General features: G+C 35.2%; 1 protein-coding gene across 1 annotated transcript; it reads left to right on the forward strand.

The window, feature by feature from the left end:
• Positions 1-24845: 24845 nt before the first annotated feature.
• LOC149565601 (squalene monooxygenase SE1-like) lies at positions 24846-104597 on the forward strand. Its single transcript, XM_089816357.1, has 8 exons — positions 24846-24917; positions 94125-94271; positions 94683-94859; positions 96148-96318; positions 100489-100707; positions 100891-101166; positions 101436-101714; positions 104171-104597. Exons 1-8 carry the CDS (start codon positions 24846-24848, stop codon positions 104300-104302), a joined length of 1473 nt encoding a protein of 490 aa, XP_089672483.1. The 3' UTR covers positions 104303-104597.
• Positions 104598-144179: the final 39582 nt, after the last annotated feature.

Here is a 144179-nt window from a genome sequence, read left to right on the forward strand (position 1 = left end):
GATCTGTAAAGATGGTTCATGATAGAAGAAATGTTGATGATGCTATATCGAATCAATTGAGAAAAATTGTAGTGAGATTAGATACTGTGGAGATAGAACAAAGGAGAGGAGCACATCTTGATTATGTAAGTGATGATAAAGTAGCAACACCAAACCATAATCCAAAACCTGAAGAAGATCAAGATGAAGAAAGATTGTTGCGAGTGTTTTCTAGGGCAAATTTAGAGCCTGCTATAGAAGTTGTTCTGTATGATGAAAAATTGGATACCAATGTTGTGTTGGATTGGATCTCTGATATAGAGAAGTTCTTTGAGTATGAAAACACTCCTAATAATAGAAAAGTGAAGATTTCAGTCACTAGGTTGAAAGGTCATGCATCACTATCGTGGGAGCACTTGCAAACTAATAGAAAAAGGAGAGGAAAGGAGAAGATATGAGCTTAGCCAAAGATGGTGAACAAGGTAAAGAAAAAATTCCTCCCTACTAATTACCAAGTTAACCTATTGAGAAACATGAAAATTTTGAAATAAAAAGACATGACTATGAAAGAATATATCAAGGAATTCAATCGATTGGACATCTAGACATCAAATCTAGACATGTGGATGATGATGTTGAGAAAATTACAAGGTACATTATTGGATTGAGATCTAGAATTCAAGATGAAATAAGTTTTGTGAAGTTGGAAAGTGTAGAAGAAGCATACCAATATGCCTTGAAAGCTGAGGATATCTTGACAAAGAAGCATGAACAAAGACAAAGAGGTAGAGGTAGAGGCAGAGGTAGATCTTATAGAGAAAGTGGTAGATCTGATAGTTCTATGTAGGATAAAGGAAAATCTAAATGGAAGAATGATGAAAAAGGCAAGACCGAATGGAAAAGTGGTAATTCTTATCAAGAAGGCACTAATTCTTACCGAGGAAGAGGTAATTCCTATTCTAGAGGTGAATTTCATGGTAATTGTTTTAGATGTGATAAAGAGGGACATAGATCTTTTGAATGTAAATCTTTTGAAAGTAGGCAAGGTATTGGAAATGTTGTGATTCAAGAAGATGATGAGGGTTCACCAAATAGACCTGAGGCTAGAGAAAATTTGATGGTGAGAAAAACCTTATGTAATAATGGAAGTGATGAGAAACCTATTTTAAGGAGAAGTCTTTTGAAGACAAGATGTAAGATGGCCAAAAAATGCTGCAAAGTGATCATTGATAGTGGAAGTTCAACAAATCTAACATCAAAAGAGCTAGTTACCAAGTTACAGTTGCAGAGGCTGAAACATCCCAAACCTTATCATGTTTCATGGATCAAAGATGAGCATAAGATATTGGTAAGTGAGCAATGCTTTGTGAAGTTCAAAATTGGACATTACTTTGATGAAGTTTTGTGTGATATTATGCACATAGATTGTTGTCATATTTTGTTAGGTAGATCTTGACAATATGATAGATATGTTGTACATGATGGAAGATTGAATCAATATACTCTTTCAGTAAATGGGAAGAAACAAACATTGCTACCTTTGATTGAAAGTCCATATGAGGTTAATTGTACTGCTGTAAAAATTTACATGGTTAATGGGAAAGAATTTGAAAAGGAAATGAAAAAGAATCAAGTCTATTTTTCCATAGTTCCTAGAGGACCGAGTGTTGGTAATAATGACTGAGCAATAGAAGCTAGTAATGACTAAGTGACAACGGATAGTGATAGTCGAGTACTAATAAAAATCACAAAATTGCTAAATGAGTATAAAGATATTATTGCTAATGATATTCTTGATGGTTTAGCTCTAGTAAAAGTATAAGTCATTGTATGGATCTGATTCCTAGAGCTAGTTTTCCAAACAAAGTGCCATATAGATTGACACCTACAGAGAATGAAGAACTTAACAAAAAAGTCATGAGTTGTTGCAGAAAGGTTTTCTCAGAGAAAGTTTGAGTCCATGTGCTATACCTATTGTATTAGCACCTAAAAAGAATGGAGAATGGAGAATGTGTACTGATTCCAAAGCCATTAACAAGATAATAGTGAAATATAGGTTTCCTATGTCGAGGATGGATGACATAATGGATTTTTTGAGTGAAGTAAAGTGTTTTACCAAGATTGATTTGAAGAGTGGCTATGATTAGATCAAAATTAGAGAAGGTGATGAGTAGAAGACTACTTTCAAGACAAAAGATGGTTTGTATGAATGGTTGGTTATGCCTTTTGGTTTGACTAATGCACCTAGTACTTTCATGAGGTTAATGAATAAAGTTCTGAAAAGATTTTTGGGCAAGTTTGTGATTATTTATTTGAATGATATTTTGATATTTAGTAAGACTAAGGAAGAACATCTTGACCATATTAGACAAGTATTGCAGAGGTTGAAAGAGGAAAAGTTGTTGATTAATCTGAAAAAGTGCTCTTTTATGCAAGAGGAGATTATATATTTGGAATTTGTGATTTCAGCTAATGGATTGAAGATGGATCTTGAGAAGGTTAAAGAAATTTTGAAATGGCCTACACCTGAGAATGTGGGTGAGGTAAGATCATTTCATGGTTTGGCGAGTTTTTATAGAAATTTTAGAAAGAATTTCAGTGTTATTTGTAATGCTATGACTGAGAAAATGAGGGGAGATAAAAAGGAATTCAAGTGGACACATGGAGTTGATAAGAGTTTTGAAACTTTGAAACAAAAGGTTGTTGGATTACCTATATTAGATTTACCTAATTTTAACAAAGTATTTCAAGTTGAATGTGATGCAAGTGGTAATGCAATAGGAGTTGTATTAAGTCAAGAAGGTAAGGCTGTTTCTTTCTTTAGTAAAAAGTTGAATGATGCTAAAAGGAAGTATTCTATGTATGATCAAGAATTTTATGTCATTGTTCAAGCATTGAACAAGTGGAGACATGATTTGATTCCTAAGGAGTTTGTGCTATATACTAATCATAAAGCTTTACAATACTTGGGAAGTCAACATAAATTGAATCAGAGACATATGAAGTGGGTTGATTACTTGCAGAGTTTCATATTTGTTATTAAGCATAAGAGTGGACTTACTTATAGAGTTGTTGATGAATTGAGAAGAAGACATTTTTTGTTGACTAAAATGAAGGTTGAAGTTGTTGGTTTTGATGAAATGAAAGAGTTGTATGATGCTGATCTTGATTTTTCTGAGGCATGGAGAGAGTGTAGAGCACCAAATCTAATAGATCACATATGTGAGTATGATGAGTATTTCATTAAAGAAGGTATGTTGTTCAAAGGCATTTGGTTGTGTATTCCCAGAAGTTCTATGAGGTTGAATATGATTATGGAAAAACATAGTGGTGGATTGGCTGGACATTTTGGAATTGATAAGACAATGAGTTTACTAAAAGAGAAGTATTATTGGCCACAAATGTATAAGGATGTTGAAAATTTTGTAAAGAGTTGTGGAGTTTGTCAAGTTGGGAGTGAGTCAAAATACTGGTTATACCTTCTTGAATGAAATACTCATCATACTCACATATGTGATCTATTAGATTTGGTGCTCTACACTCTCTCCATGCCTCAGAAAAATCAAGATCAGCATCATACAACTCTTTCATTACTATTCTTGAGAAACCTTGGAGTGACATCAGTATGGATTTTGTTCTTGGATTGCCTAAAACAATGAAAAGGTATGATTTCATATTTGTTGTAGTGGAAAATGTTTCTAAGATGGCTCATTTCATACCATGTAAGAAGACATTAGACATTGAGAATATTGCTAAAAATTTTTTAAAGAGATTGTGAGATTGCATGGACTACCAAGAAGTATTATTTCAGACAGAGATAGTAAGTTTGTTGGTTATTTTTGGAAAACTTTGTGGAAGAAGATGGTTACTGAGCTAAAGTTTAGTTCTACATTCCATTCACGAATAGATGGATAGAAAAAGGTTGTGAATAGAAGCTTGGGAAATTTGCTAACATGTTTAGTTGGGAATAAGCCAAGTAATTGGGAGATGGTATTGGCACAAATTGAATTTGCATATAATAATTATGTGAATAGGAGTATAGGGAAGACACTTTTTGAGATTGTTATTGGAATGCATCCTCGAGGTATATCAAATTTGAGAGATGTTTTTGGTGAAGAAAAGAGAAGCGCTACAAGAGAAGAATTTTCTGATTTTATGGAGTCTTTGCATAAGGAAGTGAAGTTGAGGTTGGAACAAAGTAATCAAAAGTATAAGGAGAATGCTGATCAGTCTAGAAGACACCATGATTTTCAAGTTGGTGATGAAGTGATGGTTCATCTGAAGAAAGGAAGATTCTTAGTTGGAACATATAGTAAGCTGAAGATGAAGAAATTTGGACATTGTAAGGTTTTGAAGAGGTTTGACAGTGGTAATGCTTATGAAGTTGAGTTACCTAATGACATGGATATATCTCCTATATTCAATATTGCTAATTTGTATAAGTATCATGAATCAAAGGATGAAGTTGTTGTGTCAAATAATTATCCTAAGAAGTAGATTGAAGAAGTTGAATAGATATTGGATCAGAGAGTTGACAAGAGCACAAGAGAAAAAGATTACTATTAATATTTGGTGAAGTGGAAGAATAGATCTATTGAAGATGCTTCATGGATTTCTCAATTTGAGTTCAATGATTTAGGAGAACCATTTCTTTCAACTGTAGTTGTCTAATGTAGGAGCATCCTAGGTTGCCTTGTTATCTTGCTCATTTTTGTTCATTCTACAAGTTGGTGCCTAGAAACTCCTTCATGTGCCTAGCAGTTCCTTCATGTGCCTAGCAGTCCTTCATGTTCCTAGTAGTTCCTTCATGTGCATAGCAATTCTTTCATGTGCTTGGTGGTCCTTCATGTGCCTAACAGTCCTTCATGTGCCTAGCATTCCTTCATTTGCCAAGTTACTATAGCAATTCCATCATGTGTTGAGTTACGTAGTGTATGTCAATTGACTCTTCATGTGTCAAGTTACCTAGTGTACGCTGAGTGTTTCTTCATGTGTTGAGTTATGTAGTGTATGATGAGTGTTAGCATTTGGATGTGATTCTTGTAAGCTAACTTGCAAGATTTATTTTTTATTGTGACAGTTATGTTAAGATCTTTTCTTAGGATGTGTCTAGAACATTGTTGGGTTGGCCCTCCTCTTATGTAATGTTCTAGAATAATCTATAAGCCATTTTTGCAAATATATATAGAGTGTTTAGGCTTAGAGTTAGGTAAATTTTTGAAAAGAAGATTGGAGAATAGAATTGAAAGTGCAAATTTGTAGTTGGATCTTCAAATGTGAATGTATTTGTAATTGGCCATAACCTAGAAGGCCTTACAACTGGGCATGTATGAAGATGTTTTGATGAATCAATAAAAGTATTTCACCTCCTTTGGTTGTTGTCCCTTGTGTTTGTTTCCATCATGTTAACTCTTGCAGGGTGGTTTGGATAGCTGGGTGAGCCTTTGGCCCTAGTTATTCATCCTTTGCCTGTGTCAAAGAGGTCATAGGATAATGACCCATTTTGACTCATTAGATCATATTATCTTTTTTTTTTATGGGTCTAAGGACCCTAAGCACACATAATGTGATCCAATGGGTCAAAAAGGGTCATAGGGTACCCTATGATCCCTTATGACCTATAGAAACATATCATTTATGTCTTTAGGGATCCAACAACCCCTAAGCATACATAATGTGATTGAGTGTGTAAAAAGAGGTCATAGGGTCCCTATAAAACCCTATGACCTATTCAAACACATTATCTATGTTATTAAGGGTCCTAAGACCAATACATACAAATAATATGATCTAATGGGTCAAAAGGGGTCATAAGATAACTTGTGACCCATTTTGACCCATTGGAACACATGATATATGTCTGTAGGGGTTTGAGAACCCTTACGCATACATAATGTGATCAAATGGATCAAATTGGGTCCCATGGTAACCTATGACCATTAGTTCCAACTGAGGATGTAATTGAGAATGCTAGGAAAGTATATAAAAGATTCATATCAATTATTATGTTGTCATTGATGTCAAATATTAGTTGATTAGACATTATAGTAATTTAGTAGAGTGTCATACCATTTGATTGATGAAGAGGATTCGAAGAAAGTATGATGATGAAAAAGTTGATAAATATGGTATTCAATGGGAATTTGAATGATTTGGACATTGATAATGTAATGTTGGTTCAATTATTTTACAATCATGTAATATTGTAATGTAATGAACTGTACAAGCTATATTGAGTGCCAAGGTGAAAGAAGGAAGACAATGTTCACCAAGTGACTATAGTTGTCACCGAGCAGTTGGCAAAGCAAATAGTAAGTTCAATGTTAACCAAGTAAGTTTAGTATTGCCCGAGTGATGTATTACCCAAAAGAAATGTTATGTTCATTGAGTAACAACAAGAAAAACAAGTTCATAAAGATGGAATCTAAGTTAGACTCTTGGTGGAAATAAAGAATGTTCAAGAAGTTTAGAGGCACAATTCAAATGTTGTTACAAAGATCTACATTTGGAAAAATACAATGAACATATTATGATGGAGATTAAAGAAGGATAAGGATGAGCACAAAGTTCTATGAAAGTTCTATTTTTTAAGAGACTAAATAAATTAAATCTAAAGATTGATGATTATGGTTAAGTGATAAAATTTGGATGAAAAGAGACTACTATTTAAGGAGGAGGTGGAACATGTTTTGGTTGTTTGTTGAATAATGATCTATGTTATAAGTTGGTGATTTGTGCGGAGCAAGGAGAAGGAAAGAAACAAGGTGAACTAAGAAAAGTAGAGAGAAGATTAAGTAGAGTAAATGAACAAGTGGAAGTGAGAAGAAGTGAATTAGTCTGTAAGAGATCAGAAAGAGATTGAGTAGAACAAAGATCCAAATAAGAAAGGAAGTGATAAACCTAACATATCATTTGTACTATTTGTTTGTTACCATTGTAGCAGATAAATCTCTTAACCAGGTAGACCTAACAAGTCTATGAAATCCTATATGGTAACATTGATTAGTAGTGTTTATAAGTCCTTTAGAGTAGTTTACTCTTTAGGATGAATCAAGGAGTGATAAGGTCTAAATGATATTTTGGTATAAATCCTCTAACCAAGTCACATTAGCAATGTGTATGTAAACCTTTAACAAGGTTGTCTCTTAACAGAGCTCACTTTAGAAGAGTGAAAATTTTGGGTTGTTTGTCCTAGGTCATTTTTCCTTTTACAAGGTTTCCATGTTAAAAATATTGGTGTCAAAAGTGTGAATGTTTTTATCTTGCAAGTTTATTTTCATGATATTTACTTTTTACTACAACTTGGTAAATGGATGGTAACATCTAGATAATATTAATTTTTTATTACTAATATTCGGTAATTTTTGGAAATATAAGAGGAGTAATTGAGAGGGGAGGGGTGAATCAGTTACTACTAAAATAAATCCCAAATCCCTTAGATGTTAGTACAAAAATACAAGCTGAAAAATTGAATATTGCTAAAGCTTGACAAACACACACAGAATGTTGTAACTTGGTAATAACTAAATTAGCTCAATAAATGCTTAACATATAAACCTTTTTATATGTTGTTTGTGATTAACATTACTTTAACTAAGTTACAAACACATAATAGAAAATTTCATGGACACAATAGGCACCAGGATTTAACATGGAAACCCAATTTGGGAAAAACCACCAATTGTAACTAGTTACTATTTTTTACTCTTTTGAAGTAAGCCCTGTTAGGAGCCAACCCTATTACAGGTTACAAAACACACTATTAGGTGTGACCCTGTTAAAGGATTTAATCACCCTATTAGGAGTGGCTTCGTTAGAGGTCTTGAGACAATTCAATAGAATTGCCACCTCGTTAGAGGGTTTGCAAATGGTTGTTAAGACAACTCTATTAAGAGATTTAAATAACTACTACAATGGTTAGAGAGTAACAACAAGATGACCTAATTTGAATGCAGCTAATTTTTTGATTATAGATCTCTATTCTGGCTTGTACTGGATCCTTCCTAATTGAATATATCTTTGTCGCTCCACAAGGATATTTTGCTTATTCTTCAAATTTGCTTCCTGTTCTCATCACTAGCTCTTTAATCATCATCATGAATTACATACTCTAAAATCACAACTTGACCTTATACTTATATCTTCTAATTTGTTGAGTTAGCTCAAATACAATTTAGAATAGTCAATATTTATCACCTTAGTCAGTTGGAATCAATAGATAAATCAATTAAGCTAAGTATGTCAAAATAATAAAATCCTTCGTTATTCAACCCAGCTCGATAAAAATTGACTCAAAAATAATTTCCTTTGTTAACCAACAAAAGATCGATTAACATTGCAAACTCATGAAAATCCTTTGGCAACTGAGTGAGCTTAGTTAGCACTGGTTCCATCCAACTTTCCTTCATTAATCGATTGAGCACAGTTAACACTCACTTTCTACAACTTCTCCTTTGACACCTGAGTGAACTCAGTAGACACTGCCTTCTGAACTAGGCAAACACAGGAATGCTCAGTAGACACTGAGAACTGTCTTCACTTCCTAAACAAGCTCAGCATATATTGACTGATAATGATATAAAATTTGTGTAACATCAAAGACAACACATAATTAATCAATTATATCCAATAGGTAATAAAAAAAATAGTGAGTTAACAACTTGGAGTAAAATGATTATGTGAGTTAATTATGAATTTGAATGAGATTAGCAAGTAAATACTTTTGATGTTTATGAAGTTTTATTTGGTACTAAGGTGTTTGAAGGGACTATAGGATAACTAAATATAATCACCCCCTTTTCAGTTATCTAACAACTCGTATCAAAGCACAATGCTTGGAGAAATAAGTTTAAAGGAACTTGAGCCAAATATCTGAAGATGTATAAGAGAGAGGTACTAGAGTTGAATAAGGTTCTCATCATGGAAAGATAGAATGAGGTTGTACCTATCTAGAATTAGAGATAATATAGCATAGTAGTTGGACAATGAATACATTTCACTTGTTACTCCTATGATGGTGGAACAAATGAAAAAGAAAAGGAATCACAATAGCCTAATGATTGAAATGGCATATGCCCTTAATGATGTTGAGTTTGATGATATCAAGAACTATAAAAGTGCTAAACAAATGTGGAACAAATTGGCAGTTGTACACTATGGAGATCCAAATGTACTGAGAGCTAAAGCAAAAAGTCTTAGAGGTAATTATAATGAAATGAGAATGAAGGAAGGTGAGAATGTTGCACAATATGTGAACCAAATCAAAGAAGTTATAAGTGCAATTAGAGTTGTTGGAGCTATTATCAGTGATATTGAAATTTTAAGTAAAGTTCTTAGAACTCTTCTACCTTTTTATGCTATCAAAGTTCATGCAATTCAAGAAGTAGGAGCTATGAATGGTAATGTTTTGACACTTGACAATTTAGTTGGTCAGCCGACTGCATTTGTAGTGAGCAATTATGATAACAATATGGTAACACCTGGGAATGCTTTTAAGTATTCACTAACCATTGGAAGTTCAAAGAAAGAGAAGAAAAGTAAGGAAGAAAGTGTCAAAATTTGAAGTTGATCTGGATGAACTTGAAGCACTATTTCTAAGAAGGTTATCAAGAGGTAAAGGTAAATTCAAAGGTAAACTACCCTTGATTTGTTTCAAGTGCAATGAAGTTGGTCATTTTTCTACTAAGTATCCTAACAAAAGTAAGAGTGATATAAATGACAAGAAAGACTACAAGTGCATGAAGAACAAGGATTACAAAAACAAAGGGAAGAATCATGTTACATTGTTGAAGAAGAGCACACCAAGTCCAATACTAATGAAGAGAAGGAATTTTTTGAAATGGAAAATGTTTCTATCAAAGAATATCCCAATAGAGAAAGGTATGAAAGTGAAACTACACTTGTTTCATATGTTAGCAAGATTTAATCATTGATAATAGATAGTGGATGTTCACATCACATGACTGGCGATTTATGTAAGTTAGACAAATTTGAAGAAATATGTGATAGTCGAACTATTAAGTTAGGTAATGATGTTCCATGTCCAGTGAAAGGTAGAGGATCACTAATGTTGAATTATAAGATCACACATGACGATGCTTACTAGGTATAAGGACTAAATTATAATCTTTTGAGTATTTCTTAGTTGAATAATTTAGGTCACAAGATGAAATTTCAAAATAGAAAATTCAAGATCTATGATGATGAAGGAAATATGATTAGAATTGGGATACAAAGAAAAGGTAACTTATTTGATCTTGTTCCTAATGTTGAAGCATGCTTTGCTAAAGTTGAGGATGTATGGTTATGTCATACAAACTTTGAGAGCATGGTGAAGGTTGGTAGAAAGAAAAGAGTAAGAGTCTTACTAAATCTAAAAAAACCTAAGAATGCTATGTGTAAAGAATTTCATCTCACTAAGATAAAAAAAAATCAAGTTTCTCAAGAAAAATACACACAAGTAAGTGCACCAATATGGTTTACAAAAAGGGGGTATAATTGGACACCTTTTTTTTTTCTAAAATCAGGTAAACCTAATCTTGGAAGACACATTTGAGGGTCATGGACTAAAAATGAGAAAATGTGTAAAACAAAAAAACTATAGTACTCTTAATCTAGTTTCTAAAGTATTATTTTAAAAATGGACAAGATTAAGAAGGTCAAACCCCATGCGCACGAAAAATAGTTCCTATTTTTGGTGAAAAAAATAACATGGCTATTTCTGTGTGCTCAAGAAAACATATAGTTATATTTGGTATTTTGAAAAACCCTTTTAGGATGATAGATAAGAGTGAGATCTAGAATTTTTGTATTTTTTCATAATTTTCTAACAAGTAATTTTTGGTAATATTTCTATTTTACCACTAAAGAGGTAATATAAAAGGTAATATAAAAGGACAATGAGGTCTAGTTGGGAAAAAGATTCAAAATTGACATGACATCAACTCAGGTGAGATATCTAAGATTATTGTAGATCCAATTGGTGTATCTCCTCTATTGAAAAATATAAGTGCTTATAGATGTATACACTAATCTAATATGCTCAAAACACTAATTTAATGAAAACAAAAGCATTTACACATTAAACTACTATAACATATAAGAGAGACTAAGACAAGCCCTCAATTGAGAATATGAACCATTAAGAGGTTCTCTCAATGAAGCCTTTCTTGTTTTGGGGATGAGTCTATTTGATAGATTTAAGATGTATGCTCAAGGTACTCAAGCTAGCTTCAATGGATTCTTTGAATTTGGGTGTGGATGTATGCAAAAGCTATGGAGTTTGTTCTCAAAATGGCATGGTAACTTTAGCTTAAAGGTTGTGATGATATGGCTTGGGAGGGGATCCAATTTCTAGGCAAGAGGCTTGAGGGATGGAGGGCTAAGATGGAAGGAAAGGAAAAAGTTTATGGAGGGCTTAGATTGCATGAGAGGTGAGCACATGAATTGTGCTTCTTTACAACCAATCAGAAAGTGACACATGTCATAGGGAGAGTGGATGGAGGAAAGGGCAAGGATGAGTCAACAAAGGAGGCTCAAGGCCTTAAAGACCCTCATAAATGGCTTGTAAGGGAAATGAATGGGCTTGTAAGAGTCTTTATGGCTGAGTGGTTGGGATATTTTGGAGGGAGTTGAGATTGTTGACTTTGCTTGGCTTAGGAAAGTCTCAAGCTTGCTTAGGAAATGTGACAAGGTTAGGGGGGGATTAGGCTTGGGTTTAGGATTAGATTAGGGATGTTAGAGATATGCAAGTGGATGGCATTCAATGAGGGTGGGTGAGTTAGTAGCTAATCTTGGTTAGTATGGGTGGATGGGGTGGATTAGGCTAAAATGGAGGTTTAGAGATAGGCTTAGGAAGAGGATAAAGTCCTTCTAGAAGAGTGTAGAACTTCATAAGGTTTTGAGGATAAATAAAATTTATTTATCTCAAGGGTTTGGGTTGAGGAAATATTTATTAAAACATTTTTAATAAACATGAGGATTAATATTTAACCTTAGTTAAATATTTTGAGTCGGGATTAGGGGTAGAAAATGATGGGATTAGCCTTTAATCGAAATTAAAGAAGGATTAGAAGATTTTGGAAGAGGTTAGTTGTCTTAAAGAAATTGGCCAAGTTTTGGGTAAAAAATAAATAAATAATTTATTTTCAGATTTTTGGTCAATTTATTAATTAAATAATTAATAAATAAGGAAAAAATGTTTAAATAAGATTTAAACATTTAGGGAGGGATTCCTTAATTAAATATTTTTAATTAAGACAAGGGGATTTAATGGCATAAAAAATAAATAAATTAATTAAATAATTAATTAATTAATAAATGATGATGTCATCAGGGACTTTTCAAAAAATAAAAAAAACTTTATTTTCTAAGAGATTTTAGGTGTCTACATGTTGCCCCTCTTTGATGTGATGCCGCAAGTGGCATGGCATCAAAGATAAGAAAATAAGATGCCCAAGGCTAGAGCAGAAGAGGAGAGAATGGACTATGAGATGCCCCCTCAAGAAGGCGACGAGGAGAGAAAGCAAGGCTTGACAGCTTCTTGAAAAAATCAAGAATTTGGGATGAGCAAGAAGACTCAAACTGGCAAAGAGAAGGGGTTGAATTAGCTCAAACTCTCACTATGGGAGAATGATAAAGGGAGGTCAGAGGCACAAGAGGAAGCAAGCTTAAGACTTTAGGGGAAAGTGGATGATGAAGGAGCGGAGTGCTATAAAAAGGAATCTAGGATAGGGAGATGGATGATGGGATGATAAAGCTGATGCAACAAGATTTCAAAGAGTCAGAATGGCAAAAGATGGATTTCGGAGATCCCTAGGACTAGGATTGTGGATCTCGAAAGATGAGGCTTGGTGATTGATTTGATGGGTGGATCCCTAAGACTAGGATTGTGGATCCCTAAATCTAAGAGTGATGATTGATTCTAAGAGATATGGTTGCACAAGCTGGGATAGGAGAGACAGATGTGGGATATGGATGGGGGATAATGGAGATGAAGGGAATCCATTGAAGCTTATTGAGCAGGGGGATACTTCAAAGAGAAGTACCACCATGTAGTTGAGCACTAGATTTTCTATAGGACTGTTGGTTAATTGCCAAGGTTACCAAGAACGTCAAGGCCGTGTCACCAACTATCTAGAGGACTAATGAATTGACTCAAAAAAACACGCAAGGGTTGCCCCAAAATCACACATGAATCTCGAAAGAATCAAAGTGGAACCGACATTGGGTAACCCACAAGTAGAAAAGAAAAACAAAAAAAAGACCTGATCAAGACGTTACACTCAGATTTGCCCCATTCACAGTATACCATGATATGGAAGATTGTGGCAACCTTGAGGTGGGAACAAAAAGATTGCTTGGAAAAGATACTTCAAGACCCAAAAGGGAAGATTCCAAATTAAAAGAAAGTGAAAATCCAAAAGAGGACCATTTTCCAATGAGATGGGTAGGACAAGGTACTAACGGACCAAGATCAGACATGAAGAAAGCTATATCCTACAAGGATCTATTAGAGAGCACCTAAGCTGATGGATCTGGATGAGTGATGCGTCTAAAAAGCTTAACTAAGAAGGATACCACTTTGGTGATAGGAGATCTAGCTAAAGGATGCATTGGAATAGCTAACCGAGGTTTTTGCAATGTGGGCAGGATGCTGATCAAGGAGGAACTGGCACAAAAGCTGGATAGATACAATGGTACTAAGCTAAAGAGGATGTACAAGCTAACAGACCAAGATATGTTACAAATGTACAAGGTTGTTTTTGTTTTGTTTTTGTGAGATGGAAATGTTTGTGAAGGGTGGGATGTCTACAATAGTTGATAGGCAGATAGGTAGATGGTTTGCGAAAAGCTTAAGGAAAATGGGATCTTTATGTGCATGTGATAGGATACAAGCTAGGATACAAGCTTTGGTATATAATACAAGCTGAAATATGGTATAAGCTTTGGACAAGATTTGGATATACAAGGTATGGTACAAGATTTACAAGGTATAATACAAGCTTTGGTACAAGATTTACAAGCTGAGGTACAAGATTTACAAGCTATACAGGAGGTATTTACAAGCTTCATCAGATTTTGGATATTTGGTTGGAACACCAAGGGAACAAGCAGGCGTTTTATGGGATGGTGGGTGAATGGATGAGGGATAGGATAGTGATAGATAACGGATTAGTCTTAGTACACAAAGTGACTAAATTACTAGGTTTTCACCAAAGTACCTATCCAAGGTGCTTGAATTGCCAAGTTTTTACCATTGGACGCTTATTTCTCTTTACTATTTTTTTGGATTTTTCAAAAGATACGTATACCAAGGATCTTTAAGCATAGAACTTCTTGAGATGAATGATGTTAGTAGGATCATTCAAGAGTTCTCCTTCTAGTGTAGATAGCTGATAGGCTCCAGAGCCAAAGGATGCAGTGACAATATAAGGACCAAGCCATGTAGGTTCAAACTTGCCTTTCTTTTCTCAATCTACTTGGACTTTCATATTTTCTTTGAGGACCATGTCACCTAGCTGAAAGTTTCATGGAAGTACCTTTTTGTTGAAATTCCTTTTGAGATGAGTTTGATAGCCTATGAGATAATCATAGGCTTGTTGTCGCTTCTCATCTAAGAGATCTAGTTGGGTGAGTCTAGCTACTTTATATTCTTCATCTGATATTTGCCCTTGCAAAGATATGCGCAAGGAGGGAAGTTCAACCTCTATGGGTAGTATTGCTTCAACACCATAGACTAAGGAGTATGGAGTTGTGCCTATGGATGTATGGAAGGAAGTTCAATAGGCCCATAAGGCTGGATTTATTTGTAGGTGCCAATCGCGGCCGGAATCATTGACAACTTTCTTTAGGATTTTGAGAAGGGTTTTGTTAGTTGCATCTGCCAGGCTGTTACCTTGTGGGAAATATGGGCTAGAAAAGTAGTGATGGATGTGGAGGGAAGTTCATAATTCTTCTATGTTTAGATTTTCAAAGTTACCTCCATGGTCGGTGAAGATGGTGAATGGGATACCAAAGCGGCAAACAATGTGGTACAAGATGAACTTGGAGACCTGAACTCCTATAGCTGAGACTAGGGGGACTACTTCCACCCACTTAGTGAAATAGTCTATAGCTGTTATTATCCATTTATGTCCATCAAATGAGAGAGGTGTGATAGTTCCAACTAGATCAAGGACCCAACAAGTGAAAGGCCAAGGTGGTGCACTAGGTTGTAGATCCTGTGTTGGAGCGTACATGAGATTTACATGCTATTGACATGGAAGACACTTTTTGACAAAGTCACATGAGTCTTATTCAATGATAGGCCAATAGTAGCCTACTCTAAGGATTTGTCATGCTAGGAAAATACCACTCGTGTGGGCACCGCAAAGTTTGAAGAGTAGTTCTTTTAACACCATCGTGGCCTTATTTTGGTCTAAACACCTAGAGAGAGTATTGTGATAACCCCAACAATACAGGGTATTGGCTATGAGAACATAGTGGGATGATTTTTAGATGAGGTTTTGGCATTGGGTATGTATGAGGTGAGGGGAGATGATACCATTGTTAAGGTAAGCATGAATCTCATGGTACCAAGGGGATTGGGGACCAACCAAGATACAAACATAGTTTGAATCCTCACTCACATAGGCGGGCGTGAGGAGTTGCTCAACTAAGAACTTATACTACATAGCCACTTGGGGAATTTCCAAGAACAAGCCGACAGTAGTCATAGCACCTGCTACTTTGTCCTCTATTCGAGGCACTTGTGTAAACTAAAGCTTTGTAAAATGTTGGGTTAGCTGATCAACTAGCTCTTTGTAGGGTAGTAGCTTTTCATCTTTGGTTTGATATTCATTTAGGGCTTGCTTGATGATGAGCTGAGAATTTCCAAAGATTTGTAACTCAATGATGTTCCATTCTATAGCTATCTTTAATCCTACTATGAGAGCCTCATATTCAACTATATTGTTGGTGCTAGGGAATTGTAGCTTGAAGGCTTTTGGAATGTAATCTCCTTGAGGTGTGACCAACAATATTCCTACCCCTGATCCATGAAATGTGTGTGAGCCATCAAAATAAAGTTTCCATGGGGGTTGTTCTTCAATTAGATAGATATGCTCATCTAGGAATTCTATGATCAAAGGATATGTATCTACTAGAGGCATATCAGCTAGGTGATCTGCTATAGCTTGCCCTTTGATTGCCTTTCTGTCCACATACTGGATGTCAAATTCACTAAGGAGCATAACCCATTTGGCCAAACGACCTGTAAGTGCTATTCTGGAGAGCATATACTTGAGAGGGTTGATCTTGGAGACTAGTTGGATGGTATGACTTAGCATGTAGTGGCGAAGCTTTTGAGTTAAGAAAACAACTGCCAAACAAGCTTTTTCCATAAGAGTGTAATTGAGTTCATAACCAACTAGGGTTCTACTGATATAGTAGATGGCTAATTCTCTGCTGTAGTCATCATGTTGTACTAGAAGTTCCCCTAGAGTAGTAAGCATTGCTGATATGTACAAGATCAAGGGATGACCAGGAACTAGTGGAACCAAGATAGGGGGATTGGCAAGATACTGCTTGAGCTGATCGAAGTTGTGCTGACATAAAGGATCCCACTTGAAGTTCTCATCCTTCTTTAGTAAATGTGCAAATGGTGTACACTTATCTGCAAGCTGGGAGATGAAGCATCAAACAGATTGAAGCTTTCCCTGAAGAGAGTGAAGCTATCGCAGTGTCTGGGGAGGAGGCATGTCTAAGATAGCCTTGACCTTCTTTGGGTCGATCTCTATACCTCGTTTAGAAACTATAAAGCCTAGAAGCTTGCCAGATGTGACCCAAAGACACACTTCTTGGGATTCAAAATGAGATGATATTTGGCTAACCTATCAAAGACTTTCTCCAGGTCAACAAGATGGTCCATGAAAGTATGAGATTTGACCAAGATATCATCCACAAATCCTCCAAAATGCTATGGATAAGATCATGGAAAATGGCTATTATAGCTCTTTGATAGGTAGCCCCAGAATTCTTTAATAGGTCAAAAGGCATCATGTTGTAACAAAAGGTTCCCTAAGGGGTAGCAAATGTTGTCTTATACTAATCCTCTTCTGCAATCTTGATTTGATTGTACCCAGAAAATCCATCCATGAGGAACAAAATTTCATGTCCAGCTATAAGATCTACAATCATATCTATGTTGGGCAAGGGAAAATCATCTTTTGGACAAGCTTTGTTAAGATCTCTGAAATCAGTGCAGATTCTGATGTCATCAGAAGGTTTAGTGATGAGGACCATGTTGGAGATCCACTCTGAGTAGTCGATAGGTCAAATAACCTTAGCAACTAACATTCTTTCTAATTAGCTTTGACCAGTAATGCCACCTTGGGGTACATTTTTCTAAGCTTTTGTCTGACGGGCTTGATCTTTGGATCGACTGCAAGATGATGAACTACAAGCTTTGGATCAAGTCTTGGCATGTCCTGATATGACCATGCAAATTGGCCAATGTTCTCTCATAAGACCTCAAAGAGGAGATCAGCTTGGTCTTGTGATAGAGATGCAACAATGTGAACAAGTCGAGGGATCTCTGAAGAATCGATGTTGACTTCTCTAGTATCCTCAATTAGAATAGAAGACACCTCTAGTTGATTATCTTGAGGAGGAAATGCTAAATCCTCATGTTCTACTTGTGACTCTAGATTTTCTTGCTGAGGGGCTCTCCTCACTATCTTAGCTAGTCTCGGATTCACCTTAGTTCCAGTTTTGGGTGTATCAGAACTAGGTTGGGGATTTTCTCCAAAATACCCCTTGGGATCTAGCTTATAGATATAGGTAGAATCTGGCTTTGTTTTCTTGTGAGGTGTTTCAACTCCCATGAACCTTAGAAGTGCTTCCTTTGATGTGAACTCATCAATGTGTATGATGCTTGGTTGGTCCCAATCTATGAGTTGTGGATGGGCGAGTGGTAGGTCAATGAGGTGGATGGATAGTTCTTGGAGAATAGAGTCTCCCAAGTAGATTTGGTCTGGGATATCGGCGTAGGCTCTCTTTTCAACTTCCTCAGGAATGTCTTCAATTTTGACAAGGTCATGGTGAATGTTCAAAAAGGCATGATTGTTCTCATTGGTGCCCCCAATTGTGGGTATGCCAAAGCCAAGACCTGACTTCATTTCCCACTGGTGTGCTTCGATGGGGCACTACATGCCTCTTTCTTCTAGTCCTAGACCACCACCTTGATAGTTCCATTTTTTAGTGATGAGCTTATGTTCTTGGGGATACTTCTGGCTGAAGTGATCAAGGCGTGCTTGATTTCTTGGAGGTGCATCCTTATGTAACCAATTGTTGATATCTAGAGTGAGCTCCTCATGAAGAGGGATTTTTGAAGATACAAAGGTTGTTGGGCCAAACTGTTTGTATCAAGGAGGTGGAATCTCCTTAGCTTTGTGATATTTCGGTCGTCCATGGGTGTGTGGATCAAGTGGGAGTGCATGACAACAAATGCATCTAACAGACTATACTTTCCACAACCTTTTTTATTGATCTTCATGGTAGATAGGGTGGAGGCGAGGATGGTTTTTGGGTCATTACAAGTGTGGGATGAACTGGCGATGGATGTACCAATATCAATTCTAGGGAAATAGTTTGCATATGAAGCTTCAACTGCATTGCAGTAAGTAAAGGGTTCTGGATTAGCGTGGATGGTTACCTTAGTGCCCTGATGCAAAAATTTGATGCACTGATGGTAAGTGGATGGAATGGCTTTCATGGCATGAATCCATGGGTGGCCAAGGAGGATGTTGAATGGTAGGTTTAGATCAATAACATGGCAGAGTGTTTCTTGGATGATTGGCCCAACCTTGATTGGTAGCAAAATAGTTCCTTCTGTGGTTCTTTCCAAGTTGTCATAAGCTTTGATGGTGATAACTTCACTGATGATGTCTGCCTCAGTATACCCAGCTTATTTTATGAATTTTAGGGTGCAGATATTCAAAGCTGATCCATTATCTATCATTACTCTTTTTATGGCCAAATTGGATACCATGATGGCTATGCAAAGTGGAAGGGTGTGATCTGGCTCGACCATGGGTATGTCGGTGGGTTTGAAAGATAGGGCACATGAGGATGAAAGGTGTCCAATGAGATTACAAAAATCAGTAGCATTGATATCTGAAGGGACACAGGATTCTATGAGAGCACTGTCAAGGATGTTCTTGTACATAGGACTAGTGCAGAGAAGGTCTAAAATGGAGATTTGGGCTAGCATGTTCCCAAGGTGTTCCAAGATATTGTACTGGCTTTTTGATGGAGCTAATGATACTACTAGGGTTGATAGTGCTGATGGGACTGATGGGGCTGCGATGTTAAATCACGCTCTTCTAATGGTGACTGCACACTCATTGTTTGGTCCTTGGATATTGATAACATTGACAGAAGGCTCTTTCTTGGATAAACAACCTATGATGCTACCATAGTTTATATAGGATGAAGTGTGGTCATTGTTCTTTCCATGCTGTTGGTTTGGCTGGCGGTTGTTGGTGTTGTTGTTGGTTTGGATAGGTGATTTTTCAAGATTTTGGTTGTTGTGAGGAGGAAAAGCATTTTGATAGATCTATAAGCCTACATTGGGAGAGGTTTGGGCACCAACGGTGATTTCTTTCCAATCAATGAGGTCCTGCACATAATCTTTTAGTTTCATGCATCTGAGGGTAGTGTGACCTTTTACCCTATGAAATTTGTAGTACTCATTATCTTTGTACCATGTAGCTTTGGATTGGCTTGGGTCAATTTGCTGGATAGGAGGAAATTTGATGAGATTTTCCTTGACTAATTTCTCAAAAATGACATCCAATGGCTCACCAAGGCATGTATAGTTTCTAGGTGCAGGTTGGAATATGGGCTTTTTCCCTGCAGCTACATTGATGGCATTAGCTTGATTACTAGACCCTTGAAATTTGGGTCTTGGATTGTGGTTTTGATAGCTTTGGTTATTCTGCTATTGGTAGTTGATAGCTTGTTGATTGTTTGGTTGATATGGTGGTTGGACTGGTGTTGGGAAGGACCAACAGTATTCACATGTCTGGTGTCAGTGATGCCATTTGTTGCAACATGCTTGTTTTTGTTCCAATACCTAGACTTTTCATTGGAATGTGATTGATTTTGGTGGGCTTCCTTGTAAATCTTGACCACACCATCTTTAATGAGTCCTTGCTCAAGGATCATTCCTTTCTCTTTGATATCTTTGTAGGTCTGCAAATAGTTCATGGTCATGTGGTGAGCCAAGCTAGGATGGGCATTATCAATAAACATTTTCACCGAATGGCACTCTCACAAGGTGCAAGATATGTGGGTGGTAAGGGTTTTCCATCTTTGTAGATATTCAGGAAGGCTTTCTTCACCTTTTTGCTTAGTGTGGACAAGATCAACTACTAATAGCTCTATTTCAACAAGATGGACATATTGGGCTACAAATTCCTTAGATAATTCGACAAAATTTTTAATTGTACCATAAGGGATTCTATAAAACCATTCAAGAGCTGGTCCGACCAAGCTTTTGGGAAAGAGATGCAAGAGGAAGACGCCATTGTATGCCACTTCTTGGTAGTGCATGTAAATTTTTTTGATATGTGTGATAGGGTCTCCTTTTCCTCTGAATTTGTCAAATTTGGGTGTCTCAAAATGCTTGGGAAATGGTGTCATGGTAATGGCTCTGTCAAATGGGTAACGACACACATTCTCAAACTTGAAGGGTTTTTGGATCGTTTACCTCCTGAATGTTCTTCAAAGTTGTCTTCATGGCTTCCCATTCTAAATTAATGGGTGATGGCTGGGGTGCCCCCAATGTAGGAGTGCCATGAGGTAGGTATGTGCTAGATGGGGCAATGGAATATGGATGGCTTTGAGGTATGGGCTAGTAGGGATTGTACATGGCTTAGGCAACTGAATGTTGGATGATGGGTTGCTAAGGTGGAGGTGGCACATATTGTTGCATGTGTTGTGAGGCTTGTTGTTGTATGGGATTTGGGGTAGTGATTGAGGAACATAAGCTGGCTATGGGATAAATGGATTGCTTTGTGGAGGTAAGGTATAAAATGGTTGCGAAGCTTGGGGGAAGGATTGGGGAGCTTGTGGAACTTGACTTTGGATTTGAGGAGTTTGACCAATATATGTGGGTTGTGCTCCCATTTGGGAAGGTATATACATGGCAAAGGAGGCCAAGTAATTATTGGTTGGGGGTGGTGGATTTCCTCCTAGAAGTGGCATAGAAAAATAGTTGGTGATAGGAGGTAATGGATTAGTTGGTGGTGGAGGTGGTGGAAATTGAAAGCTTGGGAATGGAATTGATGGGGTTTGATAGCTTGGTGGCTGGATTTGAAAGCTTGGTAGAGTGGTGGTAGGATCTTGGGTCACTTGAGAGCTTGGCAGAACATTGGTAGTAGCTTGTGGGGTTTGATAGCTTTGTGGAGTGCAGATAGTAGCTTGTGGATTTGTGGCTGATGGCACTAAGCTCCAAGGACCTAGTGGAAATGATGGAATTGTGTTTTGAGCTGAGGTAAACAAGTTGTGGGTGATGAAAGGTTGATTATTTGGCCCCATGGGTGGCATCCCAATTGTATATTGCTGAGGTTGGCCAAAGATACTAGCACTGATTTGGGATATGGGTGGATTTGGAAGGCTAGGTTGGAGAGCAGCAGAAGCAATAGTGAAGGGAGTGAATGATGAGGTGTTTTGGGTGAAGGGGGTTCGGGATGGAGTGGTATGGACCAATGGTGGAGTGGTGGTGGCTGGATTAGCTTGCAGAATGGAGATTTCAACTTGGCTGGAGGATGGTATGTTTGGGTCAGTTGGATCATATGGATTGGCTTGAGGCTCTTCTTTTGGCACATATTGAGGATAATTCAAATCATAAGAGCCTATGGCTTGTGGGAGTTGCTCAAACAAGGGGTGAGATGTATCTGATAAGGGAGGAGGTCTTCCAAAGTCGAAGGCTCCGATGTTGTCCCTTCAAAAGTTAGCCATGATTGTTTCTTTGTTCTTGTCTATAATGGCGTTCACCAATATTGCATTTCCTGGTTGGTTCATGAAAGCTTCAATGTCAGTAGGTGATGGTATAGCTTTCTCTAGGCTAAAGGATGGTTGAGTGCTCAAGGGGAGTGATGATGTTTGATCCAAATGATAGGGCTCTATTTTTTTCTTCTTCTTCTTGCCTAAGCAAGTGACAGGTGACATGAAAATGCAGAATGTTTCCTAGGGATGAGATGCAACAATGCTGATGGATGCAAAAGAGGAAGGGTTTTCTATGCAAATTATTTCCTAGGTTGAGGCAAAGCTATATGAAAAAACCTAAGGAGGATTGGGTTGGGAATTCTAACTTCAAAGATATGTTGTCAAAGCACAAAAGGTTTGCTTTCCTATGTGCAAGCTTGGTGGTGATTGTATCGACTTAAGGATAGACTGATGATCCTTTAGGAAGAACACGAGATTGACCACTTGTGGATCCCAACCTTTAGCTCAAGGTGATGAGGGATAACAAGTGACAAAGCTAGATTACCTTAGACAAAGCTCTGTCAAAGATATAACCTTGGTGAGATTGGTGGATTTGGAATATGTTAGTAATTGCAAACTTTTGGCAAGGTGACAACAATTTTGAAGGCTTGGATGTGAAGTTTTTGGATTGCTGGCTAGATGGTTTGGTTCTAAATGAGATGGATGAGCTAAAATGCTTAAAGGGAGGACTAAAGATGGCTGGCTTTCCTACAAAGATGACTCTAAAGTGAAGCTTATGAAAGAAGATGTGGAGAAACAACGGGGTCTAATCATAGAAATCATGCCTAGTTGTTAAGGCATAAGCAAGGTTAACTCCTAGATGTTGGTTAAGTTGGATAGTGCTATCTAACCAAACATCTTGAAGGGCTTCATCGACAGCTTTTTCCTCTACTTTGTGGAGTTTGGCAATTCGAGGGCTTGGTGTTATTTCCTTTCTCTTGGCTAAAAATTCTTGGTATGCCTAAGATGGCTTGAGTTTGGCTTTGTGAAACTTTTGTTTGGGTTTGGGTTGTTTTGACATAAATTCTTAAATTTTCTTGGCTTTGAGAGATCTCAATTGTTTTGCTTCAACTTGTTCAACTTTAGAAATAGGCAGTGACTACGCTAAGTATGCCCTAAGCTAGGATTGATCAAGTTTGGCAAACATTCATTCAAGAAATAAAAAATCAAGCAATAGATAGGAACAACCAAATAGAAGTTTTTGATTCTTATAATGTGATACTTGCACCAAAGAGTGTGTATGTTTTACAAATGTTTTGATCAGTCACTTCAAACACATTAACACCCTAGATGGTTGTCTACAAGGCTGACAGTTGGTTTAGCTAGGGAGTCCTCGATATACCCAAGGTACATGAGGCCCAAGTTCATAGATGAAACCAAAAAGATGTCACACAACCGAGAGGAGTGGTAACCCACTTCTCCTCTTTCACTTCTCAAGGGTATAAAGTTCCTTGAGGCTTAGCCCGAGTGAAAAAATCTTGATTTCAAGAGAGGTGTCTTTGGATTCACCTCTCAACTTTTATACTCCATCGAAACACTAGAGTTGAGGTCATCCTAAGGGGTGATGAAATCTCCAAGAAGGCCTCCTAAAAAGAGAAACAAAGTTTTGGATCCTAATCTTATGCACCCAAGATGGCCTTGAAAGACAACAAGGGGAGAGAAGACTTGGATGACCTTGGGCACAAAAACACATTTGTTCTTTTTCCAATAGACACTTAAGTTTGCTAATCTAGACTTTGAAAACACACATGTTTAGGATGCAATGTTTATTCCAACTTTGAAGTGTTTGACAAAAGTAAAATCGATCGAAGAATGAATATAAGAAGAAGAGTTAGGGTCAACAAAAAAGTAAACCCATGCACTTGGAGGCCCTCCTCGTCAAGTATCGATTTTTTTTTTTTAAGACATTCAAGAGTTGGTGTGATTATGTTTTAAGCCCAAAACAAAGATGTGTGAAATTCAATTTCAAGCACGCGCCCGGAGGCCCTCCACGTCAAGATTTGTTCAAATTTTAATGCCCAAATGAAGTGTTAGCGAGCCTAATATGCATTCAAGGAATTTTCTAAGTTAGAAAAACTAATAAAAACACAAGTGAAGTTTGATCTTTGTGGAGAACTTAACACCCTCTTAGGTGGACCCATCCCCATAGATGACACTGAGATTGCAACCAATAGTTAAATTGATGGGTGATTAAAGAGGGTGAGTCCAACTACAAACTCACTTAGAGCGTCCTTATTTGGTTTTTATAATTTAGAAAGTTTCTAGAATGTAGATTCTTTTTATGCCCCAAAAGATGATTATTTGATCTATGGCATTCAAGATTAGATTTGTTGTTTTAATCATGCATTCCAAAAAAAATTTGATTTTAATCCATGGCATTCAAGATTGTGTTTGAGCGACATTCATTCAATGAAAAATGTTTAAACATTCAAGTTCATTTTCCAAAAGCATTAAACCATGTAAGGAGAACCTAAAAAAAACATGGTTAGTGGTGTCATATATGCTCCAACCTGCAATAGCTACAAAAAGCCAAACTGCAGAGACGCTGAACTGCAGAGATGCCAATCAACAGAGACGAAAGAGAAAGAAGCAGAGACGACAGGTCAGTTTGGTGGTACAAAAAATAGGAGACAAGTAGAGATGCTAATTTGCAGAGATGATGGTTAGGTTGGCAACGACAGGAAACTAGAGGCCGCGGTGAAGACGAAAGAGTACTAGAGGTGGCAGCGGAGACAACAGAGTATGTTGCAGGGGCGCTGGACTGCAGAGATGTCAGATAAGATTACAAAGACAACAATTTGGTGGTAGTGCCGATAGTAGAAGACCAGGCAGAGATGCCAAATTACGAAGATGTTAGTTTGGTTACGGAGATGACAGAGTATCTGGCGAAGACGACAGTTTGCCAGGTGCAGACGCCAATCTGCAAAGACAACATTGCGTAAAAAGAACTAAAATGCATAGGTTTTTTCCTAAAAAAATTTTATATTTTTGATTATTTTTGAATTTTAAAGGGTATGTCTTCTTCCCAAGTGTGCCCTTCAACCTACAAAAATAAGTGAAACACCCTACAACTCACTCAAACAACAAGAAACATTAGATTATTAAAAAAAATAACATATAGATAGAAATGGATGATTAAATGACCCATAGTGGGGTCCCACTGGACGTGCCAAAATGTATACACTAATCTAATATGCTCAAAACACTAATTTAATGAAAACAAAAGTATTTACACATTAAAATACTATAACATATAAGAGAGACTAAGACAAGCCCTCAATTGAGAATATGAACCACTAAGAGTTTCTCTCAATGAAGCCTTTCTTGTTTTGGGGATGAGTCTATTTGATAGATTTAAGATGTATGCTCAAGGTACTTAAGCTAGCTTCAATGGATTCTTGGAATTTGGGTGTGGATGTATGCAAAAGCTATGGAGTTTGTTCTCAAAATGGCATGGTAACTTTAGCTTAAAGGTTGTGATGATATGGCTTGGGAGGGGATCCAATTTGTAAGCAAGAGGCTTAAGGGATGGAGGGCTCAGATAGAAGGAAAGGAAAAAGTTTATGGAGGGCTTAGATTGCATGAGAGGAGAGCACATGGATTATGCTTCCTTACAACCAATTAGGGAGTGTCACAGGGTGAGTGGATGAAAGAAAGAGCAAGGATGAGTCAACAAAGGAGGCTCAAGGTCTTAAAGACCCTCATAAATAGCTTGTAAGAGCAATGAATGGGCTTGTAAGAGTCTTTATGGCTGAATGGTTGGAATATTTTGGAGGGAGTTGAGATTGTTGACTTTGCTTGGCTTAGGAAAGTCTTAAGCTTGCTTAGGAAATGTGACAAGGTTAGGGGGGGATTAGGCTTGGGTTTAGGATTAGATTAGGGATGTTAGAGATATGCAAGTGGATGGCATTCAATGAGGGTGGGTGAGTTAGTAGCTAAGCTTGGTTAGTATGGGTGGATGAGTTGGATTAGGCTAAAATGGAAGTTTAGAGATTGGCTTAGGAAGAGGATAAAGTCCTTCTAGAAGAGTGTAGAACTTCATAAGGTTTTGAGGATAAATAATATTTATTTATCTCAAGGGTTTGGGTTGAGAAAATATTTATTAAAACATTTTTAATAAACATGAGGATTAATATTTAACCTTAGTTAAATATTTTGAGTTGGGATTAGGGTTAGAAAATGATGGTATTAGCCTTTAATCGAAATTAAAGAAGGATTAGAAGATTTTGGAAGAGGTTAGTGGTCTTAAGGAAATTGGCCAAGTTTTGAGAAAAAAATAAATTAAATATTTATTTTGGAATTTTTGGTCAATTTATTAATTAAATAATTAATAAATAAGGAAAAAAATGTTTAAATAGGATTTAAACATTTAGGGAGGGATTCCTTAATTAAATATTTTTAATTAAGACAAGGGGATTTAATGGCATAAAAAATTAATTAATTAATTAGTTAATGATGATGTCATCAGGGACTTTTTAGAAAATAAAAATACTTTATTTTCTAAGGAATTTTAGGTGTCTACAATAGAGGCTTGGTGGCTCTAATGTATCAAAAGGGTTCATGAGGGGTCCTAGTGTGTTGAAAGAGACATTAGGTCTGATAATGTTATGTGATGGATTAAATGCTATAGTTATTTACTTCATTCTTGTTTCATTATGATATATGCGAATGTGAGTGATGTAAATAGATTATTTTAGTATAATTGAATAAATGGTCAAATTGGGTTATTTAATGCATTTATTACTTCAACTATGTTCTTATATGCAATTTCACTTGATTGTTTTGTTTACTATGAAAGATTTATATCCATGGTAGTGGCATATGAAGTTAGTGATTCGGCTATTCATATTTTACCTCATCTTTGTATGGTCAACATATCCTTATTTTAAGTATTTAATTAATCCTTTTAGTGATTATTAAATCTGAACTCATTTGCATTATGTGATTAAAAAAATAAGCGTGTCTGTTCATTTAGAGGTTCGCATTGTCATGAAAGTTGTTAAGAAAATTCTATGATTTTGGAGTTTTTAGGCTTTAGTTAATGTTATTTTAATTTATGGCATCTTTTCCATAGATGAATTCCTATTACTAGGAATAGCTTGTTTTCATTTGGGTCAATTTAGGATTTAATTAGGTTGGCTAGTTATTTTTCCTAATCAATTATTCACTCAAAAAGTGAATAAGTATTGAAAAAGGAATTTAATTACTCACTTTTCACTTTTGAATTAGAAAGTTTAAGAGTAAAACCCAAAATCCTCTTCATGAGGATTTATTATTTTTTTCGTTGTGGGAGCTATAGGCATGGGATCATTACAAGGATGGTCTCATTGGATCCAGCTTTGGGGAGACCTTGGATTGTTGTGATTTTTGACTCCTTCTACGGGATTTTTATTTTATGGTTCAGTTTCCCATTTTTCTCTTTTGGTTGTGAGGTAGGGCTCTCCCGTTTTATTATTTCTACTCCATTTCAGCTTCTATTTTTGACATCCATTTGTTAGGAGGCTAAGAACTAGTGTTCCCCTTGGTTTATGTTTATTGATTTTGTCTGGTTGGTCAATATGAACATTTTTCCTATTTTTGCGATGGGGGTTCAGGGTTTTGCATTGTTATGCTAGTCATTTTTGCATATGGTGTCCAAACTCAAATATTATTGGATTTTTGAGGGTTTTGTAACCATAGACCAAATGGGTTTTAATTTTGAAACTTTCTAATTTTTGGTGTTTTTACTTCATTTTGTGTGCCACGCTATTTTCTTGGGTTTTCTTGGCATGAGTTTGATCGTAGACATGAATCATCCATTTGGATGTTAGTCAAACCATTGTTGCACTTTTATGTTTGCATTGGGGTGCTTGTTGCATCCATACTCCTGACTTTGTGTTTAGTTAAGTGATTTTCACCTGGTGTTATGGTTTCTTTTGGACCTTTGATATTGTTTTGTGGACACTAGGATCCATACTCTCATATTGAGGTCAATTGAGTGAGTTCATGATGTTTGGTCTTGTTGCATCATTAGCATTTGTGTAGAATCCATACTCCCAAATTGAGGCCAGTTGAGTGAGTTCATGATGTATGGTTTTATTATTTATTGGAATTCATGTAGAATCTGTTCTCCTAAGTCTATTTTTGGTTGAATGATTTTTGTATTATGTTCTCATCTAGTCCTTGTGTTATGATCTTCCTGATGGTGGTGCACCACACACAAGTACGTATGTGTACATTTTTTGGGTGACTGGAGAGGCTTGATCTTTCATGGTACTTCTAGAAGTTATGATCATTAGGGTTGGGTTGAGAATTTGCATGCCTATAGGTACTCATCATCAGATGAGCATGTGTAGGATAGATTAACATATGGAGGGAGCTTCTATCTCGTAACCTAGTGTTTGTTTCCCAATTTGCAAAGGAAGTTTTATATAAATGATAACTAAATAAAAATACTAGGTGGTAATAAATTTAAGATAATTAAAATTGGATTGTGTGCCTTCCATTGGGGAGAGCAACTACCAATACTAGCTTGGGCTTGTCAATGTTAAGTGACTCTCCATGATGTCAGCAGCTACTTAGTAGTACTTTGAGTGTCTAACTAGGATGTGTAATTTATGCTAAGTCTATGATCTTGGTTTTAGTCACCATACTATATGGCATGAGTGTTAGCCATTGACATTGTGCTTTATATGTGTTTGTGGTTAGATCATTATCCCCATTAGCACAATGGGAGTGGACCTATGGGTTCCATGTGGTTGGGAGGCATAGATACCTTAGTGTACAAAGATAATCTTTTTTCTTAGTGCCCCCATTGCTAGATATTTTCACTTGGTACTTCAGGTTCTAAAGTATGATTTTTTGTGATTTATGCTTTCATTGGAATGCTTGTATATCATGTTTAGATGATGCTAGCTTATTGACACATTCCTATTCATATGATGTTTAGTATATGTTACAGGATGAGTTTGATTTGTAGGATTATCTTATGCTTTACTTCTAACATGTTAGATTTTCTTATTCTTATGTTGTAGCATGTTTTAGTAGTGATGTCCTTATAAGATAGCACTGACGATCTGGTCAGTAGTTTGGGATGTTACTCATGGAGGATGGCTAGGGCCCATGATGGTCTTATGATGCTATTATGGTTGGGAGGAATTGTGTACTTAGTTTGATTGTTTAGTTATTGTGAGGTTATTTTTGTACAATGTGATGTTGCTTTTGTATATTGTAATGTTGATTTTAGTTATTTCCCTTCACTACTATGTTAGATGGTTAGATGTAGTTCTATTTTGTATCTATTGTTTTGAGTGTCCTTGCCTTGACTATAGATCTAGTACTCCCCAATGTGGAGGTTTGATTTTTCATTGTATCCCTTGTTTTGGTCCTTAGGGTAATACTTGCTTTCACCAGGTGACCATGTATCAACATTGGATGATACATTAAAGTATCACACTCTCAAAGGAGAAGAATCATATGATATTGGAAAGTATCACATGCCCATGTAAGCTCTATCGTGTGATACTTTTTTGTATCACATGTCTCTTGGAGAAAGGTCATATGATATTGGTAAAGTGTCACACACCTTCATGAGAAGTGTCATCCAAACCCTGATTATATTGCACACCTTCTTAGAAAGGTTGTATGATACTAGAAAGTATCATACCATGCTTATTGAAAGTATCACCTGGATTTTAAGAAAAACCTGTCTTGGCAGACAATAGACACTTTTTGATTTGACTAGAAAATTTTGGGAGGTGTTTTGGTTACCCTTTATGGTGTTCTTGAATACATTGGAATTGTATTTTGAATTTAGCATGTTTTTAGATTCATATTTTTTTACATCCTTCTATGGTTAGTTTTTTTGGTTAGTAGTGGCATTTGGAGATCCGTTGGAATTTGGATGTTGTCTAGTCTTCCATTGTGATTTTTGTGATCCCCATATGATGTTGACATGTGCATTCATACTTGTTCAAAAAAAAATCTTAGCTTGAATGGAATCCTTGTTCCAAGGATCTCTAGGTGAGGCATTATTTTTGGTATCAGAGACCATGTTCAAACATTGGGATCTCTGTGTATATGTTTCCCATATGGTTGACGTTGTATTTGTGAGTGTGAGTGTCTCAGTGAGAGCTCATGACCTTTGTTGCTTTGGTATCTACTTGGGATGGATTTGCTTGTCCAATAGATTTGACTAGAGTATTGTGAGAGGAAGGAAATGAGTCTTTCCTTGTTTGGTTGGTTGCTTGTGTGACCCTTTTGGATGGAACCACTGATTGGTGTCCATGTGTTGGCCTTGAGTGCCTCTTTTTTCTTCTTCTTGTGGAGTAAGGTGCATTGTATCACTATTTTATCCTATTTGTAAGTAAATAAATGAATCTTAATTGTGATTGTATGTTATGTCAATATAGTAATGAAATGGTTCCTTTCTTAGAGAAATGAGTGTTTATTGTGAATCATTGCAAAGGAATAGTTTTACATTAGATCCTTTGGGTTAATGACTTAAGTACCCAAATAGATTGCTTCTTAAGATTATGGAAATTGTATTAAAACTGATGGATATTTAAATGTTGCATTGCATGGAACATAATTAAGAAAATTATTGTAGTCTGCATATGCATGGTGATATTGATTGTATACTGCTTGATGTGTGTGAATGTGTTCTCTAACACTGCTAGGATGATGTATTCCTTGGCATTGTGTGGTGATTTATCCCTCTTGTGTGACTATTCTTAGTCATCACATGTAATATGATTTTTTTGATGCCTTATTTTACTTGGTTGGAGGTATTTTCCTCATATTGTTCAGCTAGCATTAGTTATCATTATTTTCCTTTCTTGGACTAGTCATCAAATTTTATCTATCGCTTTCTTTGTGACAGTTGTCACATTCAACTTATTGTTGAATTGATACCTTTTGTGATTTACTATTGGACTTGACAATTCCCCGATTTGGATTTTTATTTTATTTCATGATGACTATTTTGAATGTGTTTTAAACTGCTATCTAGTTGTGTGTTTTGACTCTACCATGTTCATCTCGAACCTTTGGTAGTATGTATAAGGGATAATATCATAGAGAACATACTAGTGTGGTTTTCATAGATGTAAAGCTTTTAATATAATTAGATGGTTTGAATGTTGATTAAATGTAATATTATTATAAAAAGAAAATTGAAAAGATATGTACTTGTTTTATGGTAAGTGACTCTTGAATGCTTGCTTTGAAAACCTTTCAGTTTCATTGTGCATTAGTGCTTGTGTTATGTTTAACTAATGAAATTATGAAATAGAATTAATGATGGTCTTAGTGTGAAAATTACCTTTCAATTCATTTCTTATTTCATTTTGGGCATGTGTTGTCTTTGGTTATTTTGGACATTTTGTCCATTGCTTGTCTTGATGATTGAGACAGTTTGAGTTGCCTATGATGTTTTATCTTGAGTAGTGATTCAAACTATTAGATCTTAGGACTCTCTAAGATCCATTATGTTGTGGGTCTCATCAATATCTTTTTGAAACTTTTCAAATGGAGTCAGTCAAACTTTGGACATGAAAGTTATGGCCTCCGAAGTAAAGGCAATTTTTGTGTTGTTTTGAAAATTTGGGTGAGAATCAAGTAGTCATGCACTTTCTCGCCTAGCTCATTGCATTTTCTCACCTAATTTAGTGATAAAATTCACATGAGACTATGCTTATGCAATTTTTTTCCTGGGGAACAAAAAGCAACTCTTTCACACTTCTAAAGATGCAGATTGATGTTTTGAGTACCATTTATTGAGTAAAGGCCAATTCAATCATGATGCATCACATTTATGGCTGTTGGAGAAGTTTAACCCTTCATGTTATTCTTAGCGAGGTGTTAAAAAAACTTTATAATCTACTAGGAACTTGTTGGGATTCTTACTTGGGTTTGTGTGTTTCTTATAACATTGTCCCACCTTGGTGAGAAAAATTGTGGACTGTGAGCATTCCTTGCTTGAGGTGGATGTTGCCTTGTCATTTGATAGTGAATTAGTCTTTTGGTGATTATAGATCCTCCTTTTGGATGTTAACTTTGGTGCATCTCTATATCCTTTTCTCTCTTGAGAAAGTAGGCTAGCATGGTTATGCTCATAGCTTAGTTAGTGTTGGATGAGTATTTTGATGGTTGGTGGAGTTGTGAGATTCCATAATGCATCTTGGGCTGATGTAGTGTAGAGGTTAAGAGTAACTCCCTCTCAATCCTAATACTCTATAGTTTCTTTCTTCCTAAGCTTATATCTTCATGAGGATTGTCTCAGTCAGGGTTCTCTTTGACTATTGACTTAAGGCTGGAGATTGAGTTTAGTGGTAGGTTGGGTGTGGTTTTCCTAGCATGTTGCTGGAGGGGCATGATATCATTGGATACATGTTACCATCTTATGAGCTGGTATATAGATATTACATAGTTTTTTCCACTATTGAATCCTTTTCAACCTTGTGGAAAGGAGATATGTTTTCCAGTTGGGTTATGTAACCCGAGTTCCTAGTGATAGCTGAGCTTGTTGTATTATAGAGACTATGTGCTCCTATGCTTGGTGGTTAGTTGTGCATAGTATCCTTTGGAGTGTGAAATTTTGTTAATAAATCATCATCTACTTTGTTCAAATGGTGAGTTTACATGGATTCAAGGACACTCATGTGTGACATGATAGTATTCTTTGGAATTTGGGATGGTTATTCCCCATGATTCAAACTCTTGTTGAAAGTTTGTAGTGTTTTGATATGGTTTTGTGGTCATGTGGTAGGTGTGTGTCATGGTTGGGCACCTATTGAAAAGGTAGAGTGGGTCTTTCCTTACCCTATATTGTTGACTTTATGGCTAGATTAGTTTTCCTAGCACATAGGAGGTTCCTTATTAGAGGACCTTGTGTCAGTGTGACACCTATTCTCTTGTGGTTAACCTATCTGGGGGTTGATGTGATGGTTTGAGAATGTTGGAGTGATTTGGTTGGACTTGTAAAGGAGTCAGTGAGTCATCCCTATTGCTTGGTTTTGATTTTTCTCTTGGTATGTTTAGTTTCTATTCTTGGATTGTATGCTTCTAGGAGTAAGCCTAGTCTTTGGGGGTGATGATGTAGTACCTCACCCATTTGAATTCTATAAACCATCCTGATGGATGCAACTTTTTTGATCTCTCATTGAGAAGGGATCATGATTGGGACCATGAGAGGTCTACACCCTTGAGGTGATTGGATTTATGTTATTGTATCAGTTGCTTTGTTTACATTTATGGTTGATTTATGAGATTATGATGTAATTTATGGTTCACTAATGTTTGTACCAGTGGTTAACAGGATCAATGTGGTATCATGATGTTGTTTCATGATTGTTGTGAGATCTATGCAAAGATTGCACTGTGGACTATTACCGTGCTACACCTGACTAGGTTCTTGTAGTAGTGGTTAGTCATGTTTATGAATGTGTTTGCTTATGTGTTTTAAGTGCCTTTTCATGTTTTTTAAACAACCATTATTAAATACTTAAATAATTAGAAATGGATTTCCCATGTTGGATTCATTGGTGTTGTGTTGTGGATATTTACCTTGTTATATATTTATGGATCCAAGAGATACTTGTTACTCGTGTTATGTTTTACATTTTAGATGACCATGGGTCAAATGTTATACTTTGATTTTAGTATCATAGATATTAGACTACTATGCTTTTCAGTTGATCATATTGCATGATGATGCCATTTTTAGATAACAGTGTGTTTTATGATGATATTTGGTTATCCGCTATTTGGACATATCTCTGATTATGTTATTTGATGGATTTAATGCTATGGTTATTTACTTCATTCTTGTTTCATTATGCTATATGTGAACATGATTTATGTAAATAGATTATTTTGGTATAATTGAATAAATGGTTAAATTAGGTTATTTAATGTATTTATTGCTTTGACTATGTTGTTATATGCAATTGCACTTAATCGTGTTGTTTAGTGTGTAGGATTTATATCCCTGGCAGTGGTATATGGAGTTAGTGATTCAATTGTTCATATTTTACCAATGTCATCCCTATATGGTTGACGTATCCTTATTTTAATTGTTTAATTAATCCTTCTGATGATTATTAAATTTGAACTCATTTGCATTATGTGGTTAGACTAGTGAGCATGTCTATGCATTTAGAGATTCACATTGTAACGAAAGTTATTAAGAAAATTCTGTGATTTTGGGGGTTTCAAGATTTAGTTTATGTTATTTTAATTTTTGGTTTCTTTTCCATAGATGAATTCCTATTACTAGGAATAGCTTGTTTCTCTTTGGGTCAATTCAGGATTTAAATAAGTTGGCTAGTTATTTGCCCTAATTGATTATTCACTTGAAAAGTGAATAAGTATTGAATAAGGAATTTAATTACTTGCTTCTCACTTTTGAATTAGAAAGTTTGAGAGTAAAACCCAAAATCCTCTTCATGAGAATTTACTATTTTGTTCATTGTGGGAGCTATGGGTGTGGTATTGTCGCGAGGATGGTCTCATCAGATCTAGCTCGAGGAGACCTTGGATTGCTGTGATCCTCAGCTACTTCTACAAGATTTTTTATTTTATGGTTTAGTTTCTCATTTTTCCCTTTTGGTTATGAGGTAGGACTCTCCCATTTTATTATTTCTACTCCATTTCAAATTTTATTTTTGGTAGTCATTTGTTACGAGGCTAAGAACTAGTGTTCCCCTCTATTTATGTTTGTTGGTTCTATCTAGTTGGTCGGGTATGAACATTTTCCCTATTTTTGGGATGGGGCTTTGGGGCTTCACACCATTATGCTAGCCATTTTTGCATATAGTGTCCAAACCTAAATATTATTAGATTTTTGAGGGTTTTGTAACCATAGACCAAATGGGTTTTAATTTTGAATTTTTCTAGTTTTGGGGGTTTTTACCTCGTTTTGTGTGCCACCCTATTATTTTGGGTTTTCTTGGCATGAGTTTGGTTATGGACCTAGATCATCCATTTGGATGTCAGTCAGGCCATTGTTTCACTTTTATGCTTGCATTGGGATGTGTGTTGCATCTATACTCCTAGCTTTGTGTTCGGTTGAGTAATTTTTACCTGGTGTTATGGTTTCTTTTGCACCTTTGATATTATTTTGTAGATACTAGGATTCAAGTAGAATCCATACTCCTAGATTGAGGTCGATTGAATGAGTTCATGATGTTTGGTCTTGTTACATCATTGGGATTTTTGTACAAGCCATACTCTCAGATTGAGGCCAATTGAGAGAGTTCATGATGTATGGTTTTATTGTTTATTGGGATTTATGTAGAATTCATCCTCTCGAGTTTGTTTTGGTTGAGTGATTTCTACATTGTGTTCTCATCCAGTCCTTTTGTTATGATCTTTGTGATGGTGGTGTGCCACACACAATTACATATTTGTACATTTGGCAAGTGACTTGAGAGGCCTGATCTTCTATGGTACTTTTGGAAGTTATGATCATTAGGGTTGGGTTGGGAATTTACATGCCTATGGGCACTCATCATTGGATGAGCATGGGTAGGGTAGGGTAGCAAATGGAGAGGGCTTCTATCTTGTAGCATGCTGTCCATTTCCTAGTTGGTAGAGGAATTTTTATATAATTAAAAACTAAATCAAAATATTGGGTGGTAATAAATTTAAGATAATTAAAACTAGATTGTGCACCCAATTGGGGAGAGCAGCTACCTATACTAGCTTGGGCTTATCAATGCTAAGCGACTCTCCATTATGTCAGCCTCTACTTAGTAGCCCATTGAGTATTTGACAAAGACCTATAGTTTATACAATAACTATGATCTTTTTTTCAATCATCATAGTATTTGGCATGAGTGTTAGCCATGGACATTGTGCTTTATGTATGTTTGTGGCTAGATCATTAGCTCCATCAATAGGACAGGAGTGGACCTATGGGTTCCACATGGTTAGGAGGCATAGCTACCTTCACCGCTACTAGGGACCATTGTATAGAGATAGTCTTTTGTCCTAATGTACCAATTGTTGGATGTTTTCACTTGGTACTTCAGGTTCCATAGTATGCTTTCATTGGAATGCTTGTATATCATGTTTAGATGATGCTAGTTTATTGACACATTCCTATTTGTATGATGTTTAGCATATGTTAGATGATGAGTTTGATTTGTAAGATTATCTTATGCTTTACTTCTAGCATGTTATATTTCTTTATTCTTATGTTGTAGCACATTTTAGTAGTGATGTCATCATAAGATAATATCGACAATCTGGTTGGTAGTTTGGGATTTTACGTGCATGGGATGACTAGGGCCCACAATGGTCTTAGGATGTTATTATGCTTGGGAGGAATTATGTACTTAGTTTGGTTATTTAGTTATTGAGAGGTTATTTCTATACATTGTGATGTTTCTTCTGTACACTGCGATGTTGCTTTCAGTTATTTCTCTTCACTACTATGTTAGATGGTTAGATGCAGTTCCATTTTGTAGCTATTGTTTTGAGTGTCCTTTCCTTGAATGTGGATCTAGTACTCCCTAGTGTGGAGGTTTTATTTCCCATTTTATCCCTTATTTTGGTGCCTAGATTAATTCTTATTTTCACTAGGTGACCATGTATCAGTATTGGGTGATACATTAAAGTATCGCATGCTCAAAGGAGAAGAATTGTATAATATTGGAATGTATCGCACACCCATGTAAGCTCTATCATGTGATACTTTGTCATATTGCATGCCTCTTAGAGAAAGGTCATATGATACTAGTAAAGTATCACACACCTTCATGAGAAGTGTTTCCCAAACCCTAATTGTATCGAATGCCTTCTTTAGAAAGGTTGTACGATGCTAGAAAGTATCATCCCATGCTAATGTAAAGTATCACCTAGGTTTTGGAAAAAACATTGTCTGAGTAGATAGTGAGCACTTTTTAGTTTAACCAAAAGTTTTTTAGAGGTGTTTTAGTTACCCTTTATGGTGTTCTTGAATACCTTAGAATTGCATTTTGGATTCAATATGTTTTTGGATTTGTATTTGTTTGTGTCCTTCCATGGTTAGCCATTTTGGTGAGTAGTAGCATTTGGGTGTTGTTTAGTTTTCTGTTGTGATCTTTTTGATCCGTGTATGATGTTGACATGTGCATTCATACTTATTCAAAACAAATATCTGTGCTTGAATTAAATCTTTTTTCCAAGGATCTCCAGGTGGGGCATTACAACATTAACATAACAATTAGAGATTCAAGTTGAGAAGTTGTGAAATAGTCAACGTAGCCATTTTCATGTGGCCGCAACCAAAAACAAGGAAAAGTAAGAAAACATGGAGAAGTAGAGATAAAATGGAATCACTTCTTCGCAACTAATATTTTTAAAAGCATAAAATAGAGTTAAAGTCAGTGTCTGATCTAGAAAAGAGATGTTGAGCTGGAGGTACGAGTAGTAAAAAAGTGCAGACAACACAATGTTTCAAGGATTCAAAGGATTTAAACCATGCTAGTTTTCATGACATTAATGGTACTCTCCCATTTGTAGAAATGGATAAATTCTAAAAGGAATGAGGATTTTCATCACTATTTGCATAGTGTTTGAAGTTTTAAAATGAATTTTGAGTTGCTGAGAAAATTTTAGCATACATAATTTAGAATTGTTGTGATACTTTGGAGCCATGGTGCAAAAAAAAGGATAAATGATAGCATAGGAATAGATTAAGGAATCTACATCAAAGGGAAAATTCCCTATCCCTTTCATAGATGAATGGTTACATGTTCTACCAATGTCCTCCAATCTTCAATCATCTAATGATCATGCATTCAAAGACCCTTACAATTTTTGTAGAGACACAGAGGTACCTTACAAAAATGGAAGTGAGCTCTTATGTTACTTTTACAAGAATAGGGAGGAGAAGGTTCCTATTTCCAACCCTTGGAATAGGAATTTGGGAAATTTGATGATGCAGGAGCATCTTGGTTTTACTCAGTGACTATTTTGGAGTTCATGGGAGGAGGCTCTAAGAGTTTAGGGTTAGAGTTTAGGGTTTGGAAATTTGGTTCCTGTTTCAAGTCACATAATTAATTTTTTGTAATGAGTTATAGGTTGAAAATTTTAGGGATTGAAGAGAACCTAGATTTATACCTATGGTATGAAGCATGAGTTCTAATTCATCTGGATCTAGGAGATATCATGATTTTCCTAAGACATCAATTTTAGGGATTTAATTATTGTTTTTGGCCAACGTGTGGCATTTAATTTGTGTAAATGTATTTAATTTGTGTTCTAGGCCAACTTGTGGCTTAGATTTGTATAAGTAGGGGTTGTGAGGGACTATTTTTTTTTTGCAGCTATGGCTTAGAAAACAAGGAGATTTCTTGGTGGGCTTGTGAGCACAAGTTGAGATCTTCCTTGGGTGTTTCTACCAGAGTGAGGTTCTGAACTAGCTAGGGTTTGGGATTGAATCTTGAGGGATCTTGCATAACTATTACTTTCTTTGTATTTGGCTATAACCAGGAAGGCCTTATAGCCTGACACATTGCATGTAATTAGTTATATTTTATGAATATATTATTATGATTTGGTATCAAATCTTGCATTATTGCTCCTTGTCCTTGTGTTGTTTCCACTACATGGTTGTATAGCTGGGGGCTAGGACATCTTCTTTGGGGATTCTCCTACCTTGCACTGTGTTAGTTGATCATGTCTAAGGCATTTGTTGATGTAATTTGGTGAAGGCATTGATAAAATCATACAACCCAGTCAGCATAGCATTCTACAAAAGGAATACATTGTACAAAGAAACATTTTAGGGGCTATAACTGAAAGAATACCTAGGAGTGTTAGGAAATTGGTGAAGCCCAATCTATGTTATGATGAGGGAAAGAAATTAGGGAATGACTTGGGAAATGTACTTATTTTTTAAGATTATATAGTAATTAGGGTTTATGGATGCCCTCATCCACCCCATCTTCTCCTAAAATATATTTCAGAAAGATTAGGGATTGTGGAGTTTTTCTGGCAATTAATCTCTTTAAATGGAGAATACTTACCTAGGAATGTTAGGAAGGGTAGATTTTTGTGTAGATGTACCAAAATTTGAGATTTTGAGATAGGAAAAAATGCAATTGAAGAGACTTGTGCCTTCTTAAAAGGTTATAAATTACCAACTGCCCTTGCTAGAACATATGACCCTTATAGGGTGGTTAGGAATGCATTGAAGAAAATGTAGGGTTACAACATATCTCCAACCAAGGGTTTATGGGAGGAGGATATAATTACTTATTTTATGGATGAGAATGTTTGTAGAGAAAGGATGATCAAATTCAAGAATGTAGTGAGTTTTGAAACAGAGATGAAAAATATTGATCCATACTTCAAAGGATTTTATCATAAGGTGGATTAATGGTCTAGATTCAACAAATGTATGGAACATTTTGATTAAATTTCATCTCAAGTCCCTAAGGATATAAAAAAGAAAGTAGATCCCAAATATATTAATTATGATATTATTGTTGAAGTTAGTGATGATGAGGACTAATTGAAAAGCTCAGAATGGGCTCATTAGAAGAGAAAAAAGAAGAAGATGGTAGAGATTCCACACAAGGCCAAAGAAAAAGTCTTGAAGATTCTACCAAGGAGTAGTCAATATTTTGATAATGCAAGGAGAAGCTACTTGATAGCTCAAGCAACTAAATATGAGAAAAGAGCTAAGAAGTTGGAACTTCAAGCTTAGATGATTGATGATAGAATCATTGAAGAAAATGAGCTTATGAATGATGAAAGTTTCATCAAAATAGAAAAATTTAAAAGCTTCCTATTTAAGTTAAAGCAAAATTAATTGTCATCATAGATGAAGCTAGGTGCCTCTAAAGAGGTAGTAGCTGAAATGGTTAAAAAACTACAAGAGTATGATCTTGTAAGTGAGACTCAAAGTGTAAAAGAGGCAAGGAAGATGATATAGAGGAGTGGAATGATTATCTTCCCAAGATGGGATATTATTTCTTCATTCTTATTAGATCAAATGAGGAGACAAGAAAGGGCAATCTCATTTGAAGATGAGAATCAGTTGGGGTAGTTGAGAGGATCTTGGATATAACATTGATGCCCAAACCATGGAAATATGGAGTTTAGCTCTAGAAATCTAGAAACCAAGCCTTGGGGATATTAAGGAGTCCCCTAGGAGAAATGTGATATTTTGGAATGTCCATTCTACCTCAAGCATCTAGATTTATGGGTTGAAAACTTCTACATCACTATTAGGGAAGAATAAAATTGATGTCCTAGAAGAGAAGTTGGAAGGAGCCTATGAGAGGTACATAAAAACTAGGAGGCACTATGAGGAGGAAATGAAGAAAACCTATGTCCTAGAATGAAAGAATCTCCAACTAGAAAATGAGATAGTGGTTTTGAAGAATACTATCAGATCTACCACTGAGATTGAAGATAGGGGTGTACAAATAGATGGCTATGCACCTAAAACTAAAGCTGTGATGAGCCAAGCCATGGAATTGATGAAGAGGAATTGGAGTCTAGAAAAGAGATAGAAATAAGAATATTAAAGAATTTTCTGATTCACAACATAAAATCCTTAAAATTTAATTCACAAAATGTGCACAATAATTACATTATCTTGTAGGGGGTAGGGTATCATTGCTCTAAGGAAATTTCCTTATTGTCTCCTTTGTTCAATACATGGGGCCCCTATACCCAATTTTTTGGTAAACTTATACCCATGTTAACACAAAAGAAGGATTTACCAAAATTGGTGATCATTTCTATTAGAAAATTGATTAATAAGGTAAAGGAATTGAATGGATTCTTTGTGGGAAAGTCACAATTAATTTAGAGTAAAATGAAAACAATCACTACAGAAACCCAAATTTTTGTGCCTAACATATTGGATAGTGATGGAGTAGTGAAGGATTGGCAGGAATGGTCATCTTCTTTTGATGACATTTTAAATCACTCCAGGTTTATGGCATACTGCTATGGTGAGGAAGATATTGTAGTTTTCTATGATTTAATTTATATGCTATACAAACTAGAGTTAGGGATGGGTAAAGTAACTACAAAGGTCAAGGCTATAATAGATACTAAATGGAAAAAATACCTTGAATATTTAAATGGAATCAAAGATGCTACCTAGTCAGATGTGGAAACTGACATAAGCATTTGGGAGGTTATAGTAAGAAATAAAGGCTTGGCCATCTAGGGACAATGACTAAATAGTTAAAGTCACATTTAAAAGCATAAGAGACAAAGTGAAGAAAAGGAAATGAAAAAGATACATAATTAAAGTACAAATGGATTCATGATAGAGATACCTCAAGAAAGTGCCACCTACCAATTTTGTAACTACATCCCCAAATTTTATCTGGATACAAAGCATATTTTGTAAAATTGGAATGCAAAAAATATCTCTGTATTTGCTTTCAAATCATTTTTTGACATGTGTCATCACATCTAAAGCTTGTTTAAATCCTTATCTATAAAAGGATTTCCAAGATGTGGAGTGAGGGTCCAAGTCTTGTATAATTTTTTAGAAGTCTATACTATTGGCAGTTAGTCCAGTCTTTTGTGTTAATTATCTATTGCCTCAAGTTTTGTACTCCAAGAATACAGTAAATGTTGAATGATAGAATTTTCAATGTCTTGAGTTGTATTCTAAGTCTCATATCAATGATGTTTTATTTTCAAGGAAGATTAGTACAAAGAGGAAGTTCTGATTATTTGTGTCTTTGATTTCTGTCTCCATTTTCATGTGTTTGATTATTTTGAGATTGAATGAGCAAAGTTATTTCAATTTAATGCAATTGGGATAGGTTTTATGTCATTTCATTATTGCCTTTAATTCAAGCAATTAAATAAATTCTTCTAAGAATTGATAGGTTTCTAGGCATATGGGAGGGATATCATAAGAATGGATATTAGGGTTAACAACTAATAAATTTAATTACAAGTCAATTAAAATATACCAAGATTTATTCATGTGACTCTATATAACAATGGATAAGACATTGATCATAAATTGTGATGCAAATTGATGTAGTCATTTGGTTGCACAATACACATATAAATAAAAATCAATTATTTAATTTCTATAACAAAAAACTATATTCTTGGTCATTCACTTATGTGTAGTAACTTTCCTCTAAATTATTGTTGGTTGTTGTAAACCAGGGAGTTAATTACAAATTCAAGAATATTATTGATCATGTTTCTACTTTAAGGGATAGATATAAGAAGAAGAATATTAGTGAGTAAGTAGTAGAGAGGAGAATCAAAGAATAATCTATCAAATCCCTAGGTGCTCCTGCCTTGGTCCTAGAGAGCCTAAAGAGTAGAAAGGCCTTGTGTGATTTGTTGAAGTTGGTCCAAATCTAAGTAAATTCATGTTGAATATGGGAAATAGATGACCCCTAGGAATCCACCTTCATTTTGTATCCTGGTACTGGGTTTTTGTGTTGGCAATATGGTGTGATATATCTCCTAATGGTTGTCATTTATGGCAACATGTATTTAGCATTTCATTTATGCATTTTGAGTTAGAAAATTGTCTAGGTGTTAGATGGTTTATAGTAGCACAGAGAACAGATGTGATGAGTACAAATGATGCATTGAGAGCTAGTCTATGCATTGTTGAGGAAAGTTCCTTGATAGTGTCATGATTACATATTCTAGTGCACAAGTTTGTAGAGACAATATGGTGTGAGATATGATTGAAATAACAGTACAAGAATTTAACAAAGTAGAATAGAGCACATCAAAGAATTGGATAGTATGACTTGAGGAATTATTTTGGTAAAAAAATAATTACTAAGTCATGATAAGCCAACTATGTGGATACTATTCCATAACTTATTTCATATTATGCCAAGCATGTGAAATCATGAAGGCCGATTGAGCAGCAAATTATAAATATGAAAGGTATAAGTAAAGATTTGCATAGGTAAGTGTGTGATATATGATGAACTATGTGACATATATGATCTATGTGAGATTTGTGATTGACGATATGCCAACTACATATAATGTATGATTAGAGAAAGTGCAAAATACAATAGACAAAATGTATTGTATATATATATCTATTCTTGTGAAGAACTAAATTGTATAATTACATATTAGGGCAGTGGGTTCTTCTTGCATACATTGTATTTGATTTACCAACTCCTAATAGGTTTGAGGCTTCTAACAAGGCCTAGTCCTCTAACAAGGATTCAAGACACTATATGTATGTACTTCATAGACTCCTAACAGGGTCAATATCCTTAACATGATCCTATTATTTAGTGAATGATCTAGTGCGTATCATCCCCACCTAGGTTTTTGCTTGGATAGGGTTTACCTAGTTAACAAATAATGGTGTTATGAGTTCTCTATGTGCATGGTTATATTTATTGTTCAACATTTTTATTTTACTTTCATATGCACATTATATAGTAATTAACAAAATTTAGTTGTGGGAAAAAGTTTGTAGAATACTAATTCAACAACCCCCCCCCACCCTTCCCCCCCCCCAAACCTCTTAGTATTATCTACTTCTAACAATTGGTATTAGAGCTTAGTTACTCATAAGAAGTTTAACAGCTTGAGTAAGATCCCTATACATATGGTACAATTGAAGAAAAACCTTGAAGAATCTCTTGAGCAGATTGAGCTTCTTACTAAAGAAAGAGATAACCAGAAAGATAAATATAAAGATGCAAAAGTTTTCATTGGTAAACTGAAAGACAAGATTGATGGCTTGCAATCTAGCAAGGAATTAATTGTGCAGACTAGTGATCATGATGAAGTAGCAAATCTTTAGAAAGAAAATGAGATTTTGAAACATGAACTGAAAATCATTGAACTTAAGTTGAGTCTTAAGAAAAATGGTGGCAAAAATGAACTGAAACTAAAAACTCAGAATGCAGATTTTAGAACCCAATTAAGTCAAGTTACAATTGAACTAGATACTATCAAGATTGAGCATGTAGAATTAGAAAAGTAAAATATCATTGTGAACAAAGAATTGACACAAGCTAAGAAATAGTTAGAGAAACTTTATTCCAGTAGTGAGAAGATAGATCAACAGATATTTCACCAGAGACCTTCTTATGACAAGACATGACTTGGATATCCACTTGGAGAGAAATATACCAAGAAAGTTAAAATTATAAGAGAACTAGATCTAGTTATTGAATCCCCTAAGGTATCTGATATAATTAAGGTTCAATCAAACACATCTACTAAAGTATCAAAGAAAGTAGAATTAATTAATTTATCATAGAAACATGATGAACCTAAGATAATAAAGCAAGTTGATAAATCTAAACAACATGACCACCCAAGGAAGTAAGACATGAGCTCAAAGGTAGATTATTCATATGTAATGTAGTTGGACATATGAAAAGAGATTGCATAGGTAAGTCTTTTGAAACCATTACTAATTTCTATTGTTATATTTGTCATGGTTATGGATATAAAGCAATAGAATGTAAGAAACCTAAGTTTGATGGTAATAATGAAAGTAATAGAATGTTTATGAATACTAACCCTGTAGGTAATGAAAGAGGAAGATCACAAAACAAATCCAACGATGGAGAGAAATCTAATGTAGAGAAGAACTAGTTTACGTGTTACAAGTGTAACAATCCTAGACACATTACAAGGAATTGTTAGATTGTGGTGACTGGTTAAGAAATTACTGTACATACTTCATAAATTCTTTGGAGCTTGGGGAATTGTCCCAAAAAATAAAAACTGGGCCCTATTTTATCAGGATTCTGGGCCAACATGTAATTATTAATTATAACCCTAAAGTAGTAAAAATATTTGTATGAAAGAGCTTAGGGTTAGGGATTGTTTCATAGTTGTGATGCAAAATTGGTTCTTGCGGCAGTATTGAGCTATAAGGGATTACAGATTGTAATCAGGTTATAATCACTAGATCGTAATAATACTAGACTTTTTGTTTGGTGGACATTTCCCAGGGTTTGGGTGAACCATGTTAAATCTTTGTGTCTTGTGTTCTTTTCTGCGTGATCTATTATTTTTTATTATTGGTTATATTTGCATGTAATTGTTATTTATGTTTGTGGTTTAATCCTAACAAGTGGTATAAGAGCCACGTTTTTTTTAAGTTATCCTCTATAGGAAAGTCCATGGTTGAGTGGGAGTCTCATGGTTGATTGGGAGTGATGGAAGATGAGGATAAGTTGAGAGTTGACAGGTTTAATGGGCAGAACTTCTAGTTATGGAAGATTTGAATGACTATCTTTATCATAAGGATTTATGGAAGTTGTTAGAAGACAAGGCCAAGAATCAGGGATCTATGTCAAATGATGAATAGGATCTTTTCAATAGAAAGGCACTTGAAAGCATTCGATTATGCCTAGCACCATCGGTGGTCTTTAATATTACAAAAGTGAAGACAACAAAAGAATTGATACAAACCCTAGCAAAATTATATGAAAAGCCCTTTGTTTCAAACAATCTCATGAAGCATTTATTTAATATGGAAATGGCAGAAGATGGATCCATTGCAGATCATTTAAATGAGTTTAACACTATTATTAGTTAGTTTCCTTCTGTGGGTATCAATTTTAAAGAAGAAATTAGGGCTCTCTTGATTTTGTGTTCTTTTCCTGAAAGGTGGAATGGCTTGGTAATGGCTATGAGTAATTATGTTCCTAGATCTAGTACCCTAAAATATGACGATGTGATCAGTGTTATTTTGAGTGAGGAAACTCATAGGAAATCCTCAGGTGGATCTACATTAGGAAGTGCTTTGAATACACAAAGCAAGGGCAAAATGAGTGGGAGAGGAAGTAATTCTAGAAATCATGGGAAATCAAGAGGAAAGTCGAAGGGGTGGAGGTCTCAATTGAGAGGATGAAACGCCTACTAGTACTATGGGAAACTAGGTCATAAAAAAGAAAGATTGCTAGAATTGAAGGAAAAATGAAGGAGATAAACCAGATGGAGGCAAGGAGGCAAATGTGGTAAGTAAAAAATTTGAAGAGGATGCTTTGCTTTTGTCTTTATAAAGTGTTGATGATTCATGGGTTTTAGATTCTGGTGCTTCATTTCATACTACACCTCATACAAGTTATTTTATTGATTATGTCCAAGGGGATTTTGGGCTTGTTTATTTGGGGAATAATGAACCCTGTCAAATTGTTGGAAAGGGAAAAATTAAGATTAAGTTGCAAAATTGGAATCATTGGCTACTACATGAGGTAAGACATGTTCTAAGGTTGAGTAGGAATTTAATTTCAACAGGGCAACTTAGTGATGAGGGTTGTGTATTTACTTCTAATGATAAAAATTGGAAAGTTTCAAAAGGTTCCCTTGTATATAAAATAGTGTGAAAGTAGGAACTTGATATCTTTGTATAGTTCATATTGTTCCTTCTACTTTAATTTTTTCAGAGAAAAATGAATGTTCAGGAACAATTATTGTAGTTTAGCAGGGAGAAAAAATAGTTGTTGTAGATTCTGATACAACACTGTGGTACAACAAACTTGGGCACATGAGAGAGAAAGGTATGAAAATACTTCATTCAAATAAAGTTTTACCAGGTCTAAAATATGTTAACATGGATTTTTGTGAAAGTTGTGTGTATGGAAAATAAAAGAGAGTGAGTTATCTAAAGACTGGGAAGGAAAAAAAAGAGAGGAGAAATTAGAGCTTGTGCATACAGATGTATAGGGACTAGCTCAGGTATCTTCCCTTGGTGGCTCTCATTATTATGTTACATTTATTGATGACACAACTAGAAAGGTATGGATTTATTTCCTCAGATAGAAAGTTGATGTATTTCAAACTTTTAAGAAATGGAAATGCTTGGTTGAAGATGAGATTGGTAAGAAATTAAAATGTCTTATATTTGACAATGGTGGTGAGTATTACAGTCATGAATTTGAATATTATTGCTCCACTAATGGTATTCATAGACAAAAAACTATTCGAAGGACTCCACAGGAAAATGGAGTGGCTAAATGCATGAACAGGACTATAATGGAGTGCGCAAGGAGCATGAGGTTGCATGCTAGGTTTCCCTTACACATGTGGGTGGAGGCTATCAATACTATTATATATTTGATTAATAAAGGTCCCTCTACTCCTTTGGGATGTGGTATTCTAGAGGAAGCATGGACTGGTAAGAAGGTGAGTTATTCTTTTCTCAAAACCTTTGGCTGTAAAGCATTTGCTCAGATAGATTCTGAAAAATAGAACCAAGCTGGAAGCTAAGTCAAAGAAATCTGTATTTGTTGGATATGGCATTAATGAATTTGGTTACAAGCTTTGAGATTTTGAAAATCATAAAATTTTAAGAAGCAAGGATGTCATATTCAATGAGAAAGTGTTGTACAAAGATTTGTTGTAGCAACATGAGAAGAAAGAAGATGATTATGTAGTGTTGGATGATACTCCAAAAGCTAATGTTCTATCCATTTCTCATGATGTGCAACAACTACAACAAAAAATACCATACACACCGGTGAATGTTAGATGATTAATAAGGCAAATTAGACCTCTAGAAAGATTCTATCCCTCTTTATATTTAATTTTACTTACTAATGATGGCGAACCTAACTGTTATGATGAAGCTATGCAGGTGGATACTAAGATTCAATGGGAGTCTACAATGAAAGATGAAATGGACTCTTTGTTGAAGAATAAGACATGGGATTTATGAACATTGCCCACAAGTAAAAGAGCTTTATAGAATAAGTGGGTTAATAGGTTGAAAGAAGAGGAAGGAGGTAAGAAAAGATTTAAAGCCAAGTTAGTTGTGAAAGGATTTGCATAGAAAAAGGGCATTGATTTTGATGAGATATTTTCTCCTATTGTTAAGATGACTTCTATCTGTACTATTTTAAGTCTTGTGGCTACTAAAGATTTGAATTTAGAGTATCTTGATGTTAAAACAACCTTCCTTCATGGTGATTTGGATGAAGAGATATATATGGCTCAACCATAGAGATTTGCGGTCAAAGGTAAGGAAAACTTAGTGTGCAAATTGAAGGAAAGTTTATATGGCTTGAAGCAAGCACCTTGGCAATGGTATCTAAAATTTGATAGTTTTATGCATGAGCATAGATACAATACATGTCATTCAGATCATTGTGTTTATTTTAAGAGGTCAAATGATGATAGCTACATTATTTTATGTTTATATGTTGATGATATGCTTGTAGCTCGGTCTAACATGGATCATATTAACAGGTTGAAATGCCAATTAGCACATGCATTTTCTATGAAGTATTTGGGGGCAAAAAAACAAATCCTTGGTATGAAAATTTGTAGAGATAGGAAGAACAAAACATTGATGCTATCTCAGGTTGATTATGTTGAGAAGGTGTTGCAACATTTCTCTATGGAGAATGCTAAAGCTATTAGCACACCTTTACCTAGTCATTTGAAGTTGACTAAGGAGATGTGTCCTTAGACACAAGGAGAGGAGGATAAGATGTCCAAGGTGCCCTATGCTTCAGCTATAGGAAGCTTGATGTATGCTATGGTATGTACTAGGCTAGATATTGCACATGCAGTTGGAGTCATTAGTAGGTATATGAGTCATCCAAGAATTGAGCATTGGAATGTGGTCAAATGGATTCTCATATATTTGAGAGGAATATCTAATAAGTGTTTACACTTTGGGGGCTCTACTACTAATTTATAAAGCTATGTTGACTCAAATTTGGCAAAGGATATTGATACTAGGTAGAGTACTACAGGTTATGTCTTTACTATTGGTGGGGTAGCTATGAGCTGGGTTTCTCAGTTAAAAAAGGTTAATTCTTTATCCACTATAGAGGTAGAGTATGTAGCTACTATAGAGGTAGCCAAGGAGATGATATGGTTTTAATTCTTCTTGGAAGAATTAGGACACCCACAAAAGTATAATTATTTGTTTATAGATAGTCAAAGTGCCATTCATTTTGCAAAGAATTCAAAACTGCATTCAAAGACCAAATGCATACAGTTGTGGTACCATTTCATTCAATCAATTTTGGAGGATGGATAGTTAAAGCTAGAGAAGATACATACAAATGAAAATCCAGCATATATGTTGACAAAGGTAGTAATAAGGGAGAAGCTAAACTCCTCTTCAACTTTGGTTGGTCTTCTAGACTAAACATGACTAAAAGAATAGTAGAGTCTAGGGTGGTTTGATCTAGTGGGAACCTCATGGAGTAGTGGTATAGCTATAAGATCAGTCTCCAAGTGGGATATTTTTGTTTAGTGTGGAGCTTGAGTAGTCCCAAAGTGGGAGATTGTTAGATTGTGGTGACTAGTCAAGAAAGTATTGTACATGTAATTATTAATTATAACCCTAAAGTAGTAAAAATACTTTTATAAAAGAGCTTAGGATTAGGGATTATTTCATATTTGTGATGTGAAATTGGTTCTTGTAGTAGTATTGAGCTATAAGGGATTATGGTTTGTAATCAAGTTATAATCATTAGACTGTAATAATATCAGACTTGTTGTTTGGTGGACATAGCAGATGCAGTTGATATTATCACCTATGGAGGGCTGACACTCAACATTTGTGTATCTTGTACACTCTGATTGTTGAAAAATGAAGATGGGGTAACTGAGAGGGGAGGGGTGAATCAGTTACCACAAAAACAAATTCAACAGTCCCAATGATGCCTTAAACTTAGTTGCTGCTGCTATTCGGTAAACACATAAATTACTTCTTAAAACTTGATAGATGTTTAGTTAATTTATTAAGCATTTACTGAAATAAGAGACCATGCAAAAAGAAAGTAATCATGAACACAGTAGACACCAGATTTACGTGAAAACCCAATATGGGAAAAACCACCAGCAACTAGTCACCAATTTTCACTCTTCTGAAGTGAGCCCTGTTAGGAGCCAACCCTGTTAAAGGTTACAAAACACACTATTAGGTGTGACCCTGTTAGAGGATTTAATCACCCTGTTAGGAGTGGCCTTGTAAGAGGTCTTTAGAACAATTCAACTGAATTGCCACCCTGTTAAAGGATTTATGGAATGGCTGTTAAACCAACTCTGTTAGGAGATTTTGGAATCACTGTTACAATGGTTAGAAAGAAACAATGAATGATCTGAAAATACATGCAACTTATCTTGCTGAATACAGATCTCAGTTTAGCTCCAAAAGATCCTTACTGATTAAATATATCTTTGCAGCTCCAAGATTTCCCTCTGCTCAACTCTGCTTAGGCATACGCAAGTCTCTTCCTTGCACTTCCTTGCACTATCCGTATACACTCTCTATTCCACACTTTTCCACATCTTGAGCACCTCTTTATATACTATACATAATACTAGGTCGGCCCAACCAACTTGACAAAACATATTCCAAAGTCGGCTTGAACTAACAATTAAAAGAAAAATTCTTCATTGGCCGACGTTGTTCGGTCAATACAGAACAAAAAAACTGCTTCCTGTGTTAACCGGCAGAACTCGGTAAAAACTACAATTATCGAGGAATTCGGTAAACCTGCCACTTCCTTTGGAAACTGACTAGACTCGGTAAAAGCTGTCTTCGATTACCGAGTGAGCTCGGTGAAAACTAAGCTTTCCTTAGCTTACCGTGCAAACTCGGTTAACACTAACCATCCGCTACAAAATCCTTTGATACCCGAGTGATCTCGGTAAGAACTAAACTTTCCTTAGCTTACCGTGCGAACTCGGTTAACACTAATTCACCATGTGACATATAGGAATGCTCGGTATACACTGCAAAAGGCTTTACTGACTGACTGAGCTTGGTAGACTCTGTAAACTGATAACTGATATGGCATTTTGTGTAACATCAAAGACAATACACAATTACTTAATTGTATCCAACACTGATATGGTTGTTTTTCTTCCTCAACTATTGCTTGATAATCAATATTTAGATTAGTGCCTCCCTCTGTTAGAAATCTGATTGAAAAGATCATTGTGAGAAGAAGATTGATTAAAATAGGGAGATTTTTGATAAAGAATGTTTTCAATCATTGTTTTATCAATGATGTCAAACCTACTATTTGTAGGAATGAAAATTGCTTATAAGATCCAAGTACTATTAATTAGTTGACTGATGAAGAGGATTTAATCAACAAGATGTAACAATAACACCTAAGGGAAAGGTTGAGTTATGGTTTTGTAATGAAGTGCAAGGATCAACAAAGACAATGGTTAAATGATGTACTTGAAGATATAAAGGTTGGTCACACGTAGAAACTTTGGATGAATAGGTTGGAATAAGGTTGACTACAAAGCTTAAACTAAGTTCATTAGTAAGTGCCAAGCAAGCTAGTTTAAGCCGAGTAAATTTTTAGTTAGAGTTGAGCAAATGCAAAATCTAGTGTGTGCCGAGTAAACTTCAAGTGTCGAGTGAAGTTCAAGTGCTGAGTAATATAGAAGGAGCCAAGAAAATAGAAAACTTAGTGAATGTCAAGTGAATCCACAATAGGTGTTGAGCATTAGTAAAACATAGTTGATGCTAAGTAACACAATATGTGCCAAGCACTACAATTTCAATAGTGTTGAACTGTTGCATTATTTGAAAAGTCAAAGATTCACCAAATCTAAGCCGACAAGTTGGTTACCTTGAATTTTGTGAACTAGTTGAAGGTTAAGGATGATGATCTAGTGGTGCAGAATTCTATGTAAACCATTTTTGAGAAAATTCAAGAGGATTTTTCATGATGTTTCTAGAATAAACAAAATGTGGGTTAGATTAAATGAATCCTACCTAACCCATTCAAATAGAAATTAAAGGAGGGAAGAATCGAGTGGGAAATAAATTTTAGACTTCTATTTAAGGAGTCATAGACCACGAATCAAGAGTTTCTAGAGTGCCAAATTGTGAAGTGGTTGAAGGGTGTCAAGCAAAAGACATCTAGGAGCAGGAAGAACAGAGCACAAAGACTCTGCTTTAATAAGTGGTTAGAAAGAGAGGATTGCACTAGTACATTGAGCATGGAGACTCAAGGAAACAAAGCTTAAAAAGAGAGAAAGTTGTCAAAGCTGCAAAAATTGAAAGCTAGGAAAATTATGAAGAACTAAAGAAGTGATCTAAAATTTGCAAGTTAAGTTGTATGTTATAATTAGGTCAAAACCCCTTATTATTACTCTCTAGAAATTGTATTAGTTAGGGTAAAACAAAATCCTATGGACTTAGGTTGATTTAATAGCTATTTGTAAATCCTTTAATAGGGTGGCATTCCAAGTGAATGTTCTAAAGTCCTCTAGCTAGGCCCAATTCTAATAGGGTGGTTAAATCATTTAACCAAGTCACATTCAATAGTGTGTTGTAGCCTTTAATAGGGCAAGCCTTTTGTAGGGCATCACTTTAGAAGAGTGAGAATTGAGTAGCATGTTACTAATGGTTTTTTCCAAATTGGGTTTCCATGTAAATCTATGTTATGTGTTGGTCTTTTCATGTGTCTTGATTTGAATGTTGATTTAAAGTAACTTGCTAAATAGGAAAGTTTAAGCCTTGATGAATAGATAGTTAGATGGGCACACTTTACTTGATGAAAAGTATGAATTGGACATGTGAACCTTGAATAACTAATTCACCACCCCCCCTCCCCTCTTAGTTATTCTATATCATTTCTAACAATTGGTATCAAAGCCATCTACTAATTCAGTTTCAAGGTACTAGAAGCAAGAAGATCAAGATGTCCAAGAGAGAAGTTCCCAAGCTCAACAAAGATAACTTTGTTGCATGGTAGAGTCTAATGAAATTACACCTTGGATCAATAGGTGATTATGAAAAAACCTCAATTGGAGTGGAGCATGTAGACCCAGCCAAACCCCCATCTACAGAAGATTTGAACAAAAGGAAGGAGCAGAATCATGCAATGCTGGAGATGGCCTCTGCACTTAGTTATGTTAAATTTGATGACATCAAAGGATCTGACACTACATTCAAGATGTGGAAAGCCTTGTCAGATATCTATGGAGGAGATTAGAATGTTTAGAGAGCAAAAAGGGAAAGCCTTAGAAGAAATTTTGATGACATGAAAATGAAGGAAGGTGAGAATGCTAGTCAATATGGCTCTAGAATGAAAGAAGTGGTAATTGCAATAAGAAGTTTAGGTGGTAAATTGGAAGAAGAAACTATCAATATAAAATACTTGATAATCCTACTCCCTATCTATCCTATTAGAATTTCATCCATCCAAGAGCTAAGGTGTGTACAAGGAAACACACTAACCTTTGAAGGAATAGTGGGAAGACTTACTACATTTGAACTATTCAACTTTGACAACTACAAGCTTGAGAACCTTGAATTTTCTTTCAAGGCCAAGCTAACATTGAAAGATACTGAGGAGGTGAAATCAAAGAAGAAGAGTAGAAAAGGAAAACATGCATCCGGTGACAATAGTACAGATGAAGAAGATGTGGAATAGTTGGAAGCACTACTGGCTAGAAAATTCCATAGAGGCAAAGGTAAATTCAAAGGTAAAATGCCTATCATTTTTTTTAATTGCAATGAAGTAGGTCATATTGGTGCAAGGTGTACAGAGAACAGGAACTACAAAGAAGGAAACAAGTACAAGAACAAGAGAGAAGATGATAACATAGATTACAAGGACAAAGGCAAAATATGCTACATTGTTGAAGAAGATTCATATAAGAATGATGATGTAGTCTATGTAGCCATGAAGGATGAATTAGATGAAGAAGAATCAATAACACAAGTAACCTGTGTGAACAAAAATGACAAGTGGATCATAGATAGTGGGTGCTCACATCACATGACAAGAGATAAAAGTAAGTTTATTACCTTTACTTAGTATGATGGAAATAGTGTTAGATTTAGAAATGATGCTCAATGTCAAATCAAGGGAAAAAGGATCAATTAAACTTACAGAGAAAATTTCATGTGATAATGCATACTATGTTGAAGGATTGAAGTACAATTTGTTGAGTGTATCACAATTAGGCAATAGAGGTTGCAAAGTAGAATTTGGAAACAAAACTGCAAAAATCTATGATACTGATGGAAATTTGATAGGAAAAGGTGAACAAACCAAAAGTAATCTATTTTACCTAGACATGGAAGATGCAACTTGTCTTGTTGTTAAATTTGATGATGTGTAGCTACGGCATAAAAGACTATTTCATGTTAACTTTGACAATTTGATTAACATTAGCAAAAAGAAGAAAGTCAAAGGTTTGCCTAAGTTGAAGAAACTTAAAAACACAATGTGAAAACAATGTCAACTAGGAAAGATGACTAAATCTAGTTTGAAAAGCAAAACATACACTTCCAAAGAAGTACTAGAACTAGTTCGTACTGACTTATGTGGGCCAATAGAAGTGCAAAGCTACCTAGGAGATAGATACATAATGGTATTTGTAGATGACTATTCTAGGATGATGACTACCATGTTTTCAAAGAAAAAATCTAATGCATTTCAAATGTTTAAGTGGTATTTGGCCAGAGTTGAGAAGAAAATAGGAAAGAGTCTAAAATGCCTAAGATCAGACAAAGGAGGACAGTGTGCAAGAACATTGATGATGGAGAAAAATGTTGCTCTAAAGTATTGGAGGGAAGGTGTAAGTACTTTTGTTTACACCCTAAATAGAATCCAAGTCAAGAAAGAAACAAATGCAACACCTTTTGAACTATGGTATGGCCAGTCACCTAATGTAAAATATTTCAAAATATTTGGTTGTAAATGCTATATTCTTAAAGATACTAGAAATGACAAGTTTAATGCAAAAAGTGATGTAGGCATATTCCTCTGATACTCCACTAGAAGCAAAGCATATAGTGTTTGAAAACTAACACTAACAAGATTGTGAAGAGTGCAAATGTAAATTTTGATGAGCATGCAAAAGTTCAAGTTGATGAAACTAAGAAACTAGAAGATTATAGATCTTTTGTATACTTCTATGACAGAATGAGTGTTGAAGATGGAGCTACCAAACAAGTTGAGAATTAGTAACAAATTTTAGTATCAGTCGAGTCACAACTAGTGAATGTCGAGTTGCATTTAGAAGCTGAGTTGTAGAATAAAGAAAATACACATTCTGATTTTGAAAATAGTATACTTGAAAGAAATGATTAAATACTAGATGGAGAAGGGAAAAATGACTCTACAGCTGAAGGATCAAACATGGAAAGAAGGACAAAACCAAGACTAGCCAAGTATGTGAGGAGGCATCACCCTATAGATCAAATCATTGCCTATAAGGATGTAAGACCAATGACAAGGAATAGACTAAGGAATGAATCATGCCTGCTAAGAAAGGTTGAGCCCAAAATAGTGAAATATGCTCTAAAAGATGATGACTAGTATAAAAAAATGGAAGAAGAGATAGATTAGATTGAGAAAAACAAAACCTAGACCTTAGTTTCCAGACCAACTGATAAGAATGTAATTGGTACCAAATGGGTGTTTAGAAAAAAATTTGATGAGAATGGTGAGATAACAACAAACAAATCCAATCTAGTTTGCAAAGGCTATGCACAACAAGAAGGACTAGATTATGGGGAAATATTTTTCCCTGTTGCAAGAATTCAAGGAGTAGGAACACTACTTGCATATGCTGCTTATAAAGGTTTCAAAGTCTACCAAATGTATGTGAAGTCTACTTTTCTAAATTGTATACTGAAAGAGGAAGTCTACATAGAACAACCCGAGGGATTTGTTAATGATAGTAATAAGGATATGGTCTGCAAACTAGATAAGGCACTCTATGGTCTAAAGCAAGCACCTACAACATGGTATGAGAGAGACTGCACAAATATCTTGTGAAGATAGGATTTGTGAGAATAAATGATAACAACAACCTATATATCAAGGTAGAAAAAGGTAAAGACATTTTGATATCTGAAATCTTTGTTGATGATATAATATTTGGAGGAAAAAATGTTCTATGCAAAGATTTTACTGACCAATTGAAACATGAGTTTGAGATGTCAATGTTTGGAGAAATCAAATTCTTTGTTGGATTGGAAGTACATAAATTGAAGCATGGCATATTTGTAACTCAATCAAAATACATCAAGCAGATACTCAAAACATTTGGATTAGAAGACTCAAAACCAATCCAATGGTGACAGGACATAAGTTATCAAAGAATGATGAGTCAACTGAAGTGAATCAGATAATGTATAGATCAATGACTGAAAAGTTGTACTATGTTGTACATAGTAGACCAAACATTGCATTAGTTGTTGGAATAGTGGCAATATTTTTTGCAAATCCAAGAGAAAATCATCTGATGGTAGTAAAAAGAATACTGAGGTACCTAAAAGGAACTATGACTTTGGTTTGTACTACAAGAGGACTGAAAATTTTGAGTTAAGAGCCTATACTAATGCAAATTAAGGAGGTAATATTGATGACAGAAAAAGCACCAGTGCAGGAGCACTTTTCTTAAGTAAAAGATTGATTACTTGGACTAGCAAAAAGCAAAGTTGTGCCTCACGATCCACAACAAAAGTTGAATATGTTGTAGTTTCTATCAATTGCACTAATACTGTATGGATCAAACATCTATTGCAAGATATGAAAGAAGAAGTGAATGAGCCTATGATACTTTATTGTGATAATACAAGTGCCATCAACATATCAAAGAATCCTGCAATGCATGCCAAAACCAAGCATATCACTATGTAAGAGAATTGGTGGAAGTTAAGCAAGTGAAAATAGAATATGTCAGTTCAAAGGAACAGATTGTTAACATCTTCACAAAAGCACTACCTAAAGATTCTTTTGACTATCTTAGAGGTAAGTTAGGGGTGATACCCCTAGCCAAGGCTACTTAAGTAATAGCAAAGACTTCCCTACATCAAATGAATTGATTGTTCAAATATCACACATTGATGCAAAGGATACTTACTTTATGATTATTCCTAAAGTAATTAAAGTGTTGAAGTTTCAAATCAATCACAAGCAAGGTGACAGAGAGAGAAATTAAAAGAACTTGCAAATGCTACACTTCCATGTTAAGATGCTAAGATAATATGTCTTTGGCATTGTTGTCAAAGAGGGAGAAAAGAGAAACTAATTAGAGAATGATGTAGTCAGATACCAAAATATCAAAAGATGAGCAATGCATGCAAAGGGAGAAATAAGTGTAAGAATAAGTTAGGAGATGTAAAGAATCAAAGTGAATATTGAAAAGAGAAAGAGTAGAAAGGAAAGAAAGAGGATACAACAGCTAAGAGGGAGAAGTAGAAGTAAAGCAATTAGGTTAGTAGATCAAGAGAAGGAGGTGTAAAAATTGATGGGATGGTAACACAATTTGTTTTTGGTAGGGTATAATTTAGTGGCTAATATTCATAAATTGGCTAATTTTAGAATTTTTTGGCTAGTATTTTGGCTAATAATTTAAGATTTGATACAACCTAAATTACCATAGTTTTATAAAATTCAATTCTAGAATATTTAAAATCGCTCAATAATTTATTTTATTGAAAAATTTAAACTCAAATATTCACCATAATATTCGTTACATGAATAGATTTGAGTAACCTAAATATAATATATTATTGGAGAAATTAAATTGAACTGACCAATAATTATCATAATTATTAGTTAATTTAGGGATATATCACCAATATTTATTATTCACTATTGACTTAAAGTATATGTAATGATTCTCATAACATTCCACAAGGTAAAAAATGTTCAATTTTGATTTGTAATATTCCATGGTGATTAATGAACTTCCTATTATTATTGAGATTCATAAATATTTTATACAAAAGAAATTATGATTCAAAAATAATCGCCAAAATTAATCATATTTAGAATAAAAAAAATTGAGAATTTTGCCGATATAAATAATTTTGTTTTTTTTCAAAATAATGAAATATTCCCTAATATTTTATATCTTTTTTTGGAGGTGGCTTTCTTAAAGTTTACCCTGCTTTTTGGCATTTGACTTACTATTCTAACCTAGTTATCCTTTTGATAACATGGTTGAATATTTTGGTCTGATGGTCTAATGGTTGATCAATTTGGTTTTCTATCAATGCCAAAGAGGAAGGTTGTTGGAAATCTGATTGAAAAGATCATTGTGAGAAGAAGATTGATTGAAAGAGGGAGATTGTTGATAAAGAATGTTTTCAATCATTTTTTTGTCATTGATGTCAAACCTGCTATTTGTAGGAATCACAATTTCTTATAAGATCCAAGTACTGTCACTTAGTTGATTGATGAAGAGGATTTAATCAACAAGATGTAACAATAGCACCTAAGGGAAACGTTGAGTTATGGTTTTGCAATGAAGTGCAAGGATCAGCTAAGACAATGGTTAAATGATGTATTTGAAGATATAGAGGTTGGTCACACTTAGAAACTTTGGAGGAATAGGGTTGAATAAGGTTGACTGCAAAGCTTAAACTAAGTTCATTAGTGAGTCTCGACCAAGCTAGTTTAAGCCAAGTAAATTTTTAGTTGGAGATGAGCAAATGCAAAATCTAGTGTGTGCCAAGTAAACTTTAGGTACTGAGTGAAGTTCAAGTGTTGAGTGATATAGAAGGAGCCAAGCAAATAGAAAACTTAGTGGATGTCAAGTGACTCCACAATAGATGTCGAGCATCAATAAAACATAGTTGATGCTAAGTAACATAGTATGTGCTGAGCACCAAAATTTCAATAGTGCCAAGCTGCTCCATTATTTGAAAAGTCAAAGATTTTCCAAATTTAAGCTGACGAATTTTTTACCTTGAATTTTTTGAACTAGTTAGAGGATAAGGATGATGAGCTGATGGTACAGAATTCTATGTAAACTATTTTTGAGCAAATTCCAAAGGATTCTTCATGATGTTTCTAGAAGAAACAAAATGTGGGACAGATTCAATGAATCCTACTTAACCCATTTGAATAGAAATTAAAGGAGAGAAGAATTGAGTGAGAAAATAAATTTTAGGCTTCTATTTAAGGAGTCATAGACCAAGAAGTAAGAGTTGTTGGAGTGCTAAAATGCAAAGTGGTTGAAGCGTGTCAAGGAGAAGACATCTAGGAGAGGGAAGAACAAAGCACAGAGACTCTACTTCAATAAGTGGTTAGAAAGAGAGGATTGCACTAGTACATTGAACATGGAGACTCAAGGAGACAAAGCTTGAAAAGAGAGCAAGCTATCAGAGCTGCAAAGACTAAAAGCTAGGAAAATTGTGAAGAACTGAAGAAGTGATCTGAAATCTGCAAGTTAAGTTGTATGTTGTAATCAGGTCAAAGCCCCTCATTGTTACTCTCTAGAAATTGTATCGATTAGGCTAAAATAAAATCCTATGGACTTAGGTTGGTTTAATAGCCATTTGTAAATCCTTTAACAGGGTGGCATTCCAAGTGAATGTTCTAAAGTCCTCTAACCAGGCCCACTTCTAATAGGGTGGTTAAATCCTTTAACTAGGTCACATTTAATAGTGTGTTGTAGCCCTTAACATTTTAGAATGTGTTGTAGCCCTTAATATTACCTAGTTAATCACCAATTTTTTCTTTCCGTTTCTTTACCAATTTTTTCTTCTTCCTGATTACAGAGGCAGTCCTCAATTCCATGGTGATTTTTTATTTGGCCAAGTCATAATTACCAAAAGCTTGGATTTATTTATGCACTTCTTCTACAAGTAATGACTTGATTGCTATAGAGGCCTCATCAACATTGATCTCATATCCTAATGGCCATAGCCATCTCACCCTAGGAATTTTTCCTTGTACATATGTGTGATTAGTATCAAGTAGAAAGAAAACATCATCATAATGTTTATCCACTAGTGAGACTGGTTTCTATAATCTCTTCTTCATAGATTGTGTAAAATCTTCAAAATAACTAGTCATTACTACCTCAAAGTTATCACCTAATTATTCAATGAATTCTCCTATCTGCACTACAATTGATCTATTTGTCTTCCATGCAACCTTACCAAATGTATGAAATGTATTCTACACATAGAAGAAAATACATACCATAATAGATCCAAATATACACTAAGCACTCTTAGTTTTACTTATAGCTCCTATATTTTCAATTAATTATTGCAACTACAACTCAGGAAGATTATAAGTATGATCTTTCTTCATAATTTTATAGCCCATATCCATTGCAATGCAAGGTACACTATTTAATATACTTGACTAATAAAACTTGTGTGCTATTACCCTCACTACAAAAGCTATCAGGGGATCTATGATTGTGTCAATTTTCATCCCCCCTTTGTTCCATATGGTCCTTGTGTTCTTTTTAATGACTTCCTTTGACTCATTTCTCATAGTCTTTAGATGATCTAGGGTTGGATACCCTATGAACAATATTCATTGTGATTTTAACTGGCCCATTCTCTAACCATACTGAGCTATCATGAATTTTTTTTAAGAGAATCCTAATCCACTTAGTTTTGAAGACATTTGGAAAATCTAGCGCACAAGTTAACCCTTTCCTTTTTTATAATGTTGTATTCTTCCTTCAATGCTCCATTTTCACATAGTCTTGCATATTCTTCTTTGATTTCCATGTCACCTATGCTTCCAATCTTGCAAGTGTAACAATTCCTGACATCTTGAATCATTAAGAATCGTGGTGGTATCATAGACAACAAACTGGAGGGATCCTGCTTATACACTATATCTAGAATAGCCTTGAAAATATATTGTTTAATCTCATTGCTAATTAATTGAATTTTTAAAACCTCTTTTCCCTCTACACCTTTTTCTTTAGAAGAACTAGACACCATTACTTATATCTAGGGTTTGCAAAATTTGAAACTGTGTAACTCGGCACATGGTAAATACCTTACAAATCCTAATGAAATGGTGTTGAACAACCATTCAAATCTCATGCAAATGCTCTGATGAAATTCTCTAGATCTCCTTTATCTCTTCATGTTCTTTCTCAAATTCAAATGATGTTAAATGAGCAGAAATTGATCAAATAGACCTTAAAACACTACTATTAATTCTAAGTGCATACACAGCTATAAGCTCAACATCAATTGATTTTTGGCTCACTCGACATCCACATGTCTTTTCATTCATGTACCAACCATTATTAGCTTGGCCTCAACTAACAAATTTTGTTAGCTTGGCATCTACTAACGTTTTACTCAGCATCCATAAGAGACTTTTCATGCTCGAGAGTAACATGAAAATGCTAACAAAATTTTAAGGATTTTTCCTTGATTTCTAATAACACTTTGCATCTTTATTCAAGCACATGTAATATTTTTAGAACTAAATCCTTGGAACTTATGTATGGTATATCTTTTAAATATCAATTCCTCATATCTCTTGATTGCTTAGTTTGTTGAGGTGTGATCACTTGACCCATTGGGTGAAGTGAACCCATGTGCACTTGATATGTTGTAATCCTCCTTTCTCTTACATGTCTTGTTCATCTCATTTCTGTAATTTTCAATATTTTCCCTTCCTTTTCCTTTGTTGAACTCACAATTTGGTGCCTTTGACCTTGTTGGACAATATTAGTTGATGTGACAAGTCTTCAAATAGCTAAAACATGTGTTTTGACTCAACCACCTTTTGTAGTCACTCCTGAAGTGTATTCTAATACAATTCTCAACAACATGTCCATACTATTAATAGTAGTGACAACTATACCTTGTATTATAATCCCAATTATAAGAGTTTCCATTATTCTTTACCTTTTTCTTCTTGTTCGATGACCACTCAGGTTTGGATCTGCACCCAAAAGCTCCATGTCCATACTTCTAATAGTTATAACAATATCCTTCAAATCTTTGAGTGTACATGGTCTTGGTTGTTGTTGATCTATCATTTTTCATGTGCTTAATGACATAAATCCTTTCAAACTCCTCTCTTGAAAAGCTAATTTGAGGATCAACTCCAAGGTTCTAGGTGATCTTGCGACCTACTCAAATCTACTTAGATGAAGATAAATGTGAATGTTCATGAGAAGGCCATTGCTAGTTCAAATGACTTCTGATAAGATGTAGAATCTACTCACTGCTCCAAAATAAACATGCAAAAAGGACTATGTTTTTGCATTTTTCTATTTTTTATATGAATGCAATCTAACAATGCGGCCAGTATGAATTCTAACTTTAACAAGGGGTTAGTAAAGCAAATAACAAGAACTTTAAAGCAAATAACATGAAAGTAAAATCCTAATGGACATAAGCTACAGAAAACAACATGTCTATGAGTTAGGCTTTCGAAGAAATTGGTGGGTAACCAATAAAAGTAGGAGTAGCACTTCCTTGATTCCACTGATGTAATTATCAATTGGATTTTCTTAGCAATCGTAATATGTTTCACTTTTTTATCAAATTTCAAGGCCACGAAAAGTGTGCTCATGTGAGACAAAAAGCTATGTAAGAACAAAATGTTGATTTCTTCTTGAACCAAATACATCAGCAAAATTTGTAAAACCAAAGAAAACACCAAAATTAAAAGATCATACAACCATAAATAATACAATAAACTTTTGGCTCAATCACATTTCATGAACATACATTTAGAAAAATATGACACATTTAAGCAAGAATCACTACACTCCAAATGCGAGCACCAAAGCATATATTATTGCAAAATAACGACGACCTTGATTACATATTACAATCCCATATTTATAAGAAATCATCTCCTCAATTTATGTTGAGAGTGAGAGATATCTTCATGCAATCATATGCTTCTAATTTAATAAAACAAACTAATTATATACAAACAAACTATCTAACTAGTGCTGAGTAGGACTCCATCCATTCTTATATCATTAATTGGATGCATGAGCCTTTACATGTCATAAAAAAAAAGAATTTATGAGAAAATAAAAAAGGGAGAGGCATTATTTGATGTAGGAGGGTCTAAAAGTGTCAAAAATAGAAGCTAATCCTTCACTGGACATCTATCAGAGTTAAACTACTATCAAAATGTGTTTCTGATGCATGAAAAGCTCTAATTTTGGGAATTGGCAGTTGACTATCAATGCATCTCTAAAAAAGAACACCTCGAAAGAAAGTGCATCAGGGCACCTATGCACCTCTAACTTCTTCAAAAATTTTACAACACTTTGTGACAAAAAGTGCACCAGTGCACCTCAAAGGTCCAAAATTGTAAAATTTTACAAAGTGTCAAAAATGAAATTTTGGCTTCTGGGTTTTGTCCCCCTTCATACCAAAGCTATGTCTAGATGCTTGCCCTTGAATTTCTCAATAATCTCAATGATTTTTTCTACATCTGGTAAATGTTAAGCATTATACTTATCCTTGACCTTTTGCCCATAGTTGTCTACCTCAACATGAGTCTCAACAAAATCCTTGAGTTTAGTATCCAACTCTAGCAAGGCCTCTTCTATCCTAAATGCCTCTCGAATATCTTCATCAAGAAACCTCATCAAGAATCTTCCTAAATTTTTGCACTACTACCTCAACTAGTATCAATTTCTCCTGTTCATTATCTTCAAAAATGTCTAGACATGCATTGCTATAATTTTTCTTTGCTTCCAAAATTTCCTCTCCTACTTGGTCCTTGAGTTGGTGGATCTCTGCATGTAAATGACTCCATTACTTTATTGCTATCCACTATCTTTTCTATCCAATCATAAATTAAATCTAGTTCTTTTGTAGTATATACATCCATCAGCATTCTATACCTCTAGCCCTTTATCACCTATAGCACCTATAAATATTTTCCCCATGCATGTACCACATCCATAATACTAAAATCTTGTTTCAAAATTGCTACCATTTTATCCACATTTTCCTACATAGCATCAAGTAGCTTCAAATTTCCTTGGATAATAAGAACACCTTTTTCCTCAAAAATTTCTCACCATTGCTGGCAGGCATTCAAAAATGGATCTATTTGTACCCCTCCCCCATCTCTTCTTTCAAGTGTAGCATTTAGAGTCTCCTCAGGGTGTTCAGGATCAAAGGGACCAACAAACTCAGCTAAATATCCTTTTAGGATTTCATTTTTCCTTTGAAGTGCTCTCAGTTTTGCCCCTTCTTGTTCCAAACCTCTAAATACCTCCTTCATCCCCATTGTAACCATTAATCTGGTAGTGTCTAATATGGGCTTCCCAAGCATAAATTCTCTAACTTCATAATCTTGTGGATCCAAATCTTCTATTTCTAAATTAGGAAGAGGGATAACCACTTGTGTAAATAAATCTTGGTTTTGATCACTATTAATAAATGTTAATGCTCTTGCCTCTTTTGATGGGGACTTAGGTTTCCTTAAAACCTTAATCAATTCAATCATATCTTCATCGACGTTGAATTGTTTCTTTTTACTCCTTATCATTTCTTTTTGCAACCATCTTGGGATGTGTTTCACTGAAAGCCTGCCTCTTAATGATGAAGGAGTTTTCTCTACTATCCATTTTCCCTTATCACTCCTTTGTAGGGTTTTCTCTCTCTATGATGGCTCTCCCTCTACAACCTCAATTTCAATAGAGCTTGTAGTTCTTACCTCTATGTCCTGGGAGGCTTGCTAAGGATATTCAACCATTTGTCCTTCTCTAGACACTTCATCATTTGATACTTGTTGTGGCTCTTCCTCCTATTCCTTTTGGAGGAGTTCTTGTTTGGTACCTAGTGGTAGAGGAGTAGCAAAGCCCTTATCCACAATAGTTGTAACCTATACTAGTGAAGAAGGAGTAACCTCAAGCCCTTGTAAGTTTGGTGACATATAATCCCAATCCTCCTATTGAGGTTCATTAGTTGGCATATCCAAGATCTTTTCCCTAACTAATTTTGTTCCCATGGGCATGAAATAAAAATATGACATCTTAAAGACATCAGTTCCCTCTACATCCTACTCATCAATCCCTTGCTACATTTCATCCTTTGATGTGGTTGTTTGCAATGGTTCTTCTGGGATTGGTGATGGTGTAGTAGTAGAACTTCTTCTCCTTTCCTATTTCATGGCTCTTGCTAGTTAGGTTCTTCTATTTAAATGTACATCATCCTCATTATCCTCTTCTTTATCTTCCTCAAGAATAGGTTTTGGGATTGATGGGATAGGGACTACTTTTTGGATCACCCTTTGCCTTTACTTGATTGGAGTCTTGATCTTTCTTCCCATTTTAGGTGTAGAAGGGGATTCTTGTTCTATTTGTCAAGGAGGGGAAACCTCTTGAATCTTGACTTCTACCTTTGTTTGGATGGGTGCAGTAGCTAGTGGCAGTTGCAGGTCATCCTGAACTTGTGATGCCCTAGTATCCTCTGACCCTTGTACATTTACTTCTCCTTGCTATGGAGGTGCCAATATTTCACCCTCTTCTAGTTCAACTCTCTAAGGGGAACTTCTTTTCCTCTTCCCTTGGCCTCTAGCTTTCTGAGCTTGATAATAACCCACTGGCCTATTGAGTTGATGCACAATTTCAAGCCTTATTGGAGATTGAGCTACAAAGGTAGGGATGGTGACTTTCTTCCCTCTACCTTTGGTTGGATAGGATTTTACATGGAAGATTACTATTTTAGGTATTGGATCAAGTTCAAATGGTTTCTTGATCCAATCTTGCATCATTTTAATGATGTGCCTCACCCTATGGTTGATATCTAAGTTTTCCTCCCTATCAACCTTTGCATTCATAATAGGCCTATCGTCTATCCTATCATAATTGAATAGAGGATCAAGTAGCTTCTCATAATCTTGTTGCAATATCTTCAAAGGAATCTTTATCTTCAGGGCCTTCTCTACCAAGTACAAATTCATTCTACAATAATCCCTTAATCAAATATCATAGTCATTTGTAGCATTCATCCAATGATCCTTGATGGCTTCTTCATGCTAAAATGTCTTCCCCACAAAATATTGTACTCTTTCAATACTATCAAAACACAACCATGGAGAATTGTACTCTTCTAGGGGATACTAATTCCATTCTCACTCAAAAGAGGACATATCTTGCCTCCAATCTACCCGAAAAAGGCCCTATAACCAATGGACAGGTCCAACATTTTTTATGTTGTTTCCTCACTCTATCATAATAGACAAGATTTTTCAAGAGATCTCTAAGAGAACAAGTCTATCACAAGGGTACCTTGAGAGCTTCTTGGGGTTCACTTTTGTACCTGCCACCCTCAGATATGTGAAAGTTTGAAACTGAATATAATATGCTCCAAGTACTATTATTTGTGCAATTGCATCATCTAATAATCTCTTTTCATAATCCCCTTCTATGAATTAGATTATCGCAAATATGAATGCATCATTTACAATTTTTTCCTCTTTTCTTTGTTCCAAGAGCTTCTTCTTCACCAATTGTGGCTACACAATGTATGGCTAGGCATTAGGATCTTGCATGCTACCCTTTCTGTACAACCCTAGATAGTCTATCGCTCTTGCAACCAAAAAATACACCAAATAAAATGTCATATAGAACTTTTTTTTTTCTTTACCACTACTAATTGTTCACAAAAATTCTCAAAGATTAGAAGCCCAATCTAGGGGCATTTCTACTATCTAAATTGTTTCAATGAAATGCACCATGAAGATGTTCAGGTGCCCAGCTATTGGTAGACCCATAACACTGCTCAAAAGAATGATGGAGTAACCAATATCCTCAATCATGTATCTCCTATTCATATCAACTTTATCAGTCTTCTTCCCCAAGGGAGTCTTTTCTATGAGATACATGGACTGAATGATCTCAGAGGCTTCCTTAATGTGCTCTCTATACCACCTTTCTGCTTGTTCGTAGGTAAGCCTGATGAACTGATCTGCCCTTGGGAGATGAAATAATTTCTCAATATTCTTGGGGTGAATATCAAGGATGATTTCTCCTATTACACTCTTTACCAGCCTTTCCTTAGGGACCAAGTGTTCTGCAAGTGTCATGACCAATTCCAAAGATTGTACAGACACCAGGTGTGAAGTGGCATTGATGAACCCTGACCTGATAGGAGCAAAGACCATTTGTGACCTCTCAGTAGGTTTTTTTTCAAATCTTAAGGAATTCTCCCAAATTAGTATGCCCTAATTCCATATCCTTGATTTTTGAGTAGTCATCGTAGAGTCTCAATTTTGTTGGAATGCCTTGAAACTTAAAAACTACAGGTTTCAACACCATTTTCTTGCCCAAGGAAGCTAATGAGGATGTCATTATATCTACATAGAAAAATTTCATTAGTTAATAATTTGAAGGAGAATTAAATATGTTCAAGTCTTAAAGTTAAGTCACACAAGCTTCGCAAAGCCAAACTATTCAAAAACATGGAAAATTAATCTTAAATTTCTAAAACAAAGAAATAGCGCAATCATATTTCAATAATGAGGTGCACACCAGCACACCATATGGGGTCTGCTGATGCACACCTTGTTTTAACTTAGGCCTTTTGTTTTAGGTTTGAATTGTTTTTACTTTTTACTTTGGGGTGTGCACTTGTGCACTTAATTAGGTGCGCCTATGCACACCCTAAAATGTTTTTTTTTGTGTTTTGTTTTTAGTTTTTTAGTTTTTAAAACAAATTTGGGTGGCCACTAGTGCACCTAATTGGGTGCACAAGTGCGCATCCAAATTTTGGGCTTTATGGTTTGAGTTTGATTTTATGCCTTTTGATATATTGGTGTGCACTAGTGCACATCAATATGCATGACTTGTGTGTATTTTATGTAGGAAGGGCAAAGACAGTGAAAACGGAGGTGCAATAGTTTTCTTGGGAGTTTGAAAATGTGGTGGAGTTAAAATGAAATCTAAGGAAAATAAGATAGCAAGGTGAGGAGGAAGTAACCGTGCCCTGCCCCCAACTCCCTATATAGACTTTTGAGAAAATACTTGGCATGGTTATGCAACTGCACAAAACCTCATTGTCCAAATTTTTCTGCACTAGTGCACCTCATGTGGTGCAACTAGTGTGCTAAAACTCTTAACACTTTATCCTTTTCTTTTGAATATTTTGATTTTTTGAACTTTGAGTTTTTTCAACAGGACCTGGACATAAACTAGGGGCTTATTGGGGACCTTAAAATGACTCAGATCCTAATTTTAGGAGTCCAAAAGCTAAAATTTTAAAGTAGGGGGTTCCCATTTCCTATCAGAAATGGGGTATGTGTTGTGGAACCACAAAAAATTCTACATTCATGTGCCTAATGACCTTATTTATTACACTTATGGTAGTGACCCATGCTCTTTTACTTAATATTCTGATTTACATTCTTGCTCTTGCACACATTAGCAGTATGTCCTTTCTTACCACAATTATGACAAGTAGGTTTCAAATTCTTACCTTTGTTACTTATTTCCTTAGCACTTTTTGATAATTCTCCTTCTTTAGTACTTGTGTATCCCAGGCCAGATGTATCATTGTTAGATCTAGGAGATCTCATCAATTTTTCTAAGTATTTGATAGCTTCACTAGGTTTATTGAAACTTTCAACAAACTCCTTTTCCCTTTTCAGATCATTGCTCAATTTTTCATTTTGCAACTTCAATGTTGTTATCTCAATGTCTTTACTATTTATTTCATGATTAGCAATCATGACCTTATTCATTGTTTCCAATTGCATGTGAACAATCCTATTTAATTTTGGTGATTTCTCATTTAGTCCACTAGTCAAAACTCTTTTGTCATCTTCAATCATGACTTTTTCTTCTATAGCTTTCTTTTTCTATTTGATCACCTCACATAGTAATATGGCTTGTGATTCTTACTTTATCTTAATATTTATGATCTCTTCAGCTAGGGTTCTATTCTTTTCTATTAGATCTACAATTGTTTCATCAAATTCATTGGAGTTTCTATTGCAAATAGCTTAGTAGTGTTCATCTCTTGGTATTGTGTGTCATTCTCCTAAAAAGAAATTTCTTTCCTTTTTCTTAATGATTTCTTTAGATCTTCTCTTGCTTCATTCAATTGATGTAGAATGAGTAATATTTCAATATCCTAGTTCTCAATGATCTTTTTGAACTTGTAGACTTCTATTTCCAAGATCTTTCATCAAAGGTACACAAATTCACTTTCAAAGAACTTTTCTCTAATACCAATTGTTGGAATTACAAAAGGGAAAGGTAAACAAGGTAAACTTAGAGGGGGGTGGGGGGGGGGTGGGGGTGGGGGGGTGAATCAATGCTTTAAAATTTAACCTATAAAATATTCACCACACATCCATCTCACATATTCAATAAGTAAAATGAAATACATACATGACACAAGATATGATTACCTAGAAACCCTCCAATGAGAAGGTAAAATTGGGGTGGGGATGAAACCCACAAATCTTCACTATTGTAGTAATAAAGTGTATCTGATAAAGGTTACAATGTTTGATCATAAAACATGATCTATCTTGTGAAATGTGTACCATGTTAAAGGCTTAAAAAGACTATTAGGTCTCACCTTGTTAAATGATTTCAATACCCTATTAGAAGTGTTCCTAGTTAAAGGACTTCAACTCACAATTAAGTAAGCACCTTGTTAGAGGATTTCAATAAAGCCTGTTAGGACTACTCTATTAAGAGATTTAACTTATTCACCTGTTAGAATGTCTTAGCAATGATCTTGTGATTAGCACTCTATTGCTTGATGATAGATCACCTCTATATTGTACTTCATCCTTCTTGATCAAATGTCTCTCTATTATTCATTGTTTCCTTCCTCTATTCTCCTTTAACTGATTTTGCAATGCAATTTAGATCATAATTCATTGGTTACCATGCATGTCCTAGTTTGTGCATGCAAAACTCTCCTTTTTTATTCATTCACTCTCTCTCTCTCTCTCTCTCTCTCTCTCTCTCTCTCTCTCTCTCTATCTCTCTCTCATTCTTTTTAAGTTTAGGTTTTTTCCTCCTTAAGAAGACCTAAGTGACTTAGGGTTAGGTATGAATCAACATCTAAGATTCATCCATATTTCCACTTAAACCTTCTCTTTACCTAATTAGATGCATGTAATACATAGGGATTCCAACTTAAGATTCATCCTTATCACCAAAATATCATAATTCAATTCCTAAGTTAGCCCAAAAATGGTTTACATAAGAGTTTGTGCCACTACAAACAACTATGATAAAACTATACTACTCGGCATCTAAAGTCCCTAGTCCTCAACACTAACTATGACTTCAATGTTGCCACTCGACATTTGAATGAATTGACATGCACTATTTTCTTGGCTCCTAAATCACTCTACACATACAATCTACTCAGCACATGAGTGACTTGGCATATGGGTGACTCATCAATCATTTTTTACTTGGCATGCTCTAACTTGTATGTTGTGCTTGACAGATGTTACTTGTTCAGCATGAACTAAGTAAGTGACTTAAGTGTATAGACACTCACTTGTCAAAAACCAATCTAAGATTAACACCTTCCTCCATAGTGGAGAAATATAAGGATGATATATGCTTCATGGTGGAAACTAATAACACCTGTATGGAAGTTGTGATAGCAAGGGTAAAGTTCACAGAGTCCATGGGATATGAGATGAGCATAGAGCTCATAGAAGGGTATGCACAGATCATACTCTAGTCAAAGAAGGACACATAGTGCCCTAGATGGGGAATCTATGAGGAGAAAATGATAATAGTTCAATCATACCTACATAAAAAAGAGAGAAAGAAGAAAGTAGAGAAAGAAATTAATTCTATCCTTAAGGAATCTAGCATGGCCAGAGAGGAATTTAATGAGGTCAAAGGCATTGTAATGGAAATGAGAGCAAGTAGATAGTCTAAAGTTTTAGCAACAACTCCAATTGTTGTGGCAGGACCTTCAAAAGGTGTGAAAATAGTGCAACCATGTGCATAGACCCTCATTGCACCTTATGCAAAAATAGCACAAGTGCAACCTATAAGAGCAAGAAGTGATCAACCAAGAAGGCAACAAGAGGTGGAAACGCCTAAAATGCAAAGGAAATTTGAGAGATTGGTAAAGGTGAAGCAAGAACCTACACCTTAACCAAAGAAAAATGTCAAGTAGACTACTAGTGGACTATGTAAGAGGAGGAAGATGATGCAATTAAGTGAATCTAAGAGTTCTAAGGAAGAAGTTAGAGATAGGCTAGTAGTGCAAGATGTGCAGGAAGTAAGAACTGCAACTAGAAATAGAGCATGGAAACCAAATGTAGAGAACCTTAACATGTAGATAAAAAATGATGATAATTTTCTATAATTGAATAAATATTATAACTTATATAGTAATATGGATACAAGGCAGTTAGAAAATTCCATTATAAGGAATATGATTTTGAGGAATAAGAAGTCTGAGAATATTTAGAATAAGATACCTGAAGACCTATATAATAGGTTTAAAAATAGGAAGAAGAGAGGATTAGAAAAAGATCTGAATTTGAGGATTACTATAATAAAAAAAAATTGTGAAGTTAAATCTAAGAATGGTTCAAAAAAAAATTTGAAGGGTATTGAACCCTTGTTGAGGAACAAAAGAAGAGTAATTCTTCTGATGGGAGATAATTATGAAGATGTGATGCAGGAGCATCCAGAGGTATAAGGGCAATCCTATGTCACCCAAAAAAATGTACTTAGACTTAGTTTATGTTTCATGTGTTTTCATTTCTGGATACCCATTTGGGTCAAATAAAGGTTCCAACTCTCATAGTTCCACTATCAGTGTTCTAGGTTAAAGTATTTGAACACCTTAGGATGCGTGTAAATGTCAGAAAAATAGGAGTATGTAATTGAGCCATCATTTTGGTGAACTAGAAGGTGTAAATTTGTCAGATGAATGTAATTGTAATTTAGAGCATTCCAGAAAAAGAATCAGGTCAAAAGGCCCCAAGATTTGACAGTTATCTCAATTTTTTAGTTTCTAGAGACCTCCTAAGAATGCTTCAAAGTTAGCTTAGGAGCATTAAATGACCTTGAATAGGGAAAAAAAATGGAGGATGAGAAAATCTCATCCATAAGGCTATAGAGAACTTTGAGAGCTTTCAGGAAATGTGAACGGTTCATCAATCAGAGCTACGGTTCAAAAGTTATGCCTTCCAAAAGTTCGGTTACCGTTTCTGGATTCTTCTAATTTTGTCCCGACTTCTAATGTGACTTCTAGAGCCTTCTATTTGGTCAGTGGATGCCAACTAGCACTTTCTAAATGTATTCCTAGTCCTTAACCCTTCGAGGTCTATTTAAGAACATTTTTGGCATTGTAAAAGGCTATTAGGAATGAAGTTTGAGAGAAGGTACTGGGAGAAGAATTTATCCCCAGATTTATACTATTGTAAGCCCTTAGGGCATGTTTTGGAGTCTTTTTCTCTACACTAAGTGTACTAGCATACTTTTACAGTTAATAAAATTTTCCCTTTCCTATTGTGTCTATTCTGTGCTTGGGTCTTGTCCCCATCAAGTGGTATCAGAGCCGATTTTCCTAAGTGTGTAGATAGAGCACTGATTGTGAGACAATTTGCACCAGGACTATGTGGTTGTGGGTTTGAGTTAAGAAGATGCCTCCATGAAGAGAGCATGGAAAAAGGGCCAAAGCTATTAATCCTGAGGAGGTTAGAGCCCTCCAAAGGCAAGTACAAGTGTTGCAAAAGGAGCTCCATCGAGGAACAAATGTTGCTGCAGGTGACAAAAGTGAGGACGATAATGAAGAAGAAGAAATTGGACCAGAAGGGGAATTTGATGGGGAAGTTATAAATTAGGCAGAGGAAAGGCTTTTTAGGGCCATTACTAAGTTTGGGAAAAGACCTACAATTGATGTGGGTGTATCTTCAAGAAATTTGAAACCAGATGAGTTGATCGATTGGATTAATGAACCAATAGAATACTTTGAGTATGAGGATATCAGGGACCCAGATAGGGTTAAGTTTGCAAAAGCCAAATTGAAAGGCCATACAAAAATTTGGTGGCAAGAGGTTCAATTGGAAAGAAATAGAAGAGGAAAGGAGAAGATCACAAGGTGGGATTTTATGGTGGAAAAATTGAAGAAGCAATTCATTCCTGTTGATTATGAGCTTGATTTGTTTAAGAAGAGACATGGGTTAAAGCAAATGGTAAAATTAGTCCAAGAATATATAGAGTAGTTTTATCGACTTTTGATTAGAGCAGGGCATGTAGAAGCAAATAAGGAGAAGGTTGCTTGTTATATCAGTGGGTTGTGACCTAGCATCCATGAGGAATTAAGTCTGGTAAGAATAACTAGTGTTGAAGAGGCATACCAGTTTGCCCTGCGAGTTAAAGAGAAGCTAAATAAAAGGTTTGAAGGGAGACAAAGAGGGCACGGTCAAGGAGGAAGGGGTAGTGGTAGGTCATCTTGAGGTTGAAATGAAACCCAAAAGAAAAATGAAGATGTGGGTACTAGCAAAAATCAGAGGAATGAGAGTTTCAACCGCTCCCATGATCAAGATTTTGGAAATCAAAGAGGAAGAGCTAGAGGACATGGACAAGGAAGAGGAGTATTCTGTGGTACCTATTTCCATTTCAATTAAGAAGGTCATCATGCCTTTGAATGCCCTCAATGAAAAGGAAGGATAGATAGGAGAGTTGAGGGTCAAGCTAGGGTTGCTCATGTGGATGAGGATGCACAATCATCACATTCAGAGGATGTAGAAAGAGGAGAGACTTTAGTAAATGAAAGGGCCCTACTAAGTGGTGAGATTGAACCTAGACAAAGGAGGAGTTTATTTCATACTAGGTGCAAGTGTGAGGATAAATGTTGTGATGTGATCATTGATCATGGTAGCACTAATAACTTGGTATCAGAAGAGATGGTCTCTAAGTTGAAGCTCCAAAGGGAGAAACACCCCCAGCCCTATCAAATTGCTTGGGTGAAAGATGATCATAAGGTCCTGGTAAGTGAACAATGTTTAGTGAAATTCAAAATTGGGAGTTACCATGATGAAGTTCTCTATTATGTTATTCTAATGGATGTTTTCCATCTATTGTTGGGTAGACCATGGCAGTTTGATAGTCATGCAGTACATGATGCTCATGCAAACACATACTCTCTAACAAAGGATGGAATTCACCGCAAACTAAAGCCCATGAAAAAGGAAGGTGAAAAGGTATGTAGTAGTGCTAGGATTTGTCTTGTTGATGGAAGAAATTTTTTAGATGGCATGAAACATCAGCGTATGTGCTATGCTTTGATCCCTAGGAAAGATAAAGAAGATAGTAGTGAAATACCACTTGAAGTTTTAGATTTACTAGGTGAGTTTGGAGATATCATCTCTGATAATGTTCCAGAAGGATTTCCACCAGTAAGGAAAATTAGTCATCAGATAGATTTAATCCCAGGAGCTAGTTTGCCTAACAAGGCTACTCACAGGATGACTCCTACTAAAACTGAGGAGCTAAATAGATAGGTTCAGGAGCTATTCAGGAAGGGACTGATTCAGGAGAGCTTGAGTCCATGTGTAGTACCTGCAGTACTGGCACCAAAGAAGGATGGAGAGTGGAAGATGTGTACAGACTCTCGAACTATAAATAGGATAACCATCAAGTATCAATTTCCTTTGCCAAGAATGGATGATCTTATGGACTGCTTGAGTGGAGCTCAGTACTTCACAAAGATAGATCTCAAGAGTGGCTATCATCAGATATGGATACGAGAAGGAGATGAGTGGAAAATAGCTTTCAATACCAAAGAGGTTCTTTATGAGTGGTTAGTCATGCCCTTTGGATTGACGAACGCCCCAAGCACCTTCATGCAACTTATGAATGAGGTACTTAAGAAGTTCTTGGGAAAATTTGTTATTCTCTATTTGGATGATATTTTAATTTTCAGCAAGACTTTGGAAGAATATTTATTGCATATTCATAGTGTCCTTGAAAGGTTAAGGGAAGAGAAACTATTAATTAATCTGAAGAAGTGTATTTTTGCAAAAAGGGAGTTAGTCTACTTGGGGTTTGTTATATCACCTGAAGGTCTTAAAATGGATCCAGAGAAGGTAAAAGCCATCCTGGAATGGCCTACTCCAAGGTCTTTTACTAAGGTGAGATCATTTCATGGTCTTGTTAGTTTTTATAGGAAGTTCATTAAGAATTTCAGTGGCATATGTGCACCCCTAACTGAAACAATAAGAGGGAATAGAAAAGAGTTCAAATGGACTGTGACAGCTGCGAAAAGTTTTGAATTGTTGAAGAAGAAGTTGACAGAACAACATGTGTTGGCACTTCCAAATTTTAGAAAGGTGTTCCAGGTGGATTGTGATGCTAGTACCCGTGCTATTGGGGCTGTATTAAGCCAAGAAGGTAAGCCTATTGCATATTTTAGTGAAAAATTGAATGATGCAAAAAGGAAGTATTATGTTTATGATCAAGAGTTCTATGCAATAGTTCAGTCCTTAAAGAAATGGAGGCATTATTTATTTCCAAAGGAATTTGTTTTGTATACTGATCATCAGGCATTACAGTACCTAAATAGCCAAGGTAAATTGAATCAGAGGCATATGAAGTGGGTAGAGTTCTTGTAGAGCTATACACTTGTGTTGAAGCATAGAAGTGGAAAATCTAATAGGGTTGCAGATGCACTAAGTAGGAGACAATTGTTGCTTACAATAATGTAGGTTGAAGTAGTTGGGTTTGATGAACTCAACAATTTGTACCCTGAGGATCTTGATTTTGCTGAAGTGTGGAAAGCTTGGAAAGAGCATGCTGTTGTAGATAGAACTAAGTGGTTAGACTATCTAATTCAGGATTGTATGTTATTCAAGGGTAGTCAATTATGCATTCCAAGGATTTCCATGAGGGAAATTTTGATTAAGGAGAAACATAACGGAGAGATGGTAGGACATTTTGGTCGAGATAAGACCATTGCCATTCTCAAAGAACATTATTTTTGGCCTCAAATGTCATAGGATGTGAAGAATTTTGTACAAAATTGCCAGGTTTGTCAAGTGATCAAGGGATTTAGTCACAATACTGGACTATATCAGCCATTGCCTGTTCCATCAAAGCCATGGGAGGACATAAGTATGGATTTTGTTCTTGGATTGCCGAGGACACAAAGGGGTAATGAATCAGTATTTGTGGTGGTTGATAGGTTCTCCAAAATGGCACATTTCATTCCATGCCACAAAACTCATGATGTTGTCCATATTGCAGACTTATTTTAAGGAGAGGTGGTAAGACTATGTGGTCTCCCAAAGAGTGTAGTTTCTTATAGAGATACTAAATTTGTGGGGTATTTTTGGAGAACATTGTGGAAAAAGTTGAGAAGAGACTTGAAATTCAGTACCACACATCATCCATAGACTGACGGCCAAACAGAAGTGGGAAATAGAAGTCTGGGCAATTTGCTGAGATGTTTAGTTGAAGATAAGCCCAAGGGGTGGGATTTGATTCTACCACAAGCAGATTTTTCTTATAATAACTCTGTAAATAGGAGTACTTGTAGATCACCATTCCAAATTATATATGGAAGTAGCCCAAGGACTGCACTAGAATTGAGGAAGATAGAGCAAGGGGAGAGGACAAGTGCTAAAGCTGAAGAATTTGTTGAACATATCAAGCGTTTACATGAGGAGGTCTAGGCACACATTACCAAGATGAACCAATAGTATAAAGCTAAGGCTGATCAAAGGAGAAGACATAAAGAATTCCAAGTAGGGGATCTAGTCATGGTACACTTAAGAAAAGAAAAATTTCTAGCTGGTACTTACAACAAGCTAAACATGAAAAAATTTGGCCCCTGCAAAATTTTGAAGAAAAATGACTCAAGAAATGCATATGAAGTAGAGTTGCCAGATGGAATTCACATTTCTCCTATTTTTAACATTGCCAACTTAACAGAGTATCATGATGATGGTGCAGATGAGGAGCTAATGTTAGAGCCATATCCAATTCCTACTTCTAAGAAGGAGGAGATAGAGGAGATTCTGGATAGTTGTGTGGGTAGGAGTACTAGAAATAGGCAGTATCAAGAGTATCTAGTCAAGTGGAAAGGACGGTTGATAGAGGACTCAACTTGGATATCAGCAGCTAAGGTTTCCCATTTGGGATTTTCTCTACCATTCATAAAGTGATAGGGTCACTTTTCAATCTACTTTGGGTGTCTGATGCAAGAGCATCCAGAGGTATAAGGGCAATCCTATGTCACCCAAAAAAATGTACTTAGACTTAGTTTCTATTTCATGTGTTTTCATTTTTGGATACCCATTTGGGTTAAATAAAGGTTCCAACTCTCACAATTCCACTATTAGTGTTCTAGGTTAGAGTATTTGAACACCTTGGGATACATGTAAATGCTAAAAAAAATAGGAGTATGTAATTGAGCCATCATTTTGGTGAACTAAAAGGTGTAAATTGGTTGGATGAATGTAGTTGTAATTTAGAGCATTCCAGAAAAAGAATCAGGTCAAAAGGACCCATAGTTTTAAAGTTATCATAGTTTTTTACTTTTTGGAGACCTCCTAAGAATGCGTCAAAGTCAGGTTAGGGGCATTAAATGATCTCAAATAGGGCCAAAAAATGGGGGATGAGCAAAGCTCTTCCATAGGGCTATAGAGCGCTTTGAGAGCTTTTTGAAAATGTAAATGGTTCGTCAATCGAAGCTATGGTTCAAAAGTTATGCCTTCCAAAAGTTTGATTATCATTTTTGGATTCTTCTAATTTTGTCTTGACTTCTAATGCGACTTCTAGAGCCTTCTATTTGGTCGGTGGATGCCAACTAGCACTTTCTAGAATGTATTCCTAATCCTTAACCCTTTGGGGTCTATTTAAGAATATTTATGGCATTGTAAAAGGTAGTTAGGAGTGGAGTTTGAGAGAAGGTACTGGGAGAAAAATTTATCTCTAGATTTATACTATTGTAAGCCCTTAGGGCATGTTTTGGAGTCTTTTTCTCTACACTAAGTGTACTAGCATACTTTTATAGTTAATAAAATTTTCCCTTTCCTATTGTGTACATTCTGTGCTTGGGTCTTGTCCCCATCAAGATGTTAGAAAAGAAACAGAGGATGCAATTTTAAAATACATGACCATAGTTCTAGAGCTAAGTGTACAATCCAAACTTGTCAACCTAGTGTATGTGAAATCACACATATCATTTAGTGATGAGGAAGAAGTAGAGGAGACACATTAGACACTTTCACCACCGCACATTGTTATGGGTATTGAATACATTCAAGTGGATAGTACACACATAACCATGGATACAAAACAAACCTCATTTGCAACTTACTCCCGCTTAGATGATGGAAGAGGAAGATAAGAAAAAGAAAGAAGAAGAGGAGAACTAGAAGAAGGAAGTGGAAAGACTAAAACTTCATGTATATGCAGTTTTTTTTCTAGAATATCAAGATGATTAGTAGTAAATCACCCATTTTTTGAGTAAATAGTTTTTGACACCTTTTCCATTGATGTCAAAGGGAGATTATTAATATGTAGAATGAAAATTGTATTTATTTTATACATAAGGGGGAGTACACTTATATACTTATGTATCAATGTAAAGGAGTGTAATGATCCATCAAAACATTAATAAAATTATTATTTTTTGAAGGCAATTTTGTATAGTTACTTTTATTTGTTTTTTACTATGTATGGCATCATTTTGGGACACAGTCAATTTTCCCAAATGTTGCTATCAATGTCAAAGGGGGAGATTATTTCCAATGTGGTTAGATAGATATCCTAATGGTTGTCATTTATGGAAACATATATTTAGCATTTCACTTATGCATTTAGAGTTAGAAATTTATCTAAGTGTTAGATAGTTTGCAACAACATAGAGAACAAATGTGATGAGTATGGATGATGCATTAAGAGTTAGCCTATACATAGTTGAGGAAATTTCTATAATAGTGTCATGATGATGTATGCTAGTGCATAGAGGTGTATGAACAGTATGACACAAGATATGATTGAAATGTCAATACGGGTATTTAATAGAGAAGAATAGAGCATAACAGAGAATTGGTTTGTACAACTTGAGGAATAATTTTGGTAACAAAATAATTAATAATTTATGATTAGCCAAATATGTGGATATTATTCCATAACTTATTTCATATTATGCCAAGTGTGTGAAAGCATGAAGGCCAACTGAGCAATGAATTATGAATATGAGAGGTATAAGTAAAGATCTTATCTTGTTAAGATAAGTGTGCAATATATGATGAACTATGTGACATATATGATCTATGTAAAAATTTTGATTGATGATATACGAACTATATCTCATATTGTATGATCAAAGCAAGTGTGAAATACAACAAATAGAAAGTATTGTATGTATATCTATTCTTGTGAAGAGCTAAATTGTATAATTGCATGTTATGGCAGTGGGCTCTTCTTGCATACATTGTATTTGATTCACCAACTCCTAACAAGGTTGAAGCAACTCCTAATAGGGTTGAGGCTTCTAATAAGGCCTAGTCTTCTAACAAGGACTGGAGACACTATATGTACTTCATAGAATCCTAATAGGGTCAATATCCTTAATAGGATGCTATTGTTTAGTGAATTATCTATTAGGTATCATCCCCACTAGGGTTTCCCTAGTTAATAAGTAATGGTGTTATGAGTTCTCTATATACATGGTTATATTTATTGTTCAACATTATTGGTTTACTTTTATATACAAGTTATAAAGTAATTAACAATATTTAGTTATGGGAAAAAAATTGTAGAATATTGATTCACCCACCCCCCACCCCCAATATTATCTATTTCTAACATGTTGGAAGCTGTAGTTTTAAAACACCAACAATTACAATTTGTTTTCCAAGGTTTACACTTTGATCTCTTTGTAGATCCTGTGATTATTTCTCATTTTCCTTTGTAGTTGATAGGGGCATATTTGGTATAGCTTGTTGGTTCTCCCCTGCACATACAATAATCTTCTTATCCAAAGCAAGCATGACTTGGGCTAACATAGCCTTCGTTATTTGTTGTTCAAATGTTAAACTAAATTGTCACTTTTTCTTAACTCTAGCATATAGAATCTTTGGTATAGAGTTGAAAATCTCTATTGGAGTGGTATTAAAAGTTTCCATCATATCATATATGGCCTCTTCAATACTATTCTTATCTACACTCCCTAACTTATCAAAATCAATATGAGTGAAACCTGAAAAATTTGCATTGGTCTTAATATTTTTACACAAATTGTCAATGTCAGATGAAGAATTGTGGCTTAACACTTTGAATTAACTCAATTTGTTAGACTTTTTCTTCTCCTCATTTGAATCCTCTTGAAGTGTGAACTTCCTCGATTCTTAGCAAGTTGGCTTGGCTGTATTGTGGCTTTTTCTCTCTTCCCTTTAGTCTTTGTAACTTCTTGTGTGTATGTAGTGGTTTCCCTTGTGCTTGACCTTGTTAAAGGTACAATTGGATTTTTTTGTGAATGCTTCATAGTCTTCTTTGGTTTCTCCATTTTCTATTTCTTTTCTTTCCTCTTCTTCTTATTTTCTTTGGGTCCTTCCTTAGCTTCTTCTCCCTCAACACCTTCTTCCTCAACATCTTTGTCTTCACCCAAACCTTGAGTTAGTTAAAGAGGTCCTTGACCCTCTTCCTCTACCTTGTCTTCTGCAGTTCGCAAGTTAATAGTTATCCTAGACTTTGCCTCCTCATAATTACCAAAGGATGTAGCATCCTTTTCAATCCCCTCTACCAATAGTGTAGTGGTGGCTGTTGAAGCTTCATCAACATTTATTTCATATGGCAAGGGTCTTAGCCATCTAACCCTTGGAATTGCTTCTTTCACATATGTGTAGTTGGCATCCACTAGAAAGAAAATATCAGTGTACTATTGTTCTAGTAGGGATAAAAGTATTCTTAACCTTTGTTTCATAGATTTATTGAATCCCTCAAAATAGCTTGTCATAAAAAAATCAAAATTATCTCCTATTTGTTCAATAAATTCACCTATCTATTGAGTGAAAAATCTATTTGTCTTCCACACCACCATGATGAGTGATCCAAACATATAGTGCAAATTATTTCCATCCTAATTGCTTCCAAATTCTTTGATAGTTGTTGAAGCTGTAACTTGGCTTGGTCATAGGAATGATCATGTTTTACAATCTTGTAGTTGAGGTTGACCATCATGCAAGATACACTATTTATCCATCTCAAATAAAATAACTTGTGTACAATCACTCATACTGCAAATGCTATCATGGGCTCTTGGATTGTATTAATTGGCATCCCTTACTTGTTCCACATGGCTCCAATATTTTTCTCAATGACCTACTTTGCATTTCTTCTCATGATTTTTGGTCTATCTAGTGTAGAGTACCTTGATACTCTATGAATGATTCTCTTTGAGATCCTAGTAGGCTCATTCTCTAGCCATAGCTAATTGTCATGTATATGGCTCAATACAATCTTAATCCACTTAGTTTTGAAAAACTAAGGAAATTATAGGGCATGTGTCAACCCTTTCCTCTTAGTGATTTTGTTTATCTCCTTCAACACTCCATTGTCACATAACTTTTGGTAGATTTCTCTTACATTCATGTCTCCTACTTCTCCTACTTTTCAAGTATAGAAACATCACACATCTTGAATCATTAAAATCTTTGGTGGTATCATGGATAATGCACTAGATGGACCTCCCTTATATGAAATCTTAGGAATTTCATAGAATGGGGGTTGACTCACATCATTGATAATTAACTAACCATTGATAACTTCCTTCCCATCTTTCCTAACTATTTTTAAAGAACTAGTTTCCATATTGATCCTCTAGGGTTTGTGAAATATGAAACAATATGACTTGACACAAGTGAAATACCTCTCAAATTTGATGAATGAGGACAAGTTATATTGAAATTTGGTTTGCAAACACTTAGATTTCATTTCACTAATCTCCTTCTTGCTCTTCATGATCTTCCAACTCTAGTATGTGTGAATGAGTCAAAAATTGACTATATAACCCTTCAAATTTGACATCAATTGCTTAGTGCTTACACAAATGTAAACTTAGCTACCATAGGATTTTCAACATCCTCAACTTACATAGGATGTTTAGCATACTCAGCTAACATAGTGAGCTTGGAAACAACTATAATTCTTTCTATGCTTGGCAACAACATAAAAAACAATGCATTTATAAAATAATGCTTGTTTTTAACTTCTTCATTGCATCTTAATTCATGCATGTATAATATTTTTAGATCTTATATATTTGGAGCTAATGCATAATATAACATCTCAAATGTTAGCTTCACACATACCTTGATTTCCTAGTTGGGGGTGATGTGATCACCTGATCCATTGGATAAAGTTACCTCATCTTGACTTGATGTGTTGCAATCTTTCTTCTTTCTCCATGTCTTGTTCATCTATATCTTAACATTTTCAACATCATCCTTTCTTTTGCCTTTGCTAAATTCATTTCTCAATGTAGCTGACAAAGTTGAACAATTTTTGCTGACATGACTAGTTTTAAGACAACTAAAGCATATAATCTCATTCAACCATCTATTGTAGTTGCCTCTAAAGTGTGTCCTAATGAAATTTTTAGGGATATGACCATATTCTTGGATATAGTGACAACTTTACCTTGTGTTATAATCCCAATCATAAGAATTTCCATTATTGTGTACCCTTTTTTGTTTGTTAGTCCACTTGGATTTGGATATACATTCATATGCCTTGTGTATGTACTTCTGACAATTGTAACAATTACCTTCAAATATCTAAGTGTTGGTGGTCTTTGCCCTGCATTCATGTACTTGATTTCCTTGCTTCTTGAAGTTATGACAACGTCCCTTGAATTTTTTCTTAGGGTTATGATTTCTAGTGTTGCTCCTACAAACATTTGTTGTGTGATCCAATTTTCCACAATGATGATAAGTGGGATTGATGTTATTTCCCTTATTGTTCCTTTTTTCACAACTCCTAGATGATTCTCCTTACTTAGTAGTAGAATATCCCAAACAAGTAGTGTTAATATTTGATCTTGGTGCTTCCATTAGTTTTTCAAAGTACTTGATAGCTTAACTAGGCTTGTTAAGCTTTTCTTTCTTAGTCTTCAATTTATTTTGTAGTAGGGTATTCTGTGTTTCCAAATTTGTAATCTCAATGTCTTTCCTAATTAGTTCTTGATTTGCAATCATCATTTGATTCATCATATCTAATTGAATGCTTGACAATCTTTGCACATCTGATGACTTCTCCTCAAGTCTATAAGCCAATCATCTTTTGTAGTCTTCATTCATGGCTTTGTCTTCTTCAACTTTCATCTTCAATTCTGTTGTTTCACACAACAATATTGATTTTTCTTCTTATTTTATTTTTAGATTCCCAACTTCTTTACTTAGGGCTTTTTTCTTTTCCATCAAATCTATAATTGCTACATCAAATTATTTTGAGTTTCTATCCTCAAATAATTGAGTAGTGTCTACTTGATATTGAGTATCATCTTGTTGAATGGCTATCTCCTTTAATCTCTTTAATGAATGTTATAGTTCATCACTTTCCTCCTTGAGTTGATGTAGGCCAAGTTCTATTTCAATCTTCTGGTTCAAAATAGTCATTCCCAACTTGTAGACTTCCATCTTCAAGATCTTACCTCCAAATTTGTCAAAGTTTCCTTCAAGACAACTTATCTCTGATACCAACTGTTGGAAATACCAATGGGAGAGTAAGTTATGAGAGTGGGGGGGTGAATCAACACTTAAAAATTTTAACCTTAAAACAATTTACCATACATCCATCTAATAACTTAGCATGTAAATTAAAAAAACTAACCATACATCACATCCATAGCATAAATTAAATCAACACATAATACTTAAGATTTTAGTTTCACAGAAACCCTCCAAGGAGAAGGTAAAAATGGAGTGGGGATGACACAGACAAATCTTCACTACTATAGTTGTAAAGTGTGGCCTATTATGGCTATAAAGTTTGATCCTAAACTATGATCTACCCTATGAGGGGTTTTCCTTGTTAAAGGCTTACAAGAATGTTAGGTCTCACCTTGACTAAAGGATTTCAAACTCACAATTAAGTAAGAAATCTATTAAGAGATTTACAATAGCTTGCTAGGACTACTTTTTTAAGAGATTTACTCTATATCACCTTTTAAAATGATTCAACATCTGATCTTTAGTGTACACCTTTGCACTTGATGTCAGATCTCCTCTTTACTAATTTTCTCTTGATCTTTTTGATTATATCTATCCTCTCTAAACCTCTCACTACTTGTCGTTGTTCCTCTTAGATTAATTCTATTTTTCATAACTCTGTCATAGCCATCATAGCCATAATGAATGCTCTCAGAACTCTTAGGATCCATCTCCTTGTGCATGGACTAAATTATTAGGGTTTACCTTTCTTAAATAGGCATTGGTGGAGATGGGAAAGGTCAAAATCAATGATTGTGGTTGATCCTTATTGCCACCTAATTGTTTCCCTTTTCTGATTAGTTGCATGCATTATATAGGGATTCATAATATGACTCAATCCTTATCTTCTATAATCAAAAAGTCATGTTTATGTTGGAAAAAAATGGTTTACATAGTATTTTGTGACATGAAAAATAACTATGTGAAAGATTGTTCACTCGGTATCCAAGGACTCTGATGCTCAGCCTTCACTATGCTCTTTATGTTGTTACTTGGCTCTTAAATAGCTTGGCACTCACTATTTTCTTGGTTCCTAAATCACTCAGGACATATTGTTTACTTGGATCCTTTGGTTGGCTCAACACCTGAATGACTCAGCACACACTAATTGTTTGGTACCTACTAGTGCTTGACATGAATTGTCATATTACTCGACATGTATTGTTTGGAGGGTTATGCTCAGCATGTATTATGCACTCAACTTGTATTGTAATTGTGCTAGATAATGACTAAGTCTTTTGTCACTACCTTGTCAAAACTAAAATGAGATCAACACTATGATCATGTTTAACCCATTGAAACACACTATCTATTTCCTTAGGGGTTTGAGGACCCCTAAGCACACATAATGTGATCCAATGGATCAAAATGGCTCATAGAGTACCTGTGACCCCTTGTTACCTATTGTAATACATTATCTATGTCTTTAGGAGTCTAAGAATCCATAAAAAAAGATAATGTGATCCAATGGGTCAAAAGGGCTCATAGAGTACCCTTATGAACCATTAAAAAATATTATCCTTATCTTTAGGGATCCTAATACCCCTAAGTACACATAATGTGATTGAATGGTTGAAAGGGGTCATAGGATAACCTATGGCTACTTTTGACCCATTCAATCACATTGTTTTTGTCCTTACGGGTCTAAGGACCCCTAAGCACACATAATGTGATCCAATAATTTAAAATGTATTATAGGGTACCCTATGACCCCTTATGATCCATTCAAACATGTTATATATGTTTTTAAGGGTCTTAGGACCTCTAAGTACATATCATGTGATTGAATGGGTCAACCATATGACCCATTCAATCACCTTATCCTAAGCAAACATAATGTGATCCAATAGGTCAAAAGGGATCATAGGATACCCTATGAGCCCTTATGACCTAGTATAACACATTATCTATGTTTTTTAGGAGTCTTAGGACCCCAAAGTATACATAATATAATTGAATGGGTCATCGGGTAATCTATGACCCTTTTTTATCCAATTGAGCATATTATCTTTGTCCTTAGTGATTTGAAGACCTCTAAACAGACATAATATGATCAATTAGATCAAGAGGGTTCATAAGGTAACCTATGACCCCTTATGGTCCATTGGAACATAATATCTATGTTGTTAGGGTCATAGGCCCTCTAAGCACACAAAATTTGATCTAATGGGTCACATTATCATCTGTCATTAAGGATCTGAAGACCCCTAAGAACACATAATGTGATCCAATAGGTCAAAAGAAGCCATCGGGAACTCTATAACCCCATATGACACATTGGAATAAATTATCTATGTTATTAGGGGTTTTAGGACCCCTAAACATACATAATGTGATCTAATGGGTTAGAAGGGTCACATGGTACCCTTTGATGCCTTATGTGTTAGCATGAATGTTGATGATACTACAATGGGGGAGTATCCTAAGCATTAGAGAATATAGACATGTTGCATTCATGATTGTATTTGTCATTTATGTCAACATAGTAGTCAGCCTATGAAGACTAACAAAGTAGAAGACATAGATCTTAGTTGTAGGGACAATGGGTTGATTGTCTACTGATGCATGGTCATGGACATGTTTCATACTTTGTCTTGATGATGTGGTTTAATGCAAAGAGTCTAAGTCGAAGATGTACAGAAGATATGCTTGATTTACTAAGAGTAGTATAAAAGAAAAGTGCTTGGAAAGTAGCATTCTGATGCTTGTTTTATATCTTTCATCTAAGATGTAATGAGAAGATCTGGGGTTAGCCAGTGACTCGTGATAGTTTGATGGTGATGTTAGTGGATGCATAAGCCCTAGTGTCATATGTGTGAGAAGTTGTGTAGACTGTGAGCCGACAATGCTATTGTAATTGTAATTAATTAATTATCTTATTATAATTAATTGGAAAAGCCTCAAGGCCAACTCAAGGAATTATTTTGAAGTACGAAAAGGAGTAGAATGTTTACTGAAAGCATGTAACTAATCCAAGGTATTATTGGATGTGAGATTTTTGATCTGTTTACAAGATCTGAAGGAGTAGAAGTTTGGTTGATAGGATAGAGGAAGACGAAGGAAGGAAATTTCATTTATATTATTCTATAAGGCAAAATACATAGATCATTTGAATAGTGGTTTCATTGATCTTAACCTTGAAGTTGTTTGGGCAATTGGTCCAGTTATCTAGTACAACTCCTAACATGGTTGGAATCTCCTAACAAAGATTCAAAGTCTCCTAATAGGGACTAATATGTATTGAATGTTATTATAGACTCCTAACAGGGTCCATCCTCTAATAAGGAATATTTATATTAGTACATCATCTTGTGGGTACCATCCCCATCAGGGTTTTCCCTCTAATCAAGGGTTTCCCTAGTTAATATATCTAGTGTTAAATTTGCATGAGTATCTTGTTGTGGTTTCTAATTTTATTGTTCATATGGTTAAATTTTATTAAGGTTGATAATTGTGATATTACTTGTATAACTGATTCACACCCCCCCCCCCCCCCCCTCTCTCCTAGTTATATTGGTGGACAATATATTCTAACATTATGACCCATTTAGAGGTTTTGGGACCCCTAAGTACACATAATGTGATCAAATGAGAAAAAGAGGTCATAGGGTAATGTATGACTCATTTTGACCCATTCAATCATAGTATCTTTGTCCTTAGGGATTCAAGAGCCCCTTAGAATATATAATGTGATCTAATGGGTCAAAAGGGGTCATATAGCACCCTATGACCCATTAAAACAAAATATTTATTTTTTTAGGAGTCTTAGGACTCCTAAGCACACATAATATGATCCAATGGGTCAAAAGGGGTCATAGGGTAACCTATGACACCTATTGACCCATTGGAACATATTATCTATGTTTTTAGGTACCCAAGGACCCATAAACACACATAATGTGATCAAATAGGTTAAAAGGGGCTAAAGGGTAACCTACAACCACTTTTGACCCATTGGAGCACAATATCTATGTCTTTAGAAGTTTGAAGACTCCTGAGCACACATATTGTGACTCAATGGGTAAAAATAAGTCATAGGGTACCCTATGACCCTTTTATGACCCATTCAAACACAATATCTATATTGTTAGAGGGTCTAAGACTCGGTAGCACACATAATAGGATCTAATGACCCACTCAAACACATCATCTATATTGTTAAGGGTCCTAGGACCCCTAATCATACATAATGTGATCCAATGGGTCAAAATGGGTCATAGAATAACCTATGACCCATTTTGACCCATTAGAACATATTATTTATGTCCTTAGGGGTTTAAGGACCTTTAAGCACACAATGTGATTTAGTGGGTGAAAAGGGGTCATGGGGTATCTTATGACTCCTTTGACCCATTTAAACACATTATCTATGTTGCTAGGGATCTGAGGACATTTTAACACACATAATTGTGATTGAATGGGCTAAAATGGGTCATATGGTAACCTATTACCTCTTTTGACACATTATTTATGTCTTTAAGGGTCTAAGGACCCCTAAGAACACATAATATGAATCAACGCTATGACCCCTTTTGACCCATTCAAACATATTATCTATGTAGTTAGGGGACCTCGGACCCCAAATAACACATAATGTGATCTAATGAGTGAAAATAGGTCGTAGGGTAACCTATGAATCTTTATGATCAATTGAAATACATTGTCTATGTTGTCAGGGGTTCTACGACCCCTGTGCATAGGTAACGTGATCCAGTGGTTCAAAAGGGGTCATAGGGTAACCTATGGCCACTTCTGACCCTTTGAAAATATTATATGTTTGTTAAGGGATCATTGAGCCCCTTAAGACACACATTATGTGATCAAATGGGTTAAAAGGGGTCATAGGGTACCCTATGAACCCTTTTGATCTTTTGGAATCATTATATGTGTGGTTAAAGGCCCTTAGACTCTTAAATAAATACATATTAAGGTTCTTAAAAGAGGTCAAAACAATTATATAAATACAATAAATTATATATATATATATATATAAAATATTTTGATCTTTTGGAACCATTATATGTGTGGTTAAGGTTCCTTAAACTCTTAAATAAAAACATATTAAGGTCCTCAAAAGAGGTCAAAATAATTATAAAATAAAATAAAATTACATATATAGGGAAAATGAGGTATTCTCTATAGGGAAAATTAGGTACCTTGTTTATATCGGGTACATGATTAGGCTTTGTATTGATCTAGATACCAAGCCTACATGGTCAATACCAAAAATGTATTTTTTTACTTTTCCTTTGAGTTTTTGACTTCAAGCATGTAGCTGTTGATTTTTTCCCCACTTGAATTTGATGAAACAAAAATGATTTCTTAAAAAGGGTCTCAACTTTCCATCGATATAATGTCTTTCAAATTATGAGTTTAGTAAGTAATTATTACTAAGTGTTGATTGACACATTGGTCAAAAGGTACCTATAACTTTCAAACTGTATAATATTTTTGAAGTCCGAAAGATGCATCACATTCTTTGTTTTCCCTACTATAAGGAAATTTTTTAATTTTTTTAATTTTTTAACTTTTAAATTAGTTAAGGTGGTCAGACACGATATTTTTTTAAATCTAAAAATTTGTAGTATAAAATTTATAAGTAATTATTTACTTAGAAAAAAATTACAAAAAAATATGTGTCACATCCAGGCATGAATCTACTTCTTATGTCTAGAATCTTATAATAAAAATATTATCATTTGATTGTGATTAAGGTGGTTAGAACTAAACCTACTTTTTTTTGTGAAATTTTATACTACATTGAAATCTAAAATTTTGACTAATCAATTCATTTTTTTAGAAAAGGGATTGTAGTTGAGAAGGTACATTTAATTTCCTATAGATTTTATTGTTACATATTTTTTGATCTAAGGTTCATAACCAATTCAAAATTCCATGTCAAGTTGACATAACCTTGATTTGCTAATTTCTCATTGCTACTTAGATTTATGACTTATGCTAGCAAGAAGGGAATCTGTTACAAACTAAGTCATCAATTCTTTAGGAGTTGAAATAATTATATGTACTAAAATAAGTGTTGTGAGATATAGATTAAAATCTCTAGTCATCCCGACCACTACTTTCCTCAAAGTTGGTTCAAGCCTTTAAAGTTGGTTAGAGGATCTCTGCCAGATATGGGAAAGGTTGGAGATGAAGAGAAAGATAAAGGAAAAAAGAAGGAGAAGGATAAACTAGTAGCAAAGGCCTCCTCCCTTGTGTTAGTCATCAACCTCGATGGTGGAAATAACCCTCTGGATGGCGAAGAGAAGGATGCATCTCAACAAGGTGATACTCTAACCCTCTCTATTACTAAAGCAACTTCTTTTCCTTTTTCCATCCAAAGCAAGTTAACACCTCTAATAGTGAGGAAGTTGTTTGATCCTTAAGGTCATAATTTAACCCCTCGTGATCCTATACATACCCAACATTGGATGATAAAAGTGCTTTATTCCATTGTAATGCTAATATTAATTATTATAATGAAAGTGATTGCTCACTAAATTTATAATTCTTTAATCATGTTTATGTATTTAGATGGTGTATTAGCATCAAGATGTTGGTACCTTATTTCATGATTTTATATTTCTTTGATTATTTTATGTATATAATAGGGGAAGCAGACTCATTATTTCACTTGAGTGTGTAAGTATAAGATGTATAAGATTATTTCTCAACTTGAATATTAGGATTTTAGAAAGTAGATTTAGAGAACTTCATCTCTTGTTCGTGTTGCATCATCATATTTTAAGTTTAATTATCTTGATCTATTTTCATCAAATTTAAGATATTTTGTAATTCATTTTGAAATCATGTACAAAACCCTCTTCGGTCCACCATCTTGGTGGATATACCAATTTGGCACCAATAATTAGTTATGAGGATTTTACTTAAAGGATTATGATAAGGTGCCATCAAATACTATCACTACCACATCCAACCTCAAGCTACAAACATTAGCATGCGAGTTCTTCTATTACAATACATTTATATATTGGTACTCCTAGAAGCTTTGAGATAATTTGGAGTTTTTGGAAGTACTATAATGTGATCATTCTTGACTACCTTAGTAGATACATGACCTGTGGTGATGACATATTGTGAACATCTATTTAACAACATGGTATTTAGTGGTGACATATGCAATTGATAGTGGATAAATTGAGTTATATTTTTCCATATGGATGCACCTATTTTACTTCTATGTAAGAAATGATAGATTTATTTCACTAGGGAAGTAGATCTAAGAAAATCATTAAGGGCATGTTTTTTGTTGGCATAGGAATAGAAAATTAGAATGGAAATATGGAATGGGAATGGAAAAGAGAAATTCCATTCTTGTTTGGTTAACCTGGTATTTGACTGGGAATATGTTACTCCCTTGTTTGGTTGTACAAAAATGGAATAGGAATAAGGTGAAGTTTTGTATTTTTAAAAATAGATATAATAAAAAATGTTTAAAGAAAAAAAAATTGAAAATTGAAAAAAATTAAAAATAAATTTTAACCAATTTTTTTTTTTTTTTTTTTTTTAAAATCAGATTGTGAATAGGAATGGCCCATTCCAATAACAAACTATTTTTTGGAATGGACATATGCTCATTTTAGGGGCAAAATTGGAATATCTTTGCCTATTCCCTATTCCAATTTGGGGTATCAAACAGAGAATACATTTCCTATTCCTATTCCAACAAACAAATGGTCCCTAAAGTGTTTGGATATTTGTATGGTTAAGGCCATTTTGGGTTAGGATGCAATTTGAGCTTACCATAGCCATTATTTTATCTCATACATGTCAATTATGGTTTTAGAATTCCTCTTATAAATGGGGGAGTTGAAGGAGGGGCATTGGTTTTTGTGTAAAAAAATGTGTTTAGGGCCAACTTTTAAGGGAAATCGGTAATAATAATAAAAATGTTGACTATGATATATCAGTTCCCCTTCTCTAGGATTATTATGTTATTTAACATCATGGTGGAGGTGAAAAAATTCATACATCACCGCATTGGATCCGATAGTTTTTGAAGGAAAAAAAAACTTGTAATTGCTAGAATTTTGTATTTTTGAAGAAGATTTTCAAGGTCAACCTCAATTAGGCTGAAGGATAGATTGAGAAAATTTTGCAAAGAAAAGCATACAAATAACAAGGAGGATGAAACTTCCTTGATTGGATTCATAAAGGAAGAAATGATGTTGGATGCAAGTGATGGGTTCTCTACCTAGCAGTGCATTTTTTTTACGTAACTCTAAACTAATCTAGCACATTGGTCCACATCAATTTCAAAAACACCATTCAAGAGGAATTTGGAATTCCAAAAATTATTTGTGATTCATTCTTTGAAACATCCATAATTTGAAATCTTTATTGCAAATTTAAAATTATGAAAATTTGCATTTCAAAATTATGAAAATTAAACTATGCATAATTTATTATAGAACAAAATTTGTAATAAATAATGTTTAGTAATATATGATAATTAAATAATTAAAACACTTAGAATAAAACATATACATATAATATCATATTAAAATTATAAATTTATTTACAGCTAATAAATATATTACAACCATATTATCACATGAAATATATCTTATTCTAAATAAGCTCATATTATAATATTAGCTACCACTTATTTATACCATTAACAAATATATCTATTGAATTATCTCTAAAATCTATACCATTACTATGATCTATAACCTATAATAATGTTATATAAATAAGTATTATTTAAATGGTATAAATAAAATTTCAATGTTAGATAGTAATATAGATAACTATCTATGATAACAACTATCTAATAATATCATCTATCTATCTATCTAATACGAACATTAATGTCTATCTATCATTCACATCTATCTAATATTAATATAACATTATGTGTCTAATAATAACATTTCAAACTTAGATTAATGTATACATAACTATGTAATGACAACATGTATGTAATAATAATGTCTATATCTACCTTTAAAAAATCTATTTTTATTTAATAATTTATAATATATTGATGCTAGATTATAATATATATTAGGTTCTAATTAAATTAGAAAGCTAACATTAACATCTCTCTAATGTTAATATTAAATGTCTAATACTAATAAATATCTATATATTAAACAACTTACATGAAATAATGGACTTTGAATGAATAGTGTCTATTATTTATAGATTTTGTAATCATTTATCTAGTCATCTATTAAATAAATAATTTATTTATTGTCTAATTTTTTTGTTACTTATTTATCTAGTTATTTGTCTAATTTTTAAACTGTGTATACATCTAATTAAATTGTATAACTATTTTGAAGTCAATCTAAGTAGAAAATAATAAACATAATGGTTTATTCACTTAAAATCTAAAGACTTCCATTTTGATCATTTTTTTCTATAATATCTTTCTAATTCTACCTCAAAAATGATGTTGGATGCAAGTGATTACTTCTAGATATAATAAGAATGACACGATGAATGATTTTACTAGAAAGCAAGATCGATGTTGTTGAGTCCTGCCTAATGTGAGAGAGGAATCATATTCTAAATAGAGGGCAGGGTGGAAGAGAAAGATATGAGAATAGATATTTTAGGCTTCTCTCATGGTGTGATAGTTATCAATAAATGAATTTATCTCAATTGTATGATTTTTATCAATAAATGAATTTTAAAAGTTAATGTATATTAAATTATTGTTGTTGAAAAGAAGATCCATTTGAAATTTTTTAGATGAATTATTGAACAATTTATAAAGACTTACATTAAAATAAGTATAATCATTTCTAAATATTTTACTAATAGGATTTTTTAAAATGAAAAATATTACATTTTCCAAAAATGGGAATAAAGAAGTTATAATAAATAAGTAGAGACTTTACAAATATTTTATTAATTGACTCTAAAAAAAATTTAAAATTACATTTTCCAAACCCGGCAATGAAAAATCAGTAGAAAGATTAAAAACATTTTGTTAATTGAATTTTAAAAATAAAATATTACATTTGTCAAAGATGTAAAAAGAAGAAGATATAACCTACAAATGGGAAAAGTAGGATGAAGACTTAACCAAAAACCAATCATCATCTGCAAAACCATGAACACCTCATTAGGCCCCTGTTACCCATGAAAAAATCAAGAAACCATAATATGTAGACATACAAGTGATGAGATATGTCTCATACTAAAAAGATTCACTTGCACAATCTCTGGCTAAATATCCTCAAAGCAAGAGGAAAACCTCCCTAGCTAAGCAATGTATCACTTGAAACATTTTCAGCTAGTGCAATAGATGTAAAGCCTAATTAGTAGAGAATAATTAATTTGGACATATGATTAAATAAAAATGCCCATTAGATACTTTTAAATAATTACGATGAGTTCTGGCATGTGCCAAATGTAATTGGCATAAGTTATGAGCATTCATTTCAATAAATGATATCTACAAAATGAAAATAACTTAAGACTTTACCTCCATTCTGGCTCTATGTCCAAGTACGTTAGATGATTATTACAATAGACATATTTCTTTAGAGACACTCCATGGATGAATTATTTTGATCCAAAAAATATTATCCTAACATCAAGAATATTTGAGGTAAGTTATTACAATCTATTGGTCTTAGATTTCTTAGAAAACTCCTCCCTACCTAAATATTCATATGATCAACAATATAAATTATAGAGTTTCCACCTTCATATGATCAACAACATAAATTATAGAGTTTCCACTTTTCACCAGACAACGTAGTTGTTGGAAACAAGACAATTATCTAGAACAACGCGGAAGTCCAGAATAGCACGGAAGTCCAGAACAACGCAGGAGTCCAAAACAACGCGGGAGCACAGAATAGTGCAGGAGTCCAGAACAACACGGGAGCTCAGAATAGTGCGGGTATAGAAGTACCTCAGAATCAAAGCAAAGTAACAATGGCAGGCCCTAAAGAAAAGTTACCCAAATTTCACAGTGATGGTTCAACAGACCCTACTAGACATTGTAAAATGTGTGAAACCATATGGACGAAAAATGGTGTGACGGATGAGGATGATTGGGTAAGACAATTTCTAGCAACCTTAAGGGGTGTGGTGATAGATTGGTTTTTTGACACCAGTCCTTAGCAACTTAATACATGGGAGAATGTTAAAAAATAATTTATAGCAGAATTCAAATTACTCCGAGATGATAATGAAATAGTGGTAGAAATCTACAACACCAAACAAGGAAAGAATGAGATAGTCTGAACCTATGCCAGGGGATTGAAAGAATTGATCAGAAAGATGGAGAGTCAACTAGCAGATGGGCTGAAAAAATGGTGGTTCGTGGAGGGGCTATAGCCGGCTCTTAAAAAGAAAATGAAGATTGTACCACCAGCATCGTACACCGATGCATATATTTGTGCCATGGATTTGGAAAGTGAACAGAAGATGAGTAAGAAGAAGAAGCATAAATCCTCTGATTCAGACGATTCATCCTCAAAAAGTAGTAGTGGTGATGAGGAATCGAACAAGAAGGTGAAAGCACTACAGAAAGACATGCTTTGGATGAAAGAATTCAAAAATTTGATAAAAATCTGGATATAGTAAAAGGAGAACTGTGGTGCATAGATTGCAAGGAGGGCGGACATATGAAGGGTTCATGCCCGAAGAAGAAATTTTGTGACATCTGCCAGGTGGTGGGGCATTCCTTGAAAAGATTGCCCGTTTAACTTGAAAGCCAAAGGACACCAGCAGGTGTTACTAACGCAGGAAGCATTGAACAATAGCAATAACACGGGCAATGACGCAACTTCAGGTGGCTATCAAAATAATAATAGACGCAGAAGGGGTGGAAACAATAATAATAATAGTGGAGGCCGGAGTAAAATACAATATGATGCGAGTGGACGACCGATGATACAGTGCCAAGCATGTAATCTCTAGGGTCACTTCGCAAGGGACTGTACTACGAAGGAGGCGCCACAACTACTGTGCAGATGGTGTGGTCCAAGGGACCATGAAGATTCAAAATGTCTAAAGCAAAGCGTAAATTTATTAAGTATTTAAACAAGTAATGAGAACGTGTTGGCGATCAAGCGAGAGCAGGTAAGGAAGGAAAAATATCCGAATGTGGAAGAAGAGAAGGAAAGGTTACAAAAAGCCTGAACAGAGATAGAGAAGCAGATGAAAGCGGAGAAGTCACAAGTAAAAGACATTGCTGAAACTTTGAAGAGAAACTTGGTAGAAAAAAACATGGTGAAACAGATAATGCAAATGGAAGTGCCAATTAAATTAAATGATCTTCTTCTCACCATGCCATAGTTGCGTATGACTATTATAAATATGACACCATCCTTGAGAGTGACAGAGGAAGCAAAGGATAGTAAGGAAACAACCATGGCAGCAGCAACAGACCCGATGTTACTAGCACTTATGACAGGTAGACACCTAGCAGTGATGGAGATGGGCATTTTGGGTACGATGCTAACAGATACAGTAGTAGATGGAGGATCAGGAGTGAACGTGTTGTCGGAAGATATTTGAAAAAAACTTGGAAAACCAACACTATGGCCACCCACCTTTCAATTACTTACAACAGATCAACATGGGATAAAACCCTTGGACACTCTGATGGCACAGTTGGTAACAATTGGGACAACCATTTTAACTGGATTTCGAAGTCATTCCACTAAAGAGAAGAGGATACGACGCCATCCTAGGATGGGATTGGCTGATGCAAGCTAAGGTAAAGCATGACTAAAAAAGGAACACCCTGTCCATGCAGAAAGGAGGTAGGAGATTTATAATTGATTTGCATATGCAGATGGTAGGAGAAGCAGCGTCCTCAAACTCTGAAGGCGAAGGTGAGAGTGACGACGAAGGGAAAAAGAGGATGGAACTAGAGGAAGAAGGGGTGCTAAGATTAGGAGGGTTAACTGATGATGACCTAGATTCTGTGAATGGACCGCTACACTGGAAAATGGAAGATTATGAGGTTTTTCCAAGTTGCAACATCTAGAGCGTTGAGGAAGAAAAACCAGGTGATGAGTTTCCAAAGGAGTACAATGAATTGAAGGAAGGAAAAGCACAGGTGGATGAAACATCGATCCATACATTTAGTAAAGATAAACCGATGAAGTATGAAGAGCCGAAGGTGAAAACAATGAACTTGGGTGATGAGGAAAATCCGAAGAACATCCTTGTAGGAGATGATTGGAACCCAGTGTTGAAGACAATAGCATTCAAAATATTCATGGATGTTTTTGCTTGGATGAATAAAGACTTAAAAGGAGTACCACCAGAGCTATGTGTCCACCGGATACCATTAATCGAAGGTGTGGTACCTGTACAGAAGCGGTCATACTGAAAGAATAAGAACTATGCAGCATGGGCCATGGAAGTTGCACAAAATAGGTGGAGGGTATGGCGTCATAAGTGTTTAAAATTAAACAATTTTCAACCCAGTCAATTGGTACTGAAGTATAATGGACGAAATGAAATAAGACCTGGAAAATTTAAAATTAAATGGGTTGCACCGTACAAGATACGGGAAGTTGGATATAATGGAGCAATTAAATTGTGGACACTAGATGGAAAAGAAATACCAAATTCCGTAAATGGATCAAAGTTGAAAATATACAGGGAGAAGAAGGATCCTCCATGGGCAAATAATTGAACGAAAAAAAGAGGCCTGTAAATAATGTATATATGTATAATATTAAAATTGAATATAGTTTTAAAATGTTGAGTGATACTCTGTAGTTGTAAAAGTATGAAGTGATAAAATAAAGCATAAAGTAAATGTATTAAGAGGCAAATTTTAAAGGAATTTGGAGAAAAAGGCCGTACGGCCTTGAAAAGAAAAGTGGAAGCAGTAGTTAGATGACCGTATGGCCCGTACGACCTCAAGAGGAAATCAATTAAGAACTGTATGGCCTGTGGGCAATGAGGGTAAGATCACCATATGATGCTTTTAGAAACATAAATAGTGGAAGGGAGACCATACAGTGCCAAAGTAGGAAAAAGCCAAACAAAGACCATACGGCCTGTCCGTACGGGTTGGGGGACCAGTGGAAGCAAGACCATACAGTAATAAGAGGTGCCAAAGTAGAAAAAGACCGTACGGTCTCAAGACACTAAAATGCCATTGTACGGATTTGGTGACCAGAGGACAGGGAAGAAAGTCGTACGATGTACGGCAAGGGAGAAGCTGGGACAGCCGTACGAAGGGTATCAGGAAAGGAAGACAAATTGCTGTAGCCAATTCACAAAGCAAGTCTGTAGGAAAGAGGAAGTGAAAGAGCAAAAAAAAAATTAAAAAAATGATGACAGATTGAAATAGTTCAGAATGAGTAATGCATGATGCCAAAGGAAAGGGTAGACATAAGCAGTTGCCAGAAAGAGTGTGGAATTGGAAGAAAATGACAAAAATAGTGTGTTCCATGCAGTTTTGTATGGGTTTTGGAGTGCTAATTTGGTCTTGGTGGTGACCCTGCCTTGTATCAGCCCATGGGAGCGCTGCCCCTCAACCTCGTTGGGGGTGTTGCCCCCAAGACCCCTAGTCGTTGTGGATTATCAGTTGTGGGAAGTATGAACAGTTGATGAGACCTGGAGCTGCGACTATAGGCATGAGTGTTTGTGTGTCAGAGGTGGCACTCGGAGTAGGTGTTTGGGCATGAGGCCATCTTGGTGGATGCATAGAGAGCTTGGGAGGAGCTGATCATCTAGTTGAAGGCAGTACGGCGACACTTGGCTTAGTGTACCAAGGAGTTGGAAACAGAGAAAGCGGCACGGGTGGCTATCAAGGTCAGCTAAGGAGACAGTATTGTGGCTATAGATGCAATGTGGGTTGAAGACTAGTATGGTGTAGGCACATAACGAATGTGAAAGTGATGGGACAGAAATAGATCTATCTTGTTGTAGTTAGTTAGTTAATGTATTTTGTTGTTAATTTGTCTCAGATATTTTCTAATTGTCATCCGGAGATGACTTTCTTTTGGGGGGGGAGTGATGTTGTTTGTAAAATGTATAGTGTAGCCGACGGGTAGAGTAGTATCCGAAAGAGCATGTGGCGCTTTAGTCACCCCTTCGGAAAGGTATATGTACACGTCCGAGATGGACTTTGGAATCATCATTGATCATTGTAGTCATTGTAATTGGATTATAATCTGCAAGTGCATACATGAATAAATTACCTATTCTAAATTGAATTGTGTTATACATGTGTTGAACTTCTTACCCAGTACGGTAAACAGCCTGGCTATCCAAGGAAACAATACTTTCAAATGAAGAATCAGTGTTTCCATACAATTGCTGGATGATGGTCCAAGCAATGAAGGGGCTTTCAGTGTGCTCTATATGATGTAAAATATCCTCAAAATAGTAAGATATACTAGTCCATAGACAATATCATTAATATTAAACCACACACTTCTCTATTCTTGGTTGGCTCAGGAACATGTCCAAGGAAATAGGGTAGTAGACCCGAGATCCTTCTCAATATAGTGATTCTTTATCCCTTCTTTCCAAGATAAATAATGCTCTGATGTTAGCTTGACAACAAAAGGATGAAAATAATAACCAGACATGATTAACCCCCCCGTAAATGGAACTTTATCTCAATTCATGATTACAAAAAGAAACATATTAACAATCCCCAATCTAATAAAAAAAGTTCATTCTAAAATAGTTCTGGTCTGCAATACATGCGAATAAAATTAATGCTCCTTAGCAATCACGGGCTTTGATACCATGAAATAATAGTAAATGGGATAATAATCTTATTATCAATCAACTCTTAAATAGAGTTTACAGACGCTAATGAAAGCATGAAGCTTGAACAGAAAAAAAAAATTGTCTTAATTATGACAACTTTTAAAAATAGAACTTTATGATCAATCTAAATTAGAAAGCCTAAATGGCTATTAACTAGAACTAGCAAAATATAGTGAGAGACCAAAAATATTAAAAATATTCTAAGATTAACAAAATTTTAAAATTATCTATCTAGATTTGGAGTTCGATGCGTCACCATTTCTACCACATATATGATGTTTTACCAAGCAGAAAATTGGTCGTATGTGCTTTTTCGATGCCTATGTGGGAGAGGGACCGATTTTTATTTAAAAAAAGGGGGAAAGTCACTATGTTTACAAATTCTCAACCCAAGACATTTATTTTTAGTATTCAGTAAAGTTGCACAAGTTTCCAAACATCAAAGGTGCAGATTTAGTGGAGAGGAAAATATAGTAAGGGACAGTGTTATGCATTATGGGCTTTGTGGAATGCAGTTCAAGTTCTATGGATTGAATTTACACCATTTACCTTCGGAAATTTGCACAGTTTCATTGAACACCATTTAAATAAAGCATCTAAGCTAGGACTGTCTTTAGCTACATAACATTTACTCGTGAACTATTTTAATAAATTTATATGTCAGCTCTGCTATGTTTTTAAATTTTTTTATTTGTGAGTACAATTTGAGTTTGCTTTTAAGAGACAAGGTTATTTTAGTTGTTTGTATTATAATATTTTTTAATCTTAAGGACTCTTGTAGCATCCACATTTATAATAAATTAATATAATTTTCTACAAATGTTTAGAGACTTCGTCCATTGACTGTACCAACTAGAAAAGCAAGTATCATATGAGTTTTTGAGTCTGCATTCCTGTCATTATGTTCCTTTTCCTCCAAGTTGATGTTGTCTTTCTCCCAAACCTTCAAAAGTGCCTCTTCTACCATATATATAGTACAGCAGTAGCGAATGTAGGGATTTGTTTTTTCTCACATTGGCAGATGCAAACCTGTACCTAAACCAGAAACTTACAATGCAAACAATGTTTGTAAACTTGGCTGAACCATTTGGCATAATAATTATTCTAGGATTATTCTTTCTAACATCAAAGGGAGAGGGAGGGAGGGAGAGTTTCAGAAAACTAGTTGAATATTAGAGTTGCATTCTATGGATATGACTATGTTGGTCTCAATTGAAAGTTTCCATATAGTTACAAGAAGTAAAGCCTTATTTTATAATGAGAACTTATGGCAGATATACGACAATCTAAGAATTTTTTTTCCTTTTGGTAAAAAGTAGGCCTTTCTTTTGTGTTGAGTTTTAGACCATGCACTTATTACAACCAATAAATTCACTGTATTTATATGCAGGTAGATGTGCCTTCATGTTTTGTTGGTCTTGTGCTGGAAAACTGTGAGCTTCCATATCCTAATCACGGACATGTCATACTAGCAGACCCTTCTCCTATTTTGTTCTATCCTATTTGCAGCACAGAGGTTCGTTGCTTAGTTGATGTACCAGGGCAAAAGGTTCCATCTGTTGCCAGTGGAGAAATGGCAAAGTATTTACAAACTGTGGTGGCCCCTCAGGTATTGGATAGAAGTTGGACACAATTCCTTGTGTGTCAAGATTGGCTTTGTATTTATTTGAATACACTGGATACTAAAATGCACAAAATAATTTACAGAACCTGTTTTTATTAAGTATTCTTTCTTAAAGATGGTGAGATGTGTTGCATGAGAATTCTCTAAATTTGATATGCAATGTATCAGCTACCCGAGCAACTACAAACACCATTCTTAGCTGCTATTGAAAGTGGAAATATACAAACCATGCCAAACAAGATCATGCCAGCCTCACCATTGCCTAGGCCCGAAGCACTTCTATTGGGGGACGCTTTCAATATGAGGCATCCATTAACTGGTGGAGGAATGACTGTTGCATTATCTGACATTGTCGTTCTTAAAAGGCTTTTTAAACCTCTTCGTAATCTTCACAATGCCTCAGCCCTCTGTCAGTATGTGGAGTCATTTTACACTCTTCGCAAGGTATCTACTTGTAAGAGGTGGAGTAATTTTGTCTATTCAAACAGTAAGAATAATTAGTCCTGCAATAAAATGCTGTTGCAATTTCATAAATATTGAAAAGTTGTTAGTCTAACAGTATAATTTAAGGCTATGAGCTTTTCATTAAGCTACTCCTGCATCTAGATTTATTCTCTATATGAATATCCTATTTTAGCTATGTTCTTTATATAAATATCCTTTCTTTCTATCATTGTTACTAATTTTAGAAAATTCTCATTACATTTATGCAGCTTGTTGCGTCAACTATAAATACTTTGGTAGGTGCACTGTATAAGGTCTTCTGTGCTTCACCTGATCAGGCAATGAAAGAGATGCAACAAGCTTGTTTTGACTATTTAAGTTTGGGAGGCGTGTTTTCAACTGGACCTGTGGCCCTGCTGTCTGGCCTCAATCCACAACCGCTGAGCTTGGTTGTACATTTCCTTGTGGTGGCTGTATATGGTGTTGGCCGACTATTGTTACCTTTTCCTTCACCAAAACAATTTTGGCTTGGAGCCCGCCTGATTTTTGTAAGTGCATGATTATTGTGTCATGATTTATGAACTCATTAATGCTTAGCTTTTAAGCATGTATTCTCTGCTCGAAAAAAGGTTATCCAAATTTCTCGATTTAAAATTCTTAAAATTGAGTTCCCTTCTTGAAAGATACAAACTGGAAATCTGGCTAATAATTTTAATTAGGATTTTCTATTAAGCCATTTTTTGATTGGATGTGAATCGTTACATGTCTGTAATCCCCCAAAAAAGCCAATGGCATTTCCCATAAGAGTTTCTTGTGAATATTATCTACACTACTATATATTTGCTTGGCTAAGTACATAATCTGCCTATTACGTTTAAAGTCTAATATCTGATTTTTCTTATTATCTTGCCTTCTTGACTAGCAAACTTTTCAAAGAAGCATTTCTCAATTCAGTGCAGCCTTTCTTTCATACTTTTTAAAATTGCCCCTTCAATACCATTTCAAAATTAAATAAATACTTATAAATGCGATTTTGAACTAATAAGCACTCAGAGAATAGATAAAATACATTGGCGGGAAGCACAAATCACTGCTGTGCACAATTTGACTACAATAGGTTCATAAGCATAGGAAGATGCCAGCATTGGCCAATTTCAGTGAGAAAGATTTGGAGCTGCAAATTGTTTGTTGAACACTTGGAATGGAAACTAAGGCTTTGGAGGAGGCATAAGTAAAGTGGCAGGTGGGACAGGACAATGATATCCACTTGTAATATTCAAAAGTTTAGGAAAAAATGTTCATGACATTTGTTGGCTGCTCTAATTTTGTTCCTGTGTAGTGATGGTGATTGAGTTTACTACAATGATGCTTGAGACTGTCTTGTAGGAGTAATTATTTATACAAAGATGATGTGATGAGAGAGCCATAAGACCTATGAGTTGGCGTGAATGACTCTCCTATGTCAAGTTAACTCTTGAATAAAGGAATACAAGCCCATATGATCTCTTTAATGAATCAAGTGCAACAGAGAATAATTTAATCAACTCAAATTAGTGATCCATGCATCTTGGGGATAATCATCTTCTTGAAATTGGAGTTAAAGTGAGAAAGTTGATCTTTGAAGAGTGTTCTTTGGCTAATGTAAAACTTGTAGTTGATTTTTGCTGAACCTATTTGATAGCTGATTACTGTTTTACTTACTGAATTGGTCAATCCAATCCTAAGTTTGATCCCGAGACTGCAAGTAGAATACAATTTTTTGACCAGACATCCTAAAGAACTTGTTCAGTACTGGAGGAAATAGAGCAACTGCCAAATAGAACTTCTGAACCTTCTAATTTCCTTGCTGTAGACTCATATCACGTGGAAACTTGAATATAGGCACTTTTATCATCTATACACATATTGTTAGAAGTGCAAGTCGATATCTGTATATGCAAAGAAAACAGAGAAGATGCAAATATATACTTTGTAATGTATTGGAGTTCATGATTTTTTATTAGCACTTGTGATTGGCTGCTGTCATATGCAAGCCCTAGTGTAAATTTTAATTATTCATCTTGATTTAGAAGGTGAAATTGGAGCTTGTATCCTCATGTAGGGTCACTTACCTCATCGACCTAGTATTCACAACGTCTGTTTGGTTTGTGGAATTGTAGAAATCGAGATTTCTACAAATCTTGATTTAGCCAAATCAAGGTTTTGCAAATCTTCATTTCTATTTTTGGAATTTTACTTGAACTGTTTGTTTCACTCGGAAGATGAGTGTGAAGACACATTTTTATGCCTAAGCTTGGAGTTGAGGGCAGACTCTAAAAAGTAGTCCATTCTATTGTTTTTACACTCAAAAAACATAACCAAGTTTTGATTTTCAATTCTAAATTGCTAGTAGAAAGTTGGAAAACCTGGTTTTGAGGCTAAATTAGAAGTCGTGAATTCCAATTCCAATCTGCCAATTTTGAAACAAATGCAAAAAATTTCAAATCAAGATTATGGAAAAGTCAATTCTTGTCATCTTCCACGAATCAAATGGACCCTCTTTTGATCAAATGCAGCCTTGACATACGGTAACCTTCCCATTGAATATTTCTAAAAAAAATGCCAGTTCTCTTGCATAAAACTTCTTTTTTCTTTCGTCATGTGAAAAGTCTTGGCATAAAGATTTCCAATTTTTCTCAATTGAATGAACATTCTGAATATCACAGACATGGCTATCTATTTTCTCATTGGTATTCTAATCTTGTTTGCCTATACACATAATTGTGTGCTTGGGTAGTCACTCTAATAGCAGGTAAAATTCTCACATGTAAGTTGGGCTTGCATAATATTTTGAAAGGAAAACATATTAATAAATGAAGATGCAACCTATCTTTATTGAAGTATGCTAATTTATCATCAAGTACAATTACTTTTAGAATTGGAGAATACATATTGTGACATTTTGTTTTTGTATTGGTTCCAATTGTTTGATCGTCACACTTTTGGTTCTTGTTGGTTCTGGCAGGGTGCCTCCAATATTATTTTCCTAATCATTAAGGCAAAAGGGGTCAGGCAGATGTTCTTTCCAAGTATGGTTCCTGCATATTATAGGGCACCACCTGCGCATATCATCCAGGAGAGGAGAAGCAATCAGTGATAATGTGGAATGTATGCTATATTATCATTAGACGACAGTTCCTTGTGTATCCTTATCGGGAAAAAGTACATACCATATATTTATATGCTATTCAAAATTACAAATCACCATGTGGAGAGCACACGGATTTAACATTTGAAATATTTAAGTACAAATATTGAAGTTAATTCCTGTTGTAGTCTTCTCAATGTATTCAATTTGCAACAAGAACAGATACTTCATTTCACAGAATCAAAAAAACTGGAAAAGCCCTACATATTTCACACCAGGAGAAGTTTGGGATTTCCAATTTTAAGATACTTCTGATCTACTTTTGGTGGGGGCTACAAGGTGTGTATTATTTTGGCATGGTTAGGACTTTCTCTACATGGAAATGAGAAACTAGATTTATTTTTTTATCATTTAGTAGAGTTTTTAGTTACAGACACTTTCTGTAAATCACACAATAAAGCAAAACATGGGTCACATGTTTAATTTAGAGGAATAGGTTTGTACACTTAACCAATACCAAGGTAAATGATAAAACGATATCCATGTGGATTTCTAGCGTAAGCTTGGCTTCATTCATAAAATCAGTGTCTTAATCGTCAATGCCCTTAGAAATTACCTTTACCTGCTCTCATCACGTGCTACAGAAGCAAATGAGAATATGGAGAAAATTGTATAATAGAGCTTAGAAGTTTTGACCCCATCAATTTGTGAGATGCAATTCAATCTAATGACAGACTTCACTGATTCTACTCTATTGAGTTCATGAAAAGTTAAAAAATATGTACACCAAAAATATGTACCTTGGAGTGAGTATGTGTTTTTAGTGTTGAGAGACAAATAGAGGAGGTTTAATGTCTAGCGTATTTTTTAGATTTTCCTAGCATACATACATGTGATATTGTCTCAAGAATTGCAAAATTTCATAATCATGTGTAGTGACTTGTTCAGCACGGTGCCACTTGCAAGGCGATGTCTATGCCGGCATCATAACGGAAATCTTTAAATAAATTTAAATTTAAGATACAATTTTAAAATGATTTTTAATTTAATTTTTAAAACCAGTCAAATGCTTATTTGATGCATGCCGGCATAGACATTTGGCCACTTGCACTGCTGGATTTGTAATGTAAGCTGATCTACAATTATACTAACTTTCTTATGTGTTACTTCTGAGAGCCTTTTTTCGTCTGTGCAGATAACCATTAGACACAAATGAAAAACCTTTTTTTCCTCAAATTATTAATAGTGCAGACAATCATTAGTCACAAATGAAAAACATGACTAAAGAGCTTAAGAGGCTGCTTAAATAGTAGAACACAATAGACAAATGAAACTTGCGAGTAAAGAGTTAAAGAGACCACTTAAACACTAGGAAACAATAGACATAAATGAAAACCATAGCTAAAGAGTTAAAAGACTACTTCTATAAGTCTACTTAAACATTAGAAAACAATGAACATAAATGAAAACCATGACTGAAGAGTTTAAAAGAATGTTTGAACATTTCAAAAAAGAAAAGAAAAACTATCATTGTACTAAGTAAGGTGTAAAAACAAGAGGTAACACATACTATTCGAAGGGCACAATACAAAGTCTAGTAAAATTACATTATCATTTAAAAGGAATCAAGGAGTCAAATCAAATCTATTGAAAACTTGTTACAAGTGGTTCTAGCACCAAAAGATTCCATCAATGCATGATACAACTACTAGATTTATAGAATCTATAAGAGTATAGAATCTATAAGAGGTGGTTAGTCGCTTGTCATGAATCTTGAGGGGAGCATTGATTATTTGCCAACAATCTCCCTCCTAAGCGTTACAAGGGGATTTGAACTTGTGACCAAGCTTTGATACCACTTGTTACAAGTGTGGTTGTTGATGCACCAAAAGGTTGACCTATCAATGTCCAATGCAACTATTAGACTTATAGAATACATATGAAGCGGTTAGTCCTTTGTCACAAATCCTAGGGGAGCGTTGCTCATTTGCCAACAAAAACTTCTAGACACAATTGACTTGAGCACTATTACATAAGAGTGACTAACTAGAAAGTAGAATTGCTCATGAAAATACGATTAGATTGTTGATTCATATAATCAACAATAAATTGCTCACCAAGGAGTACGCAACTCATTAAAAAAAAACAACCATCGTGTTGGACAATATATCGATTTGCAACATAATTAAGAAGGGTTATTCAAAAGAGTCTTTATCATACACACAAGGTAATCAATCTATATTATTATGTTGAACTTCTTAACCAAAAATTTTCATTAAAAGCAATTTACAGGCCTCAAATTGGTCAGTGTAAACCTAAGATGGCCTAGTGGTGAACTTGTGCAAGTTCAAATCCCACAAGGGGTTAAGGTATGCATGCCTTGTTTTTAGCAGAATTGGGTCCCCCCTACAAGGAGTGTAGGGTAGTCCCATATTTGTGTCACCATATGTAGACCAAAAAACATATGGCTAGTAACATGGACTATAAAATGACCTTTCCTTTCCTTTCCTAGGCGAAATCTTGCAACACAAGCAAAACAAGTCCATTTGGATGAATTTCTTTTGGAATACTACTTGTCTTCAAACCTCTTACCTTGAACTTGAAGCCTCTTAAGTTGAGCATGAATATTGTATAATATATTGATAAGATCATAATTTAGTTGTCATATAGTTTGTAGATTATGATTGTCTAGGGATAAATTCAACTAACCAATTAACCTGTAGGTGAAGAAATGTAGGTGAAGAAAGGAATGAGATAAAACATCTAGGCAAGGAGATTTCCAAATGAAGTTGATGGTAATTTTTTTAAAGCCTAGATGACAATATTGTGAATAGAAGAAAGTCCAAGAAGTGTTACTTTCCAAGATCAAACTAGAGAAACAAGTGTCAGGAGAGTAGAGAAGAGGGAGTTCCACAATTGGTGGGTATGGGCACATTACCAAGAAACATGAATGGTAGACTCCTTTCTTGTGTAAAATGGACAAATTGGGACTTCTTATTTGGGATTATGCTTCCATCATGTTTCATTGAGGTTGCATTTCTATTTTCATTTAAACACCTTTGAATCTTTTGTTCACTTGTTCTATATTTTTAACCTTGGAAAATGGATATTAGGCACCTTGTTCAACCACATTAAAGTTAAGTGATTCACATTTTGAATAATGTAGAAATTCATCAACCTTGGATATTAAGATATTAAAAAAGGTTCTTGAGAGAAGATTACATTTTCCTTAAATACATTAAAATACATTAAAATCATGTCATCATAAAAATGATATATAGTTTGGTTTATCAAATGTAAAGATCACAATGTAGACAATTTTTGAATGAATCAACATTTATCATGGACCCGTGAAATTGAAAATCTAGTTTAAAATAAATGTAGACATTCTAGTAAATTATAATAAACAAATAATTCATTTAGTTCTTCCGCATTAATAGTATCTATCTATATTAGAATATTAGGACAAAATAAGGTCTCATAAATAAATTGATGTACGTTTACTAATTAGGAAGTGACCAACATGCAAGTTTTTTAATAGAAGTGAATGAATAATTAGTTTGAGGAAAAATATTAAAATTGTATCACTTTTGTGTGATATGATGCCATTTCTTGGATCATTTAACATCATAATTATAATTGATAAAGATACATCTAACATTTTTTGTTCTATAGTTTTGCTTGTTTATCCCTCGACACTTGTGCACATATCTCATATGTGCTAGGGATAAACATTTTTTAATTAACTTTTTACTTGTTCTATATTTTTGACTTAAAAAAACAGATTTTAGATATCTAATTCAACCACAAGAAGGTTGAGATAAGTGATTGAAATTATGAATAATCTAGAAATCCATCATCCATGGTTATCAAGGAAGGTTTCGAAAATAAGATTACATTTCCCTTTAAACCATCTATTTTTCTAAAGGTTTTAAATAAATTAAATTTAATCAACCATAAAAAGAGTATATTGATAGAATATCTCTCCCAAATGTAAAGATCACAACTTAGATGATATTTTAATGGGTCATTTTTTTATCATAGACCTATGAAATCATTTTTTCATCAAACAATGAAGAGAAAAATCTATGTGCACTTGAGTGGATCAATACTATGGGGGACTTGCCTAGAAGGCTCAATTCATCACCCTTGTGAGCATCACTTAGATGCCATTAGTGTAGAGTATTCCACTAATTTTCATGAGAGATTGATTCTTGTGAACCATGACTCATGAAACATGGGTCAATGAGTTTGACTAAAAAATGCAGTTGAATACTGATAGCAATATTAAAATTTGATTTGTAGTAGGAAAATAACTACTACTTATCAATTGATGAGCTAAAGGGGCTCTAAATGAATGGGTTATAAGGCCCAACACTTGCTAAAGGTTTTACATATAGGGAAACAATCTAAGAGGGTTTAACCTTAGAGGAAACTCCATGGTTAAGTGTGCTTGAGTTGGAGTAGTACTAGCATGGGTGACCTCCTAGGAAGGATTGATGCATCACTCGTGTGAGCATTACTTAGATGCAATGAGTGTTGTATACCATCGACTCTCATGAGAGATGGGTTCTTGCAAGCCACTACTCATGAAACACGTGTCAATTTTTTTTATTTGAAAACTACATAGTTGAATCTTAATAATAGTATCACAATTTGGTCTTGGTATTAGATCTATTAGAATTATGAATAAAGCATTTCTTACTAAGCATGGATGGAGGGTTTTTGAGGATGCTAATTAATGGAGTACCATCTAGAAACATAAATATTTTTTTAATTCCCCTTCTATCTAGGATTTCATTAATTTTCCTGTGGTTGCTAACACTTCTGCCATTTGGGATGTTGTTCATGGGGTTAAGGACATTGTTTCTTTAGAGAGTAGATGGAAGCTGGGTATTGGTAGGGGAATGAGGTTTGGGAGGATTGCTGGCTCTTGGACTATCCCCTGGAGAGTGTTGGAGTTGAGGAAAGCCAACTCCGAAGATGCCAAGATCACCTGCATGCGAACCTGTCAAAGAGAAGCCATAGAAGGGGAGGAGCATGGAGCATGGGCAAAACCCTAAATGGACATGAGAGCCATCATAATGCAAACACAAGAAGAAATGTATTTACAATAATGTGATGTTGTTATTGTTCGATATTTTACAATGAGAGAGAGAGCCTGAATATAAGGAGCTCATGGAAGCTTGTAGAACAAGCTGGAAGATAAGTGTGACAACTAGAAGGGAACAAACTCCTGTGTTGTCACCAACTAACCACAACATGCATTAAATATGAAATATTAAATAAATGCATGACCTAAGTAAACTTAAGCAATAGAATAAATAATTAAATATTAATTATTTACTCTAACACCCCCCCTTAAGTGCAACTTAGGGAAATGCCTTAAGCTCACAAAGCTAAGATGAATGCATAATGGGTCCTGGCAACGAGGCCATTTTAGGTACCCAAGTACAATGCAAGAAAAATGCAACCTCTATAAGCAGGGAAAGAGAGAAAACCACATGGGAAAAACCCTCCCCTAAAAAGAGGTAAGAACCCAGTGAAGAGCTGAAGAAGTCTCCAACTAGGGAAAATGTCCCCTAAAATAGGAACAATGAGTGATCATGAAGAAGCAGCATCACTGAAGCATGAAGAAGTCACAAATCTGTCAAACTGCTGATCTTAAGAAACCTCCATGGAAGAAGAAGGCACGAAATGAGCATGTCTATATGGTAGATGATCCATCTCACTGAAATGCATAGGTAGCTAGCCACTGCAATCGCCTTGTATGTAGGATCAACCACTGAATACATAGTTCACACTATCGAACCATCAAACCATGGATGCATTAGAACACAGCATAACCCCCCCTTAATGCAGACGAGGTGTGATGACAGGCAACTGAGAAGGTGAGCCAAAATCTCCTGCAAACGAACCAAGAAGGAGGAGAGAGGAAAAGAGGTACAGACACTGATAAAGACACGGTCTAACTGACTCTGCATGGGGCTAATGTTGTAGAAGGGACACTCACTTGACAAAGAGAGAATGCCTAAAACAGCAAACAAATAATCCCCCCCATGGTGCTTTATGAAATAGTGCATGCACAGCTGACTCAAAACAACGTTCATGACTCCCAGAATGCAAAAGTGATAGTTTATCTCAGTGTGAAATAGAAAAGTGCTTCAAAAGGATAGCTACAATGATCAGAACTGAAAAAGACCAAAACCAAAAGAAAGTACAGCCGAAAAGAAAGCAAACCATGCCATGAAAACGATCCTCGGGCCTAAAACACTCAAAATATCCACCATAGAGAAAAAATGCCAAAACTATGATAGAAAGAGAAGAGGCCAAAAACAAAGAAAAAGGACTACATTTCTGAAGAGTACACAGAACTAGCTTTCCAGAAATATAAAGTTTTCAAAAAACAGACATGGGACGCAAAAGATATGCATGCCGGAGTAAAAAATAGGACTTCAGACTTCAACAGAAAAAATAGGCAATAAAATAGCATCAAAACCTAAAAATACCTGCATCAAAATCTCCGTCTCGGAACCAGCTTTCCGGTGCTTCTTTCGGATCGGAAAAATACCTCCGTATGCAAGAGTTATGGCCAAAAAACCACAAGTAGGTCCAAAAGTGAATCAGGAGAGGTGCATGCAAGGGCTGATGCAGGGCTGACGTCAGCAAGTCAGTTGATTAAATTTGACGGTTTGATGGCCGTCATAGCAAAAAAAGAGTGCCACGTGGCATTGCCATGTGGCAGTGCTGACGTGGCAGGAGTGACATGGCGGGTCCACGTGGCAAGGTGCCACATGGCGCCCATGCCACGTGTCACCCCTGCAGTGGCCTACTCGGCTGATGGTGCTACAGAGTTGTCTGAGTGGCGCTGGCGGGCGGAGGCGGCCGCAGGGCGGTGGAGCCGGGAGGAGCCACCGGCAGAGGGCGGCGGCCGAGAGGAGGCTGGGCAGTGGCGGAGCGCAGGTGGCACTGCCTGCTGCGGCCGCTGCGGGCGGCGCGCAGGTGGCGCGGCAGTGGCCCCCGAAAAATATATATTTTTTTAAAAAAAATCCGTCGCTGCGTCCGTACGACCGTATGGCAGACTCCTGGAGGCCTCAAAAAATTGCCAAAAATGCCTTGTCTCCAAAAATGACAAGTTTTATATGAATCCTGACTACAAACGGCCTTTCGGATCCAATGGTGATGTCCGTTTGGTCCCAAAGTACTCCGTAAAATCGCTGATCCCCTGATTTGAAGAAAAATTGCACAAACAAACTAGGGTTTGTGACTTCAAATCATGGCTTCAAAATTTCTTCAACGAAGCAGCAGCAGGAAGGCTCTGATACCATGTTGGAGTTGAGGAAAGCCAACTCCAAAGATGCCAAGATCACCTACATGCGAACCTGTCAAAGAGAAGCCATAGAAGGGGAGGAGCATGGAGCATGGGCAAAACCCTAAACGGACATGAGAGCCATCATAATGAAAACACAAGAAGAAATGTATTTACAATAATGTGATGTTGTTATTGTTTGATATTTTACAATGAGAGAGAGAGCTCGAATATAAGGAGCTCATGGAAGCTTGTAGAACAAGGTGGAAGATAAGTGTGACAACTAGAAGGGAACAAACTCCCGTGTTGTCACCAACTAACCACAACATGCATTAAATATGAAATATTAAATAAATGCATGACCTAAGTAAACTTAAGCAATAGAATAAATAATTAAATATTAATTATTTACTCTAACAGAGAGTGCTTTTAATGATAGAGACATTATTGAGAAATGTAAACAGAGATTCAAAGACTGTGTATCTAATTACTAGAAATATGGAAGTTTGGTGAATATTGTGGACATAGATCAGGACCTCTAGCTTATACATAATTCTCTCAAATTTGCCTATATTAATTTAAATTGTGAAGATACACTTGTTTGGGGTATCCATCCTAGTGGAAAATACAAAATGGCTATGGTCTTTAAGGCCAAAGACAATGATAGACTCCCACCTTGGGTGAAAGTTTGGATGAAAGGTTTTGTACTTAAGATTAAAATTTTCTTTTGGATTGCTTTTCAAAATGGCTACGGTCTTTAAGGAAAAAGCCAATGATAGACTCCCACCTTGGGTGAAAGCTTGGATGAAAGGTTTTGAACCTAAGATTAAAATTTTCTTTTGGATTGCTTTTCAAATAAAATCCTTATTATTGAGAATCTTAATAAAAGAGGCTTTTATTTTGTTAATAGATGCATCCTTTGCAAGAAAGACATTGAAAATACTGATAATCTCTTCATCCATTGTAGTTTTAGTCAAGAGGCATGGAAAATTCTTATGGATTATTGGAAAGTTTCTTGGGTCCATGTAGAGAAGTTGATTTACTGTTTTGAAAGTTGGAAGTGTCCAATGAAAAATCTTGAAGCCAAAGTGCTTTGGAACTTCTCTCTACCCCACTTGTGTTGGCGCATTTGGAGAGAAATGAATAGTCAAATTTTTAGGGATAATGACACTCCATCTTGGGATGTGGGTTAGAAAATCATTAGAGCTATCAAGGAGAATTTCCTGTCCTAGAATGGTGGAAAATAGAATTTTAATATTATGGACTTGCCTTGAACACTTCTATGAAGCCTAAGTAAAAAAGAGATGTTGTGGTTTGGTTGTCCCTTCCAAATGGCTAGTTGAAAACTAATTTTGATGGATTTGTGAAAGGTAATCTTGGTAAGGTGGGATGTGGTGAAGTTTTAAGGGATTACTATGGGAGAGTTGTGGATGCTATTGCAGTCCCTATTGATATTTCTTCTAGTCAAATTGCGGAGGCAACTGCTGCTTTGTTTGTGGTTAGAATGCAAGTGGAAACTAAATATCAGAACTTTTTCCTAAAAGGGGACTCTCTAAATATAATAAACAATTTAAGTAATAAAAATCTATAAATTTTTCTATTGAAGAGATTATGGTGGAAATAAAGGGGCTCTTGAATAAGTTTGACAAAGATCATATATCCTATAGCTATTGGGAAACAAATAAGGCAGCTAACTGGATTGCAAATATTACCACTAGCACTGGGAGACATATGGTGTGGAAGGATGACTTAAGCAACCACATAGAGCTTTAAGAGATAATAAATTTTGATGTGACTAATGCTATTGTGGGTGTTGGTGTTTTTTTAGACTACTAGGCAGAACAAGGCCTGATACTAGGATTTAGAGGACTTATCTTAGTCAAAGGGTTAGCTACTTCCTATGTTTAATTGAGAAAGCTTAAGATCTGGTTCCAACTTCAATAGAATCACCAAGATTCTCTACTCTTCAAGCTTTGCAAAGCTTAGACGGCTGCACCTTAGGGATACATGGTTATATATTTGATTATTTTGACAATTTTCTCATAATTAATTTAACTGATATTCCTCTTTTCCAGATCTATCCTCTCAAAGCAGAAAATGGTCATATATCTTCTATACTTTACAACTAATCCTTGATAGTATCAACTAACAATGAAATTCAAGGGATTACTGCAAATAAGTGTTGACCAACAGTTTAACTCTTCATACAATAAAGTGTTGCCCCACTTTTTAGCATATACAAGTTTTACAAAGTGGAAAGTAAACTGAAGTCACGATTTGTCAAGTCGGGTCAATAGGTCTTTCTTCTTTAGGTGCTAAGTTTCTCCATCGGGTTTTCATCTTTTCCCTTCTCCTGTATCACATATGGTCTGGGTGGGTATTTTCTTCATTGTCATGAGTCTTAGGGGTAGTTTAGAGTCATCCTAGATGGAGATTCTCGATTTGTGCTACATTGTTCATTTTTCTTGCAGCCCATTTAATCTGGAATCATAAAAAATAGCACCGACAAAAAATCAAGTTCTGACTTCTCCTCAGCGGATTTCACACCCCAAAGGTAAATTTCCACAAGACTGGTAAATGCTATTGGTAAGCTTCATCGAAGTAAAGTGAATCATGCTAAGAAAAGATCGTTCAAGTGACGTCATGATTTCACATCGAGAGTCATTTAAAAACTTGGAAAATGATTGGGATAAACATTGGCGAAAAACCAAAAAAGAGCTTCTCCGTAGCAGACTCTGAAGTCAGTTCTCAATTTTTTGAAGAGATATATGTAAAGGAATTAAGGAAGCCAATGGGCTCCACCCCTAACTTTCGAAGTTAGCTTTGTGTTTTTGGAAAGTTTAAAATAAAGCAAATGGAGCAAAGGAAGTAAACAATTGGCTTTGGAGGGAAAACAAGTTTCCTCTTATTCATTGCGGGTTTTCACACTCAGAAGGTGAAACTCCTTAGAAATCTATAAATGCTATCCATAGGATGAAAGAGGGAAAGAATAAATAGTGTCGAAAAATTCAGAAAGAACTTCTCTTCTGGCAGACTTCGCACCCCAAAGGCAAATCTCCGCAAAAGCCCAAATAGAGAAGTAAAGTAACTAAGCGAGCCCCATTTTCCTCACGAAACTTCTCTTAATGTTTCTTGAAGGTTAAAATAAAGTACTTAAGGCAGGGTAAAAGTGAAAGCTTAAAAGGAAAATTGGAAATTTGTTTCTCCGCTACGAGTTTTCTGCCCTCGAAGGCCATTTTTCGCATTTCAAAGAAAGTCATTTCTGCAAGTAGGGTAAGTATGTGATTTGGTTGCAGATTATTTTGGGTGAGTAAATAAAAAATAATTAGTGGATTGATTAGTTTTTTGCAAGAATAATTGACCTAAGTGGATTTTGCCCAAAGAAGTACTCTGTTCTTGTTCTTTCGAAAGATGAATGAAACGGAAAGTAAATAGGTAATTAATGAGAGTTACCGTTGAGCCAACGAAAATAGTGAAAAGACAAAGATAAATCTGTTGGAACTTCTGCATCCACCAATCCAACAGATTCACCCTTAATTTCGCTCATGTGGCACGAGTTATGAAATTCAATGGGAAAATATAGGTTGTTCTCTAAAAAGGGAAGTAACAGATTTTCAAACTCCCGTCTTACTATTATACTGTTGTACTAAATAGTGCTTTCAAGTAATTGTCAAATTACAGAGTTGGCTCCTTGTAGCAATTACAATTGTTCAAGCTATTGCTATCATACATCATAGAAAATGGCAACAAGATTCACGGGTTTCGATAGTTTGGGTGGAATTAGGTTGGAGTGGTCAACTTTCATGGATACTTCACTCCGCTTCTATGATATGTAAGACTTTCAAAGGAGGTTAAGATCAGAGCCAATTCATCCCATAATAGGAAAACTTCGGGGAAGAATATTAGTTGAAGTAGCTGGGTTCCCTTTAGCAGTACAAGCCCCTGAGTTGATTCTAGAATGTATCAATCGTTACAACCTGGATACAAGGCATATTCTATTGCCTGATCAGACAATGTTAATTTCAATCAATCGACAATTAGTAGTGAATTGCTTGCGGATTCTAGAATGGGAGGAGTTCTCTGATTTGACAGTGAGTGGAGCCATGTCTAAGTACTCTTTGAAGAAGATGGTTTGGAGAAAGGAGATCATGCAGTATTGGTTTCAGAAACCAAGGGGAGCTAAGAGTAAAGTCCCTAAAACTCTTTTTGGCACAGGCCTCAAACTAGAAATTGTTGACATTTTGGTTCTATTGCATTGACTCAAAGGTGAGGTAGAAGCTTTTAATTTTGTAGAACAGTACTTTTTTTTGGTGCAAGTTATTTGCTCAGACACACAGTATATTGACTGGGCGCATGAGGTCAGTGAACAACTTTCTAGGGCTCTCAGTGCAGCTAAGTTTTATAATTCTTTTTATATGTCCTCATTCTTGATATACATGTTGGCTTCTCTTCAATTGTGGCCGGGACTTCCTAGAATTGAAGATTTCCCTGACAATGTAAAAAGTTATGAGTTTTATCCATGCTTGCAATTACAGAATAGTTATACAGAATACATCTGGGTAAATGATTCATTCACCATGAGGATTTGTAGGGAACTACAGGGACGCCCAAAGCAGAGATTCAGTCCAGAGGTGATGGCAATCATCAGCCAATTTGGTAGTTACTTCATCCAGTTCTCATCATTTTCTTATTTGCGTCTTGTAGCGTTCAACGGATTCCCACTGAAGCTATCCAGGTATCCAAATGATATGATCATGCTCATGGAGATCGTGAGGCAAGTAGTACAAGTGAACATGTTGAGCGCCAGTCTGAAGAAGAAAGGGTATGAATTCCCTATAAAAGTTGGAGCATACAGTTGCGAAACCAAATCAGATGCAAAGAATATACTCAAAGAATTTGAGAGTAAATACAAATTAGAAGAGTATGAAGCAGTAAGGCCCCTGTTTGATCCTAATGGATATGCTAGGGATGTGCTCCAGATTGGGAGCGTGATCAAACATGTAACAACCATGGAAGATTATTGGGCAGATTGTAAGGATGAGTTAGAGAGCTGAGACCGTGCCTTTGCCAGATTTACAATTGATCAAATAAAGACATATGGAATAAATTTAGATGTAGAAGGGCTGGAGGATGATGGTCAGAATATGTACAATAATACATATTTGACAAAATTAAGGAATACTCCCATTAGCTCTGAACCATATGTTGACATAGAAGAAAATTTCAATGTCATGATGGAAAGAATTGTCAAAAGAACTAGGAAGTGGGTTGAATGGACAGCTAAGAAAGGCCGAAGCAAGAGCAAAGCTACTCAAGCTTCTCCAGCTGTAGCTACTCCTACTTCGTCTCAAAGTGTCACTCCCAGTGCTACTGCCACGACTGCTCAAAGACCAGCCCAATCTGCGGGAGGAGGGGATTAGCCCCTAGAGAAGCATGTTTCGATAGCCCCAACCTATCAAGGTGGATCGCTACCAGTCATTGGAGCTCAAGTTGAAGCTGAGAAGGAAACAGAAGAGCAGAAAGATGGATCCCCTGCTCTGGTCTCACCTCCACACGCCACTTTACCCCCATCTCCTCAAGCTTCTCCAACTCCATCTCCTCATGTCACCCCTATCTTATCCCCTCATCGTAGCCCTACACGATCTGTAAGTGCTCCCCTTCTAAAGCCCACTGGTTCTCCTATTCAAATAGTAGAGGTCGAAGATGATAAAAGTAGTAGTAGCGAATCTACTGATTCTGATGAAGTTGCAAAGAAAGCCCAAAAAGAAGAGAAAGCTCCTGGTTCATCTTGGCTTCTTTCTCAAGATCCAAAGACCCCCTTTTCTGCAACTACATCAATAATGTCTCCAGTGAAGAAGAAGATGTTTAGCATTGAGTCACTTGGAACAGCCTCTAAAGTGATTAGTACAGAATCTTGGCTCGAGGATACTTTGGAAAAGAAGAGAAAAAGGAAAGATGAAGGTGTTCCTTCGAGAGATGTTGTATCCCAAGTGGTTCGCTCAAGATCTGCCATGGCGAAAGCTAAGAAGCAGAAGACTTTGTCAATTCTAGGACAAGATAGGAAACAAGACATTTAACTCTGGAGGTAGAAAAACCAAAAAAGGCAGGGCGAATTGAAGATATGATGCCAGAAGACTTCACTCTACATTCAATTGGTCTTAGGGAAGCCAGGCATGATACAAAAGTAGGCCTATGGAGATCAACTAACGAGGTGATAGAGGAACAATTGGAGGATCTCAAATTGTCAAAAATCAGAATGAAAGCAAAGATTGAGGAATTAAAAAGATTCATCAGGCAACTAGTTGTTCCATTGGCAACCATTATTGGTGTGCCTGCTACTGAGAACCCTACTGCAGAGGAAGTGTAAGCCTTTATCTCATAACTCCAAAAGGATAGACATTATTGCCAGATCGAAAAAGAATGGATTGAGAAGCTCAGTAGAGATGGAGCTGTTCTGATTGATCAGATTGGAAATGTTATCCTTTGGTTAGAAATTGAGAAGGATAATATCACTTCTAATCATAACACTTTAGCTGCAGAAAAGGCAAGGTGTGAGGAATGTGTTTCTCTCTTAAATATGATCATCAAATGAAGGAAAAAGAAGTGATCAAAGCAAATATTTTGAAAAAGGGGACTGAGCCTCTGTTTGAATGGCTTCAGAACATGCAGTTCAAGCAAGAAATGATTCAAGAGGCAGAGGAAGGACTCAAAGAAACAAAGGAAAAGGTGAAGAAGAACCAAAATAGAGCATTTGAGCTCATGCAAGGGTTACACACAGATCCACAAAGTAGCGGGCAAGGAAAGGCTCTTATTGGGATAGAGGTAATGAAGGATAACTTCTCTACATACTTGAATAATCTATCTGGGATGATTTCAAGCCGTCAAAACAGAGTGGTAGAATTGCAAACACTCGACGGATGCGTACATGTGGTTGCTAGAGAGTTGACAAGTCAGCTACGTGTAGTAAAGGAATTGGCTCGGGGGCATTCAAAGTGGCTCTTAAGATTCACCAATGTACATGTGCCTAGTCACGAGGAGATGATCCTAATTATAGCGGTTGCCAGAACATATAGGGAAAAAACTGAAAAGGGAAAGAAGTCTAAATGACTTATTCAATACTCCTTTTTCTATTTTCTGATGTAAATGTTATAAATTTTTGTAAATTTTGAAATTTGAAAAACTGGCATCTTGCCATTTTTCATATAAGAAGATGAATTGATTGATATTCCTATTGTAACGGTCATCTCTCAAATCATATATGTATGAAATTTAATGATTAATCAAAGGTTGGCAAATTTTGTGTGAAGTACTATCTATTGCAGAGATAATTGAATGGTACTTCATTTCAATCATTTTCCGTTCCAGTAGGTACTATAATTAGTTAGTATTTCCTTTCTGTGTTACGGAGAACTAAGAAAGAACAGAGTTTAATTTCCCCTATTTTCTAGAATTCAAATGGATGTGATAAGTATATTTATATTTCATTTGACGAAAGGATTCTGTTAGTTTTTTCGATTCATCAGTTGTAATCTAGATTTAGATTTCATTTTTTTTTAGTCTTGCACGGATGGACTTATGAATTCATAAGAAGTGTGGATACATAAATCTATTTCGATCTTGAGAAGTTTTTCTTGCCTGAATTAAGTTCTAGATAGGCTTAATTTGGTTTGCCTCTCCTGCTCTCTGGTCAAGAGCATACCCCGAATTAGATAAGTAGAAGCAAACATCATTCATTGAAGATTATTCATACAGGGAGCTGTACCTACCAATTCAGAGAAAAGCTAGTAACCATAAAATGGCTTTTCAACTGTTGTAAATAGATATTGTTCATGATTTGGTCATTAAGAGTCATAATTTCATGGAAGATAAAAAGAAAAAATTTGTTTACCAACACAAATTAAAATTGATTTGATTTCATATTTTATGCCCAATGCAACCCTATGATTTCTTCAACATGCAATTGAATGTGCAACTGATTGTATGATCAACGCCCTATCCATTGGGATTTAGAGTCTACTCAGCAAAACACTTTTGAACTAATTAATTGCATTACAATTAATCTTATCAACAATTGTCCCCAGACTCATTCTTATGAATATCCCTACTATATAACTAGAAACCCTATCAATTTATTGGAGTATTTACTTAATTCCTTGAATTAAAAGCTACAACAAATTGATATACAACCTATCCTCGTTGCACTAAATTGCATAAAACTTGCTTACACTCCCAACATAACCAATACATTATAATGGAGATAGAACTCAAAGACAAAAATATGGCAAAGCTTCCTCCTTTCAATTAATTTTCCTTGAAAATTACATAATGCTAGTAAAACTATAAAAACTTCAAGATAATATGGCAAACCAGTCAATGTTCACTCGTATTCTAAAATTTATAGGAGAATACATCACAAGGTTTTACAAAAGACTTAATGGAACAATTACAACAATAGCATAATGCTCAAAATTATAAGAAATTAGACCTCTTCTCCTCATCTTGGAAATCCTTTTATAAAAAGGATTTCTATAAGCTTCAGATGGGAGGACACTTGTCAAAACATCATTGGAAAACAAAAAGTTTTAAATAGTTGCATCACAAATATCCTTTATAGTTGACAAAACTTTGAGATTCAGTTGTAAGACTGGCAGGTGGCATTCATTAGTAGTTGTTTCCTTTCAACAAATTTGATTTGTCTTCAGCCCATGTCACCATCAATTCCCTTTCCCTTTGTTCTTCAAATCTTTATCTATATGCTAATTGTATCTTCTAATTGTATCAATCACTGCCAGCGGATGGAAAAACCTTGATATCTGCAATCAACTCCCATATGGTGATATATGTGTCCATATTCGGCCAAGTGGAATTTTTTTACTATTTCTAACTCATCTAAACATTTTGTCCACTTGGCATTTGTTATGGCTCTAACCTCCACATTCACGTTGGACATGTATGTTTCTATCTTGTTATAAGACAAAAACCTAGGTTGATCAAGAATGTTATCAAAAGAAGATGACCACTCTACCAAGTCTTTTAATCTTTCCTCACCATCTAAAATTGTAGGCACAAAATTTGGTATACTTGCAACAATTTTCTTCATCTTATTTTGGATTTTTTGTAACTTGCCATTAAAGAATGTATTTAAATCTTTCACTTTATGAATCATTTTTTTGATGTTTACAATGATGACCTTTGGTTAGTCTTCCTTATGTATTAGTAAATGGATTAATCTAACAAAGAATTGCATGTACTAGCCCTATGTATTTAAAAGTGGAGTTAGCAAACCAATAGCATCTAAACATTTATACTCAGCTCCCTCTAATGCCAAATAACTACCATGCACATTCTAAGAGATTGTTTTCAATGCATTTATCTTATGAGATAGCAAGTTCTTCATTGTTATGATATTTGCATCCTTACTTGCTTCTAAGTTTTCCTCATCAATTTCCATGGCGAGGCCTGATGCCTCCCCTGTCTCAATCATTTGATCATTTGTAAGCACACCTTTGTTATGGAGTTCTGTAGAAACTCTAATGGATTTTTTTAATGATGCCACCTCCATCTCCAACTTAATAATGTTTTGCTATAAGACAAATGTCTTCTTCATCTCCTCTTCATAACTTCTTCTTGTTCCAATAATTTTTTCATATGTTTTCTCAAGTTGGGCCCGAAGAGTTTCCATCTTGTTCTTACTCATTAATGCTATGCATCCCAAATATCTAGTCATTGGAAGTAGACTACACATGCCAAAATATAACATTTCCCCTAGGGAATTCTTTGATTTCTATGAGAGTGGGCTTATCATCCTCTGGAGCTAAACTCCATATTGCCATTGTTTGGACATCTATATTGAACCCTGTTCCCATCATATCTCCATACTAATTCTCATCCTCAAATGAGATTGATTTTTGTTGTCTTCTTATTCGATCAAGTAGAAAAGAAGAGCTCAGATCCCTCCTTGGGAAGATAATCATTCCACTCCTTATTACCAGATCTCTAGCCTCTTCAGCAATAAGGGTTTCACTGGTAGGATCATACTCCTACAACTTTTGCATCAACCCAATAATTACTCCATCTGAGTCTCCAGACTTCATTTTTAATTTTAATTCATTCCTTTTTATTTTAAACATGAAGTTTTTGAATTCATCTGACTTGATAAGATTGTTATTGCTCATAAACTCCCTAGCTTCAATGATTCTATCATCAATAATTTGAGCTTCTAGCTGCAATTTCTTTGTTCTCTACCCATCTTCAGATGCCTAGGATATTAAGAATCTTCTTCTAATATCATCAAAGTATTTTCTCCCCTTTGAAAAAATATAGAGAGCCTTTTGTTGAGCCTTATTTGGTATTTCTACCATTTTCTGCTTCTTATTTCTTTATTCTGCCCATGCAAAACTCTCAAGAACATCTTATCCAGGCTGGTCATCTTCAAATTGATCTTCTTCATCAAATATCTCCACTATGTATTCATCATCAGAATAGTCTAGGTTAATCTTTTTGTTTATTTCCTTTGGGACTTGAGACACCAACTCATCGAAGTTCTCTACAGACTTATCCAATTTGGCCCAATATTCTTCATTAGGATAAAACCATTTTAAAAGATGGGTCTTCCTTTCTCATCTCATGTTCATAACCAACAATATCTTTGCACTTAATCATTCTTTCCCTTTTAACACCCTCACTCAACACATCAACAATAACTTCTTGTTCCCACATAGGCTTTGTAGGGGGCATATTATGTCCTCTCATACTTTTCAAGGCATGCCTAACTACATCATAGGGGTCATAAGCTCTGGTTGGGACAATTGGCATTTTATAATTTTGCAAAAATGAATTGGTCTACTCAATGGCATTTTCACCAATTTCAAAGTCTCCCGCATTATTACATCTACATAGAAATATTCCCTTCATGTCACCCTTGCCTAAGTATTCTCCATTCAAAGAAAAAAACTACCAAAATATTTCTACCAACCCTAGCTTCTCAGGAACATATTTAGGTAAAATGTGGGGTGGCTGGGGACATCCAAAAATTCTTATAACAATATATTGTTCAAATAAGAAAAAACTACCCCAACCATGAGCTAATTGGTTTCCAACATCAAAACACCATTTAGGTTTAACAATTTTCTTGATATTCCTAGGGACTCTTTCAATTACACATCCTATCATTTTCAAAATTGGATGAACAAAATCATTATAGAAAGAGATAACATTTGAATATAGGTAGTACATTTGCCATACTCGTGTCCATCTTTGCACTGGAAACCTCTCTCCCCACTCCTGTGTAGACTTGAAGAAGCTCTGGTCAAATATGTCAGCATTCTTGGAAAAGATAAGGTGCATGATCAGGGAGTAGTGATGGAACTTGAAATCCTTCAACTCTCCTTACTAGGCAACAATGATTTCCTTATGAATACTCTCAATGATTTATTGTACAAAATCATATCCAACATAATGATTTGGGTCTTGAATATTTAGAGCCATGACATAATGTGCCCCTGAAGCATTCATGCTTCCATCTGAACCTAGGGCTTTGTTGATCCCAAACACAATATTTTGAAAGTACAACTTAAAGAGACCCAAGGGTATAATTTTCTCAATATCTCTCTTCTTTGGGATCTCTCCTACATTCTTCTTCACCTTGGGAATATGCTTGGTCATATTTTTACCCATATAAAAGCTCTTATGTTTTGTGAAATTCTCATTCAACTTTTCAATATCAATGGGCAATGACATAGGTCCACCCAAATCGAATGCCTCTATGAATGTATTCTTATCTAGTGCTAGAAAAACACTTTTATCCTTCCTATGGAATGATTTATTTATAGGATTATAACATTTGATTAATTCCTTGACTAGGTCCATGTCTACAAACACTTCTGGCATGATCATTTTTCCAAAAATTTTCACCCAAGGGTTGCATATTGGAACTTCTTTCACTCTGTTCTTGTAGAAAAACTAGAACAATTCATACCCATTTCTATCAGGGACAATTGCATCTCTACATATTGTGTATGGGTCTTTGAATGCAAGGTCATTGGAATTCTGAGAATTTGTGGAACCAGGCAAGATGTGTATCTATTCTTCTTCAAATGTGTTGGGAGCCTTTGGTAGTACAACTGGTTATTCAATTATTTCCTGTGCAATCAATTCACCTTCACTTTGGCCCATTTTTGCAAGTAATTTCTCTGATTCTATATACTGGATACTGAAAACACTAGGAATCACTCTATAACTCAAAATTTACTCTGGAAACTCTAAGAAATTATGAAAATGATAAAGAAAACTTCTTCAATTATGAAAATGATAAAGAAAACTTGTCTATCTTTCAAAATTTATGTGTTTCTGCAATGAAAGCATAGCATTACTGACAATTAAAACTCAACACACTTGAAAACCTATCAATCCTCAAAAAGTTGGCAAAATCTTTGCATTTTTCATATTTTTGTACCTCCAGCTCACGTCCTTTTATCCAACTTAGATAATGGTTGTTAAAACTATTTTCATAACTTAAACTTGGTAGTCACGATGATGCAAAAAAATAGCTCATTGCCTATTCACTACAACTTCCATGCTTTCCTTGATTTTGGCCGCTACCAAGCAGTTAGGATTTTCTTTCTAATGCTTCACACCCTCCCTCCTAATATTTCTTCTTGCCAAAACTAGCTTGTGATGTTGTGAACCTTATGTTTCTCATTTGATCATTACTTCATAGCTACATTTTAACATAACTGTGTGATCGCTGCAACCTTGCGACAAACCTTTCATTATATATCTCACAACCTCACCATAGTCTAGCCCTCAGAATATTTTATGTATGTGATGCTGCAATGCTTTATATTTCACCTTATTGCTCCTTTGCAACTTCAAAACCAGGCATTTGATGTAACTGTGCAACAGTGCGCTCAACTGGCTAACTTAACATTCTTACCTTTCAACTTTGCAACTTTGCAATTTATTATTCTAATTTCTTATGCAAGCTTGTGAACGTACATTTCACTATCAATCACCACCTCATAGCTTAAAACACTAGCATCATTTGGAACTGTGCGAGGGCATGATATCAACTTTAACTACAACACATACTTTGTTTGCATGCTCACAACTCAACTTTTTCGCTTTTAATTCTGACATGAGAAGGTATGATCAATGTTTTGTTTGACTTTCATCTTACTTTTACAACTTTGCATCTTAATTTATGATGTTACTTAAATTGTACACGACTATGTGATAGCCTTCAACTTAGCTTCCCTCATCATTTTGCAACTTGAAAGTCTTAACTACAATTAAAACCTGTGACAACTCGATTATAAGCATTCATGACTTCACTTCGCTAGCCCATGGTTCATTTACACTGCTTGCGATGATGCACTAGTCTGAAACCTTAACTCAACATTAACTCTTCACACCTTCGTGGCTTATCCTTGACCATCTAACTGATCCTTTGCAATGTTGCACTAATAATTTGTATTGATTACCTTCCTTTATCCACACAATCACAACTATTAGTGCCTTAAGTCGAAATAAGCATGAGATCATGCACTTCTCTTTTCTTCACCTCGTCACAACTTAAAGACACACATTTGTAATGACCATAGTGAAACCACACCTATCTTTGAAAATAGACTATCTCGCCAGTTCGCAACCCTAAAAAGGAATAGGGCAAAAAATAATGTAATGCTAACAAAGGTTTGACACATGCACAACTCAACAACCATGAAGCTTTCATGAAATATAATATCAAAAGTATTTCGAAACTTAGGATAAGAGCGCATGCATGCAAAAAATACATATATCCTTTTAAAGATTAAAGTTATATTGCATGAGCTTCAAATGATCAGAATAGAATAAAACTTCGCCTAGGGTTTTACGTAAGGGCTAACACAAAATTCATAAACCCTAGCTTATTCACATCACATTTGTTCCCGATTTTTTAAAGAATCTTACATAAACCAGGTGAGTGAAAAATTAGGCCATCAGTGGGGAGGATTAATTAATTATTTTATGTGTTTTCTTGGAGTGTTGGTAATATTCATGGGATTTATCAAAATTCAAGGATGTACCATTTCATTATTATTATTTTAATGTGGCACATATTCTGGGTGCTAGCGGAGTCTTGTTTTGGTTTCAAAAAAATTTCATCTTTCATAACCTTCCTTAGTGCCATTACTTCTCTATGAAAGTTCTTTTTGAATCCATTCAGTAAGATGGGGGGAAGAGTTGAGAAAGCAGGAGCCTTCAAATTGTAAGTATTGGAAGGAGAACACGCTGGTGTGGGAAAAACTAAAAAAAAGTAAGGTAACCTGTTACCTTGAGAAACTCCATGTTTTTAAGCTACACATTACAGACGAGTTTTAAAAAAATTGGCGTGGAGAAAATGTTAGTATGTATGGAGTCTCTATCACTATTATAGAGGATTTCATTATTGAGATTAATGGGGTTCCAAATATGGGGATTGAATTTTAAAAGGAATCAAATATTTATAATGCAGTATTGAAAAAGTTTCCTAAAACCCCTGAGGAGGACAAGAAGTTGATAAAGGTGGGGCATTTTCTGGATTTAGACTAGATTAAGGAAATATGGTAGGATGTTCTATCTTGCGTGAGGGAATATTTCATTTTAGATGGTCGGTCTAAAAGGGTTCATAATTACCACTTCATTTTCTTGAACCATTTTAGAAACAAGGAGATGATATCATTTCCTTTTTATTTGAACTCCCTCTTGTAGGGGCTTAGGCCTCACCTAGAAAAGGAGAGTAGGCATGTTCTTCATAAGGGATTAATTTTTCTAATTGTAGAATACTACAAGGATAGGGCTCTAGGGGCATCTATATCATTTGCGAAGAAAAAATGAAAATTGCTCAAGGGTTCTTTGGGGAAGAGTGAGGCGAAGAAAGGTAAGGTGGCTCCTAAAGGGAAAAAGAAATTGGAGGCTTAGGGCATGGAGATGGAGTCATATAGTGCTTCTAAAGCTAAGGAGGAGGTTACAACTCTGGGAAAAAAGAGGAAGAAGGTATTAGGAGTGGGAAAGAAGAAAATTCAAGATATGGTTATTGACTTAGAGGATGATGTAGAGGCTGAGGAGGAAGATGAAAAGGATAATGTGAGTGGTTAGGATGAAGAGATTGATACTAATAGCGGGGGATGTAGTTCAATCACTGAAGGCTACTTTGGTAGCTAGGGGGAGGTTTCTATTAGGTCTGTGAAAACAAAGAGTAGTTTGAAGATGTATGAAAATAATTGTAATATTGCTGAAATTGCAAAATTGGAGAAAAATATTAGGAAAGGGTTTCAAGATGTTAACCCTTCAAAGACTAAAGAGACTCTTGTGAAGGATCATGGGCATGGTACATGAATGAAAATGAGAAACATGAGGTAAATAAGGATGAGCATCAACAAGTCTAGATCATTCGATTGCAAAATCCTATGGAGAATGAACCAAGTGCTAACTAGAATGTTGAAGAGCCAAGTGAGAATATAGGTGTAGAGATGGAGAAGAACCTAGTTGAGGGGTTCATTGTTGAAGATTTTAAAAGTGGTCACAGACTTCCATGAGGGCAATTATGTTGTTGATGAACCATATGAAATGGATGGGGAGGAGCATAATGGAAACCTAGAATTTCTTCATAAGGTGAAGATGAGGGATGAAATCTCCCCTATGGAAGATACTTGGATATATAACGAGATAAACTCACTAAATAGGTTGGCCAAGGACCTGCAAGCTAGTCTCGAGGTAGAGAAAAACAAAAGAATGGAGCTAGAAGAAAAGGTTGGGGAAATTCCTAGTAAGCTCCTAGACTATGAAGCCAAATTGCAACAAATTATCAAGAACAACAAGTAGAACATGAATATGGTCACCTCTAGCTTATGTGTTGCTACTGCTAGCCTAAGAAGGAGAAGTGCAGAAGAGATTTTTTCCTAGTGGAAACTTCACTAAGTGGAGGTCCCAAGAAGCATACAAGCATGAGTATAAAGAAGGCTATTGAGGTGGCTCTAGGTTTGATTGCTAAAGAATCAATTGAAGAGGTGTTGAGCTATTTTTTTGCATGATTCTTAATGACATGAATCCTTTCAAACTCCTCTCTTGAAAAGTTGACTTGGGATCAATGCCAAGGTTTTGGAAAATCTTGCGACCTATTGGAATCCACTTAGTAGAAGATAAATGTGAGTTTTTTGGTTTGAAAAATTTTAGATAAGATGTTGAATTTTCTTGCTATGTCAGAAAAAAGTAATCACACAAAAAAAGAAATATATTTTTGTATTTTTTTGTTTATAATGAATGCAATCTTAACTATGCAACTATGTGAATAACTAAATTAACCAAGTGTTTGTAAAAGAAAATAACAAAGAAAGGGTAACAAGAAGTTAGCAAATTACTTGAAATGTAAATCCCTAATAGACATAAGCCACAAAAATAACACATCTGCGAGTTAAACCTGTGAAAAGATCGGTAGGTAATCAATGAAAATAGGAGTAGGGCTTCCTTAATTCCACTAATGCAATTGTCGATGGGAATTTAGTAACCATAAGATGTTTCACTTTTCATCAAGATTTCAAGGCCATAGAAAGTGTGCTCATGCAAGACAAAAAACTATGTATGAATAGTAGGTGATCTCTTCTCCAACTAAGTACCTCAACAAAATTTGTAAACATGCGAAAAACACTAGAATTAAAAGATCATTCAATCAAAATAAAACAACAAAACCATTGGCTCCATTACACTCCATGAACATACATCCACAAAATATAACACATTCTGCCAAGAATCACTACACTCAAAATGAGAGCACCAATATCATATATTATTGCATCAAAATAATGACTTGGAATACATATTTAATTCCTCAACTTATAGGTAATTGTATCCTCAATTTGTGTTGAGAGTGAGAGATTCCTTCATGAAAATATATGCTTAAAACTAATAAAATAAATCTAAATATATACAAATTGACTCTCTAGGAGGTGCTAAGTAGGACTCCACCCTTGTTTATATTAATTAATGGGTGCATGAGCATTTACTTGACTTTAAAAAAATGAAAGAAGAAGTAGATAAGAAGAAGGAAGCTGTCAGATGATGTAGGAGTCTCTAGAGATGCCAAAAATAGAAGCTTAACCTTCTCTGGATGTTTGTAGGAGTTAAAGTGCAGTCAAAATGTGTTTCCAGTGCATGGAAAGCTCTAAACTTGGAACTGGTAGTTAACTATTGGTGCACCTCTGAATTCAAAAAAATTCAGCACACCTCTGGAGAAGTGCACTTTGTGCACCTTGCACACCTTAATGACAAGTCCAAAAAATTTAAAAATTTTCAAGTGTCAAACTTAAATTCTAGCTTCTAGGTTCTCTTCCCCTTTATACTAGAGCTATTTCTAGATGTTTGCTCTTGAATTTCCCTATGATCTCCATCACTTGGGTTGCATTCAGAAATCCAAAGCATCATACTTATCCTTTACTATTTGCTGGTAGTTTCCCAGTTTTATGCGAGTCTTCGCAAAGTCTTCCAATTTTACATCCAATTTTAGCAATGCCTCCTCTATCTTGAAAACTTGTCTAATGTATCTGTATGTCAAGGCTTCTTCAAAGGTCTTCCAAAAATATTCAACAACTATTTGCAAAGACATGAGTTTATCCCTTGACTCATCTTCAAAAATGTCAAGGCAAGCATCATTGTAATACTTCTCAGCTTCCAAAATCTGCTCTTGGGTTTGATCCTTGAGCTTATGAATATCTACATGTAATATCTCCATTACTTTATTACTAGAAAATTTATTCTCAATTCAATCATCTATCTTATCCAATTCATCCCCCGTATATACATCCATGAGCATACAATACCTCTGGCCCTTTATTGACTTTAATTCTTGAAGGTCCTTACCCCAGGTATGTACCTCGTCCATCAATCCAAAATCTTGGTTTAGTATAACAACCAGCCTATCTACATTATTTTGCATATGGTGCAATAGTTTAAGGTTTCCCTGTATTATTTGCACACCTTTTTCCTCGAAACTTTCCTACCGTAGCTAACATGCCTTCAAGAATGGATCCAATTATACAATTGTCTTCTCCTTCCTATCAAGTGTCACAGCTAGAGTCACCTCAGGATAATCAAGGTCCAAAGGACCAAGCACTTCATGTAAATAGCCACTTAGAATCTCATTCTATTTTCATAGCCTCAGAAATTTAGACTCATCTTTTTTCAAGTGGTTAAATACTTCTTTAATTCTTGTATTGGCCATCAATTTAGCAGTGTCCATAGTAGGATTTCTTAGTAAGACCTCTTTAATCTGATAAATTTTTGGAGTCAAATCTTCAATATTTGCATATAGAAGAGGGATGAAAATATGAGCAAACAAGTCCTAATTTTGGTTCCTCATAATAAAGGCCAATGTTCATGCATCACCCATAGGTAGCTCAGGTTTCTTGAGGGCTTTAATTAATTCTTTTGTTCCCTGATCCACACTACAATACAATTTCCTTTTATGCCTAACCATCACATCTTTCTTTAACCAATTTGGAGTAGTTTCCATTGGAGAAATATACTTAGATGAAGAAGGGTTTGTATTGCTAGACCCTTTTTCTTATCACTCTTCTCTGGAGTCTTCTCTTTTTGTGAGAGAACAACATCAGGCATCCCTATGTTTGTTGAGTCCATAGTCCTCACCTCTATATCTTGAGAAGTTTTTTGAGGTTTTTCATATATTTTTCCCTCTTCTAATACTTCATCAGTGGTTATTTATTGTGGTTCTTCTTCTTGCATAGCTTGTGCTTTCTCTTCATTACCAAGAGGGAGAGGAGTGGCTGAACCTTTATTCAAGAAAGATAAATCTTGACTTGGTGATGGTGGGGCACCTAGAGGTCCTTGTGTGAAAGGTGACAATTGACTCCATTTTCTCCCAAATGCTGATTTGTTGGTGTATCCCTTATGAGTTCAGTACCTACAAGCATGAAGTAAAAATATGACATTTTAAAGACACCAGTCCCTTGGTCCTCTTGTTCATCAACCCATTATTGTAGCTCATCCTCCAAGGTTGTAACCTGAATAGGTTGTGTAGGAAAAGATGTCAGCATTACAGTGGAACTCCTCCTTCATTTTGCCTTAGTAGCCCTAGCCAGATGAGTCCTCTAACTCAAGGGGAGGTTATCCTTTTCATCTTCTTCATCCTCTTCAACTTCTTCAAGAATGGTTTTTGGGACTAAATGAATAGGAATAACCTTTCTTTGTGTGTCTTCTATTTCTTTTGATTGGAGTTTTAGCCTTTTTTCCTCTTAGGAGTTGATGGAGAGGCTTCTTCATCTTGAACATGTAGGGACACCTCTTGTGCTTCCTCTTTAGGTCCTTGTTTTGATTCTAGTAGTGGCACTTGTGGATTATCTTGAGTTTGAGTGGCTTCTTGGGCTTGAGTCCCATCAACTTTGGGCTCAACTCACTAAGGAGAAAATCTTTTCTTTTTATTCTTATCTTTCTATGCTTTGAAGCATCCAACTTCCCTATCATGCTGATACACAATTTTTGACCTAATTGGAGATTGGGCTGTGAATGTTGGTACTGTAACTTTCGACCCTCTTTCCCTTTACTGGACATGATGTGGCCTATAAGGCTACTATTTTAGGAACCAGGTCCAACTTGAGTGACTTCTTAATCCATTCCTTGGTCAACTGGATGATATGCCTCACCTTGTGATTGATATTTGCATTTTCTTCTCTATCAATTTCTGCATTCATGACCACTCGATCATATATCTTATCTTGATTATACAAGGGATCTAAGACCTCTATAATGTCTTGTTGAACAACCTTCAATGGGGCCTTTATTTTTAAGACACTACTTTCCAAATAAAGAGTTATCCTACAATAATTCCTTATTTGGATGTCGTTGACATCTACTTCATTCATCCAATGATCCTTTATGACATCTTCATTTTAAATTGTTTTCCTACCAAGTATTGAAATCTACCAATATTGTGAAAACATGGACAAGGGGAGTTATAATCCTCCAAGGGATACTGATCCCATTCTGACTCAAAAGTCATGATATCTTGCTTCTTCTTTGGACCTATGGTGATGGGCCATTGCCAAGCCTTCTTATGCTCTTTCCTTACTCTGTCAAGTGTAGATGAGAGTTGTGCAATCTATAGCAAAATAAGTTTATCACATGGAAACTTAGGGAGCTTCTTAGGATTTATAGTTGTACCCACTACCCTTAGGTAGGTGAATGTCTTGAATTGAATGTAATAGGTGCCTATTTCTGCAATTCTTGCTATTGCCTCTATTGACATCCTTTTTGCATAATCACATTTAATGAATCAGATGATTGTAAAAATGAAAGCATCATTCACTATCTAGTATTCTTTACTCTGATCTGATAACTTCTTCTTTACTAGCTGGGGATATACGACATAATGCCATGCATCAACGTCTTGCATACTTCCACTCTTGAATAATCCTCCGTAGTTTATAGTCCTTGTTGCTAACAAAAATACCAAATATGAAGTCATATAGAATTTAGGGTCAGTTTTAATTGCCACCAACTATTCATCTAGATTCTCACCAAGTATTGTGGCCTAGTCAATTGGCATCCTCACCGTTCTAATGGTCTTGAGAAAATGTACCATCCAAATGTTCAAGTGCCTTGCTATTGGTAGACCATTAATCTTGCTAAAAAATACAATGAAATATTCAATATCATCATTCATATACCCTCTACTTATGTCAACTTTTCTAGCTTTTTGTCCTATAGGTGTCCTATCAATAAAATATGATGATTGAATAATCTTTGTAGTTTCTTGTTCATTATCCCTGTACCACCTTTCTACTTGATGATAAGTCAACCTAATTTATTGATCTGCCCTTGGAAAATGGAATACTTTCTCGATGTTTTTTGGCTTTAGATCTAAGATGATCTCTCTTGTTATGCTTTTCACCACTACATCTTTTGATACATAATCCTGTACCAAGGTCATAACAAGTTTTGAAGATTGCACTAATATAGGGTGTGAAGTCGCGTTTACCAATCCTAATCTAATAAGTGTAGAAATCATTGGGGATCTCTCATTTGGCTTGTTCCAAAGAACCATGAATGAATTCTAATCAATATGACCTAACTTGGTGTCACGAATCTTTGAATGTGCATCTTGGAAGCATGATTTCGGTTGGACACCTTGAAACTAAAGACCACCAATTTTGGAACAATCTTTGCTCTAAGTTAGGACAAGGAGGAAGCAATTTTATTTGCTCAAAACATGAACACAATAGTCCAGAAAGTGGAAATTTAAACCCTAAACAAACCCTAATTACTAAAAAATGAGACCCAAAATGCAAAACCCAACCACAACACTCAAAAACCCTATTTTATGCCTATGATGCATAGTTTTTAGGGCACCTTGCACACCGTTAGGGTGTGCTAGGTGTTTTTTTAAACCAAATTAAACTTCACCAAGGGTGCGCACATGCACACATTGTAGGGTGTGCACATGCACACCTTACAGGGTGTGCATGCACGCACCCTATATTTTCAAGGGTTAGCTTTTTAAAAACAAAATGGTGTGTATTTGCACACCTTGGGAAGGTGCACAATTGCACACCATTTTTGTGATGTTGCCTTAGCTTGAAGTTTTGTAAGGTGTGGATATGCGCACCTTGGATAGGTGCACATATGCACACCTTACACTTAGGTTTTAGTTTTAGTTTCTTTAGATTTTGTGAATAAGTTGCACACCTTTAAACTTAAGTGTTTGGTGTGTGTGTGCAGGTAAGAAGATGGCGCACCTCAAAGGGTGCAGAGGTGCACTCGGTAGCTAGTTAGAGGAGAAAATGAATAAGGAAGAGGGAGGGGTCCCAAAATTTTATAGGCCCATGATGAAGCACACCCTTTGGGGGTGTGCACCTACACATGTGCATAGGTGCACACTTCCAAAAGGAAGTGCTCTACACTAGCGCACCTTGAGAGGTGCACTAGGTGCACTAGTGCACCCCTTGCACTTCTAAAATCACATATTCTTTTAAAATGTCATAGTTTTTGGGACATGGGTTTTTCAGGTAAAGAACCAGGATAGACTTAGACACTACATAAAACCCCTAGAAAAGACTTAGACCTTAGACTAGGGGTCTAAGAAAGAAAAAAGAATATGACTAGGGGGTCACCATTTCTAGGAGAAATAGGGTATGTGTTGTGAAACTACAACAAATAGCCCCAAGAAAAAGGAAGAATGAGAAAGGAATTTCTTCACTAGAAAACATCCTTCTAAAATATATCAATTATCAATTGATTTTGAACACTTCAAACAACTTCCAAGTCCCTTGGTAGTCAAAACTTTAGAATATTAAATCTTCAAGCTCAATGCATGCCTAGTGTAGTCATTCCCATTGACATTTCAAGGTGCAAACTTTTTATCAGTCTTCAGCAAATAGGAACCAACCTTCCACTCCACTGATCCATCCATCCAAAATCTTCACAAATTATGTGTATCAATCAATGATTAACTAGATGAGAGAATCCGTTCATGAGGGCTCTTAACAGGTTATCAATTTTGTATTTTAGGTCCTAAGCAATCTTTTGAGTTTTTCTTCACAGGGTTCACATGTTTCCATTTGATTCTTCAATGAAGTGATTAGATAAATAATTGATAGTTGGTTTGAAGTGTCTATCTTTATTGTCAGTTTTCCTTTTGAGACCTTTTCAAAAATTTTCATTCTTGACACCTTTCTTTTTAATTTTCTTTCTGTACTATAACCATGCTTAGATTATGTTTCCAAGGAATTAGTATTTTTTCTAAGGTTTTTAAAGTTGATAACCACTTGCATTCCTCTTTAATGAACCTTTTGAATACTACCACACCAAACAATAATCTTAACAATTCCTTGAAAAGACCTTTTATTTGAACCTACAAGTTTCATGTTGTCCCTTGCTACTGTCAACCTTGATTTGAAAGCACCGAGATAGTTAATTCTTTAAATTTTCAAAGTGTTGAGAGATATCGATCTACAACTCTAATTGCAAGACTATAAGTCCTTTATGACTGTAAGTAACATCCTCCTCTAGTTGGTAGAAGATATATATCATTTGAATGTTTTAGCAAAGAAATACCTCTTCCTAGAAGTCAAAAGCACAAGAATATGGTTTATTAAATACATCAAAATAAAATCTTGATTGTACCTAACCCCCACACTAACACAACTTTGAAAACAAACACACAACTGAAAGAAAACAAATATGTTTTGGCAAAGAAATACCTCTTCCTAGAAGTCAAAAGCACAAGAATATGGTTTATTAAATATATCAAGATAAAATCTTGATTGCACCTAACCCCCACACTAACACAACTTTGAAAACAAACACACAATTGAAAGCAAACAAACTTGTAGAAATAAACACACGGCTGAAAGAAAATAACCCTACAGAAATAAACACACAACTTGCAAAAATAAACACACATGCAAAAGAAATAATTTCAAACTAAATAAATAAAAAATTTAGGAAATGGAGCCAATTCTCCTTGTAAGGAACTCATCCTAAAAGTATTTTCTCCCAGAATTTTTGCAAATTGATATGGGCCAATCCATAAGCATCAAAATTTGGTATGGTTGCTTGACTTTTCTTTTGCTTTGTACCATAAAAGAACAAGACCAAATATTTTGAAAGATTTAATTGTGTCCCTCTTGTTGAACCACCTATTAATGACAACTTGATGTTTCATCATATGTTCTAAATCAACTGTTTGATTTTCATCCATTTCTAAGAGATTCATTAGTCTGATTTGAACCCTATTAACATCTTTGATGTACCCACTCATAAATTTAAAAATTGAAATCTTGAGGTTAAGTGGAAATACTAGCTCCTATCTATAGATGAGTAGATATGAGGATATCCCCAAAGCATTTTTGACCCTAACTCAGTTTGTCCACAAGGCATATTTGAGCTAAGTATGCCAATCTTTAGGATTTTCCTTCAGTAAATGCCTTACTAATGTGATCAAGTTTTTGTTTGTGGAGGACTTTGCTACACCATTCCTTTGGGGATAGTAATTCAAAGAGAACTTAATTATAACTTGATTTTTGAATGCCCACTAAGTAAGGAATATTGATTCAAAGGCTGATTTGTTATTACAAACAAGGAAGAATGACATCCCAAATCTAGTAACAATATGTTCTTCCAAGAAATTATTGACCAATAAAGTCTAGTCTCCACTTTTCAAAGGGGCATACCTCAAACACTAGTTGTAATGACATTGTAGGATGTCTTTCTCTATTAGCACTAGTTTGACAAATGTTGCAAGTACGCACATGTTCAAAAGTATCCTTGAAGATCGTAGGCCAAAAATAACCTGATCTTAAAATCATATGGGTCATAGCCTCTGTTGAACCATGCCCTATACCATACCTATCGTGAAATTTTTCCAAAACTTCTTTTACTTCTTCTCTTCCCAAACACTTTAGATAAATTCCTTCATAATTCCTTTTGTACAATTTTTGATCGTGCAACATGTAGGATTCACACTTCATTTTGAGTCCCCTATGCTATGAACTATTCATCCAATATGGGTACTAATTTTGTAAAAGGTAGTAGACAATATCTTGGTACTAGAAATCCATTATTATACCTTGATCAATATCAGCTTGAGATACTACAATCTTCTGCATTAGTTTCATCATCAAATGATAATTTTTTCTCATTCTTGATCTAGTTATCAACTATCTTTTTTGATAATCCTTGCCCTCTTACCAACTTCATGGGTTGAATCTCTAAATCAAGCTCTTGTAGGATTGCCATCCAATTTCCTTTCCTTTCACCCAATTCATTTTGCATCAACAATGACTTAACTATAGGGTCAGACACAACTGCATATACCTTGTTCTTGAGTATATAATGGCGAAATTTATTTACCACTTTAATCAAAGAAAAAAACTATTTCTTGAAATTAGAATAATTGAACTTAGCATTTTTTGAAGGGAAACTCATAAAGGCAATGGGCCTTTCATCTTGTTTATCCTTCTTCTGTGTAAGAATCCCAACACATGAATGTTCTGAAACAAAAGAGTATATTTTGAAAGGCAGTCCATAATCTGGAGTCACAAGCATTGGGGCCATGGAAATAGCCACTTTGATATCCTCAAATGATTTCTTAATTTTTGGAATCCACTTTGTTTTTTCTCCATTTTTGAGTAAGTAATTAAGGGGGAAAACCATCTCTAAAAATCCACTTATAAACTTTCACACAAAATTTATCTTCCCGAAGAAAGAGTTGAGTTCTTTACAACTCTGTGGAGGTGAAAAATTTAGAATGACTTTGATTCTTTTAGGATCAATGGAGATTCCTACTTCAGAGATGATGTGACCTAGGAGCTTTCCGTTATTAACCCCAAATGAACACTTCTTGGAATTAAGTGATATGGAATACTTATGATTTCTGTTGAATACTTGTCTTAAATCAGCAATGTGAGTGCTTTGATCATTTGAAAAGATAGTTAAGTCATCCACGTAGATGACTATACACTTTTTTATTAATCCCTTAAAAGCTACATCCATGGCTTGTTGAAATGTAGCCCCCACATTAATCAGCCCAAAATGAATTCTTCTATAAGAAAAAGTCCTCCATTTAGTTGTGAAAACAATCTTTAGCCTATCTTCTTCATCAACCATTATCTGGTTATATCATGAATATCCATCCAAGAAAGACATCATCTTGGAACCATTGACAATTTGTAGTACTTCATCTAGTGAGGGAAAGGGTAGTTATCCTTTTGAGATGCTAGGTTCAAATATAAAAATCCACATAAAGACAAATCTCTCTAGTCTTTTTCTTCATAGAAACCAAGTTAGCCACCCACGTAGAATGGTGAATAGGGAAGACAATCTTAGCATCAAGTAATTTCTTATCTTCCTTCATTATCAAGGGTTCAATAATGGGATTAACATGTCTTTTCCTTTGATGAAAAGGTTTGGCATTTGGTTTAAATGGAATGTCATGCGTGATGATTTTAGGTTCATACATTTTGAGCTCTTCATAACTCCAAGCGATGACATCCTTGTATTCAGTAAGAAACTTGAGCATATCTTCCCTTTCTTAGGTGTTACACATCTTTCCAATCCTTACCATTTTAGGATCTTCATTAGTACCCAAATTATATGAGTCACATTGTTCGATCCCCATTTCTTTGATCATTCTTTTGTTAATTTCTAATTCATTGTGATCAAAGATGTGATCTGACTCCACCATCCCCTTAGGGATAGTGTTGGGTTTCAAATTTAGGATCCCATCTTCATCTTCAAATTCATCATCCTCAGGTTTTTTATCTGGAGTGTCATCAATCTCTTTTCCTTCAAAGTGATCATTGCACATGATAAATTTGAGAATATGTTGATCATCTTTAAAGACTTGGAAGTTGGTAATATTGTCTAGGATAGATGGGGCAACAACTAGTTCTATTGAAAATCTTTTCAATTTTGTTCTCTCAACGGGTTGTAATGCACTAGCTGAAATTGTGAGGGCATCTAGTACCATGTTTGTCCTCCTTGGAATGGACTTGACATGTTCAAAGCTTTGAAGTTATCCATTAGATCCCATATTCTTTTTTGGTAGGTGAGCGACATCCTATCATCGTAAGAGTATATTGATTTCACTTGTCTTATCACCAACTATGAGTCTGCTTCAATTATGAGAGTTGTGATTCCTTTCTCTAGTGTGAAGAGAAGTCCTTAGATCAATGCTTTTTACTTTGTAACATTATTCATACATCTAAACTGTGATTAATATGATGCATAGAAAGACCTAACTTTTGGGTTGATTAACTCAATACCTACATTGGCTCCTAATTTGCACTTGGAGCCATCGAACTTGAGTGTCCAGATGGGTTCTTCTTTGGGCTTCCTAGACTTATGCTTATTTGTCCATAGCTTTTCTTTTACTTGGATTTTAAAATATTGTTTCTTTGGAACCCATTTAATCTCTTGTAGGGTGGATTTGATTATTTTCCATTATTATTGCTTGATACAAGGAGCACATGTTTTTCTTGTTTGTCTTGAATTTCCCCAATCAATTCTATAATTTTGTCCATTTTGGGCTTGGGATGAATGACTACTGAAGTCCAACCTTGACCTTTTACATGATGTCTCCTTCTTTGGACCTTGCTCATTCTTGGTGGAGGAGAAGACAAACCTCCACCATTTGAAGAGGTATCATTGTATGATGCATTTAGATCTTTAATTTCTTCTTCAACTTTTTCCATAGATTTAGATATGTTTTTAGAATTTTGATTTTGTGTGGATACTTCTTTTGGGATTTGGTTGTTCTTTATTTCCATAATCTGTGTTAATACCTTATTAACCACTTCCTAGAAATGTGAACATTCAAACTCTGAATGACTAACTTTATGCAATTTGCAAAATCCTAGAAGAAAATAAAAATTTGGATCTGCTTCTTCACCTAGGAATTGTAAGTTTTCCACCATGTTATCTATGAATTGCATCATGGTTTCTTCTTTTGTGGTGGGAATCTTGGATCTACCATTTTGATCAGCCAATGTTTTAGTTGAAGTTGTATCAAAAGCCATTACTTTATAAGAACCCAAATATGATTGTAAGAATTCCACCTTGTTTGGTGCATTATATTGTGCAATCATTGTTTTTAACTTTGGCTTGGCATCTATCTTGATTTGATTATTCAAACCTTTCCATGGTAACCACAATTGAGTTAAATTAGTAGAAAATCATCCTCTTAGGCATTTTGTCCATTCTCTACTTAGCAACAATCTATATGTCTCAGGAATTCCTACCACATGTATGTCAATGATGTCTTGAATTTTGGGATCAATGGTTAGTTATATCCAAACATGTTTTAGCACACCAATAACCTTTTCTTTAGTTTTGTCCAATTGTATCACTATTCAATTAGAGGATTGAGGAGTGACTCAAACTTTGTGCTATCAAAAGTGGCATAACATTACAAGAAGCTTTTGAATCAATTAGGCAATTGTGAAGATTCTTCCCATAGATCTTGATACTAAGAAAAAAAGGAGGCACCTCAACCTTGTCTTTAAACATGGTCAGCATGACCTCAGAAGCATTAATCTATTGCAAGACTATTTTTTGAGGAACAATATTCACATTAGGGGTTGTCTTTGTATGATCCAGGGTTTTCATCAGCACTTTCGACTAATTAGGACATTTTTGTAGCATGTCAAACATGGACATGTTAGCCTTCATTCGATTCAAATCTTCCAGTGCACTATACTTTTTGGTTGACCATGTAGATTCCTTCAAGATTTTAGGTACATTTGCTTGATTCTAATTTTTTTGTCCTTCATATGGGGGTCTGATTGGTATTAGATTGTTATTTGCTCTTGGATCTTGAAATGTTGGTTGTAATGCTAGAGGAATCCCATCTGTCATAGGTTCTTTCCAACTTTGTAGATTGTAAGTATATTGATTGTTATTTTGAAAAGAAAACATCTCTTCTAGTTGCGTATCTATTTTTTGACTGAATGGGAAAGAAAATTCTTCCCTAATTTGTGGTCCCACTTTCGTGATCTATGCATTATAGTAGAATTCTAGTAGCATAATATTAAATTGCATGGGAGGTGCATTATCATTTCCTTGTGAATTCTGATTCACTTCTTGATTTCCATTGTAATATGAGCCATCATTGTTAGTTTCATTTTGATTATTTTCATACTGATTGATGTCCACATACTGGGCATTATTGTTATTAATATCTATAGGAATGCTCACATTATTTTGACAAGTGTTCCATTTTCGATTCTATCTTTGGAAACTATTGTTGCAATTGGGAGGATTGAAATTGTTTCCTCCATTATTGTTTGCTATATTATTGTTTCTTGCATTGTTGTTTTCTCTAAAATTCCTATTGTAGTTCTGACTGTAATTTTTTTTGTTGTACGGACTAGAATTATTTTCCTAAAAGTTGTTATTCTATCCTTGTGACAATCTCAAGTAGGTCAATTCATTATTCATTTGAGACATGGTCCTCTTCATTTGATCAAACTCAGAGACAAAACTATTTTCTGCTTCAGCGGAAGTTGCTACCTTTTTCCCAAAGAAAGCAGCTTTTAGAGGTTCATATCTTGGATATGTTGTACTTGGAGTTTGCGGAGTGGGTTCTTACTATAATAGAACTAGATTCATTGGTATGAATTGGCTGGGCATCATAGGTGCTCCAACAAGATATGTTGGCATTGTTGTAATAACTTGAGCTAGAGGCATCAATCCTTCTCCATTAGGATTGGCCTTCTCTGTAAAGGTAATTTCTTCTTAGAAGACTTTGTTCAATGGGTCAATATCTATCGCAGGAAGTCTTTTTAGAAAAATAGCAGTAAGATGGTCCATAGAATTTAGGTAAATCTAAATTGTAGCTTTAGTCGATATAGTGTATGGCATTTCCAACTTGTGGTATGCCATATGAAAGTGATGGTTGAAGCGTGAGACCATCTCAGATGGGTTCCTTTTCATTGATATGAATTGACGATGTATCACAGTTGGGTTGATGAAAGTTTTGAATTGTTCTAAGAACATTTTTTTGAAAGTGTCCCAGCCTCCAATGCATCCAAGCAATAAATTAACATGCCAATTAAAGGTAACTTCCCCCAATGAGTATGGGAATAAGTGAAGAACCACATTCTCATTAGCAATCTAGTTTTGGTCGCAAATTTTCATGAATACCTTGACATGATCTTCAACTATTCTTGTCTCTCCATAGATGAACCTTTGGAAAAAATTCTCAAGATTCTTAGGAAGGTTGTTGGGTACACCTATTAAGTTTATTGGTGAGTCTATAGTGCTTGTGAAAAGGCCATTGGTGGAAGATTTGGTGGAACAAAGGGTGGTTAATGTGGAGGCAGAACTGAAGAAGATGATGAAATGCTAAATGGAAGTGGTAGAATTCTCGATAATCCTTTGTCACTGCAAGGCTTGACAAAATGACTAAGTTTGAGGAACTCATGTGTACTAGGTGAAGATCTTAAAGCTTGTTGAAATGAAGATGATGGATCAAGATCCTCCAGTTTGTGTCAAATTTTGAAAAAGTGCACCTTTGCAGAAGAGCACCTCTCCAAAAAGAACATCTTGGAACCTTGCACTCCTTGCACATCTTGGAATAGTGAAAGTTCAGAAATTTTTTTAAACTTGTAAAAAATGCAATATTTTTAAATTACAAGTTGTTTTTTTCTATTTCAAATGGTTAGGACCCTCCTAGCACCACTTAGATATTGAGTTGCATTTTGCACGATGCTTAATTATAGGAATCCTTTCAAACCCCTCTCTTGAAAAGATGACCTAGGATCGAATCTAAGGTTCCAGGCAATCTTGCAACCTACTAGAATCTACTCAGTAGAAGATAAATGCGAATTTTCACAAGGAAACATTTTTTGGTTCAACCAATTTTGGATAAGATGTTGAATCTGCTTGCTATCTCAAAAAAAATTAACCACAAAAAAAAATAAAAATTGTATTTTTCTATTTATAATGAATCGAGTCTTAACTATGCAACTATATGAATCCCTAAATTAACCAAGTGTTTGTAAAAGAAAATAATGAAGAAAGGTTAGCAAGAAGTTTAAGAAAATGAATCAAAAAGTAAATCTCTAAGGGACATAAGCCATGGAAAAAACATGTCTATGAGTTAAGCCTTTGAAAAGATCAATAGGTAACTAATGAAAATACGAGCAATGCTTTATTAATTCTACTAATGCAATTGTTGATGGAAATTTAGTAACCATAAGATGTTTCACTTTTCATCAAGATCACAAGGCCACAAAAAGTACAATCATGCAAGACAAAAAGTTATGTATGAATAGTATGTGATCTCTTCTCCAAATAAGTACATTAGCAAAATTTGTAAACACATGATAACCACTAGAATTAAAAGATCGCTCAATCAAAATAACACAACAAAACCATTGGCTCCATTACACTCCATGAACATACACCCAAAAAATATAACACACTCTAATAAGAATCAGTACACTGAGAATGAGAGCACCAATAACATATACTATTACATCAAAATAATGACCTGGAATACATATTTAATTCCTTAATTTATAGGAAATTGTCTCCTCAATTTTTGTTGAGAGTAGAGATTCCTTCATGCAAATATATGCTTAAAACTAATAAAAAAAATCTAAATATATACAAACTGACTCTCTAGGAGGTGCTAAGTAGGACTCCACCCTTGTTAATATTAATTAATGGGTGCATGAGGCTTTAAATAACTTAAAAAAAATGAAAGAAGAAGTAGATAAGAATAAGGAAGCTATCAGATGATGTAGGAGTCTCTAGAGATGCCAATAATAGAAGCTCAACTTTCTTTGGATGTTTGTAGGAGTTAGAGTTTAGTCATAATGCATTTTCGGTGCATGGAAAGCTCTAAATTTGGAACTGGCTATTAACTATTGACACACCTTTGACTCCTTCCAAAAATTTTGGTGCACCTTTGGATAAGTACACCCTGCATACCTTGCATACCTTTGTATAAGCCCAACTTAGTGATAGGTCCAAAAAATCCAAAATTTCCAAGTGTCAAACTGAAATTCTAGCTTCTGGGTTTTCTTGCCCTTTATACTAGAGCTATGTCTGGATGTTTACTTTTGAATTTCTCTATGATCTCCATCACTTGGGTTTCATCTAGAAAATCCAAAGCATCATACTTATCCTTTACTATTTGCCAATAGTTTCCTATTTCTATGCGAGTCTCAACAAAGTCTTCTAGTTTTACATCCATTTCTAGCAATGTCTTCTTTGTCTTGATTGCTTTCTAGTATTTTCATTAGTCAAAGATTCTTTAAAGGTCTTCCAAAAATATTCAACAACTATTTACATAGATAGGAGTTTATATCCCTTGACTCATCTTCAAAAATATCAAAGTAAGTATCGCTGTAATACTTCTCAGATTCCAAAATATGCTCTTGGGTTTGATCCTTGGGCTTATCAATACCCACATATAATATCTCCATTACTTTATTACTAGCAATAATATTCTTAATCCAATCATTTATCTTATCCAATTCATCCCCCATATATACATCCATGAGCATACGATACCTTTGGCCCTTTATTGACTATAATGCTTGAAGGTCCTTACCCCAGGTATGTACTTTGTCCATCAATCCAAAATCCTGGTTCAGTATAGCAACCATCTTGTCTACATTATTTTGCATATGGTGCAATAGTTTAAGGTTTTCCTATACTATCTGCATACCTTTCTCCTCAAAACTTTCCTTCCATAGTTGACATGCCTTCAAAAATGGATCCAATTGTACAATTGTCTTCTCCTTCTTGTCAAGTGTGGCACCTAGAGTTACCTCAGGATTATGAGGGTCCAAAGGACCGACGACTTCATGTAAATAGCCTCTTAGAACCTCATTCTATTTTTAGAGCCTCAACAATTCAAACTCATCTTTTTCTAGGTGGTTAAATACTTCTTTAATTCTTGTAGTAACCATCAATTTAGTAGTGTCCATAGTAGGACTTTTTAGTAAGACCTCTTTAATTTGTTAATATTTTGGAGTCAAATCTTCAATATTTTAATGTAGATAAGGGATGTAAATATGAGTGAACAAGTTTTGATTT

The sequence above is a fragment of the Cupressus sempervirens genome, chromosome 3 (genome assembly GCF_028749045.1).
Source record: "Cupressus sempervirens isolate cs-2001-9-10 chromosome 3, ASM2874904v1, whole genome shotgun sequence".
Classification (NCBI taxonomy): domain Eukaryota; kingdom Viridiplantae; phylum Streptophyta; class Pinopsida; order Cupressales; family Cupressaceae; genus Cupressus; species Cupressus sempervirens.

Coding starts and splice junctions, on each gene's coding strand:
- LOC149565601 (XM_089816357.1), top strand. CDS start 24,846: ATGCCAAATTACGAAGATGTTAGTTTGGTTACGGAGATGACAGAGTAT. Junction 94,860..96,147: donor ATGAGGAATCGAACAAGAAG/GTGAAAGCACTA, acceptor TTGCATATGCAG/ATGGTAGGAGAAGCAGCGTC. Junction 96,319..100,488: donor GGAAAATGGAAGATTATGAG/GTTTTTCCAAGT, acceptor ATTTATATGCAG/GTAGATGTGCCTTCATGTTT.